The sequence below is a fragment of the Lepidochelys kempii genome, chromosome 4, assembly GCF_965140265.1.
Source record: "Lepidochelys kempii isolate rLepKem1 chromosome 4, rLepKem1.hap2, whole genome shotgun sequence".
NCBI classification, from domain to species: Eukaryota; Metazoa; Chordata; order Testudines; family Cheloniidae; genus Lepidochelys; species Lepidochelys kempii.
In genome coordinates, this window is record NC_133259.1 from 88,805,831 (window position 1) to 88,950,009 (window position 144,179).

The following is a 144,179-nucleotide window of genomic DNA, read 5'->3' on the forward strand; positions in this document are numbered from 1 at the left end:
TATTAAAATGGCAGTGCTGTGGAGTAAAAGATTCTCAAATATTATGTTGCTAGACATCAATATGAGAACCTGGATAGATGGGTAGAAATGATTTGTGTAGAGATATGTTTGTAGAAGATTATAATTTAGAGACACTCCCTCATAAGGGACAGTGTTATGAACACAGGGATTTGGGGATGTTCTGTAGAGATGGGGGTTGGGAATACCACATGGTTGGCTGCAGCAACTCAGCAAAGATGCTCTCCAGTTTGTTTTTATTAAAGTTTCATTCCTTTCTCATTCACTGGTTTGTTATTTAATAAACCCCAAGATCCTTACATGGTGTCAGAAATGCTGAATGAGAAGGAAACTGTAGTCATTTTGAAGTTAACGCCTGTATTTGCAACTGAAAGTAGAGACACGGTAATGTAATGGCCCTTTGGGAAATGTGAGCACCAGGCATGGGTGGCGGGTATCATAGGCTGGGGGAGGCTGAGCCTCCCCAAACAGCCAGGTGTGGCCCCACCTACACTCCAGCCCCTGTTCCCTTTCTGTTTCCCACTGTGCAGGAAGCTCTTCCCCTGTGCTATGGCCCCAGCTGGGGCTGTGCTGCCCACCCTCCCAGCATTCTGGGGCTGGGGCCATGCTTCTCGGCCTCCTGGCACTCTGGGGCTGAGGAGGCTGGGGCTGTGCTGGCCTGCCTTCTGGGGCTGGAGAGGCTGGGGCTGCGCTGCCCGCTCTCCTGGCGCGCCGGGGCTGTGGGGGCTGGGGCCACATTACCCGGCTTCCTGGTGCTCCGGGGCTGGAGAGGGACTAGGGGCGCTTTGGGGCTGGGGTGGAGGTCAGTGGCTGCAATGGGGGTGTGCTGGGCTCTGGCAGGGGGCGTGGAAGGGGCGGGGCCTTGGGTGGAAGGGGTGAAGATGCGGGGCTAGCCTCCCTGAGCCAGCAGTTCACCTGCCACCCATGGCACCAGGTACAGGGGCTTTTGCATGTATCTGGGGAGCACAATAGTAGCTTGACAAGCTTAAGGAGGGAAAAAAGCCAGAAATGGATGTGTTGCAACCTCCATCCAGTCTGCAATTGTCAGGCAATGTTGCAGAGAACTGGAAAAAATTCAGACAGAAATTTGAATTGTATTTAGCAGCCATAGGGGCAGAAGAGAAAAATGGTAAAGTGAAATCATCAATATTTTTGCATGTTGTTGGGGAGGAAGCATTGGATATTTATAAAACCTTTTAAGTTTGAAGTAGGTGAAAGCATGAAGTTAAGTAAAATACTGACTAAATTTGAGGAACACTGCATGCCAAAAAGGAATGAAACCTTTGAGAGACATACGTATTTTACAGGCATGCAAAAAACTGATGACATCATAGAGCAATATATCACAGAATTAAGGAAACTCAGTAAAACCTGTGACTTTGATGAGCTGACAGAATCTCTGGTCAGAGATAGAATCATTTGTGGCATTAAAGACAATGTGTTAAGAGAGAGACTGCTCCATGAAGGAGACTTAATGTTAGAAGAAGCTTTCCAAATATTCAGGGTAGCAGAAACTGTGATGGCAGAAGCCAAAGAGCTGAACTCACCGAAAGGGGTTATACATGTACTGAGTACAAAAGAATATATTCAGAATAGGTCAAATCAAAGAGTTGAACCACTCACTATGAAAACCACCGCTAGAGGGAAGACTGGGTACAGATGGTCATGTGGAAGGTGTGGATCACAGCATGGCCCCAAACAGTGTGTTGTCTTTGGGAAAAACTGTCATAAATTTGGGGAAAATAATCATTTTGCAGAATACTGCAGGTCCCAAATGCAGAAAAGTCAAGTGCATCCAGTTCCACAAAGGCCTTATGAGAAGGTCGGCACTGACTTATTTACCTGGCAATCAAACGATTATTTAATAATCACAGATTATTATTCTCTGTATCTAGAAATTTACAAACTGCACATACTAATAGTAAGTCAGTGATAACCGGCACAAAGGGAATCTTCTCCAGACATGGAATTCCAGGTGAAATCTTTAACGATAATTGGCCACAATTTTCCACTGCAGATTTTAGGCAATTTGCCATAGATTGAGGGGTAATTTGGATGTGATGTTTTGTGATGAAAATTCCCAATCAAATGGACTTGTGGAAAAGTCTTTATGGACAGTAAAAACCCTTATGAAAAAGGCTTCTGACAGTGAGGGTGATTTGTATAAAGCATTGCTGGTTTACCGAAGTACACTCCTGAACAATGGCTTTTCTCCAACGTGGCTGTTAATGGGAAGAAAGATCAGATCTAATTTACCAGTACTGATAACCTACTGAAAGCTCATAACAATGAAACCATGTGGAAGACGAAAGAAAATAAGAAGCAGAAGCAGAAATATTATTTTGACAAAAGGGTCCGTGATCTCCCATCTCTGAACCCTGGGGATACTGTGTGCCTGAGGAATCACACCTCTAATACGTGGGGGCCAAAGAACAGCTGCATCCAAGATCTTCTGTAGTCCAGACAGACCAGGGGGACACATTTTGATGTAATTGAAGGGTTCTATGAGTAATCCCAGAAAGTTTGAACACATTGACAATAGATGTGAACTCTAGCATTTTCCATCTGACTGCTCCTTTATCATCAACGCACACAGGAGAAACTGTCAAGGAACAAGAGAACAACTCAGACTCCAATGAAAGGCTGATATGAGAAGATCAGAGTGGGAGATTAAACATCCTGAAAGACTCATAGAGATTTGCTAACCTGCCTGGAGAAGGGGTATTTGAGGAAAGTGAATGGTAAAGACTCACTCAAGAGTGATGTACAGGTAACCTCTCCTCTCTAGGTAGTTGACACACTGGGTTTATAGAAATGCACTACATGGGTTGATAGATTTCAGAGTAGCAGCCATGTTAGTTTGTATTCGCAAAAAGAAAAGGAGTACTTGTGGCACCTTAGAGACTATCAAATTTATTTGAGCGTAAGCTTCCGATGAAGTGAGCTGTAGCTCATGAAAGCTTATGCTCAAATAAATTTGTTAGGCTCTAAGGTGCCACAAATACTCCTTTTCTTTTTACATGGGTTGAGAATTTAATGCATGTGTTATTAGATACTTGTTAGCTGTTTACATATATATATGTATATAAGAGTTAATTTGTTTTTCTTTAAGAGGGAAGATGTAGCGATATGTTTGTAGAAGATTATAATTTAGAGGTGCTCCATCATAAGGGATAGAATTATGAACATAGGGCCTTGGAAGTGGGGGTTGGGAACACCACATTGTTGGGTGCAGCAGTTCACCAGAGATGCTCTCCAGTTTGTTTTATTAAAGTTTTATTCCTTTCTCGTTCACTGGTTTGTTATTTAACAAACCCCAAAATCTTTACAATTTGTTTCTCAAAATAGGTTTGTCACCAATTTAAAATGTGATAGGTTCACCTTGGCACACACATTTTCCGTTATAGATTAAAGAGCTGGAAAATGCCTTGTAGACAAACACTTTATTCTACATGAAGCACTGATATTCCACGAATCAGCTGACGAAGAACAACAATAAAGCCAGAGAACAGGTCTCAGAGTGTCTGAGATTCCCTGCAAAAAGTACAAAATAAAATGAGGCAGTCTCCTGAAAAATTTGATAGAAGTAGTGATTTTTGAACTCTTTTATTCTTTTTGTGTCAATTCGGTTTTCATCAAGCCATCATGAAAAAGACAAGCAGTGCTCAAAGTGTATATTCTATATTTTGTTTTTTGCTATTCCAGTGAGATTTTGACCAAATAAATGTGTCAAGCTCCTGTTAAAACTGAATTCCTTAATTATCGGGTTTCAGAGTAACAGCCGTGTTAGTCTGTATTCACAAAAAGAAAAGGAGTACTTGTGGCACCTTAGAGACTAACCAATTTATTTGAGCATGAGCTTTCGTGAGCTACAGCTCACTTCATCGGATGCATCCGATGAAGTGAGCTGTAGCTCACGAAAGCTCATGCTCAAATAAATTGGTTAGTCTCTAAGGTGCCATAATTATCGGGGGTGGCCGTGTTAGTCTGTATCCACAAAAACAACAAGGAGTCCGGTGGCACCTTAACCCAAGGTTTTTTACCCACGAAAGCTTATGCCCAAATAAATCTGTTAGTCTTTAAGGTGCCACCGGACTCCTTGTTGTTTTTGTGAATTCCTTAATGCAACCTTAACTATGCAGGAGCTACCATTGCAGCATAATACTCCAGAGAATACTGTATGCTACCATATCATAATAGCCTGCCACTTAGTGGCCACACAAAGGAAAGTATTTTAGAGCAGTACTACATGCAGTAAGTCACTGTCTAGCTAATGTAATCTCTTCATATAATAAATTACTCCAGTGAGAACAATTTCATGAAGACTTTATTCAACGAAATACGGTTTGTATAATATAGAATTCAGTTACCTAGGCTTCTAGCACAGTAGTTTTCAACCTGTGGTCTGTGAATCCCTGGGGGTCCACAGACTATGTCTAAGAATTCCAAAGGAAATCCGCACCTCCATTTAACATTTTTTAGGGGTCCCCAAATGTAAAAAGGCTGAAAACCACTCATCTAGCACAGTTGTATTTTCTCCAAGTGAGAAAGTTTATAATATATTTCTAAAAACCAGCCCATATTTGATGAGAAACATTTTTGTATGGAAGAAAGCTTTTAATCTTATTGGGAAACCAAAGTTGCTTTATAAAAAGAGTTTCCAGTAGCAAGCTCATTTCTTGTTGAGTGATGCTGCTTCTCTAGGGAGACTTGAGCTTTGGAGCCATCTGTTTGTTGAAAGTAGGACCCATCTGGAACCAGCCTACTTCCTTCTTGCTTTAATATAGAAAAACCTATAATCCTGATTGGTAAAATAATGTAAATAAGGTTTGTACAGGTAGTGTACCTTCCTTCCCAGTGGAAAGGGTTCCAATTTGTGAATGCATAAGTGCAGAGCTTGTGTTCAGGGGCTGCAAAGCCAATGCCATTGGGCCATCTCTGATTTGATTGAACTAGAGACAAAATTGAATCAGCTTTCACTGTAAATTTCTAACCCGTTTCCTTTTGAAGGTACCCTTGAAAATGTAAACCAATATAAACCATGGACGTTTACTTAATATTCTTTGATAAACCTTCCCAGCAGCATGGGAGCACTTTCATGGTCAGGATCATAGAGGAGATCACCAGTTGCAGCCTCACTGAGACCAAAACCAGGGTTTGAGACCAGGTTGACTACTAAATCAAACAGCTAGAGTATTAAATTAGTCCACTGCTTCCACCTAGCCCTGGATTTATGCAACCTTTTTTTTTCATTGAGACTGAAAATTCTTTAACTAAAGCTCTCAGTAAAAGTAAAACAGGCTTCACAGCATCACAGTAATCTATAGTGGTTTTCTCCTACTTCTGTCACTCTCTCTGCTATGCATATTGCCCAAGCTGCTGAGCACCCACAAAGCCAGTTAAAGTGAATGGAAGGTGGAATTGCTCAGCACCTTTGAAAATCAGCACCTATATCTATATATAAAGCCAGGGTCTGTGTGATACAGTAAAAGCTATAAATGTTAATGCTGGAGTTTAAAGCCTGTCCTTGAATCTATTTTTCCCTTTAATGTTTGGCTCCTGATGGTGGTTTACTGCAGGAAGTTATAGACTAATCAGACTGTAAAACTCTGGCCTCGGGGAGACGGTGATTCCAGCCGCAGACTGTAGCAGATAATAGACTGTGCCTCACTTGACAGAAAGATAAAAGAATGCATTTTGTTCCTCATTATTTAACTGATTTTGAGAGGTGTTTTTTTTTCTTTTTGCTGGTTAAGTTACATAAACGGTGTGAAGTGTCATGACAAGAGTGGAAAACTGTCAATGCAGGCCTATAATTAGAAAATTTCCACATGGAACAAAAGGGGTGTCTTTCTACCACTTCCTGACCCACTCAACCGTAGATCAGAAGACCAAGAAAGGTACAGATAAAACACCCAGGAAATGAAACATGCTTTATACTGTTAATTCTGCCTGCCTTATTTCTAACACTGGCTTGGGATTGACCTGTGCAGCACTTCCCATTGTAAATTCCATTACGTCGTCTGTAAATAGAAAGTGTAACAAGGGGACCTGCTATAGTCTTTTCATAACTAAGCAGTTTGACTCTCTGGGCCAGATTTCCTTCTCAGCTAGTGTGAATGAGGGTAACTCTGTTGACATTAGCAGAGTTATGATGGTAGTAAGAGAAGAATCAGGCCCTCTGACTTCTATTTAAAGAAAAGAATAACTACAGATTTACTGTAGTGGGATGAATTGATAACTTCTACTCCACAGCCCAGACCCTTAGCTGGTGTAAATTGCCTTAGCTCCATTGGCTTCAATTTATTTTGCTCAGGATCTGGCCCATAACTCTTATTTTAAAATATAGCTTTTCTCTCTATACCACTTACCTTTCCTCTCTCACACACTGTTATTCTCCATATGACTGAATGCTTTAATGTAGTTGTTAAAAATAGTCCAGATTCTCAACTCATCTACATTGGTCACAGCTCCATTGTTGTCCCTGTCAGTGAAGCTACAGTCTGTGTAGACAAGCTGATGAATTGGATCATGTTTTTACACCAATATGATGTCTGTTAGCTAACTCTCTAAAGCATTTAGGAACCAGTTTTCTGATAGACACATGTAAGAACGAACAAGCATGTACTTCTGTGCGCTGAAAGGAGTTGAAGATGGGGCTGTAATGTACAGTAAGCGTCCCATCAAGCTGGGAACCTGTTTTTCTTTTCTTTCTGAAGATGATCTAGATTTAATCTAAAGAATGGTGGGCCCAGATTCATAACAATAAAACCTGTACCGTATGAGATATTAACCATGTTAATTGAATTTATCTACTAAACTATTTGCTTGCTGGGATAACCTCACTACAGGTTCACCTTGTATTTCTTCCAGGATCATAATGTCTTAGTCCAGCCTGTGTTATTACAACACAAACATAGAACGTGCAATCTAAAATAGCCACCCAGCAGCCACATTTTTCACACAGTGTTTTAAGATAAAGTATTAAAAAGTTTATTAAAACCGGACTATGTGGTGTATGTTTTGATGAAAAAGTGGCTTATTCCAGCTGTTTGAAAGGACACAGGAACAACTGGACAGGAAGTGAAGAATACTATATCCAGCTAAAATGGCAGGGGGAGTTCTAGGCAGTAGGAAAATATTTATTTGCATTGGAATTTGACCATGTTGCTGAGGTTAACACCCTTATTCTTGCACAAAGTGGCATGCATTCTTTAATGACAAGTGGTCAGGACCTTGGTCTTAGGGCTCGCATACAAAATAAGTGGGAGGGTGTGGGTGTTTACAAAACTTTCATAAACATGAATGTTAAGATCATGCATCAAGGGCTTGATCTTGTAAGATGCTAAGAACTCTCGCCCAGATCCAGCAAAATACATCTAAGCATGTGCTTAATTTTAAGCACACAAGAAGTCTCCTTGAAGTCAATGGTGTGTGAAAGTAAATTGCTGACTTAAGGGCTGGTGTGCTCAGTACTTTGAGTGATCAAGCCCCAGGCAGCCAACAGCAACATCTGCACATCTAGAGAAAGCTATTAGCAACTAGTTCTTATAAACAACTGGCCACTTTACAATATGATCTATTCCTTTTTGCTCTGGCCTGCATGAATTGCTCTCTGTAATTTGATACACACCACTCTTTAATGTGAACATGGTTTGCCAAAAAAGTGAACAGCTTTCAGTGATCTGTTGAGCTGGTCCTAGAAATGTACAATATTAAAAAAAGAAGAAGCTCCAGATTCAAACTGTTTATAATGAAGATAATATCTATAAGAGTCTGCCCAGTACACCACCCACTTTTTTCCAAAATCCCCCATTATCTAAATGGAGGTCATGCCCCGCAATGAGCAGCATTTACATGCAAAACTCTTATTGTTATCTGAATCCACATTTAACTGAATAAATTCCATATCTCCCATCTCAGTCAGATAAACAAGGTTTCTGTATACACAGGACATAACAGAAAGGGCAACACCCATCAAAACATGTTACTCTGCCCTAAAACTGAAGGGGAGCAAACTAGCCAATATTTACAATTCTTTCAATTGTAGGGGAGGCAGGAATGTTGGTGTCCTATCCTTTTCTGAAGAATTGTGCCATCTACCTTCTCAGGCAGGGGAGACCCAGCCCTAATGGACCCACCCTGAAATAGCTACATCTCTGTGGTATGTGCATTGTTTCCCCCATGAATAGCTGGGTGACTAAAAGGTATTTTTATGAAGAGTTGCTGTTTAGGCCTGGGAGGGAGTCTTTATTTGTTTTCATTGAAGTTTTACCTGGCTTTCCCTCCCTCCTGTCTAATCCTGTGTGTCTCCACAATTTTTTGAACACCAGACTCAGAGCCTTCCATCCATCCATCCATTCTCTCTCTCTCTCTCTCTCTCTCTCATTTATATTGAGAAGATACACTGTGTTTCCCTTCCCATCCCCACTTATAGTATAAGAAAGCATTTCAAACAGGTACTATGTAGCCGATGGACAATGATTGGTGACTATGTTCTCTGGGTCCAAAGTTACTTTGATCCAGGAAAATGTTCTAGTTATTAGCTTGACCTCTGGCCAAATATGGCTCTTTTCTGTGAAGCTGTGAGATGAATATTGTTGGATAAATGCAAAAATTCCATTATATAATACAAGATATATATTGTTCTCTCCCTCCACACCCTGATTGGTAAGACAGATAGTTGGAAGAATAATGATTGTTTTTCTGGCAAAATGTATTGGAATCCTTCGTAAATATGTAGGGTTAAATACCAGCCACAGAAAGGTTTGTTTTGAGAAGGTTACAAGTTCAAAAGTTGAATAAATCCATCCAGACTGAAGTTACAAGACTCATAATTTAATGAATCGAGCCCAATCACTTTCTTCACAAATGTTTTCTTTAAATGGACAACAACTAGAAATTCAGGAACTACTGTAAGTGACTAGGAAGCACAGGAACAATAGCCCTTTCCTGCAAGTGTCGGTAAAGGGAATGACTAAACATTCAAACACCCATAGTTAGAGAGCAAGTGAAGTTAAACTACAAGTGGCATGAAATGAAGGTAAGTAAGACAGTCACATTATATATTTTTATTACTTTGTACTTTCATATTTCATAAAGGCAAAACCCAATCCAGCTGTACTCCAAGCAATGCTGAGTAACTATGGGGATGGAGTGTGGACTGGGTGTGGTGATAAAGTCTATCTCCTAAACCAGGGTCTACTGCACAGCCACTTCACAGCTATATTTCAGCTTAAAGCCTGGAAAAGCACTCACAGCCCTTCTGCGTGAGCTGGTGGGGCCACTGGATCATGTTAATGCAGATGCCATGGACCCTTGCTTGGCCTGCCTTGGCCCACTCCCAATGTGACCTTCCACACCAGCCTACAAAGGACTGGCAAAGAGACGCTTTCCATAGTGTACAGGAAGTACGCAGGACTTCTATCCCATCATTCCACTTGCATTCCTCCTCAGAGGCTTAGGTGGTGTGAAGGGCCTTGTGCTGGCTCCCTGAACTACAGGTGAAGTTAGCTCTGAATGCAGAAGCATCACTAGCATTCCCTCAGTTACAATAAATGAGAGTAAGCTTTCGTGAGCCACAGCTCACTTCATCGGAGGTGCCACAAGTACTCCTTTTCTTTTGGATATACAGACTAACACGGCTGCTACTCTGAAACCTGGAATAAATGAGAGATTCCAGTGGGGCATGTCTGGAGAATATCAACTTGTTAAGTGACTAATTAGCCTATACCAAACCTTGAAGGTTTCTTTCTCAGCAGGCGGGAACAGATATGGACTGTTGCCATTGGGTGAATGCAGCACCATTCTGTCTCTTCGCAGAAAAGAAAAACTCAAGGACCTGAGAGCATTTTGTATTGTGGAAAAAGGTCTCAGCAATAAAAACAAATCAGGAGCTCAGTGTTTTGGTACAGGTGGTATTTTTCAAAAACGACATGATATGAGTTTGGGGAAACCCATGCTTACAAGTTGTTGTTTTGGTTTTAAATAGAACATTTCCCAGGCCAGTGAGGCTAATTTAATAATTTAATTTAATTAAGTGAATTTAGTTTAAGTCACATGAGTACCAAATACGTGCTATTTCAGGGGCACAAAAGTTGCAGTATTCTACATACGAAGATTCAAGTCTCTGTGGTTGTGGGATTTGTTCTGTGAATATTTAATCAGTTCAGGTCTCTTCTCTTTACTGTCTCTCTTCTCACTTCTCTCACTCCTTGACAGTATTGAAAAAAATTCAACATTCTTTTTCTGGGCCCAGTGTTACTTAAAACCAGAGCAGAATGAATAATTTATAACAAGGGATTTTTAAAAAAAATGAATTTGGCTTTTTATTCTGTCTATAAATTGTTGGCTCACAGATCCTGATTTTTAGAAAAAATATTATGCTAATGATTTCTGCAAATAATTCTTTGTCTGAAGGTGATTTTCAAGTAGTTTGTTGTATTTAATATTAGAGATTGGACCTATAGACATATGAAATGTTTCTGTTTCCTGGCTGGATGAATTTAACTCTTAGAATCCTGGGTCTTCTGTGAATTCTTGTGCTTATAAAATCAGCATTCACTTTCTGCAATTATTCCTCAATACGGGGCTTGATCCAGCAATGTGATTAGCATTCTGATCCTGATGCAAAAAAGCACTTGAGACATCCTGTGTTCTTTTGCAGCCACACATTTCTATGATTCTATGTACTTAACTTTAAGAACATAAGTAATAGTCCTATTGAAGTCAGTCCAAAGGTAATTTGAGTTAATGTAGAACAATTCAGTAAAATCACTTGAGCAGTTTTCGAGTAATATGATCATGAAAAAATAAGTGTGTCCCTTTTTTGTCCTTGAATAATGTCTAAATGGGTTCATTTTTAAACTTGACAGTTGCCATAGATCAAACTCTCAAAGAGGGCAAATAGAAAGTAGCTTTATGTTTATAGAAAGTAGCTTCACAAATGTTGGCATTTTAAGTGACTGAAAATGACATCCTGGCCATACAGTGTTAACATTTTTTCTTACTGTCTTGAATGTACATTAATGGCAAAATTCTATTCTCTGAGGGAGAACTCTGTACTTCTGAGGAATTTGCTGTGTTAAAATAAGTGGGAATTTCCCCCCCCCCTTTACCTCCTCCCCACTGACTATCTGAACAGGGGAACAGCAGCAGCAAGCCTATCAAAGGACAATAGTCTTTAGACTGGTTTCAGAGTAACAGCCGTGTTAGTCTGTATCGCAAAAAGAAAAGGAGTACTTGTGGCACCTTAGAGACTAACCAATTTATTTGAGCATGAGCTTTCGTGAGCTACAGCTCACGAAAGCTCATGCTCAAATAAATTGGTTAGTCTCTAAGGTGCCACAAGTACTCCTTTTCTTTTAGTCATTAGACTGTGAAACTACATAGGAAGTATCTGCAAATGGTTTGACAAGTATTTTAACTAAGGGCTAAGGCCTGACCACTAATTGGGGTGGAGCATATGGTCTTTTGAACTGTTCTGTTTTTAAAGTCTGAAAAGATAAAGATAAAAGATAAATAAAGATAATAATACAAATAAATATAATAAAGATACAATATAATACAATAAAGATAAAAATACAAAGTCTCCTCTCAGATACTGTACTGCAGTATTCACCATGCATGTAGAGTGAGCAGAACATCAGAGTCAAGCGCTCCTTACCCATTTCTTTTAGGTAGCATTCCACCCCTATGGGGTGGGCTGATTCTGTCCTCTGGTTACATTGATTTTACACCTAATTTACAATGATGTATGTGAGATCAGAATCCATCCTCAAGTCTCCACTCAGTCACTCCCTATTGCTAATGCAGCATCTGTTTATAATAGGTTTATAAACTAAACAAACATTATGAAAATATCCAAGCCATTAATGCAAAAAAGACCATTTTAATGATTGTCTCCAATCTGAAGCTCTGCCTGCCCTCCAAATTCTCTACAATAATCATTTCCACCTTCTTCTGTTTTCCAGCCAACATTGCCCTTGTCCCTCATGGTTTCACAGTCTTTTGTCCTGCATTGTTTGCCTGGTAACTAGAACTAGACAGTAAGCTTCTTGAATTAGAACAGAACCTTGCCTTCGTTTGTCTCAAAATATGCCCTTCCCCTCCCCTTGGTATGTAAATAATAGTGCTTCTACTCCTGATCCCAGTGAAATTAGTGGCAAAACTCCAGTTGTCTCCATTTGGATGAGGATTTGGCTCAATAAGAGCTGATGTGGATCTGAGAGTAAAATTTGCTCCGAGTATGGATCTTCATGTGTTCCAATACAGCTCCTCGTGCTGCAGCCCCATACATGGCCTGGTTGTGACAGTTCAGCATGTATTTAGAATTTAAACCAGTGGGGTGAGGGGAATGAAGCGGAACAATCCTGATGTCTCCAGGATCCTCCCAGCTTGCTCCCTCCCTCTTGCTGCTGTTGCTCCATTGCCTCACACCCTACCTCAGTTTCATAGCAGATCTAGGGTGGCCAGATGTCCCTATTTTATAGGGACAGTCCCAATATTTGGGGCATTTTCTTATATAGGCGTGTCATAAATATAAAGGGAAGGGTAAACCCCTTTGAAATCCCTCCTGGCCAGGGGAAAGCTCCTCTCACCTGTAAAGGGTTAAGAAGCTAAAGGTAACCTCGCTGGCACCTGACCAAAATGACCAATGAGGAGACAAGATACTTTCAAAAGCTGGGAGGAGGGAGAGAAACAAAGGGTCTGGGTCTGTCTGTAGTCGTCTTGGCCGGGGACAGAACAGGAATGGAGTCTTAGAACTTTTAGTAAGTAATCTAGCTAGGTATGTGTTAGATTATGATTTCTTTAAATGGCTGAGAAAAGAATTGTGCTGAATAGAATAACTATTTCTGTCTGTGTATCTTTTTTGTAACTTAAGGTTTTGCCTAGAGGGGTTCTCTATGTTTTTGAATCTAATTACCCTGTAAGATATCTACCATCCTGATTTTACAGGGGGGATTTCTTTATTTCTATTTACTTCTATTTTTTATTAAAAGTCTTCTTGTAAAACACTGAATGCTTTTTCATTGTTCTCAGATCCAAGGGTTTGGGTCTGTGGTCACCTATGCAAATTGGTGAGGCTTTTTATCCAACATTTCCCAGGAAAGGGGGGGTGCAAGTGTTGGGAGGATTGTTCATTGTTCTTAAGATCCAAGGGTCTGGGTCTGGGTCTGTAGTCACCTAGGCAAATTGGTGAGGCTTTTTACCAAACCTTGTCCAGGAAGTGGGGTGCAAGGTTTTGGGAAGTATTTTGGGGGGAAGGACGCGTCCAAACAGCTCTTCCCCAGTAACCAATATTAGTTTGGTGGTGGTAGCGGCCAGTCCAAGGATAACGGATGTAATATTTTGTACCTTGGGGAAGTTTTGACCTAAGCTGGTAAAGATAAGCTTAGGAGGTTTTTCATGCAGGTCCCCACATCTGTACCCTAGAGTTCAGAGTGGGGGAGGAACCTTGACAAGGCGTCTATTACCCCTCAACCCCTATTCCGATTTTTCACACTTGCTGTCTGGTCACCCTAAGCAGATCTCATCCTACCATCCTTCTGCCTTGCTTGCACCATCAGTAGATGTGATATATCTTGATTTTAGTAAGGTTTTTGACACAGTCCCTCATGACATTCCCATAATCAAACTAGATGAAATTTTTGGTAGGTGAGTGAATAACTGGTTGAAAAACCACACTCAAAGAGTAGTTATCAATGGTTCACTGTCAAATTGGGAGGACATATCTAGTGGGGTCCCACAGAGGTCTATCCTGGGTCCAGTACTCTTCAACATTTTCATTAATGACTTGGATAATAGAGTGGAGAGTGTGCTTATAAAATATGCAGATAACACCACACGGGATGGGCTTGCTATCACTTTGGAGGATAGGATTAGAATTCAAAATGAGCTTGACAAACTGGAGAATTGGTCTGAATTCAGCAAGATGAAATTCAGTAAAGACAAGTGCAAAACACTTCACCTGGGACTTAAAAATCAAATGCACAAATTCAAAATGGGGAATAACTAGCTAGGCAGTAGTACTGCTGAAAAGGATCTGTGGGTTATAGAGGATCAGAAATTGAACACGAATCAACAATGTGATACAGTTGCAAAAAAGGCTAATATAATTCTGTGGTGTTTTTACAGTAGTGTCGGATGTAAGACACGGGAGGTAATTGTTGCACACTACTTGTCACTGGTGAGTCCTCAGCTGGAGTACTGTGTCCAGTTTTGGGTATCTTTTAAGAAAGATGTGGACAAACTGAGAGAGTCCAGAGGAGAGCAACAAAAATAATAAAAGCGTGAGAAAACCAGACCTATGAGGAAAGGTTAAAAAAAACTGAGCATGTTGACTTTTGAGAAAATAAGACTGAGGGGGACCTGATAACAGTCTTCAAATATGTTCAGGGCTATTATAAAGAGGACCGCAATCAGTTGTTCTCCATGTCCACTGGAGGTAGGACAAGAAGTAATGGGCTTAATCTGCAGCAAGGAAGATTTAGGTTAGATATTAGGAAAAACTTTCTAATTATGTGTGTAAAGTTCTGGAACAGGTTACCAAGGGAGGTTGTGGGATCCCCATCATTGGAGATTTTTAAGTACAGGATGGACCAACATCTGTCAAGGATGGTCTAGGTTTACTTGGTCCCTCCTCAGCACATGGGTCTGGACCAGATGACCTCTCGAGATCCCTTCCAGCCCTACAGTTCCATGACTATCATCTGCTCCAGGGTAGGAGGAGTGGTATTTCAAGGGGCTGTGGTGGACCAGGCTCAGCAGCCTCTTGAAGATGTGCTGTCCATGGAGCCAGTGGCTAAAGAAAACTGAAAGAGGAGGCGGAAGAATGGGGGGCACCATTGCTACCCCAAATAAGGGGACCTGCAGTCTTTCTCATCTTTCCTTACTTTAACCCTGGCCTGGAGTTGAGCAGGCAATGATAGAAGGGAGAAGAGTCCATCACCAACACCCGCCACCCCATCAGTCAAGCCCCCACCACAGTAGAACCATCCCCCTTACTTCATCAGCCAGTGTCTACTCCACCAGCAACATCCCTTCCACTTCAAAAGCCAGTCCCCCAACCTCCCCACATCCCATGATTTCTTGCCATGTGCAAAACCCAACCTGTGGAACAATTTTGTGGTTGTTATTTTGGGTTGCAGCCAAAAAAGGTTGAGAACTTTGAGAACTTAGATGCAACAAACAAACAACCACAATCCACAAAAATAAATCATGCAAAAGTTTTAAAATATAAGCAGCAAATATTTTAAAATCCTGCAATAACACAGTGGAGACACACAGCCTCTATTTATTATAAACATCTTCAGAGTGCTGCTCCAACAGCGTTTTCTTCCCTTAATACAGCATCATACCACAGAGGAGCTATTTTTTCACAGGAAATCAAATGCAACCTTATTCACCTGCATTTGGAAACGAAAATGGTGAAAGCATAAAATTGTTCTAAAGGGGGCTGTGGTTTTCTGTTAGGGACTATAATATAATGAATAGAACCTAAGTTTCAGGGTGCTTAAAGGTTATCAAAGTTCAAATGCCTAATATTTCTAGAACTAATTTACAGACTTTGCATCTAGTTTTCTGAAATGAACAAACCATATATAGGATTCAGAAATGCCTCTTGGTTTACAGAACACTTCTCTGAGCTTCCATATACCTATGCCAAAGGAGTGTTGTCTAGTGGTTAAAACAGGGAACAGAGACTAACCCCTGAGTTCTGGTGCCAGCACTTCAAATGACCTGATGTGAGAGTAAATCATACGGTCAACTCCTCTGTGACTCATTTTATCCACCTGTACTTTTACTGTTTCTATTGTGGTATAATCAGCTATAATAATACATTCCTGCACCACCTCCTGGGGTGTTATGAAGCATTGCTAATTGATGTCTGTGAAGTGCTGTGAGATCAATAAAAGGCACTATAACTTAATAATTGCTAAATATTTTATTATAACTCTGCCACCTGATCACTGTGCTATTCCAATTCTGTCTAGAAATCTCTCCCTTCCTCACTGAGGGCCAGATCCTCAGCTGATAGATATCAGTGTTGCTTCATTGACTTTGCAGGAGCTACGCTGATTTACACCAGCTCATGACTGCACCCAGTCACTTCTCTTTCAATATCATCTTTAAAGCCTCCTTTTTCTATATGTTATAATTCTCTCTGGAAGGCATTTTGTGATGTGTACATAACATGCTGTTAAATAATACATTTTATTACATTGCATCTGCTTCGAGACAGGGATTTTATTTGATTCCTCAGGTATATGCTCAGAAATGTGTGTATCCATTTATTATAGCAAATAAAATAAATTGGTTGGGATTTTGAAGCTGTCACAATCAACACACACTTCATATTTGTGATTTGTTTTATCAGACAACCTCTTAATGCATTTACCTTCCCAGAATGAGCACGCCTACTGGATCAGGCCTTGCAGGGAAGATAGGGGCTGCTCTGCCTTTCTTCCCCCAATTGTGGATTGTGCTGGAGCTTAAGCAGGAGAAAGGTGTCCTGGAACCTTGAAGGGGACAGCAGGGCCTATGCCCAGAGAATGAAGCTTGTGTACCTAGGGAACTTTTTACTGCAAACATTTAGGCACTGAGTGAGTTTAGGTGTCTACAGGGATAGGCAGCAGCCAAGTGGGGGTTTTGCGAATCACAGTGCCACCTGAAAGTAGGACTTAGGTGTCTAAGTACCTTTGTGGATCTGAACCTTATTGCCAGCCTAGGTGCTCCTATACCATCTTCCCTCCCTATTGCTGACATAGGGAGCATGCTCAGAGCAAAGGGGTGTGGCCAATGGTTTCCTACATCCCACTGATCCCCAGTTGCGATTGGCAACAGGTGTGATTAGAACAGCCTGTTACAATGGGGTATTGAGACACAGCCTGCCCAGGATTGGGGGACTGCATGGAGGAGTTTCACATCACCTTCACAAAGCCCAACCTGATCTAAGCTGAGTGCTCTTTAGCTGGAGCAAAGGATCTGGCCCATGGACTAGGTATACCTGATCCTGCCTCAGCCTGGGGAAATGGACAAGGTGACCTCTCAAGGTTCCTTCCCACCCTACGCTTCTATGATTCTATTATCTCTGGATTGCAGGTTTGAATCTAGCCCTTGTTGGGAGTGTCTGAAAATTGTTGCTGTCTGATGGCTGTTTGGTGATCTCATTCCAGTTCTGAGAGGACAGATATCCACACCACAAAGCCCACAATTACCACCACTGGCAGTAACCGATACCTTATTGGCATATTCAGGCTCAGGACTTCATTGACACTGAAACAAAATTTCTTCTCGTGCCTAAAGGTGGTCCCTCCAAGCCAGAATTGAAGATGCTGGTGGTGCAGTATGGGAAAGCCTGCCCTGCTGTTGCCTTTTAACCTTTTCTGTGAATAATCAGAGGGCTTCAGACTTCAAGGCTGTCAGTCATCACCTTCAACAAACGCCAGCTTCACTAATAAATATATACAAGTAATACAGCCCTTGAGCTCCAATCACCCCCGAGCAGCCTGCAACTTGGCTATGCCCATCTGAGAAATAAGTCCTCACAGCTGCTTTTATGTCACCTTCTGGCTGGATAATTTGTCAAAACTTTATTTCCTGGGGAGTAATGATCTGACTGAGCAGAGTCCGTCGTGCTATGTTCTGCTGTTGCTACTGAAGTGGGTGGGGAGAGAGCTTGAACAGAAGAGTTGGGTCTCAAAGAAGCAGTAATATAAAGACAGGACTGTTAATAGTTTCTCAACAGTAATTTTATCTTATCTGTGCACATTGCTCCTTCCAAATAAAGAGTGGTCTTTCCATTATTATAAGCATCTGGAGATGTGGGAAAGTATTCCCCAAGGTAAGAAGCAATGATAGAACTAATGCAAAGTGCTGGGGAGGGATATATGAAGGTCAGAGCTACATTAATCGCTACTTAATAGATATTCCTGCTTTAAGTGCAGAGCTCAACTTCCCACAAATTGATACCAGAGACTAGTCAAATCAATTCACTTCAGTTCAAAGAGACTTTATATTGGCATGACAAGTGACAAAAGTGTTGCTAAAGTCACAACTTCTTGGTCACATTGGGCTTGATCCTGCCAAGTGCTAGGTGTTCTGGCCCTGATCCTTCAAAGCAGTTGGGTGTATATTCAGCTCTAACCATGTGCACAATACCACCCTGGATGGAAATCAGTGAGGCTCCACAAATGCTTGAGATTAAGCATATGTTTAAGTGCTTTGCAGGATCGAGGCCAGAGTGCTCAGCACCTTGCAAGATCAAGCACAAAGAGGCTGTTGGGTCCTGATCCTCAATGGTATTTAGGTTCCTAACTCCCATTGATTTCAAACCAGTGGAAGTTTGGCACCTAAATACCTTTGAGGATTGGGGCTTGATGATTAGTTCTTCACTGGAGCACAGCACGGATACAGACCATGCATCACAATAAAAACTACAGTTACTATCAAAACCTTATTCCCTAATTTTGAGGGTAAATTGGTTATTGGTTACACATGAAAATCAAAGGTATTTGACAGTGGACACTTCTGGATCTGCTCCGCCCCACATAATTTGCACGGAGGTAGCTAATTTTTACTGTATATACTTAGGGCTCTTGTGTGGTTGAAGTGCTCATATATTGGTATGCCTGCTATTTTCACCAACGTGCCTGTGTAGCTTGTATTTAATCCGAACTCACTGTTCAGATGACTGTGGTCAAAGTGCACCACACAGCACAGGATAACAGCCTTAAAATCAGCCCTGCAGCTGTGGTGTTTCTTTGAAAAAGGTCTCAGTCAGCTCTTATAAAGTTGCTGATGTCACCTCATTTTTCATCTCACAGGACAGGAGACCCATGTAGTTTCTTTCCTATACTGCTCTTGCTTTGCCTGGATAGCTTCCCAATTGTCTATTAAAAATGGTATGGTTTGAATAGGATCTGATATCACCCCTTAAGTCCTAAATTTATCAGAATTCCTGATTGGGAGAAAGGACTAGGTGTTCACAATTAAATTAAAATCTGACAGATGTTCCTTGAGCTTGATAACAGGGAAGACAAACAATTTTTTAAAAGCCACTTAAATTTATTTTGAAATTCAAAAGGAAAAAAATGTCTAAAGTTAATACTGGTGAAAGCTTCTGGCTAGACAGTCCTGGGGACAGACTTTATCCACCAAAATGGTCCACATGGGTAGGAACAATACAACTCAGTCCTTGGTAACTGCTAAATCTGATGAGACAGCTGTTAGTGCCAGTTTTGGTGGTGGTCTTTGCACTGTGGACATTTGTTCACCATGTGTTGAACTGAGATCACCAGACTCATTTCACATAGGCAACAACCTTAGAGACCAGATGCCACTGGACCTGAACCCAAGCTCGTTACAGTTAATGAAAACACTCCCATTGACTTCAATTGTTTTTCCATCAGGTCCATGATCCTCAGTATAATTAAATATGAAAGCGCCCTTCGTAAAAAAATTAAATGTGGTTATAAACGTATCAGACAAAATTTTCCAAGGGGCACTAACCTGACCTCAGTTTGGTCACAAACAAGTTTCATATGCAATCTTGTGTGCCCAGTATTCAGCACTTGTGTGTACAAATCATTTTATCAATACAAGTCGAACTCCAATCTTAAACCAGTGTAGCTCCATTGACTTCCATGGAGTTACACAGGCATAAAACTGGATAAAAAGCAGTAGTGAATCAGGCCTGTGAGTCTGAAAGCCTTGTCCCACAGGACATAACTGTCACAGTCCGCCAGCTACTGTGATAACTAAAGTATAGTTAGCTGTTAAAATACATAACATCTTGGAGGGGTTCTGTTCATTTTCCAGTGCAGAGAGCATAGTGATCTTTGTTAAATGGAGGGAAGCTAACAGAGTAAGGGTGTGTTTACACAGGGAGGTTAATCAGAAGCTTTATGATGTGCATCAGTAACTTGCAGCACACAACGCACATCAACAACATGCATGAGGAACACTTGTTTCATTTTCAGTTTGCACTGTGTGAACAAACACGCAGTGGTTTGCTATGAACGGAAGGCATAGCATTCTCGGGGACATCCCATGCGCCTCTGCTTCACTGCTGAGCAGTGTGCATCCAGGCATTGTTTTCGCTGTGAAATGTGAGAAGCCAGATGGGTTCAATTTTTAAAACAATAATCCCATGTTTTTGCTGTCTCTGCCCCTTACTTCCTTTCTGGGTGGGTTCACACCATTTTTGAATTGCTGTCTGCCAGCATGGACCCAACAATGCTCTGCTCCACTATAGTGACAAGCACAAACACGCAGCGGCTGCTAACAGCTATCTTACAGCATTCAAAGCTGGATGAATTCGGAATTGGACTTCTCCCATTGTACCACTGAGCAGATGACGTGGGAGGAGGAGAATATTGTGGGTCAGCAGCAGCAACTCCTCCAGCAGCAGGACACTCCCAAGCGGTGGCAACACGAGGAGGAAGAAGAACAGGGCAATGCTGAGCGACTGGAACCAGACGACCTGTTTCTGAATCAAGACTGGGAAGGGCTACCTTTTCTGAGATCTGTGCAGAACTGACCCCAGAACCGCAGCGACAGCGTACCAACATGTGGTGCCCCATACCCATGGTAAAGTGGTCATCGTTGCCACCTGGAAGCTAGCCACCCCAGAATGTTATCAGTCTGTAGCCAACCAATTTGGTGTGGGGAGTTCAACTGTTGGGCCATTCTTATGTAGGTCTGTTACTCCATTGATAAGGTGCTGTCTAACCTGGTCATAAAACTGGGTAATGCTCAGGAGATTATTGATGGCGTTGCATTCGTGGGTTCCCAAACTATATGGGAACAATTTATGGAACCCATAAATCTTTTTTTTTTTTTTGCAACAGTGCAAAAAAGACCCGAAATGCCACAATAAGAACATTGCAAATAGAACAATGTTTTTTTCAGGGGGAGCCTTAAAGTTACAGGCATGTTTACGATTTCTCTCTGGCTCTTCTTGTCTACATGGGTTCTGGGGTGGAGTGCCCTGGCTCAAAATTGTCATGGGTGTTTCAGGGCTCAAAAGAGCTGGGCTTCTAGGTGTCAGTGTTCTCGGTGCCCAGAGGTTAGTTCTGAGAGGGGAATGGCTGCAGGAAGCACTGCTGCGAGGATACAGCAAGGAGGAATTGCTTCTGGTGCCAGTACCCAGTATTGTCCAGGGGCTGAAGGACATGGCTGAGTGTCAGATTACAGGACTGCTGGCCAAACAGAAACAAGTTTTGGAGGAGAGCGTTCTGGCTTAGGATAGCATCCATGAGTTGCCTTTGCATCTCCCTGTCTTTTTCCATGCCACCGTTGGCCTGAGCCATGCTGTCCCTGGCCACTGTGACACTTTCCTTGGCCATTGCCACAATCCTCTAGGACAACTGAATTTCTTTCTCCCTCTGGGTTCTCATGTGCAGCCTCCACCTCTCAGCCAGTTTGGTTTTCCTGTGGGACTCTGCCCTGAGTTCTCCAAACATCTCATCCTCGGTCTTCCTTGTTTGCCCCCTCAAGGTAGCTAGCCTCTCAGCAGTAGCAGAAGGCCTGTCCTTGATGGTCTGGCTGTGCGGGTGCTGTGGCAGTGGGAATATGGGAAAAAAAAAAAAAAACCGTCACTCGTTATTCATATTCCAGACAGGCCACAATAGCATTTTTTTCATATGTCTGTGTGACTTTACCTCCTCGAGACTCTTCCCGTTCTTTGGGGAATCTCAGAGATGGTAAGTGGCCTATGTGGGAGAAGGGCACTAGGTGCATTTTGGGATCTCTATCTGCTGTATGTGCTGTTTGAGGGAATGGGGGGGTTGGAATTATGTTCCTATTTTGTTTTTGCAGTTTTGTTTTTGCACTGGAGGTACTTGTGCTTCTATGGTGTTGGAAGGGTTAAGGGGGGTTACATAGGGGCATCGGATAGCAATCCCTTCTGCATGTCCTTGCCCCGTCCTGACTCTTGATGATGTCACATTGAGACGGGTGACTAGGAGGTGGAGAATGGTCTTATTGAAAAAGGCAAGAGCAGACCAGCGAGATATGCTGTGAAGTTTTTCACAGAAGGGCTGCAGGAGTGGAAGGCGTTTGAAAGCTATACCGGGGTATGGGGGATGGGCATGCAGCATTTTTTTCATAAAATGTGTGAAACCAAATGAAGCAACTTCTCAGTCTTAAGCTGTGCTGTATCTCCCCTGCAGACATGGAGAAAGTGAAGAGAAAAATACATAGGGTCTTGCAATGATTCTTGAATACAATGCGTGTTGCAAGGCATTTGTACCTCAGCAGAGAACAGTATTGTTTGTGCCTTTACCAGGCATGCAATGTCAATTTATACCTGATGTAAACTAATGCTAACCAAACTTCTTTTCCTGTAACCGCTGTCTCAATAAACTGTTGAATTTTTCATGAATAAATGCTTTCGTTATTTGAATCTGCTGCAGGAGTGGGAGGGGTAGAGACTGTGTCTGGCATTTTGAGAAGGCAAAAAAGTGGAGTGGGGAAGATTTGCCAGTCAGGAAAGGGAAAAGGAGGGGAAAGGGAAAAGGAAAATAGGCAGATGGGAAAATGCCCTCTATGCTGTAGTCCATTAAATGACCAATAGTCATGCCTTTAGCATGTTGCAGAGTCCAATTGCAGGGCAGAGCAGCCACCATTTTGGAAATGTACCAGAGGGCCAAACGGGCAGTGTGGGCCGACAGAGGGAGGGAGGCAGGGGCTGGATACTTGGAAGGACTCCTGGCTCATATTTACCCACAATGGCCGCGGCCATGAAGCACCCCTGAATCGAAGCCAGAACCAGGGTATAGTACAGTAGTAATACATCACAAACCGTAAGGATAGGTACTTTACATCCCAAAGTTCCCTCCAGGAAATCTGCCTCTTAGGTCCCAGGCTGGGTTCTGGCTGAGAATCAGACTTCGCTGATTAAGGACAGGAATTGGGATTCATTGCAGCTGGGCAGGACTAGGGCTGGCTTTCCAGCTGGTGTCGTCAGGGTCCCAATTCCCCAAAAGATCCTGGCTGTCAGGGGACAGCTTCTCTCCAGCATCCTCCTGCTTATCCTCCAGTGGGTTTTGCTGGTCATTATTGGTGTGGGGGAGAGTATGAGTAGCAGGCACCATCTGGTGTCTAGGACAGATTGCACTACAATTATGTAGAACTGTGTCCAGTTCATCAAAAAATAGATCAGATGTCCCCTGCTGAATTGTCTCTTTTTGTCCCTCATTTCAATGTACTTTCCCCTGAGCTGCTTGCTCTTTATCCACCTCTAGGTCATAGTCCCTTTTGGACATTTGCTTTGCACTGTCCAGAAAGAGCTCTCATTTCCAGGGCTGGCCGATGCTTCTCCTGAAATGGCGATGAGACCCAGGGTCTCAGCACAGCTCCAAGAGGTGTGCAAGACACGTTATGGGGCTTCTGGAGTGCCATGGGATTGTATTGCAAGAATGCTGATACACTGGGATCCAGGTCCAAATGGGCAAAATCTGGCTCCACACCAGCTTTTAAAGTGGGGAAGGGTTGTCCTAGGAATGTGACACTGGAGCAGGGAGGGCACAGAAGTGAATGGATAGGTCAGTAACGGTTGATCTGCAAAGCGCTGTGGGATAGCCATTGGAAGCAGGCAAAAAGTGGTGCTCAGAAATTGAATCCACATGGACAATAGACCTAACTAATTCAGTCTGAAGCACACCTAGTCCACTTTGCAAGAGGATTCCAGAGTTTGTGATAAACATGGAGGTAGTGCACAGTAATGAACTGTATCGTACGTATGTAAGCATTTTCAACCTGGATAAACTCAATTTGATTCAGTTTAAAACCCCTGTGTAGATGAGCTTTAAGTTTCTGGATGGACAGCACAGTCCTCTCTATTCAGTTTGTCCTTTCTGGACCAATATATAGGGCCTTTTGCCTTTGCTAAGAATGACTGATGTTTTAAGCAATGATTGGATGGATATGACCTGGTATTAGTACTGTGTAGTGCAGTGGAAGGAGGAGCTTCTTATCCACTCCTATGTGTGGAGATGGTTCTCCCCTATGATCTAGAAAAGAGTTATGAAAATAATTCCATAAGAGGAAGATGAGTTAATTGTTGAAGGAAAAAATAACAACCAATACAGACAATAACTTAGTTTGTTAGATGCTGGGCTAATGTTTATAGCCCAGCACCTAACAAACTAAGTTATTTCCTACCCTTTTGTGTTCTTTATCACAAATCTCCAGTGAAATGATTGTTGATGGAGTTAACAATATAATAAATATATAGAATTATAATTAAATATTAAAGTATAATAGAATTACATAACTAAAATGAAGTCAGAATGATTCACAACAAAGCTACCACATCTCTATTATTTTAACTCTGCACATTAGTTTTAAAACCAAGACCCTAGGCCTCTGGAGGGTGGGGTGGGGTGGGGTGGGGTGTGGAGGAGATTTCCCTGAGGTAAAAGTCTGTGAAGCCACTTGTACTAAGAAAGCAATTATATGTTTATACAGAATTGAAGAATAGATATATTTTGTTTTACAGCAATTCATCTTCTTTAGAGCCCAATTGATTACTTGTGCCCTATATCAACAAAGAGAGCTTGATGATTGTATTTGCCGTAGACTAGGGCAATCATGCAAGGTGCTGAGCACTCCGGCCCCACGCCAGCAAAGCATTTTATTTCAAGCACATACACACTCCCAAAGCACATGCTTCAGGGCTTTGCTAAATTAGAGCTAGAGTGCTCAGCACCTTGCGGAATTGAGTCCTAAGAAAATACCATGGACCTTTGCTAACAGCCATTGAACTCCATGGCAAAATTGCCATTGGCTTCAAAAGTAGCAAGACGAGGCCACAAATATCAGTAGTTGGTACATGACATTTAACAGATATACTGTGGACATGTACAGTCTGTGAAGAATCGAATAGGTTGCTCATCTTATGTACTTTACCTATCTGGTTCTGCAATAAAGCTGTGACACATTTTCACTTATTTTGTGCATTAATAATTAACTGCCAGCTGGCCAATGGTGACAGGGAAAAATGGTTTGAAAATAAAAAAACATAAGAACCTTGCTCCTACAGATGCTTCTTACTTCATGTAGCACTTTTGTAGCTTCAAAAAATTTACCACAGGTTTTTGTTTGTTTTCTATCTGGCTTGTTTAATCTGTAATCTTGGAAGCCAAGTCTGCTCTTGTTGAGCAAAATGTAGGTGGAAAATGGGGAATATTTATAATGCATTTCAATGAGGTTGGGGTGCAAAGCAGACTCTTAGGAGATATGATAATATGGGTGGTTAAATGGATCTTCTGGTGCAAAGTAATCATTTTGTTTCCTGATATTTTACATCCTCATCATCTTAATCTTTCTTCCTCTCAGCACCTTTGTCAACCTCTGCTGAAATTCACATTCAATCCCATTGAATTATCTTCTGATTTTTAAGAAGAGTTCAGGAAACAAAGTAAAACAGAAATATCTCCAGATAAGCAGAAGGATGTAAGAACCCTTTGTTATGAGATTCCTCTTATGTGTGAAATATTTATTAGGCCTTGGCTGTTCACTATTTGAAGGGATGTCTGAACTTGTGGGTCTAAGGAGCAATCAGAAGGGTAGAAAAGAGAATGTTTACAGTTAAAATGGTGCTTAATCTCCAGGAGTGACAGGAAAAGATTAAGTAAGCTGCAGATAAACCATCTTATCATTAAAAAGTATACATGCTGAATGCAATGTAAAATAAATACACAGCTGTCCTTTATGCATCAAAGTCTGTTGATATGTTGTCTAGTGACAGCACAGTGTTAAGATGTATGGCTGTGGTGTATCCTACAAGCTAGAGGATAACTTAAACTATGGCTGAATTGCTGAGTTTGGTCTAAGGTTTTTGGCCATTGACTCAGCCATAAATCTTTGGGTTGTTTTGGACTTGAAGCTTTCCTTTGTTAAAAGTTCCATATACCAGAAGTGCAAGATATGAAGTATGTTGTATGACAAGACATCTGAAATATGGAATTGTTATTTGGAATGTCACCTAGAGACTTATGTGTGAGTTGGTTATTCTGTTGGAAGGCACGTTAGTTGCTTGATAAGGTGTCCTGGTACTATATAGTATTACTAATCTATCTTATGTTGGTTTTATTGCTAATTGAAATGAGTGGACCATGGTTGGTTGAGGAATACAGTAAGGCCTCGATCATGGACACTCTCTCATACAAGTCGTTCCAATGCTGATTACTATGAGCTGTTAATTTCAGCTCATAGTAATAGTGAGAATATTGGATTCCCTCCATTTGCACAAAAAGAAGAGAATGAAATAAAGCAATCAAAAAGAAATCTCCACTTGCTGCCAACTGTGGCTTTACTGAGGGAAATTTTGCTCAGATGGGTTGTGCAAGGTAAATAAACTGTCTTCACAGTAAGAAATCCTCATTAAGGGTGCAGTCCAGCTCCCATTGATTTCAATGGAAGTTTAGCCATTGACCTAATGGGAGCTGAATCAGGCCCTAACTCTTGATCATGACACTGGTCACCAGTTGAATCATTTGAAAAACAAAGCCACTTTTGACATATTTAGAGATCATTAGTTTTCATTGGCATATGGCACATGAGAGGAGTTCAGTAGGAAAAAATATTTTGATGTGAACCCTGATGTATAAGAATTTTGTCAGAAAGATGATGGCACAAGAGATTTCTTTCTAACTAAAAGAAAAGGAGTACTTGTGGCACCTTAGAGACTGACAAATTTATTTGAGCATAAGCTTTCGTGAGCTACAGCTCACTTCATCGGATGCATAATAATTTCTAACTAAATTGTTTTGTTAAATGCCTACCATATTATGTTCTCCCACATAAAAGAACCTTATTGCACTCCTAAAGAACAGACTGCTAATAAATCTAAACTGACTAGGTATTTCCGAACTTCAGAAAAGTAAAGTTTTTGCAAGGCCATTCCTGCAGGCCTGCCATTGAGATTAAAGCTCTTCCATGATATTCTGTCTCAGACCTAGAGGGTGCATTTTCAAACTACTGTGTGACTGTCATTAAAGTCAAAAGGAGTAAGTTGACTAAAACCCAGGTTAAGACTGTGTCAAAAGATTATCTCCTAAATACCAAATAGGATTTTTTTGTGTCAGAAACTCACTTGACTTTATCAGCCAGGGTTTGGTGGAGAGTATATATTGGCATATGGAGGGAGCATACTTGTATATTCATTTATGATGGCAGAAAGTTTCCCCCACTATAAATAGTCATTGCTGCTGCATGAAGGAGAAAACTAGCTTAAAGTGGCATATTAAAAATACCTTGCTCCATCACAGCTGATAAAAATGACTGCTTCAGATGGATCCTTGATCAAGGCTATCATTACCAACAAAATCTAACCTGTTCAAACTCTGGTTTGAAGATACTGGGTCACTCAGTTATATCATTGTAAACCTGGAGTAACTCCACTGCAGAAAATAGAGTTATTATATATTTATGCTGCTGTAACCAAGATTGGAATCTAGCCATTGACCTTAAAACCTCAGCTGTTTACTCCTGATCCCTCTCTTTATAAACACAATGGACTCATGCCTGCCACACACATACTTTCTGACAGCTATAAGTTAATGCTCCCCTTCACATAGGCTTTTATTTGAAGATTTATCTGTTGCCAAGTAAAGATTGAGAGTATTTTTACTAATCCGAGGTTAATGGCAGCCTCAATATGGACTATGAACACAGCAGCCAGTAGTCCATGATGTTGCTGAAGAGATATTTGATACGTCTTTATTTATTGTCTGTGATCCAAAGTCATCATTGACATCAATGAAATGACACCAGGGATAAATCTGAATTTAGTCTGCAACTGAAAAAAAACCATCCCACTTTATTGATGGGTCTTTTGGTACTGGCAGGGAGCATGGACAACAAAGATTATACATAGGGCTTGATTCTTCTCTGAGTTACACCAATGTAAATCAGTCAGGGAAGGCAATGCAGAGTCTCCTGATTTACATCAGTGTAGTGGAGAGTAGTATCAGGCTCACAGAGTAATTCTTCCAAAAGTGTTGCAATTCTTCACAGGGGTGAACTGGATTTTTAGTAGGTTGTGATTTGTGATGGGTAAATCTCAAAAGGGTTGGCAGTTCTGAAGCGTATCTGAACATATTAAAGACTCCTTAGTTGTGGAAACTTCTCCCAGGACTGGACTCTCTCAAGAGTGTTTCTGTGCTTTCTGCTCTGAACAAGGGTTGAAATAAGGTGTAGAGAGCTTTCATTATGTAGGCCTAACAGTTCTAGTTCTACTTATTTTCTGTGACAGCAGAAATCCAATAGGAATCTGTGGGAATAGGGCTTGGGTCAAGATTGCAGTATCAGGTCAGAAATTTCCAGTTCTGGTCTTGCCCAAAAGTAAGAGTCATAGTAAGTACAGAAATATGGAATTATTTTTTAAAATGATCAACTTTTTTGATCTTAACAAACATTTGGATTCATGTTTAGGTTTGATGTTTATTATATACAAATCAGTTTGTCCATGTCTAGTCATAACCCTGCTCTGCTATGAGAACCCCCACTCCTGGGCTGTTCACCTACAGCCTCTGGTATGTAAGCAGCTCCCAGCTACATGAGTGAGCACTTTTGGCCAGCTGCTGATTGGATTGTGCAACTGAATGACACTAGCTAATATCTCCCGTCCCAGACACAAACCTAGGAATCTCCATCTTGCAGTGTCCACTTATGCCCACTGGATGCTACAAGCTTATATGAGTTCACCAATTTAACAAAGAAATTGGTATGCACCAGGCTTGTTATCCCAAGGGGAGTCTCTGTCATGCTTCAAACCAAACACACTGCTTCAGGTAGAATAAACAAAAATTTATTAACTACAAAAGATATATTTTAAGAGATTATAAGTTGAAGCACAACAAGTCGGATTTGGTCAAATGAAATAAAAGCAAAATGCATTCTGAGCTGATCTTAACACTTTCAGTGCCCTTACAAACTTAGATGCTTCTCACCACAGGCTGGCTGGTTGCCCTTCAGCCAGGCTCTCCCCTTTGATCAGTGCTTCAGTCGCTTGGTGGTGATGTCTGTAGATGGAGGTGAGAGAGAGAGAGAAAGAGCATGGCAAACATCTGTCCCTTTTATCATGTTCTTTCTTCCCTCTTGGCTTTGGCTCTCCCCCCCCCTTCAGAGTCAGGTGAGCATTACCTCATCATAGTCCCAAACTGACCAAAGGAAGGGGGATGACTCACTCTAGAGTCCAACAGATTCTTTGTTGCTGCCTAGGCCAGTGTCCTTTGTTCCTGTGAGGCTGGGCTGGGTTTGCTCCCATACATGCCCTGATGAAGTGTGAACTGCCCCTCTGTCCTTGGAGAGTTTTGCCTGGGCTTGTTTTAAGCTATGAGGGCACATTTTCAGCCTCATAACTATATACATGAAATTACAACCTTTAACATTGCTATAATAACAACACTCAGTGCATCATGAGCCTTCCGAAGACACCCAACATGACAAACCTTGCATTGGATACCACACAATCATATTATAAGGATGAACATGAGAGTTCAGGGTGTTCCCCCGAGATACAGAGTGTCACAATACAAACACACATTCGTGTTTGAATTGCTAGGCAGTTTTATCAAACCCAGTCCAAACACAGTGAGAAAGGCAGACAAAGGCTGAGGTCTGCCTGCTGTCAGTCCCTAAAAAAGTAAGAGAACCATGGTGGAGCCATCATCTTTGACCACAGTTACCACCATCCTCCTCAGCTGCAGCTGCTCTCTTCTGTTCTACCAGCATAACCAGAGTGTCTTAAAGAAGCAACACAACTCATCTGCAGTGTTGCCTACTCTCATGATTTTGTCAGGAGTCTCATGATAATTATTGTTTTCCTTAAAGCCCAGCTCCTGGAATAAAGTGGATATGAGATGACTGTAGCCTTCATTCTTAAAGAAAAAGTAAGTTTATAGCCCTTGTGGCTGTAGAGAAAGCTTCAAAATGTGATCCCCAGGCTCAAAGAACAGAAGGCAAATAAAAAGAACACCAAATCTATTATTTTTAAATAATCACATGATTTTAAGGCCAATCTCATGGTTTTTGATGATCCTGACTCATGACTTTTGAACATTTGGGGTTGGTAATACTGCATCTGCCCAGAAGCAGGAAATCTGTCTATAGCCAACAGATCAGGCTGGGAATGCAGAGGTAAAGGAAAACCAAAGTTCGCTCTGCTATCTTTTTTTCCTCCTCAATGAAAACACACTAAAACGTTAATATTAATACCCCCAAAACTTGTAAATAGCCAGGGAGGAGTTCACAACACCACTAGTGTGTAAGTAGTTCTAGTCGCAATCAGTGGGTTTACATATGTGTGTAAGGGCCTTAGGGTTGGACTCCATATCAGTAAACAGCAATGGATGAGCCAGTTAATCCAAAAGCTTCCTTTTTGTGTCTGTAACTGAAAATAAACAGTTGTGCAAACTAGAGCTGATCTCCTTCCCAGAAGCCTGAAGACAGGTGTGTTGTCCATTGTTAGGGTAGGTATCTTGCTGCCCACACAGTATACACAGAGGCCACCAGCACCGATCCCTGTATCCTACACAGCAATGTCTCCCTTAGAAGCACTGCAGCAGGAAATGAAATGAAAAACTGGAAATGCTAGTTGAAGAGCAGTGCTCAGACATTATTCCATAAGTACTACGATCATTACATTGCATTTTGCTAGGCTGCTATTTCTAGCTTTCCCACTAGACATTGGTAGGTAGATTTTGCTTTTCAAGTAGCTTATTTCTAGTTATAACTATATTTAAAAAGAACAGTGAGTTGGATAATGTAATGCAAGGTGTTTTAGACATGACAGTTCAGTTACTCCACTGCTAGAAAAAAGGGGGAAGCACAACAATAATCTGGTTTTGTTCTTACATTACAAAGATGGTACAACATCACACATGCCCTTGCCATGTAACTATCATACAGGATAGTTTAATGAAAATAATGAATTCTGGACATATGGAAGGTACAGGATGTCATTGTGTTAACAGATCTGGTGTGCAGGTGGCAACCCTCCCAGCAGAAGAGCCAAGGGTCAGGAAACATGTGGAGTTAAAGGGGCGGAAGAGAAAGTAGTGAGCCCAGACTCACTTTTCCTGATGACATGCAGAGCCAAGGGGAAGGCTAGAGGCTACAGAAAGTGACTTTCACTGACTGCATCCTCAGAGAGTGGTAAACCTTCCAGACTTATCTATATATTCCAAAGAAAGAATGTGGTGTTCTTCTGGCTGCCGGGGACTGGTTCAAGGAATCTGTGCTCAAACAGGTCCAAAATGGATTAAGGAAAGGAAACGGAATGCAAAGCCTTTTCATCAACATACTTGCTTTTAATCAGTAGTTGTCAGCTGCCAGTTAGAAACCCTAGACCTATATTTGCTCACTTGTTTCCTTTTATAATTGTATGTTATCACTGAATATCAGTAGGCATTTTATCCCCAAACATATTTGGACATCTATGCTTTGAGTTGCTTGAAATATTTTTGCACCGCTTCAGTCAAAATATTTTCACAGATTTGCCTGAAAAAAAAATCTTAGCGCTTTAGAAAAGATGACGAGCAGGCAACAAAGCTGCGTATAAAACAAAGAGTAGCAATAATACAGAAGTAAGGCAAAAAGACAGAAAGAAAAGACACACGGTATTAACACATATACAGTGGGGGCATAACAATGGTTATAGTCACCTTTTGTAAAACAGAGAATGTAGGCCATAGTGATATGATGGGGGACTCTGTCCTGGGAAGCAGTGACCCTGAAAAAGATCTGGAGATCATGGTGAATAATCAGCTGAACATTAACTCCCAGGACAGTGCTTTGGCCAAAAGAGCTAATGCAATCCTTGGATGCATAAACAAGGGAACCTTGAGTAAGAGTAGAGAGGTTATTTTACCTTTGTATTTGACATTGGTGTGACCACTGCTGGAATACTGTGTCCAGTTCTGGTGTCTACAATTATAGAAGGATATTTATAAGTTGGAGAGGGTTCAGAGAAGACCCACAAGAGTGAATAAAGGATTAGAAAACATGCCTTGTAATGATAGACTCAAAGATCTCAATCTAGTTAGTTTAACAAAGAGAAGGTTAAGGGGTGACTTGATTACAGTCTATAAGTACCAATATTTAATAATGGGCTCTTCAATCTAGCAGGGAAAGGTATAACATGATCCAATGTCTGGAAGTTGAAGCTAGACAAATTCAGACTGAAAATAAGGCATTTTTAACGGTGAGAGTAATTAACCATTGAAATTTACCAAGGGTCATAGTGAATTTTCCATCATTGACAATTTTTAAATCAAGATCCGATGTTTTTCTAAAATATATTCTCTAGGAATTATTTTGGGGGAGTTCTATAGCCTGTTTTATAAAGGAGTTCAGACTAGATGATCGCAATGGTCCTTTCTGGCCTTGGAATCTATGAATCTATGAAGAGAGCAATTCTTACTTCCTAAGAGAAGTCCATCCACCCATCTGTCCATTTGTCTGTCCTTCTATTCGTTGTTTGCAGAATGCCAGTCACCATAGTATCTAGGCTCTGAATGAGCAGATATTATGAATCCTAGAACTGGAGCACAGAATATTACTTTTTTAAACCATACTTTTTGCAGCTATATTTTCTGGATAAAAAATATGTTGTGGTCATCAACAGACTTAATACTTAGTAAGTGCAGTGTCTTGTTACTACGCTTTCACTCCTCTCCCCTCAAAATCAGTCTTCCTGCAATACAGTATGGCTTGTTGGCAGGTACAATGACCATGAACTCAGTGTCTTCTTTCCTTGAATGGTTCACGTGTCTTTTTGGCACATAAGAGTCAACAGATTTCAAAGTGGAAGGAGGCCTGTGATGCCAGTGCCTCAGTGCTGGCATAATACTTTCTGCAGTAAAGATGCAAACTTTCGGTTTATGCAGAATATCCAGTGAAAGCTTTTCGTCTATTATTCTGGGAACAAATGGAGGAAATCAGAAAGGATGGCAAACCTGGAGGGTGTACAGCACACATTCCATTTACTCTGTTTGGTGATCAGAAAGAGTGTTGAAGTGTATAAGAATCCTACAATTTGAAAGCAAGATGCTTCTTCACACATCTTGGCTTCCATTGTTTACTTTTATGTGGCTATGGCTGTGGGAGGGTTTCTTTCCAACCCATTTACACCCACTTGTTTGGTGTTCCCATCCTCTTTTGTACCTATGTAGTTTACACACTACATGTTTCCATATTCAGTATTGGTCTTCCCTTCAGATATGGATATGAAATCATTATTTCACCGGTTTCCCGCCTCCCCCCACCCCACAAGCTACTTTGCAAATGTGAACTGAAAATAGCATTACTGAAGCACAATTATTGCAGAAAAACAGCACCCCAATGGTTAATCTGGCAATACTCGATCAGGTAGCCTCCTGGATATCAGTTTTCCCAGTCTGTTGGATTTTGCTTCCAGAATGCCCTGGGGACTTCAGAGTCTGGAAAATTTGAAATACATGATAGAATTGAAAGGTGGCAGCAGGTGCATTCCTAGGCTGCTCCCTAAGATATACAGTAGATTTCCAGGAAACCCTTTGGCCCTCTCTCCTGTGACTGGGGAGTTGCTTCCTTGGCCTGCTGGGTTCCTAGTCGGTCTCTGCTGACTCTGGGTAGGAAGGAGTGTCCATTCTTCTGATGGGCCCTTTCCAGCCCAACAGGGAGGGGTCATCTTGTCTAGTCTCCCACTGAGATCATGGGACTGGTGCATTTCTTGCAAACACTACACCAGGCTACTGTGAAGTGGACACTTTTTGACATGTGTATCTGTAATATCAATAGCATAGTTAATAGGGGCACGTTTCTCAGGAGTTTTGATGTGGTACAAGAAATATTCCTGTGCCTCCAAAAAGTATGCATTTGTGTGTGTGTGAGTGAGTGAGTGAGTGTGTGTGTAGGTGGTGGGGAGAGAAGAGGGAATGGTATTTTAAAAAACTATTTTAATACAATGTTAAGATTGCATAGTTATCATTTTGGAGGACCCTAGGATTCCAGTGAAGAATGTTAGCTCTTCAAATATACAGATTATCCAATTTCTCAGTGATTTGCATGTATATCCTGAAAGCAGGATCAAGCCACTAGTAAATATACCATCCCCTCCAATCTTCCCTCCTCTTTTTTTTTTACAGAGTTTCTAGTCAAAAGATTATCACTGGTGTTCCAAATGGAATTCCCCACATGGATTCCCATGCTGTCTATGGCTTATGTTATACAGGAGATCAGACTGATCTAATGGGCCCTTCTGGTCTTAAAAATCTACGAATCTATGACTCTCATGTACTGCTTGCTCTTAGACCTACGTCCCCCTCCAATGAACAAAGTGGAACATATTTTTAACCTTTGAATGGCCTCACAAGCTACAAAAACGCAGTGGGGAATTCAGTAACTGTACTGTCACTTCCTTTCCTGCTGAATCTGCAACCCTGGCAGCACCACTATCTTGTGTCAGTTACTGAGTGTCCAGGGGAGATAATTCAACTCTGGCAATAGCAGGAAGCAGTGAAAGGGTAATATTAGCAATGATGTTCCTGCTTGGCTAGGGGATGGAGAATGGTCACATGTGAAAAAAAGGTGGTCATAAATAGATTGACTAATTGATTTACAAAAGAAAAAATGTGTAGAAAACGCAGTATTTCTTTCTAGTTAGGTTTCTGATTGCACAAGCTCAGTGAGTCCACTTTAATGGACTGAAAAATGACTCCACACACCACAGTAAATCAAGGACTGTCTCTTCAATCTGATAAACTAATTAGATAATCCATCCTTCCTGAAATCCAGCTCTGTTCTTTTCCAAACCTCATCCATTTACCATCCCAAATGGGGTTTGAACAGAAGCAGAACCTGTCTCTAGTGGGACAATTCTTTCTTTAGGAAGAAAAAGTGGTCACCACATGGTTAAGTGAGGGGTGAAGGAAGAGGAAAGAAATTAACAGGCAAATAAGCCATTATTTAAGATAAACTTGTACATTTATTAAGAAAAAGGCTTCTTGTTTTTCAGTAAAGGATATCATTAGCAGTTGACTTCTTGCTCGGCAGATCAATAGCCATAAATCATGCATTTAGGGAATTTTTAACTCCTTGAAATGTATTGCTTCTCAGTGGATTTGAGGTTTGTAAGTTAAAAGAGGTCCATCATATTTACAGTGTTAGCAGTGTAAATGGATTTTGAGTACACTACACTTGTAGCAAGCCTTCAGCTCCCAACCAAGATACATACATTTGCAATAACTGCCAAAGATCATGCAAATCTCAGATTGGACTATTCAGTCACATGAGACATTGCAAACCATCTACATCATAGGTTGCAACTCCCACCGTCTCTTGCAGATGAAAGGATGTCAACAATATTCACCATTGGGATGACCTGTGTCAGGGTTCCCTCCTCACTCTGAACTCTAGGGTACAGATGTGGGGACTCACATGAAAGACCCCCTAAGCTTATTTCTACCAGCTTAGGTTAAAAACTTCCAAAAGCACAAATCCTTCCTTGTCCTTGGAACGGTATTGCTGCAACCACCAAGTGAGTTAGACAAAGATTTAGGAAAAGCACCACTTGGAGTTCCTGTTTCCCCAAAATATCCCCCCAAGCCCTTTTACCCCCTTTCCTGGGGAGTCTTGAGAGTAAACAAGGTGAGCACAGACCAGACCCTTGGGTTTTTAGGACACTAAAAACCCCAATCAGATTCTTAAAAAACAGAACTTTTATTATAAAGAAAAAAAGTTAAAGAAACACCTCTGTAAAATCAGGATGGAAGATAATTTTACAGGGTAATAAGATTTAAAACACAGAGGATTCCCCTCTAGGCAAAACTTTAAAGTTACAAAAAACAAAACAAAACCAGGAATGAACCTTCCTCTTAGCATAGGGAAAATTCACAAGCTAAAACAAAAGATACTCATTTTCTTGGTATTACTTACTATTTCTGTAATTTTAGATGTACCATTCAGTAGGAGCTGGATTACTTATTTGGTCTCTCTCTTTGTCTCTGGAGAGAACACCAAAAGCACAAACAAAAATATCCCCCGTCCCCAATATTTGAAAGTATCTTCTTTCCCCATTGGTCCTTCTGGTCAGGTGCCAACTATGGAACTGATTAACCCTTTACAGATAAAGGAGGGATTTTATGCTACCCTTAGCTGTATGTTTATGACAACCTGTGACATTCAGTCAGATCTAGTCTAGTATCCAAGAAAATTCAAGAGGTTTCAATCTTTAAAATAATGATTGGTATTTCTGGACCTTAAAGTTCCCCAACTTCTTCTTGCTCTACATATTTTAGGGTCATGTCATATAAGTCTGGTGGTTCAGAAACACTGGACAGGAGTTCTGTCAAGATCTCCTAGCACCACTGATTACTTGGCTGTAAAAATCATTGTAAAGGAAATTGTTTGAACATTTCCCAAAGAGTTATGTAAATAGAATATTTTCCCCTACTGGCAAAGGTTGACTGAAAAGAATACAAGTGCTACTCACAGCCAATCAGCAGGCTGAGTTACTTGCTGACAGAATAGAGTTGTGTTGTTTGCAAATGACATTTTATATAATTTTGAAGTGTAGTACTAACAGGGCGCTTAACACATTTCAAGTCTCTGGAAGCTGTAGGCCTATGGGATGTAGGCAGTTACAGGGCACCCTACTATGCTAGGGGCACCATATATATGTATAGGACTCAGCAGCCACAGTGCTACCCCAGATTCCTCATCCACCTTGCTGTCTGACTCCAGTTCCAGTGAGCCGCAACAGAGACAGTTGCATCCCATGAAGAGAGCTGTAGCTCACGAAAGCTTATGCTCAAATAAATTTGTTAGTCTCTAAGGTGCCACAAGTACTCCTTTTCTTTTTGCAGATACAGACTAACACGGCTGTTCCTCTGAAACAGAGACTGAATTACCTAATTGCCTTCCCTGTGCTTACTGCCCTGAAAGTTGTGCTTCAGCTCCACCTCCTGACTTCCCGTTCCAAACAGGAAGGAGATGACCGGAGGTCACAGCCTCATCAAGTAGTACTAGATAAACAAGTGAGGGCTTTTTGTTGTTGTTGTTTTTTTTGCCACAGGCTGAAAGGGATTGCAGACACATACTGCAGGATGAGTGAAGGGCGTGTTGCTGTTAAAACTGCAGGGTGGAGGGGGGAAGAATGGGACAGGAGCAACAGTCCCAGGAGGGAAGGACACTGGATGGAGCCCTGCATGTGTTGCTTGGCATAGGGCTTTGAAAAACCGAAGCCTAAATGTACTACCAAGACTCACAGCCTCTAGGCAAGTGTTTAGGACATGAAGAGAATGGGCTTAACAGCTCAAGACCAGAAGCCAAACTTTTCAAATTTGGGTGCCTAAAGTTAGAAGCGCCTAAATCCATACTTGGCAACTAAATGAAATTGGCCAAGGCGTTGAGCATTCACACATCCCAGTCAAGTCAATGGGAAGTTTTGATGCTCAGCACCTCTGAAAATCAGACCAGTTTTAATTAGGTAAAATGTGCGTGCCTAACCTTTGGCACCCCAATTTGAAAAGGGGTGGCCTAGGCTCAGATCCTCAAAATCTGGGCTTTAGGTGTCTAAATACCACTGAGGATCTGGGCCCTAGTGCTTAGCCATAGTTGTGTTCATGCACCGTCTGCTTTGTGCTACAGTGCTTTAGCCTTACATTCCCTGCTGAGCAAGGTGCTGAGCAAGGTACTGCTGGATTGAAGTGGCCCATTGGGAAGATATACACAGAGGCCATTTATAAAGCTCCTGGGTTAAAGCAGCAAAGGCTACGAACCTCAGCGCCAGCCCATATCTCCCCCAGGATGTTGTTTGGAATAATTAAGGAAACAAAAGGCTGCCTGTCTGCCCTGCTGCTGCTGGTTGTCCTGGCCAGGCTCCTAAAGCCAGGGTCCTGGCTGCCTGGGAGGTGCTGATGGCAGCTCTGGGGAGAGGAGTCGTGACTGAGTCAGAGGGGAGAGGGAAGGGGGAGAGGCTGGGAGCTGACAGCCTCTTGCCCGATCCCTTTCCAAGAGGCTTTGCTGTTTCTTTGTGTCTTGTATTTAATGAGATTTTGGCCACCAAAGTAGCAGATGTATAAACAAAAGCGTGTTGGCCCCCTGTTTAGCTAAGGGGAGACATTTAGCCCCCCCTTTATACAGATCTTGCCCACTGATTAATTTCATAAAACAGGATTTTCCTAGTTCAGAGGCTGAGGGAGCGAGAAGTAGTTTTATTAGATAAACTACTGCAGAGAAACAAGATGATTCTCCCGGGAATAAAAACAAAACAGAGATGATTTGTTGGGAGTCTCCAGTGCTTCCCATCAAGGTGTGGACAATGAGTTTAAAGCTCAGATCTCATCTGTGCCATTCTCTAAAGAGCCTTCTAGCTCCTCTGCTCAGGGGAAACTGAATCAGGAATCAGGCAATCTGCGTCTATAGGATCCCTCAGTTATGAGCTCTCACATGAAGGGCCAGATCCTCTGCTGTGGCCAAGATCCATTCAGTGTAGCAGTGGGGAGGGCACTCAGGGAGCCAGTTATAGCCCCGGATTCTCTGGCAGTTTTGCCTGAGACAAAGCCATGGCAGGCTGTTCTGGTCCATGCTAAGAATTGAGTCCCTGAGGGACTGTCCACCAGTTGAGCACAGTTGGGGATGCAGGAAGAAGGCTTTAGGAGTTATCTATGCTGGCTCTGTGATTGCTAGGACTCTTCTCATGTTGAAATAATATTCCCCAACTGGGGGAAATCCCACTCCCTTTGTATCACTTGAGTGGCTTCATTAGGGGTTAGAGCAATATGCACAGTATAATTTTATGCAAGTGAATCCAAAATGTGTCCTGGCCATATAAACCAAATCTATGCAAATTTAGATTTGGGATTTTATTCTGCATGTTGTTTTAATTTCATTTTAACTCCCCCCTCCCCTCTCTTCCCCATATGTCAGGCTGCTGTCAAATCTCAGTTCTTCCTTTACAACATCTTTAAAATTATTCTTTTCCTCTCCATTCTTCCTGCTAAGACCATATCCAGGCCTTCATCATCCTTGGCCATGACTACTGCAACTTCCTCCTCACTTCTCATAAGAACATAAGAATGGCCATACTGGGTCAGACCAAAGGCCCATCTAGCCTAGTGTCCTGTCTTCTGACAGTGGCCGGTGCCAGATGCTTCAGAGGGAATGAACAGGGCAATTTATTCAGTGATCCATCCCCTGTGATCCAGTCCCAGCTTCTGTCAGTCAGAGGTTTAGGGACACCCAGAGCACGGGGTTGTGTCCCTGACCATGTTGGGTAATAGCCATTGAGGGACCTATCCTCCATGAACGTATCTAATTCTTTTTTGAACCCCGTTATACTTTTGGCATTCACAACATCCCCTGGCAACAAGTTTCACAGGTTGACTGTGCGCTGTGTGAAGAAGTATTTCCTTATGTTTGTTTTAAATTTACTGCCTATTAATTTCATTAAGTAACCCCCTAGTTCTTGTGTTGTATGAAGGGATAAATAATACTTCCTTAATTTGTTCCCTTCCAGGACATCTGAAAAGCTGTGGCAAAAGTCACCTTCCTTTCGTGCTATTCAGGCCACATCACTACCCTGCTTGGATCCCTTCACTGGCTTCTACATTCTTATCATTGGCTTATTGTTATTATTTGCTTCTGGTGATGGCCACCGTGTGCTAGACTCTGTACAAACATAAAGGAAGGCACAGCTACTGCCCTCACTACAAAGATTTTACAATCTAAAAAGAGAGCCAGACAGACAAAGGCTAAGGGAAAGTGGCACGACACACAAGCAAAGTGCCCAAGGTGATGATTGGCCTTGTCTTGAGTTGCTTGGCTTTTTTTGTTTCACAAACATGTACTCTGTCTCCAATTGCCTCTCAGCCTTGTCCGGCAAGAAGGAGCCTGTGAGAAGGTGAGAAGGAACCATATGCAGAACCACGTGTGGAACAGGCTGTGACTGCCAGACATTACAGGTCTATGTGGGACTTGTGGGGGAGCAGCAGTGGCTGGGCAGGGAGTCAGTGCAGAGGGGCCCAATGGGAGACACTAACTGAATCTGGCCTGGAAACCCACAAAATCCTATGTGCTTTGAATAGAAACTGGACTGGAGAGAGCACCCCAGAGGCTAGGTCTGAAGAGCCCTGACTCTTGACTGGACTGCCTCCAGGGTCCAAACACTTAACATTATTGCTCACTTAGAATTGTAACTTTTTAAGCCTAGACTTGTACCTAGGATATTTGCAAGCTTTCCGTTTCCTTCCAGCCCAAGTAAAATACCCTTTCCATTAGCTGTGTGTCTGAGTGGTTTTGGGGACCCACGAGGGCTAGTGCATACAAAGCCTTGCTGCTGAGACCCCTACAGTGCTTGCCTCCGAGTCCTGGTACATCTGGCATGCTACTGGCACTCTAGAGATTTGGTGTATTCGGGCAAAAGGAGCAGCAATAATTTAACAGTGATAGCCCACCAAGTAAAGACATGCTAAACTAAAGAAAAGTGTAAAATGAGAAAAGCTAGCTAGCAGGAAATATTTGAAACAGCAAAACTGATACAATCTGCTCTGTGAGAAAAAATTACACGTCTCACATTATTTTGAGTTGTCACCACACATACACTCATAAGAACATAAGAACAGCCATATTGGGTCAGATCAAAGGTCCACCTAGTCCAGTATCCTGTCTTCCAACAGTGATCAATGCCAGGTGCTTCAGAAGGAATGAACAGAACAGGTAATCATCAAGTGATCCATCCCCTGTCGTCCACTCCCAGCTCCTGGCAAACAGAAGCTAGGGCCACTTCAGAGCATGAATTTATATCCCTGCTCATCCTGGCTAATAGCCATCGAGGGACCTATTTTCTAGGAACTTATCTAGCTCTTTTTTGAACCCTGTTATAGTCTTGACCTTCACAACATCCTCTGGCAAAGAGTTCCACAGGTTGACTGTGCATTGTGTGAAGAAATACTTCCTTTTGTTTGTTTTAAACCTTCTGCCTATTAATTTCATTTCATGACCCCTAGTTCTTGTGTTATGAGGAGTAAATAACACTTATTTACTTTCTCCACACCCCTCATGATTTTATAGACCTCGATTATATCCCCCCTTAGTCGTCTCTTTTCCAAACTGAAAAGTCTCAGTCTTATTAATCTCTCCTCATACGGAAGCTGTTCCATAGCCCTAATAATTTTTGTTGCCCTTTCCTGTACCTTTTCACCAAACCAATGACTGGTTTCAGAGTAACAGCTGTGTTAGTCTGTATTCGCAAAAAGAAAAGGAGTACTTGTGGCACCTTAGAGACTAACCAATTTATTTGAGCATAAGCTTTCGTGAGCTACAGCTCACTTAGCTCACGAAAGCTTATGCTCAAATAAATTGGTTAGTCTCTAAGGTGCCACAAGTACTCCTTTTCTTGAAACCAGTGACTGTGGTCCATTGAGTAAAAAACAATACAAGAAAAATGACAGCCTCACTAAGGGCTCAATCCTGCAAACATTTATGCACATAAATAGCCCTATCGAATGAAACTACCAACGTGAGTAAAGTTACTCATCTACATAAATATTTGCACAATTGGGGCCTTGTATTCTAAACTCCATAGTAGGGAGTTTTTCTTATTTACCTTTTAGTGCTATGAACATCCCTGGAGCACTGTAGCAATAATAATAAACAATATGATGATTTGTCAGTTCCTATTGAATAATTCTGTTTAACAAGGTTATATCAACATCACTGATTGTTGCTTAGTTGCCTGAGTAAGGACTGCATGATTGGGCCTCTGGTAAATACATTTGTGGTAGACCCGAGGCTAGATTCCTCTAGCCTTTTACCTTAAGAAACCAAAAGCCAAACCATTACTCACAGTGAGATGTCAATGGGACTATTTAAGGAGTAAGATACTACTCCATGTAAGGATGGCAGGATCTGGCCCATGGTCTAGAGCAACTTTTTGAGTCTCCTCCTGGTCCCCATTTGTGCACTTTATAAAAGCAGCACACAATCTGCGGTCTTTGCTTAAGAGATGCCAATACTGAAATAATAGATGTATTGTAGGGCAGAGTTGAGATGCTTGGGCATGGCAGTGTAGAGCAGCTTACAAGAATGCTTTCTCAGACACGCTTAGGCCGAAACAGTGGTATTTGGTCCCCTCCATTCTCAAGCACCAAAATCACTGAAAAACCAACCAACCAAACAAACCTAAACCCACAACCTTGACATAATACCAATATTATGGTTCAAAAGTCATATTCTGCATAGACTGACAGTCACAAACAATTATAACTGCACATCATCTCATTAAATTAAATAATTCAGTGTAGTGGTATTTTTTGTACAAACAATATTTTAGGAAGCTTGTTCTAATGTATTTGCATGCATATAGGAGCAGTAAAGTGAGTTACAAGTGATTACAATAAAATACAATAATTGGATCTTGTAATATTTTCATGTTAGTGATTCTCATTTTCTCCCTTTATTTTGATTTGCTTTGTTAACTGGCTAAGCTGTTTTTAGGACAAATGCTTTTTATGGGTTATCATCTCCAATCAAAATCTAAGCAATCTTGTTTTAGGTGTCACTTCAGTAACAGAAACAAGAAAGAAAATGCAACATTTACTTACAGCATTGGTTAGTTCTAATTAAAATTAATTTTCACTTTCAGAATTATCATTTGGCTGAAGCTCAATTAGCAATGTGCCATGGCTGATCTATTTACAATTTCCTTGAGAACTTAAATGGAATTGAAAGCTCATGAGACATGTGCTCTCAAGTCACTTAAGCATTTAAGCATCACCACTGTATCATTGGTCTATTATTTATGCAGAAAATATTATTTCGGATAAATATGAACTGCTACACGTGACTTGTGTCAGAATTCAAATATTTAAAGGCTAGACTGCACCTGAAGGGGCAGCCCTGAGCAAGGGGTGGTATGTGAGTTGCAGCATTCCAGGGGTAGACATGGAAGTCATTGTGCTTTTAGAGACAACTCTGAGGCACGATTTTTTGCTTCCCTTTGCTCCAGGGAGAGATTGGTAGGAATTGTCACTGATCTGTAGCAAATTATGTCCCCCGCTCCTTATGTGGGTTCAGCTGTGCAGCTCAGAAGAAGACATGGCTGTTCCCTTCCCCATCCATCTTCTCTGACTAAGGATGTGCCTTTTTACTCCTTTATGCCTGGCCTCAATGTCCATGTCTTAGCCCAGGTAGGAGTTAAGGGTTGGGTGGTTTTTTTACTCCTCCTTTGTCTTCTGTGTATGTGTGTAGTACAAGTCACAATCTAGCCCAAAGTCACCACAGCTGAATCTTCATTAGACAGATATCTATGGTTCCCTCGAGGTATTTATTCATCACTAATATGTAAATATACATCTCATTTGACAACCAACCACAGCAGTGGCCCGATATTTAGCAGTCACACCCAGAGCTCTCACAGTCACTTTTGGAAGTGCCTCTAACCCCACCTATGGGATAATGAAGACGTCTTTAAAAAGGCTGCAGATTTCCTGGCCTAACATAATAAAGTGCTGTCAGGAGAATAACAACAGTACATTTTGTTTGTGTGTTGCTCACTTCACTCTTTTTGATTCATATGTTTCTTCTTTTACTTGTAATGTGTTTCATTGGACCTGTGTGCAGAAATCAATATAGAAATTTAGCTGCTCTCACTCTGTCTTTCAGTGAGCTGCAGGGGAGCAATCTCAATGGAAATTGTATTGAACTCCAACTACAGTAAAACAGCTAGAATTGCGCAGCGCTCAAAGTAAAATTAGTGGCTTATTCACTAATTCATTTGCTCTGAGTATTACATTCAGATTTGTTGGTAAATAGACTAATGCAAAAGGTATATGGCTAAAAATTTTTCATAAACATGCATTTGTTTCCCCAAAAGAGGACCTTTCATAAAAGAATTGCCAACACTTACTATATTTAACGCAAGTGTACCAATAATCTCTTAAAAATGCTTTTGCTAACACTCCCATTTTATATTTTATTTATGCAGAAAAACATATTTTAACAGCTTGGAGATGCTTTTCATCACCTGAATATCACTATATCGATAGTCAAGAGTGGACCAAAACCTGCAAGGCTTATTAAAGACAACCATCCCATTCCTGTCAATGGTATGGTTGTCTGAGTAAAAAGAACTTGATTTGGTCAATAGTGAGAATGGGAAATAGTTTCATCTGGCTGGAAATATCACAGTCCTGGTACAGTTAATTAAAACATCAGGGATGTACTAGACACACCAAGGAAATACTGAAATTATACCAGATCCAAGAGCATACATACTGCCATGTACAGTCAGTAGTGAAATAGCGGGACACCTGAACCATAAGAATACACATACATCTAACTATACATATATTGGGGCCACCCGCTAAATGTGCTGGATCTCCTTTGTGAAGTTTTTGATTTAAAGAATCTGCAGGATCAGCCAAGTGCTTTAAGAGGCCAGTGTATCACTCCCAGTTTGAAGGCAGAGGAGGTGAGACTGGGAGGTGAGGTCACCCATATAAAAGGCCATCTGAGTGTTACAAGCGGGGAGCGAAGGGCAGGACAGGGGTGCTGCCTTGGGCTTGTCACAAGCGGAAAGGACTGCATGGGACTGAGCGGACACGTGGGCCACAGGTCCCCTGCGGAGGCGGAGCCGGGGAACGGGAGGGGTGGCACCGCAGGAGTCTGACTCCTCCCCCGGCACAAAGTAGAGGCGCTGCGGGCGGGCGGCTGCGATGCTTGGCAAAGCCCCCAGGTCGCACGGAGCGCTCGTTCCCGCACCCAGGGCGCAGCGGAGGCTCGTCCCAGCCGCAGCCCCGCCTGCGGGGCCAGGATTACCGCCCGCCCGCCGCTTGGCGGAGAAGGCAGCAGCCGGAGCCCGTGTGCGGGCGTGGGGACCCCCCTCCCAGAGCTGCGATGGAGCGCAGGGTGGTGTTGGCGCTGCTGCTGTGGCTGGGGACCCGGCCGGCTCCAGGTAAGGGGCGCTGGGCTGCAGCAGCCGGGGCGCACGGGGAGCTCCCGTGGCGGCTCGGGGCACCTCCCCCTGGGGCTAGTGGAGCGCAGATGCTGGGACACGAGGCTGAGCAGCCGCGCCTGGAACTACCTGAGCCCCGGGGCAGCTGCTCTGATGGGGGCAGGGCGAGGGCCATCCCCGGAGCCCCCCAGGGTGCGATGGGAGGTTTGTCCCTGCCCCCAAAGCGAGCAGGCTGGGACGAGCCATACGCCTTACTGTCCGGACATAGGGGCCGGGGCAGAGGAGAATAAACCCACGGCGAAATCCTGCCCCTCTTGAAGTCAATGGGAGTTTTGCCCTTGACTTCAGTAAGGCAAAGATTTCACCGTGTGTCCATGGACTGTGTTTGCCGGTGGCCTGGGGACGATCCTCAGCTGGGGTGAATTGTGATAGGCAAGTCAAGGAAGCTATCACCATTTACAGCTCCAGGTGAGGATCTGCCCCAGAGCTATTTTTGTTGTTAAAGGTGTTAGCCTTGGCCATGCCCTCCTCCTTCCCCTGAGGTCTCCAGAGGAAGGCTGTTCCTTATCACAGTTCAGGTGCTGCAAAGGCCAGGACATCCTGACTGGTCCCTCCTCGCACCAGAGAGTAGGCAGGTGCACAGGCTGTTGCTTTACAAGGAGAATTTGGAGAGACCACGGAGTCTGATTAGCATGTCCTGCGTGGGAGCCATAATATGACCCCTGAATCTTTTCCAGAAGATACACGAAGGGAGGGACAGTTCTGCCAAACTTTCCCATGCCCAAAGCAAATCTTAATGAAAGGAAAGAAACAAGAGAGAAAAAAAGGAGTTTCCTTCTATCTGCAGAGAGTTAACAATAATCTGTGCAAGACACAATGCAACCTACCCCTGCCTCTACAGCCTCAACAAGGCTAACTCCAGTGGCTGGAAACATCACCTGTTCACTGTACCACTGGATGGGGAATAAGTGATACTAAATCCTTTAAATTCAGCATGATACGCTAGTGCTATTCTCTGTCCTGTTAGTGAGGTTACAGAAACTGAGAATAAGCCAAATAAAAACAATCATACTGAGGTTAATATATTAGCAGAAATTGCATCTTAAATATATAGGGATGACTTTAACAGTTATTATAATAATGCCTATGTTTGGAGCAAAAATAAATATTTTGACTATTATAGTATGGATATGAATTTCATATTAGACACTTGGATGTTTAGACAATAAATAATGCTATTTTATTGATCCTAGTGTTTGTACATCATGGGTTTTTAAAATGCATTCATAAGTTATCAATGCATTTTCTTTTGGAATAGCCTCCTTAGAGATATGCATAAGAGCAATTGTATTCAATAGCATAATGTTACACATGGAAGAAAATAATCTAGCCAGAGGTTGGTCACAGTTTGATTGAAGCGGAACATTCTTGACTAAAAGGAACTTATCTTTGGCTTAGTTTTTAGGTCTAACTAAGAAACACTTAATGAGGAAAAAACATCTCAATTGTAGTGCAGACCATATTCTGCTCATTTAATTGTACCCAAGTCTCGTTGAAGGCACTGGGAGCTATAGGCATGCAGATGGGAGCAGGATTTGGTCCAGGGATAATTTAATTCTGTTTACTTGATAGTTAGATTAGATAAATCATGATTTGCAATGCCTATGATCGAGGGTAAGCTGTATAGTAGACGTTGATTTGATTTTCCGTCCTAATTCAAGTTTTTACATTAGTGATGGCTTTCTAGAGTAAAGTGCAACAGAAATCAATTATCGGATTTCTAACCTACTTTTTTTAACCTACTGCCAATAAAGAATCTCCCTAGGAAGGGTTTGATAAAAATATAATGAAATCCTGACAAAATATTGAAGCCCCTAGCTCTAGGGTGACTTTACTGTCATTGATAACAGCTCTATTACCATTCATCTGAGCTGTCTCTCAAGATAATTCACTTGGGTCCTTCCCATACCTGGCGTCATGCTGCTTTATAATCATGGACTTGAATGGTATCAGAAGCGTTGAAATGAGGAAAGAAGGGTATAGAAGAAATTCCTGTTTGTAATGAAGAAATAATTCTTGCATTTTAAAACATGTTCCTCTTGTTAGATGGGCCTGTCTGCTAGGTATAGAAACATTTGTTTAATTTTAGCACTGAGAGATTGCACTATTCATAGCTGTTGTGATGGCTGGCAAACGTAAAGGGGCCTAATTCTTTACTGCATTACACTTATGTAACTTCACTAAAGATATTGCACTTACACTGGCATAAAACTGGTGTAACACAATGGAGAATCAGACTCAGTATCACATCCTCAGACTTTACAATTACTGTATTAGCTACATTTAGTTATGAAGACTAGTCAGTTTCTTCCAGACAGTTAAAAGATTAAAGAGATGTGTCCGGTATGCTCGTACCATCGCTGTTCATTTTCTTGTGTAAGTTCACTCACTGACTCCTTGTACATACGTATTTGCATCAGTTCTTCTGTTGTACAAGTGCTCCGCATTGTCTGGCCAAGGTAATGTTTCAGAACTTACTCAGATCTCTGTACTCATCCTTTACTGATGCAGAACTCCCAAAGGGGGTGAGTATAGTAAGAAATGCTGAAAACATCTCTGTGTTCTTTGAAAGATTGTGCAGACTGCCTTACTGGACAGTTACGTCAGAACAAATATTGGAAACGATCTTGCAAGCTTTAACTGACATGAGTATTCTCACTGAATGCAATGGAACCAATCACACAAGTAAGGTTTGATAGGAACAGGTTTTCTTAGGGTTTCAGGCAACGAAGGAACCACATTAGAAAATATGATAAAGGAAAATAAGATTGGGTCAGATGACCTTGAGTTTATGATGCAAAATATGCAAAATAACTCTTAGCAGAATTCGTTAATCAGCAGCCTTGGCAAATTTATTATTCAATTTATTATAAGACCTTTCCCAAGGGAGTGAGATCATCAGATGAAGGTTCACTTTATTTCAATGTCCCATATCCTCTTGTTAGACCTTGAAGTTGGTAATGCAAAACAACAGGAACTCCACCCGAGCTTTATGAATTGCAGAACTATTCTGCTAGCTCATGACCATCTGCCCATTCTTCCTGTTATGACAGAGCTCTTGAACTTCTGGGATGTGTGGAAAGCAGTAGAACAGCTTAAACATGAAGCAAATAGGTCAACTTAAAAGATGCTATATATACATTTAGACAGTGCTTTTCTGATTGAATCTGATATGTTTTTGGCACATTAATTTATTGATTTTATTTTTGCAGGCTTGTTTATTTCTCTGGATCAACCAAGTCTTAGCATCCAAAAAGATATCCTAACAATAACTGCAAATGATACTCTAAATATTACTTGCAGGTAAGGGCAACTTTGGCCTGCATTATGACGATGACAATGATTTATTAGTTTAATTTTGATATAGAGGTGGACCCTTCCTTCTACTTCCTCTTTTCTTGTCCCCCTATCCCCTTCTCCACTGCAGGCCTTGGGCTGAGTATTAGAGGGTTACATCATGAGGAGATTAAAGAACAAAACAAAAGCTATTGGCTAATCAGGGGATGTTCTCAAGAGTCAAGTGTGTTAAGTTAGCCCCTGGGTAGCCCTAGCCACTCCCTTCTGTGGGAAAGATGGCGTGCAAGCAGCAGGGATTGGGGAGAGTACTCTGGACCACAGTGGAGTTTGCTGGGGGCAAAGCAGAGCCCTTGTCACCTCGATTGCCCCCTTTTTGGAGTCTTTATGTGGCTTAGATTCATCACCTCTTAATACTCAAATGAAGAAACTTTCTCGTAGCCGTGCGGAATTGAGCATCTCACACTCATTTATCAGATTTTGCATGTTTCTTAATGTTAAATAATTAAGTTTGTCTAATAGCTATTTGTCCTGAAGTTAAAATGGACCATTTGAGAACAAGTAGGACTGAGTTTTCCTGACATGGCAATAGCAAGCCCCATTTGCTCTAATACCTCTCCCTCCTTTGTTTTGCTAGTGGTCAAAGAGCATTGGAGTGGCTGTTGCCTAACAATCAGAGCAGTTCTGAGAAACATGTTGCAGTGACGGACTGCAGGCATGGCCCCTATTGTAAGATGCTCACTCTTACAAAAGTAATAGGGAATGACACTGGGGACTACAAGTGCTTTTACAGAGACACCCAGGCAACTACAAGCATTTATGTCTATGTTCAAGGTAGGTGGTTACAAGATTCATATGCGATTCATACCTATCAATAAGATTAAAAAGAAACAATGGTGTAACAGGCATTTCAAAAAGCTTTGTTCTGAAGTAATGTTCATTGGATTGCCCACAGAAAAACCTATTTGACAAAGCATAAGCCTCAAGATCAACAGTTGTAAACTGGAGACTGTCAGCTTAAGAGGAAAGCAGTTACCAGTCCACTTTTCCCCAAGGTTTTAAGGAAAACAAGAAGATAAATATACATCCATTCTATAGGTGCTAGATACTGCAGTCTCTCCTTTCATTGAACTCCAACTGAAGTTTATGGCCATTCCATGTTAGTAAAAAACTGGGGAAATTGTCCCTTTAAGTACTGATAAGTGGTTAAAGTAGATTGAAACGAGAGGGAACGTTCCTCTCATCATAACAGTCAAGGAAGTGGGGGAGATCAGACTTCTTTCATGAGACTTCTAGCATTTCCCATTTGATCAAGCTACAAATTTTACATAGCATAATGGCATCTCATGGTTTTTCAATCCTTCCATTTCCAGCCAAAATGTGGAAACACAATGTGTGTGCAAAAATATATACAAAAAGCCAGCCAAACGTATTTGACTCTCAAAAAACGTATTTGACTCTTTTGGTTTTGAGTGAAGGTGCAGCTCCGTTTGTACTTTACATTATCCTTATTAGTTCTATGCAGGTCATATCACACAGATACATCTGCCTACACCATATAAATTTGTGTGGGTGGAGCAGTAAACAGAACAATGCAGCAGCAGAAACTTAGCATATATTTTAGCTGTGATGGTAGGAACATTTTTCGAAAGTAAACTATGAGATCTTTGATCACAGCTTTTCTTCTCAGTGGCAGCTTTTGGAGATATTTTTCAGGTACAGTACAGATGATCACCTTAAGTTGTAAGTGAGGCATTTGCACCACATAAAAGATTACTTCATGCTGAGCTTGGCCTCCTGTCTTTTAGCTTCCAAAGGTTTACATGCCTGCAGCACTTCCTCCTGTCCTGCTGACCAGGCTGGCTTTACAATTAAAATTGGGACCAATTTCCTGATATTGGAATTCTTGGCCTTGTGAAATTGACATTCTGAATGCAAATTTTTGTGTGGAATTACTACATGTCAATATGCTAGTTACCATAAATAGAAAAGTCTCTGTTCCCATAATTAAAAAAATCTATATGTGCAGCAATTATCCTAATTTACTTCCCCAGATCCTAGCCCACACATCAGTACTGGGATCTGATCTGTTTGAATGGAGAACTACTGTAGACTTCAGTAGGAGTTTCACACATGGGAGGATTACAGGGTATCTTTACATAGCACTCACATTTGTATTATCTAACAGGACAATGTTCAGATCAAGTCTGAAATTTGGTCTACCTTACAGCTGTTGAACTCTGATGGGGAAATCCAGATAGACTTCAAGAACTAAGTTTTCAGAACTCATTCTTTGAGTTGCACCCATTTAGATAGCTGCACACACAGAACGGCATTAGACTAAGCCCCTGACTATTTTCACTGTTGATTATCTGGCATCAATTATCTGTGCACGCTTGCATGCACAGGTTTGTTACTACAATTTATGGTCAGATTTCTGAAAAGTTGGTTGTGAATATATAGGTTTGTTTATAAAGCCATTTATTTATTGTTGAGAATTTTAAAAAGAATAGCTATTATTTTAGGGGTTATGAAGCACTTAGCTACTTATAACTAATATTGGGATCCGTTTCTATAGTCCTTACGCAGGCATTAGTCACCTTGACTTAAATTGGAGTTTTGACTGAGTAAAGATGTCAGGGTCAGGCTCCCAGAATGGTGTTGACACCATTAATGTGTATTTGGGCATGATGGTACTGTAAAAAGAGGAGGAGTTAAACTTAATAGTGATGTCAATTTCATCTCCATTCACAAACAAGAAAAGTACAAATGTTTGCCAACTAGAAAAGGACACCATAGATAGGAAATGAAAGAAAAATAAGAGGGAAAAAATAGCATGTTGTGTCCTTTCAAACAAAGAGATTATAACAAATGCAAATCAAATATTCTTTTAGATTACAGATCTCCATTTGTGACTTCAGTTAGTGACCAACTTGATGTTATATACATTACTGGGAACAAAACAGTGGTGATTCCATGTCTTGGATCCATATCAAATCTCAATGTATCACTTTATGCGGTAAGAAAAAAGCCAAATATTTCATTTCTTATCTCTAGAATTAGCAAAATGTCATAAATACAGTGGATTAAAATAAATATCTTAAAAAGAGCTTCTTATCTTTGGAAATTACAAAACTTACAAACAGAATGGGAATGCTACAACTATACTAACAAATTATACTTCTTGTGTAAAGATCAGTTGATTGCAGTGAGAATGTGGCCTGAGTCAGGATGCCAAGTCTGGATCCATAATGTTGTAGTAAATATTAGACTTACAATATGAATTTGTTTAGTTTTGGAATTTTACTGCATGTTTTATTGATCTTTTAACAGAGGTATCCAGAAAAGTTATTTGTTCCTGATGGTAAATCAATCTCATGGGATAATAAAAAAGGCTTCACTATTCCCAGTAACCTGATCAGCTATGCAGGCATGGTCTTCTGCGAAGCTAAAATAGATGATGAAAGTTACCAGTCTGTGATGTACATAGTTGTGGTTGTAGGTAAGCCAAAGATTACTCTCCATGGTCATTGTTTTAGGCAGTGCTATTTTGCTTAGTGTAACATATTGAGCAATTACATTTGATTGGACTGTAGATCAGGAATACTGAAAATGCAATTAACACAAAATGCGTGTTTTAATATGTATTGCTTTGAAAAAAAACACCACCTGAATTTAAAGGGAAAATGTTATTGTATTCTGTTTTGGGTAGATCACCAACATCTGTGGGGAAGGGGGGATAGTCCAGAGGTTTGAGCATTGGCCTGCTAAACCCAAAGTTGTGTGTTCACTCCTTGAGGGGGCCATTTAGGGATCTGGGGCAAAAATTGGGAATGGTCCTGCTTTAAGCAGGGGGTTGGACTAGGTGACCTCTTGAGGTCCTTTCGAACCCTGATATTCTATGTGCTTGGGATTTTATCTGCCCCGCCTTGATGCTACTTTTTTCAGCCATGCAGGGTTTTATTTTTCCTAAACTCCCTCTCTTTTGTAATGAATGTCAGCATAGAGTGAAGGACCTTGAAAACAGGCACCCCAAAGTATCATTAGCAGCTCAGGGAAGAAGAGAGGGTTCCAGCTTGCTGTGAGGAGAAACAGGGAACCACGTCACACTAGAAATGCAAAACCTGGCCTGCCCCCAAGAAATTCTTGTTTCCCTGCACGCTAATGCCCTGGGCTTACCTGGGATGAATACAGCTCTGACACATTGAAGTTACCTGCTCCTCCAAGGGCAACATGAGGACTCCTCGTAGGCCCCCACCCATGACCTCCTCTTGGACTGTTGAGCACACTCCTACCTCCAGGGTTGGAAGAGGCCAATCCCACACCTCCTGAGCCTCATTGTGACACTGTGGCCTTGGCGAGGTAGGATCAGCACATTCTCATCTAGACTCAGAGATTCCCAAAGAGAGGAAGAGGAAAAATAGGGATAATTCACCACCCCATCTCACCACCCCAGCAGTTTCCCCACAATTCATCATCCTCTGCCTGGTTTTGAGTCATTTGGGATTTTTGGATATGTTTTGCCATATTTTACATTTTTTATTACAGGCTTTATGCCTTGGACAGTTTTGCTAATGTCAAATTGTTGGTGGTAAAGTTCCAAGCACATCACCAGACGCCCACTTTTGGTCTATCATAATATTTGGGGAGTGGGGTTTGTTTCCATGCTGTTGTGAATTTTGTGGTTCACCATTGAGATTCTCCTCTGTGTGCTCTCTAACATTGTAAGGGACCAAGAAACCCTTTCATAAGAGTTGAGGATGCTTAGCAGGTCCCAGGATCTGGTCCAACATCTCTCTCTGAGTCCATCTTAGAAGTATTGATGTCTCACCCTGTCAGCTTCTTTTATCTTACTGTGTCTGACCATAAGGAAGCTTCTGGCAAATGGCCTCACAGTAGCCCGCTCACTCTGCATGTGCTAAAATCTGAAAGTAGACTGTACGTGCCTGAGCCCCATTGTTTGTCAGTACAACTTTTGGACATCCTCACCCTTTTCATTTCCACTTTTTGAATTTGGGTGTATGCCCATCTTCCCAGTGCACTTAAGCTTCTGGGATTTCTGCTGTGTGGGTGTAACTCCTAAGGGAGTCAGTAAATGCCATTGGGAAAGCGGCATCCTTACGTCACTCCACAGAATGTTTTTTCAAACTCTGTTCCTTTTGCTTCTTCCAGGATACAGAATTTATGACTTAACTATGAACCCTCATCACCAAATAGAGCTGGCAGCAGGGGAGAAACTGGTTCTAAACTGTACTGTGAGGACGGAGCCGAATGTTGGAATTGATTTCAAATGGGACTACCCTTCTGTTAAGGTAAAACAATCATTTCCTAATACTGTGCCCTAGAGCCCTGAAAGAAGCAGCCTCTTGCTAGAAACACAAAAGGATGCGTCTGTGTTTTAGCTTCCATGGTTATTTTAGCTTCCAAAGACACAATAAAAGTTTGGCTTAACCACTTACCCACTCCTCTGTAAATATTAACAAACCAGCTGATGATATATGCTCTGGTGGGTGGCACCGAGTGGCACGGCTGCAGCCTGCCAGCCCCAGAGCTGCAGCTGCTTCGGAGGCTGGGGGGGGAAGCAGCGTGGCCAGAAGCGGAGAGACTCTGGCCCCGCCTCTTCCCTTCTGGCTCTGCTGGCTGTGCTGCCTCTCCTTGCCCCCTCTGTTGCGGGGAGGGGCTGTGTCCCACCTCTCCCCCTCTCTATACCCGTTCATAAGCCGACCCCCTTCTCTGATACTTCCCTTCTTTACTAAAAAAATTCAGCTTATGAACGAGTATATATGGTATATAGCATGGATTACAGTTCTGGGGGGCCCTGGGCCAGAGCAAGTAGGGGACCCTCCCCACCCCTTCCACCTGCACCCCAACCCTCACTGCTCCTGTAAGGGAGCAGGGTTGGGGCACAGGGGCTTCCCCGCTCTGCCTGAGGAGTGGGATTGAGCTGTGGGGGCTTCTCCCACTCCCCAGAAGGCATGCCAGGCGGAGCGGGTTGGGGTATAGGGGTGTCCATTTTTCCGGGGCCCCCCAGTTGGCCAGGGCCCTTGGGCATGGACCCCATTGGCCCAGTGACTTATCTGGCACTGGTGTGGAGGGTCGGGGGAAGAGCTGGAATGAACTGCTTCTGAGAGCTTTTACTCTGTTACAGGGAAAACGTGCTTCAGTCAGAGACTTAAAAACATCATCAGGGAATGAGCCGAAGAAGTTCGTAAGCACTCTTACCATAGACCATGTGTCCTTAAATGATAGAGGCCGATACAACTGCACAGCATTCAGTGGCCTTATGACTAAGAAAAACAGCACGTATGTCATTGTCCATGGTATGGAATTCTCTGATTTAATTCTGGATATTTATAGGCGGGGATTGTTGGGATGCAAAATGCATAAGTTGAAAGCAATTAGCTGCACAGTATGTCAATCAAAACGTTTGCCATATAAACACTCTGCTCTGAACTGTCAGCCCCAGTGTTTCCATTGCTTCTAGTTGTTTTCAGTAGCATTGTTATAGCTCAGAGTTTTTCTATTTTCATGTTAAAGGGTTTCTCTTAGGACCTGATATGTGAGTGTCACTGAAAGCTGTTACGTAGTCTAGAAAAAACTCAGAATGGCTGGCGGTCCCTCTATTTAGTCTCTTCCTATGTGGTACTGTGACGTTGAAACTGTATATTTCAGGTCAGATTCTGCCACTCTTCCTCATACTGAATAGCACCTGACTCCACAGGTAGTTCCACTGAGTCCATTGTGGCTACCTGCAGAGAAAGGTGTTACTTGCATGAGTAAGGGTGACAAAATCCAGCCCTGGGCTTTTTGCATTCCGAAAATTGGATTCAGCTTTACTTTTGGTCATAAGGAAATGACTCAGAGGAAATGACTCTGGCCAAATCCTATCCTTCCTCAGTCCTCAATCAGGCAAAACTCCATTGACTGCAAAAAGCTGAGTTTGTGGAATGAGTGAGAAAGAACTGCAGGATTTGGTCCAATATTAACTCGTGCAGTAGCACGGCTAGTTACGGATGTACTATATGTCTTACACTGGAGCAGTAAGGCTGACTTGAAGTTGTGATTAAGTCTGATTCTCACCTTCAGCATTTTGATTTTTTCAATTCAAACTGACCATAGTCCATTCTTCTGCCAGGACAAGAAACAGTCCTCCTTTCTCTATCACAGCTGTATCAGATATTAAACAGATTCTCTCTTTGATCTTAGCCAAAAGGCCAATTATGCTGTTGGGCTGATTACAGTTTTGCTTTCTGTGGTTGCAGAAAAGTAGTGTAAATCCTTTCAGAGTTGTGGGATTTTTTGGGTTGCAGATAGCTAGCTTCAATCTCTGCCCCATTATGTAACTGTATCATGTGCCGTTTTGAATACGGTTGTGTGCTGAAATGGAAAAATTGAGCCCTTTTTGTCTGATTGTGTAAGTGGAAACCTTGGAGAGGTTTAAATGCGATATTGTGTTACCCAACACATACATTACAGGGCTTAGTTTGCATTGCTTGTTTTGTTCCACAGCAACAGCGGCTAGGGAGGGCAGAGCATTGGGACTGAGAGTTGCTGTGTGGGTCTGAGAGCAGACTCTTGCCTCTATTGCTGTCGAGAGTCCCCTGGTAGCTGAATTATTCCACTTTTCTGTGCAAAGGGTGAAGAAGAAGGCATGGCCTAGGGAGAGGGGCTGCATACCCCTGTGTGGCACACAGGCAGGTTGGGGCTGGAGGATCCACTGCTATGTACGTTGTCCTGTCCTGCCCTTCCTACACAGGAGTGCTCTATTGCTTCACTGCCTCAGAACCCCTCTGAAGCCTTGGGAGGATTCCCTCCTCCCCTTTGCCCTGAAGGATCTCCCTAGTGCTCAACCCCAGTAGTTATGCTGGGCCCTGGGCAGAGGATTTACCTCATGGATTGTAATACTGCAAGAGCCTGTGCTGGTATATGTTTCAGAGTAGCAGCCGTGTTAGTCTGTATTCACAATTTATTTGAGCATAAGCTTTCGTAAGTTACAGCTCACTTCATCAGATGCAAATAAATTGGTTAGTCTCTAAGGTGCCACAAGTACTCCTTTTCTTTTTGCTGGTACATGGACCACTTTGTCATTTACATCTGCTGTCTTTCATCTCCAATTAAACACTAAACCAAATGGGAGACAGTTTACATTTCTGGCAATATGGAAAGGAAATGTGTTGTTTCAAGCCCATCAATTAATTTCTTGCAGAAAAACCTTTTATCCTTTTGGACAGAATGGGGTCTGTGGTGGAGACAAGGGTAGGAGACCAAGTCAAAATCCCTGTGAGATTTACAGGCTATCCTCCACCAGAAGCAAAATGGTAAGAGTCAGAATATGATGCCTTTAAAACAGATTGTGGCATTATATGTCAAGCTGACTCGCTGAAGTATTCAAGTTACCATGTATTTTCTTTAGGTATAAAAATGGAAAAGCCATCAGCACAAATCATACCATTAAACTTGGTTACACATTAACAATTACTGAGGCAAGTGAAAAGGATGCTGGGAATTATACCATTGTACTTACAAACCCCATTAACAAGGAGCAACAGAGACACACATTTGACCTGGTTGTGAATGGTAAGTGAGGTATAAACAGTGCCTTTTCCTTTTTTGGTGTATATGTGTGTGTATAGAGTACTAACCCTTCCTGAATTAAAATTCCCTGACAGAAAGAGCTGTTAGGTGTCCTGTCTCTTAGAGCCCTATGTTTCCCTTGATCTGTGTACTATCCAGATTTAAATTGGCAAAAAAATACTAAGGAGGTGATACAAAACCACCAAGTAAGGGCATGCAGAAAAGAAGTTCCACCTCAAACCTTGCCCAGATGTTGCTTCAACAGGATAGGGATAGCTCAGTGATTTGAGCATTGGCCTGCTAAACCCAGGGTTGAGAGCTCAATCCTCGAGGGGGCCATTTAGGGATCTGGGGCAAAAATTGGGGATTGGTCCTGCTTTGAGCAGTGGGTTGGACTAGATGACCTCCTGAGGTGCCTTCCAACCCTGATATTCTATGATTCACTGAATCTGTCTCCAGCTGGATCCTCATGCTGTATTTTACAATTCAGGAGGTTTCAGGTTTTCCTTGTTATTGGATAAAAGGATTTTTGTTTTTTATTTTCTGTGTATTCTTTCTTTGCCTCTGTGTCTTGCTCTTTTCCTGTCCTCTGTGCTCTCTCCTGCTGCTTTTGTATCATGAGTCTTCCCCATCATCCTCATCTGCCTCGCCCATCCTTCCTGCTACTGTCAGCTCTGTTCTGGCCTCCCCTTCCTGCCCCCCACCACCATTCCCCTCTCCCCGGCACCCCTCCTCCACACTGCTCCGCAGGAAACATACTTGTCTAGATGCTTCCAAAATAGTAGGTCTTCAAAAGAGCAGCTCTTCTAAGTACAGTGGGGTTGAGATGGGGGCACAGTGGGAAATGGAGGCCAGACACCTAATGCTGGAAGTAATATAAATTTCTTGGCTGGGGTGGTGATGGAAGGGAAGGGCTGTCTGAAGGGTAATTTGTAAGGGGTAGCTGTAAGTAAGCAACGGAAGGATTGCTTAACATTCGGTTTGTATTGAAGCTACTCTGGTGCACTTCTTCCTTGATTCTTTTGCTCCCTGCTGAGGTCAGTGGGAGTTGTGGGCCCTCAGCACCGTGCGGGAGGCTCTCAGAATCACACAGGCTCAGACCCTGGAAGGCATATGGGAGTCATGGTGAGAGAGAAGCCCCTGTGAAAGAGACTTTGTACGTTTCAGAACAAACTGTGTTCTTGTTAACAAGAGACAATGGCACAAGGCAAAGACTGTCGCTCCTTTATCATGGTCTGTGCATGTAACATGCTGGTTTTTCCTACAGTTCCACCTCAGATTGGGGAGAATGCTTTGTTGGCTCCTGTTGATTCCTACAAGTATGCGACTACTCAAGTCCTAACCTGCACAGTCTACGCCATTCCGGCCCCAGTCAATATCCAGTGGTACTGGCAGTTAGAGGAACAGTGTACTTTCCGCCCTAAGTAAGTAAAACATGATTTGCCAGTTAATCTGCACCACTTCATTTCTGTAACTATTCAGATTTTTTTAAAGTGGTATAGGCTCTTTCCAAAAAATAAAAATGCACAAAATCAAACACTAAGCAGCCAACCCGTTGGTTAGCACTTTGATAGTGCAAAAGGGTTATAAATCCAATTTAACTTGGAGATTCCTCAATGTAAGGGGACTCCCTGGGTGGTGTCGAGTCAGGTTAGTGGCTTTATATCACCCCTCTTGCAGCCCTGCATAGATGGTGTGATCAAGGGAAAGGAAGAATGGCTGGAGCCATTTCAGTGCTTTGATTATCTCCCCTGCTCCCGCTGCACTGAAACAGCCCCTTTGGGCCATTGGCAGCTGGACATGGGTAACTTCTGCTCTAACATCTCTGGGATTGGCAAGCCACAGATGAGGTGTAAAGCCACCTTTCCTTGCACTGATGCAGCTCAACCAGACTGGCGAATGAGTGGCATTTTTTACCCTGATTTTTGTCAGGTGTAAATGACTAAATGAGGTGTCAGGCACTTGAGAACCACACTCAGTAACTGTTGTTGCTGGACAGTGTTTGCAGACAAAATTCCCATTTTCCTTCCATTTAAGTCAAGCTTCTACTTATTACAGCAAATAGGCCCAAACTGCCCTCAGGTTGTCAAAAATAGTCAAAATGAGCTAGATGTAGAGACTGCCAGACTTGGGGTCTGGTGGTCTGTTGCACGGAGTGAATTCTACAGGCCAGGGCTACCCACTGGTGAAACTCTACCACTGTTGTTTCTTGTGTTTGATGCTTTTTTGGCTGGTATCTTGCCTCCTTGCTGGATTCCAAACAAGTCTGTGGGCCCCATCAGTCAAACCTTGTTGGGCAGCAGCAAGTACAAAAACACAATACAACACACAGGAAATTTGCTGCTTACCCGACTTGCAGTTCTTTGTGTTTTTTCTTACACCAATCAGCTGCTGAATACGATGCTGCTTGTTATCTATGTAAAAGCGTATCTCAAAGGAACTACACTGATTGATGGTAGCCAATGATAGAGAGAGCTCCTGACCAAGATACATGCAGCTTCCCTTATCTGGGCTGAGCACAAGGCCAGACTTCCTTTAAAAAAAAAAAAAAAAAGCATTCTGCTTTCCTGTTGTTTATAAAATGACTTCCACTAGCTTCTTTTGGTGCCTGGTCACTTCCTACACAAGGGCCACTGTCTAAAGAAATTCTTTTAAGGAGTCCAGTGATTTCTATGTCTCTCTGTCTTCTTCTGAATGAAATCAACTTGAATTGTCAATTTATGACTGGAGGTTTGTTCCCAAAATAGCTGCTTCCCTCCACATATCCTGATTGGGCTGACCTACGCAGATTAATTAGGCTATTTACCTCTAGGCCTGGGAATTCCTATTTTTATGAAGGACAAAGGTCTTGGAAAGCTGTAGAGTACAATTACATAGAAAAGTTTTCAGGAACATTCCCCAGTTTTATAAGATGGCCATTGTTCCATCTCTGATATTTTTTCTAAACTGAACAAAAATGGTCTCTTGAAGGTCGAGATTTTCCTTACCTAAAATGTATCTCTCTGTCTATCTCTCAGTCAAGTTGGTTTGGGAATCAATCCTTATGCATGTAAGAAATGGAAAGACATCACAGACAGAAAGGGCGGAAATCGGATTGAAAGAATTAAAAATCAGTTTGTTGCTATTGCTGGGAAAATGAAGGTGAGCTAATGTTCGTTTGTCTTAGTTAGGAATGGCCAGCTTTGAGAGTTCTGTTCAGCATTTCATGTATTTGTGAACTTTATATCAACTGTGTTTAACTGTAACAGAGAAAGGCCTGGAGATTAAGCAGCAGAAAAATCTGGGAACATATTGCTAATTTTAGTATAACACAGTTTAAAAATACATATATAGAAATCTACATATAGATGGTTGTTAAAAGGGGGGGGGGGGAAATTGTTCTCCTTAACCTCTGAGGATTGGACAAAAAGCAATGAGCTTAAATTGCAGCAAGGGAGGTTTAGGTTGGACATTAGGAAAAACTTTAATATCACATAAACCTCCAGTATGACCTGGGTACCAGAAACACCATTGATTTGTATTGTAAAGGAATGTACAGTTGTATGGATAGCTACATGGCAATGCACCCAGCTCTTTTATGGTTTGACTCATTTAAGCCCTTTGGCACTAATGTGGTATGAAATTGCTTGGTTTGTTCTCTTGTAGACCGTAAGCACCCTTGTGATTCAAGCAGCAAATGTGTCAGCTTTATACAGATGCGTGGCTACTAACAAAGCTGGAGTGGGTGAGAGGGTTATCTCCTTTCATGTTACCAGTAAGTATAGCTTGTTGATTGCATAGCTGCGTTAAATTAGTCTCATTCCCCCTGCTTCATTGGTGATACCAGCTTCAACACATCATTTGTCTGATTCAAACCCCTCATGATGACCCATCTCTGTTGTGATGCCTACGAAATATGGTCCTTACTCAACATTGAAATGAATATCTAACTTTAAGCATGACAAGGTGGGTGAGGTAATATCTTTTATTGGCTCAACTTCTGTTGGTAAGAGAGACAAGCTTTCGAGTTTACACAGAGCTCAAAAGCATGTCTCTTTCACCAACAGAAGTTGATCCAATAAAATATATTACCTCACCGAACTCATCTCTCTAATATCCTGGGACCAATATGGCTACAACAACACTGCAAATAATTGTAAGTATGTGAGCAGTTCCATTAAAGTCAATGGAGTTACAGTAGCATGAAACTGGTATAAAGTGAGATGCAAATCAGGATCTTTGATTGCAATGTTGGTTAGGCATTTACAGCTATAAAGACCTATAAACAAGAGAAAAATTAAATAGTGTTATGAAATGAACAGAATCCATACAGTCAGTTGCACACATACAAAATGGGAAATGACTGCCTAGGAAGGAGTGCTGCGGAAAGGGATCTGGAGGTCATAGTGGATCACAAGCTAAATATGAGTCAACAGTGTAACACTGTTGCAAAAAAAGCGAACATCATTCTGGGATGTATTAGCAGGAGTATTGTAAGCAAGACAGAAGAAGTAATTCTTCCTCTCTACTCCACGCTGACTAGGCCTCAACTGGAGTACTGTGTCCAATTCTAGGTGTCACATTTCAGGAAAGATGTGGTCAAATTGGAGAAAGTCCAGAAAAGAGAAACAAAAATGATTAAAGGTCTAGAAAACATGACCTATGAGGGAAGATTGAAAAAATTGGGTTTGTGTAGTCTGGTAAAGAGACAACTGAGAGGGGACATGATAACAGTTTTCAAGTACATAAAAGGTTGTTACAGGGAGGAGGGAGAAAAATTGTTCTTCTTAACCCCTGAGGATAAGACAAGAAGCAACGGGCTTAAATTGCAGCAAGGGAGGTTTAGGTTGGACATTAGGAAAAACTTCCTAACTGTCAGAATGGTTAAGCACTGGAGTAAGTTGCCTAGGGAGGTTGTGGAATCTCCATCATTGGGGATTTTTAAGAGCAGGTTGGACAAACACCTGTCAGGGGTGGTCTAGATAATACTTAGTCCTGCCTTGAGTTCAGGGGACTGGACTAGATGACCTCTCAAGGTCCCTTCCAGTTCTATGATTCTATAAAAACTAAGATCAAAATTTTCAAAATTGGGTGACTTCCATGAGAGCATCTAGCTTCTCAGGACCTTGGAAAATCAGACGACATATTTATGTGCCTAAATATGGATTTAAGAGCCTAGCTTTAGGCATTCATTTTTGAAAATCTTGGTCTAAATGATATTTTTAATCCAGTCACAAAAATTGACAGTTAATGCTGAGGATAGTGCAAGGTTGCATAGGATAATTCTAATAATTACATAGACCTTCCTTGGACTTTGCTTGTTTGTGATTTTTGTTTGTTTGTTTGTTAACGTGAATGATGGGCCTGATTCTCTAGTGCCTTGTGAAGTCATTTATGCCTGGGCAAAGTGAGTGTAAAACAAGGTGCAAAGAACTGGAGAGTCAAGCCCAATAAGTCTGTGAATGCAGATTTTCAAAATGGCTTTTTCTAATCAATATAAAGGAAAAGAACTTTATAAATATAACAAATGCATTATTTAATGAGCTTTTTTTAATTTGCAGGGGGTCTTGAAATTAACCTTCAACCTAGAAACCAACCCACCGAAAAGGATAACATGTCCTTGCAGTGCACTGCGGACAAATTCACCTTTGAAAACCTGACCTGGTATAAACTGAGTCCTCGCACCTCGCCAAGGCCCCTTGGGGGGTTGCCAATGCCTGTGTGCAAGAACCCAGATGACCTTTTGAAGCTGAATGCCACAGTTTCTAATAGCAATGGTGAAAATGTTACCTTAGAGCTCATCCTCCGTAACATTTCTCTTCGAGATCGAGGGGATTATGTTTGCATAGCCCAGGACAAAAAGACTAAAACACAACACTGTCTTGTCAAGCACCTCACTGTTCAAGGTATGAACCCACTTACATATACCAAAGTAGATGGTTATATGCACAGGCTGTGTATAGCCAGAAATGAAGATACTGCAGTTGTAGAAATCCTCAAGTGCTGTAGGACCTAGTGCGTTACCAATTTAAAGGTGTGCTCACTTGTAGAAGGGATTTAAGCAGTTGCTAATAATGAGACTGCCTTTAACGTGTCAAGTGCATGAGGTCAAGTCCAGGCAGAAGGTATCTGCTGTGCTGATGAACTCGCCAGGCACACTTAGTATTCCGTTATTATGGAACAGCAATGGAAGGATGGAAAAGCAGGGAATTGTGCTGTGCAAGCAAATGAAGTCTCTTTATTGATGCGCACAAACAGTGGCACAAATTGATAACTGTGTGGTTTTGCCTTGCAAAACACCGACATCTATGATCTGTTTATACTTGTGACTTAAGGTGTGACTGAACCTTTGGGTTTGCAACTGTGGTCATGCTTTAAAATTGTTATAAAAGCGAGGCGGCATTTCAGCAAAAACAATGCCGGTGGCTGGCTTTGGATGCATAGAGGTCTTGCAGTCCTGGCTTGGCAACTTAGGCCTTGATACAGGAAAGTACTTAAACACATGCTTATGGGCAGTCCTGAATACAGATGCTTTCCTGAATCTGAGCCTCAAGCACCATCAATATCACCCTTCTTGTAGATGGAGACCAGACTCATGTAAAAGACAAAGGACTTCTCCTTATAATGTTTTCTTAGTTATTGTCCTTGTCTTGTGTATCAGGGAAGATTAAATACGATCTCTCCATGAACACCATGATTGGTGCCACTACAGTAAGGCCATGGGACTACATTAGTGACTCAAACTTGTAAAGTAGCAGCGAGTGCTAAGGCATCACAAAAATGATTGTACTTGGAAACTCTCAATAACTTTATTTTCATGCAAACAGAGCCTGTGGCCCCCACATTGGTAGAGAGCCTTGAGAATCAAACAGCAAACCTTGGTGAAACCATAGAAGTATCATGCCCAGCAAATGGAATTCCTCCTCCACACATCACATGGTTTAAAAGCAATGAAACCCTTGTTGAAGACTCAGGTGAGGAACTGCTCCTTCAGTATGACTTATTTCACCTGTCGTGTGTTTTACAAAGGACTCCCCATTGATTTTAATGCAGAGTTCAAGTGCGGAGTGGGGGCAGAATGTGGCCCTGTTTATTTTATACACTGTGTGAGGGTTTCAGAGTAGCAGCCATGTCAGTCTGTATTCACAAAAAGAAAAGGAGGACTTGTGGCACCTTAGAGACTAACAAATTTATTTGAGCATGAGCTTTCGTGAGCTACAGCATCCGATGAAGTGAGCTGTAGCTCGCGAAAGCTTATGCTCAAATAAATTTGTTAGTCTCTAAGGTGCCACAAGTCCTCCTTTTCTTTGTGTGAGGGTTGTGTACGCAAAAAAAAAAAAAAAAATTGCAACTATTGAATTCTTAACAACAGCCAAAGCCAACGCAAATAGCAGTATTAAGAAAAAATCCTTTTTTCAGGTATTGTTTTGAAAGATGGGAACAGAACTCTAACCATACGCAGGGTAAGGAAAGAAGATGGAGGTCTCTACACTTGCCTTGCCTGCAATGTCCTCGGATGCAAAAAAGCTGTAACTTTCTTTGCAGTAGAAGGTCAGTACAGATTTGCTTCTCTTATTTATTTGTGCTTGAAATGATAACTGCTAAAAAGGAAGCCTATGCATCATGTCTTGGTCACAGTTTTGAAAACGTACTAGCAGTGCTTTTGCTGAAAGTTTCCTTATGCCAAAGTGGATCAGATTTATTTATTGATAAGGCTCCTAATCAAGCTCGAAGTGGGTGAGGGCACACCACGCTGGCAACCCAGTGATTTTGGTTTTTGAGGCAGATATCTTGGTCTCCAGAATCACACCTTTCATTATGAAATCACAGCTGGCCATTATGGTGGCAGAAAAAAACCTGAAAACATAGAGTGAGTGCAAATCAATACAATAATACCTGCATCTGAGTCTGCAGAGAGCCTGGCACACCTCAGTGGGTATTAATGAGGATACTTAACAATGCTGATAACAATGCTCAACAATCACTGCTGTCAAGACATCTAAGAAAGGGGAGGAAAGGAGGAAGGATCACGCACAATCTCCAGTGAATGGTGTCCCATTTTGGTGGCATGAGTGGATGGCACTTGCTGGTACCCTCTCACATCCCCTCCCTCATGGGTGACCAGATGTCCCGATTTTATAGGGACAGTCCCGATATTTGGGGCTTTTTCTTATATAGGTGCCATATTTTACTCCCATCCCGATTTTTCACACTTACTATCTGGTCACTCTACCTCCCCCTACCTGTCCTGTGGAGATAAAAGGCCAAAAGGAAAGAGAATAGCTTTGAGGGCCTCCAAGCCTCACCAATGGGATTTCAATGTATAGAGTTCAGAGGCCATCCAAGTTTCACATCCATCCAGCATTCACTACTTTGATGGTGGGTATGTGGCCAGGCAGCTTCCTCCCTGACTCTAGTGGCTGCTGTTCCTCCCTCTACCAGAGGTTGTCTGCAGACTCATTGTAGCGGTTACACTTGGGTCATGTTTTCAAACTCATCTATGCAACCATTAGGGCTGAAAACACCCATGAGGCAAGCATGTGGAGGGAGCTTGGGAGAGAACCACTGTTTCTCTCCTCCCCAGTCTAGAACCCTGGTTCATAATCTTTGGCTCAGCAAAGCCCTTAATCATGTGCTTACCTTTAGGCATTTACATAAGTTGCAATGAAGTCAACGGGACATAACCATATGCTTAAAGTTACGTACATGTTTACATGCTTTGCCAAATAGGTATGGACTAAAATGTGCTTAAAACGTAAGCATGCATGTGAGTTCTTTGCTGAATCAGGGCCTAACTGTTGGGCTTAGTGCCTAGATTGAAGCTACTTCTCATGGTAAGCACTACACTCTGGCAGTTAGTGTTTGTTCCATTACCATCAGGCCAAATCTGACTACATGGTGTGAAAATTAAACCCTAACAAGTGGTCAAACTATTTTGCGACAAAACCAAACTGCTCTTCGCCTTCCACCAACAGTAAGGACGCTGCCAATTAAAAGCATTGATCAGGAGCTCCTTGCTTTAGTTATTAGTATGTTACCTTTATATGTTTAAGAAAATAGTCACTAAATACTTCAGGAATCTCTGTCTCATAAATCAGGGCGATCAGCCACTCTGTTATCCTGAGCTAGTGAAAGTTATCGCCTGTTGTTTTTGAGTTCTCATTAGGTTATGGAGTTGATCTATTTGGGCAACATATTTTTGTTGGGTGCAAATTATCTGTAAATAACCCTAATGTAAATACTTGCTCTCAGCTGGTCCAATAAATGTGATTGTTCAGGGTATGATCAGGCAAGTCTGTGAAAACTGGAAACACATTTATGACATTGTTTCATGTGAAGAAAGTCATGATGCAGCTCATCATGGGCAACATAATGGAAAAACCCCAGTGTGCTATTGTGTGGGAGAACCTATATGATGCCAGGGCTGAAATGTACAGGAACACACTTTGAGAAATGGGGGTGGGACAGAAAGTAATTCCTCTGATGCTTGTTATCAAATGTTCAAGTGGTACCATGCTTAAACCTGGAATAAGGATTCTGATTCATGGATATATTGTCTCAGGACCACAAGAATGGCAAACAGTCCATATTTTCATATCCCAGTTTAAGAAGTTAAAGAAATGATAGAGATGTTGTTTCATAATACAGAGGATCATTCTTGCAACATCTTATTTCCTACATAGCATAATCACTTTTTTCTGTGCATGAGAAAAACTTATTCATTTTTGGGTGCTCAACATTCATCTAGCTTTTGTGTTTTCAAAAATAGCAATTTCCTTTAAAATCTAAGATTTCACCTTTTATTTCTTAATTGCTAAGGGCCAAACGCTTCCCTCGATTATGCACATTCAGCCTCACCAAAACAAGGCTGTCTTCAACCATGCAAGGGTGTAACTAAGGGCAAAATTTGGCCATAAGAGTCTTACTAATCCTTGCTGCCATTTCATTGTGCACTAATTTGTAGGAATCAGAAAGCTTATGAGAAAACAATGCATCAAATCCTGTGCTGACCTATCTCATGCAAAATTCCATTCCTCATTGTCTTGAGTGGGGTTTCACAATGTGTAATTCAGTGTGGAACTTGGCCCAATATTCCAACCTATAAGAAACAAGCGTTGCCTTAGTTGGCTTGCTACATGTGGCACTTTTAAAATGAACCTTTGGAACAAGGAACTCTATGCAGTCCTTTAACTGATGACCTAAACCAATAAGCTTTCAGCTATCAATGCTTTCAGCTATCGTTCATTTGTTTCTCCCCAGGCGCCGAAGAGAAAATGAACCTGGAGCTCATTATCCTGGTTGGGACTGCAGTGATTGCCATGTTCTTCTGGTTGCTTCTTGTAATCATTCTCCGGACCGTTAAACGGGTAACGAAACCATTCTTTTACTGTCCCACCAGCATTGGTCTTGCATGACAAATGAAAACTGACTACGGCTCTTTTGTGTTGTTCCTTTCCATTGTTCTTAAACCAACAGGCGCATTATTTCTCTCAGTACCATAACATTCCTGCCTGGAATTGAGGGCGCAGAAATTTGGTTTTAATTGACCAGGCATTCGGAGGAAAAAATGCTTGAACTGCTTTTGATTATTAAAAGTGCAAGGATCTGTGTTCATATTCATAATGATGTAGTTGGAGGAAACTACGGACTTGCATTTCTGTGAAATTTTAAAACCCAGAGGAGGGAGAAGTTAGTACATGTGACTGCCTCATTCCAGCCAGCACGTACCATTTTTGTGACTAGAACTGATATTGTTTTCTAGGCCAGTGGAGGGGAACTAAAGACTGGCTACTTGTCAATCATCATGGATCCTGATGAAGTCCCTATGGATGAGCAGTGTGAACGTCTCCCCTATGATGCCAGCAAGTGGGAGTTTCCCAGAGACAGGCTAAAGCTAGGTGTGCTTTCACTATTTTGGATGGGGGCTGAGGAAAGAATACACTGCACAGGGAGCCTGCGGAGGAATTCTGGCTGGCACACACAGAATTGCCCCTGGAACTACATCACACTCTGATAGGATGCAGTGGGTGTTCCCTTTGTGATGGCTCAGTCCTTTGGGCCAGTGCAGGAGATGGCTGGACCATGGCTTCTCCTAACCGCATCCTGAAGGAAAAGCTAGCTTGGTCTAGTTATTGTGTTTCCTGACCCCACTTTCACACCTATATAGGCGCAGCCCACCGTGTGCCAAACCATCATTTCCAACATGGGGGTTGATTTGGTTAATGATTGGCCTAGCTTTTGTCCACTGCTTTGACAATAAGTCTAAATCTGTTCATCTTCTCATTACCAGGTAAACCCCTTGGGCGTGGAGCATTTGGCCAAGTCATAGAAGCAGATGCATTTGGAATTGACAAAACTGCTACCTGCAAAACTGTTGCAGTAAAAATGCTGAAAGGTAAAAATGAAGACTAAAAGCATCCTAAAAAGACATCATGTCCTAGGAGGGTTTAGTTAACAATTGCTGTGAGAATAATGTAACTTATGTCTAACTGTAAGGAGGTTGCTCGTTAGAGCTTCTTTACTATCACTTTATAGATCTACTCAGGTGCAGAAGTTAAATGTGCTCCTACAAGTAATCCTACACAAGTGTGATTTCTGCAGTGTTTACCTCCATACTGTACCTACAGTGTGAGCTTTCTTTCAAACCCTAAACAATGACTTAGCTGTTATCTGGGGCGGAGAAACTATTCAGCTAGCTTACTCCTTGGCTGATTTTAAAGAGCTCTTCAATATTATTGTCAGTGATGTGGATGTTTTGACATTAAATACAAAGCTGAGCTCCCAGAATCATTCCTCCTTCCCAGGACTCTGGAACCCAGAGAAGCCATTCCAGGTTTCACACTGAGACCAGTGAATAATGGGAGAGGACTTTGGGAGTTTTGTCAGTGCTGCGTGAGTAGTCACACAATACAGGCACTGCGAATAAAGCTAATTGTTTATGTGCCATGCTGTCAAGTCTCCTGGTATAAGGACATAACATTAATGAGATAGGTCCCCCAGCAAATTAAGAGAGGACCCCCCCCACCCACCTACATAAGTTCCTGGCGTTCACCAAATCTGCCGAATGCTGCTCTGTGCCCCTCCCACTAATATATTGGCTGCTGCTGCCTCCTCTGCATGTTCAAAATGCTGGCAAATCATCCAGTGGTTGTTCTCTTTGATTGGGTGAGAGGCTGTGCAGCCCCCTACCCTGCCCCGCCTCCTCCCTTTCACGGGCCAACCTAGTGCCACAGGACAAGTGGTAGTCCCTGGCACTCAGACACCAATGGGGTAATGGTTATACCTCTGGTAACTGAAAACTCAACAGACTCTGCTTAAAATGTTGCATAGAGCAAAGAAGATTCCATGCAGTAATACACTGATTGTCTCTCCAGTCTGACATTTTACCTTTTAGGGTGACCAGATGTCCCGATTTTTTAGGGACAGTCCCGATTTTTGGGTCTTTTCCTTATATAGGCTCCTATTACTCTCCACCCTCATCCCGATTTTTCACACTTGTTGTCTGGTCACCCTGTTACCTTTTGGCAGCATTCGGGAACTGTTCCAAAATAAAGCAAAACCAACCTGTAACTCTACAGCTCACGAGGGCCAGAGCATAGTTACGAGGAATGTATGTTTTGACCCTCACATGAGAACCATAGCCTAGGTTAACCTACAAGACCATTTACTCAATATGCCAAAATACTAATGGATGTGGCTAGCAAAGGGAAAACCCTTTATTTCTGTTATGCTGATCAGTTGTATAATTTTTATCCTTACAGAGGGTGCTACACACAGTGAACACCGAGCACTTATGTCAGAGCTCAAAATCCTCATTCATATTGGTCATCATCTAAATGTTGTCAATTTACTTGGTGCCTGCACAAAGCCAGGAGGTGAGTGACCGACTGAGAGTCCTCAGTGCTCTCTGGGTATAGGATGTCTCTTCTGTGGTTGGGGGCACTATCTCAAATTCAGTAAGACCATTTCTGATTAGTGGAGAATTGAGTTTCCATCATTAGCAAGACCCTGATTTTCCAGTATAGTTATTCCAGGGCTGTTCATTATAAGAGTCAGCATGATCCAGTGGTTAGATCAGGGGATGGAAAGGCTGGAGTTCAATCTGTCAGCTCTGTCGTTGATGTGCTGTGTCACCTTGGGGAAGTCACTTTACCTTTTGTACCTCAGTTCAGCTCCCCCATCTGTAAAATGGGGTAATAATGCTTGCATATCATTAGCAAAGCCTTTTCGATCCTTGGATAAAAGGCATGCTACGTGCAGATACAATATTATTTTTCTTTATGGTGTGGACCATTCATATTCCTCACACGAAAAACTCAAATGCTATGTAGTTGTCCAAAGGAGGAGTAAACATAGTTTATAATTAGAGAGAGGCCAGAAACAGAATTCTGAAAGCAAACACATTTGTTGGTTTGGGATCAGAATCTAGATCCAAAAATGCCACAGGTAGCCCCTATGTCTTTATTGGGCTAAAGCAAAACCACAAATTGTACCACTCTTCTCAGCTCGGGGATAAAAGGTGATTATGAGTCTGGATCCTAATTTGGATGGTTAAATCTATTTTACTTACAATTGTAACAGTTTTGGTGTAACAAGGCCAGCATCGTTCACTAGTTTGGAAGATATTTAGAACAAGCAACTTTGTAATAACTTGCCAAAGAAGCTGACTCAGTCGTAATTTTAATATTAATACAGTTAGGCTAAGAATTTCCTTCACGCAGTTCCATAACTATAGTACATTACTGGGAAGAAGAAGAATCCCATAAATCTTTCTAAAGGTAGACATAGCGACCAATTATTACTTGTAGATGCCAAAATAAGAAGCCTATATTCAATAGTTGGATTTTAGATCAGCATTTCCAAATGTCAAATGTCCAAGTAACCCAATCTGAGCATCAGCGTACAACATTTGGGCAGCTCATTAAGGTACCTGTGTGTGTTTGCAAATTGGGCTTTAAGGACCAAATATTTTAAAACATGGAGACTCAGCTCCATGCACAAAGATGCATGAACAGTTATGAGTACATGAAAGTAGTTTACTGCAATTGGGTGGTTAATTGCATGACTGTGCATGCAAGTATCAGTGTATATGGATATTTGCATGCACAGTGAGCCAATTTGCATGTATTGTCATAGCTGCTTGCACGTGTAAATATAAGCACACAATTCATACACATTTTCACATGCAAAATGAGGCCTCTGCTTTTTGAAAAATTTGGCGTGAAATGTTATTTCCCCCATCCCACATGTTAATCAGAAAAAGTGTCACTTTCCTTCTTTGAACAGAGTTTTGCTGTCTATATTGTGGATATTTTCTTTAAAAGTATTTGGAAAGATGGTGGAATGATTTTTAGAAGAATACATATTTTTAGCTGGGCTGAACTGGGAAATAAATAGCTTTCTAATTAATTGGTTTATGTTTTATGCAGGCCCACTTATGGTGATTGTGGAATACTGCAAGTTTGGAAACTTGTCAACTTACTTAAGGAGCAAGAGAAATGAATTTGTGCCATACAAGGTACAGTCTGCTGTCATCGTCAAAATTAAAAATAGAGGCTAAGGAGTGATGAAACTTTATTTTTAAAACTCTTTTTATATTCTAAGTGGAAAGCTTGAGGATTATTGGGGATGTATCTTTGTATTAATATTAATTATGATAATCTTTAGCATTTACCAGAGAAGTTCAATATAGAAAAGGCATTACAGGTTGTCTAGTTAATCCCCATGCCCATACAATATAGATAGTTTCTTATTCTAAGCTTTAAATGTGCAAAGAGGAGGCATCTACCATTTTTCTTGGCAGACTATTCTACAGTCTGCTGTATCTGCCAGGGAATTTTTCCTGATTATCAGCCCAATTTTTTCCTTAATTTCAGCTCATTACTCTTAGTCAAACTAGCTTGTACCACCTTAAATCACTTCACTCCCTGCTTGTGTTTATACCCTTCTGTAAACAGCTATCATGTCCCCCTTGTTCATTGTTTAGCCAGGCTATCCATATAGAGCGCTTTTAATCTTTCCTCGTAAATCAATTTCTCCAGCCAATTTATCGTTTCATCTTCAAAGCTTTCTCCAAAGATCTAACTAATCCTCTCTGCGCCTTTTTGAGATCCCTGTTTTAAGGATGGGAAAATGGAGCAGAGAAATGAAGGCCAGTGTCTAAATCTGGACCCCTCTGTCAGTGGCCTGATTTTTCAGAAGGAGTTGGTGGTGTTCATCACCTTTGAGAACCACTTCTGGGGTACATGAATATATATAGCTTTAGATTTTCCACATAGAACATTTTTGCCTAGGAGACTTACCCAGAGCCCCAGAGGGAGCCAGTGTTAAGGGGATTAGAAACTCTGGAGAGGTGCCCTGCAGTTTGCAGGTCATATGTCTTTCTTCCTACATGAGAGCCTTCTTTAACTGTATCACTTTCCTGAGGGTTTTTTTCCTGTATCCTTGGGGGCAGGGAAAGGAGAGTTTTACTGTTTTATATTGGTGAGTGCAATCTACTGCTCCCTCTCTTGGGAGTTAGCAGGGTAAAGGGGATCAACAGGAATCTGTTATGTCTGGTTACAGAGCAGGGACAGAGGAGGATGAAGTAAGGGGATGGGTTTTAAGAGGACGTTGAATGTCATAGATTCATAGATATTAAGGTCAGAAGGGACCCTTACGATCATCTAGTCTGACCTCCTGCACAATGCAGGCCACAGAATCCCACCCACCCACTCCTGCAATAAACCTCTCACCTATGTCTGAGCTATTGAAGTCCTCAAATCATGGTTTAAAGACTTCAAGAAGCAGAGAATCCTCCAGCAAGTGACCAGTGCTCCATTCTACAGAAGAAGGTGAAAAACCTCCAGGGTCTCTTCCAATCTGCCCTGGAGGAAAATTCCTTCCCGACCCCAAATATGGCGATCAGCTAAGCCCTGAACATATTGGCAAGATTCACCAGCCAGATACCCAGGAAAGAATTCTCTGTAGTAACTCAGATCCCACCCCATCTAACATCCCGTCACAGGCCATTGGGCCTATTTACCATGAATATTTAAACATCAATTAATTGCCAAAATCATGTTATCCCATCACACCATCTCCTCCATAAACTTATTGAGTTTAATCTTGAAGACAGATAGGTCTTTTGCCCCCACTGTTTCCCTTGGAAGGCTATTCCAAAACTTCACTCCTCTGATGGTTAGAAACCTTCATCTAATTTCAAGTCTAAACTTCCCAATGACCAGTTTATATCCATTTGTTCTTGTGTCCACATTGGTACTGAGCTTAAATAATTCCTCTCCCTCTCCGGTATTTATCCCTCTGATATATTTATAGAGAGCAATCATATCTCCCCTCAGCCTTCTTTTGGTTAGGCTAAACAAGCCAAGCTCCTTGAGTCTCCTTTCATAAGACAGGTTTTCCATTCCTCGGATCATCCGAGTAGCCCTTCTCTTTACCTGTTCCAGTTTGAATTCATCCTTCTTAAACATGGGAGACCAGAACTGCACACAGTATTCCAGGTGAGGTCTCACCAGTGCCTTGTATAACGGTACTAAAACCTCCTTATCTCTACTGGAAATACCTTGCCTGATGCATCCCAAGACTGCATTAGCTTTTTTCATGACCATATCACATTGGCGGCTCATAGTCATCCTATTATCAACCAATACTCCAAGGTCCTTCTCCTCCTCAGTTACTTCTAATTGATGCGTCCCCAGCTTATAACTAAAATTCTTACATTTCTCACTATTAAATTTCATCCTATTACTATTACTCCAGTTTACAAGGTCATCCAAACCTTCCTGTATGATATCCCAGTCTCTCTCTAAATTTGCAATACCTCCCAGCTTTGTATAATCCGCAAACTTTATTAGCACACTCCCACTTTTTGTGCCGAGGTCAGTAATAAAAAGATTAAATAAGATTGGTCCCAAAACTGAGGATCCCTGATCCCTGAGGAACTCCACTAGTAACCTCCCTCCAGCCTGACAGTTCACCTTTCAGTAGGACCTGCTGTAGTCTCCCTGTTAACCAATTCTTTATCCACCTTTCAATTTTCATATTGATCCCCATCTTTTCCAATTTAACTAATAATTCCCCATGTGGCACAGTATCAAACGCCTTACTGAAATCTAGGTAAATTAGATCCACTGCGTTTCCTTTGTCTAAAAAATCTGTTACTTTCTCAAAAGAAGGAAATCAGGTTGGTTTGGCACGATCTACCTTTTGTAAAACCATGTTGTATTTTGTCCCATTTACCAGTGACCTCAATGTCCTTAACTACTTTCTCCTTCAAAATTTTTTCCAAGATCTTGCATACTACATGTGTCAAACTAACAGGCCTGTAGTTACCTGGATCACTTTTTTCCCCTTTCTTAAAAATAGAAACTATGTTAGCAATTCTCCAATCATATGGTACAACCCCTGAGTTTACAGATTCATTAAAAATTCTTGCTAATGGGCTTGTAATTTCATGTGCCAATTTCTTTAATATTCTTGGATGAAGATTATCTGGGCCCTCCGCTTTAGTCCCATTAAGCTGTTCGAGTTTCGCTTCTACTTCAGATATGGTAATATCTACCTCCATATCCTCGTTCCCATTTGTCATGCTACCATTATCCCTAAGATCCTCTTTAGCCTTATTAAAGACTGAGGCAAAATATTTGTTTAGATATTGGGCCATGCCTAGATTATCCTTGACCTCCACTCCATCCTCAGTGTTTAGCAGTCTCACTTCTTATTTCTTTGTTTTCTTCTTATTTATATGGTTATAGAACCTTTTACTATTGGTTTTAATTCCCTTTGCAAGGTCCAACTGTACTTGACTTTTAGCCTGTCTCACTTTATCCTTGCATGTTCTGACCTCAATAAGATAGCTTTCCTTGCTGATCCCTCCCATCTTCCACTTCCTGTACGCTTTCTGCTTTTTCTTAATCACCTCTCTGAGATGCTTGCTCATACAGCTTGGTCTACAACTCCTGCCTATGAATTTTTTCCCCTTTCTTGGGATGCAGGCTTCCAATAGCTTCTGCAGCTTTGACTTAAAGTAATCCCAGGCCTCCTCTGCCTTTAGATCCACACATTCTTCAGTCCAATCCACTTCCCTAACTAATTTCCTTAATTTTTGAAAGTCAGCCCTTTTGAAATCAAAAACCCCTAGTTGCAGATTTATTTTTGTTAATCCTTCCATTCAGTTTGAACTGAATTAGCTCATGATCACTTGAACCAAGATTGTCCCCTACAACCATTTCTTCTATGAGGTCCTCACTACTCACCAAAACCAAATCTAAAATGGCATCCCCTCTATTCGGTTCAGAAACCACTTGATGAAGGAATCCATCAGCTATCGCATCTAGGAAAATCTGAGCCCTATTATTACTAGCACTCTTCCTCCAGTCTATATCTGGGAAGTTAAAGTCTCCCATGATCACGCAGTTTCCATTAGTATTTACTTAATTAAAAACATTAACGAGAGCTCTATCCATATCCAAATGAGATCCCGGCGGTCTATAGCAAACCCCAAGCACTATCCCAGGGGAGGCTCTAGTAGTTTTCTTCCTCAATGTAATTTTTGCCCAGACGGACTCTGTCTTATCCATTCCATCGCTTCTTATTTCTTTTCATTCTACCTCATCATTGATATACAATGCTACTCCAGATAAGCAATGGGGATTATGGGGATGGGAATCCGTGAGGATGGAAAGCAGTGTTGTTTGGCAAGAATAGAGCAAAAGTGAAGCAGGAGAGACTGGATTTGTAGAGGCGGGAGTCTGCATGGGGTTAGGCCTATCTCCAGAGGCATTTGGTGGCATAAGAGCAGAAGCAGGTAAATGAGATGGGTGGGTTTGTGGAGGTGGGATGGACTTTGCAGTGAGAGAAGAAGCAAAGGAATGAATAGTGGCATGAGTGGTAGAGTGGAGGGATCCAGTAACAGAGTGAAGGGGAAGTCACCTGACAACATGCTAGTTCAGCAAGCGACAGGATGTAGTAGCACCTGCTTATAAGTGCTGCTGACTGACATAGGAAGGTGGAGGGCTGCTGCACCCCCATGGAGGGGGCCACAAGCAGGTTAAGTGCCTCCTCCACGCCTTCTCTCCCCCTCTGATGCTCAGTGACTTCCCTGATTTATACACTGTACAATATCACGTCTGCCTCAGAAACACTCTGATTATTTTTCCTTTCTAGACTAAAAATGCCAGATTTAGGCAGGGGAAAGAAAACTACGCTGGTGAAATCTCAGCGGACTTGAAGCGACGCTTAGATAGCATCACAAGCAGCCAGAGCTCGACGAGCTCGGGATTTGTGGAGGAGAGATCCCTCAGTGACGTAGAGGAAGAAGAAGGTAGGATTTGTGCTCACTTAGTTTTGGGCCATTTGTCATTGGTAGGGGCTGCCTTAGGGCTCAGCACTTTGATCAGGCTCATCTGGAGGGAGGCCACAGTTCAACTATATGTAGACTCGGCAGAATTCAACTTTATTTGATGTATAATTTCAAAGGAATTAGGGTTTATTTTAAAAGTTTTTAAAAGTTTTGCACAGTCATGGGACATGACATTGCGATTCAAAAAGTTAAGCTGCATAAGCCTTAAAACACGAGTTGTCAAAACATACAAAGTAAATATCTTTAAATCAAACCCTAATAAATTCTCAGGTAGCATTTGCTTACTTTGCCTAGCTGTACATTTCTGTTATCATTGATACAAATATGATTTTTTTGGGTTTTGTGTGTATGGTAAAATCAGTGTTTACTGATCCTCCCAAGCCTAACTATACAGTAGCGGGATTGGAGTTATAATCAGATCATTCTATAGCAGTTCCTACTCAGCAAATATCCTAATGATGTCATGACTGAGCAAGGACTGGACCATTAGCAGGTGTGGTTATGGACCTTACCCCTCCAGTTTGCTAGAGTGTGAGATTAAATGTCTCCCTCCTTCAAGTAACAATTTTTCTATGATCCACAAACCTTTGTACTTTCTTCCCTAATGGGGGCGGAATGAGAACTCCCTTCAGTTCCACTCTTAGCTCATCCACTGGGATTGCTGCAAGACTTTGCTTTCACTAGGTACTACATGAGCTGATTTTTGCAGCTCTCCCAGCTCTTGTAAACTCTGGAAACAAATAATCAAGCCTGAGATTTGAACATGGGTCTCTCGTACAGTAATGTAAAGTGCTGACTACTGGTCACGGGATTTGACAATGTATTTTAAATAAGAAACATCCGTAGGTGAAATCTGAAATAGAGAACATGTTTGATTGTTGTCATCTTGCTCCTTGTAGCAGCTTCTGAAGACCTTTGCAAGAACCCTCTGAGCATGGAGGACCTTATCTGTTATAGCTTCCAGGTGGCCAGGGGGATGGAGTTCTTGGCTTCACGCAAAGTAAGAATCTTTTCAGGGAAATGGCATTTTTCATATGGTTAACCATTGTAGAAAATGATGCTACAGGTTCATAGAAGGAAGCGATAGGTTTGTCATTGGACTGGCAACCATCCACAACATTTTCTGATTGCTCCAAAAAATGTCGGAACCATTAATATGACAAAATGAAACAGCCCATATGAGGTGCTTTGATTGACATGAATGTTAGCAATTTGTATAAGGTTCATTGTTCTCTGATTCATAAAAGAATGATAAAGTGCCTGGAGGGAATGACATCTGAGGAAAGATTAAAAGGAATGAGGGACCAATTCCTGATAAGAAGAGCCACGTTAGAATAAAAAGGCTTTGCTCTGAAGAAATTGCTCTGTAGGGCAGTGGGAAGGATGGAAGCCCCTGTTCATGACACTGCACAGAGACACTGTAGACTAAGAGATGCATGTTTGTGGGCACTGTGAATCTCCCCTTGATGGATCTCCGCCTGACCTGCTAACACAAAAGAAACACCACATTTCCCCTGCATTTCATCCCAGAGCAGATGCCCCATCAGGATTTGATCCTAACTTTGTATAACTGGGCCAAACAATAGCTGATCATTCGCAAATATTCTGAAGGCTGTAAACACCAAAAGGAAAGAGGAATTATTAATGGTGGCACAGGGCATAAAAACAAGGAATACTAGGTAATATGCAAAGGCAAAATTAGGCTGGATATCTGGATATATGACCAATGGTGGTATCTGTTAGAATGTAGAATAGTCTCCCACGGAAAGATTGGAGAGTCCCTTTGTTTTAGTCATTTAGAAGGGCATTTGTCAAGGCCTGAAAAATATATAAGAACAATCCTGCATGTGTAACCTACCGGTCAGGTAGGGTGTGTGTTATGTCCCCCTCTGTGCCTGATCTACAGAGCATGAGCGTTGGTTACAGACCCCAGCTCCAGAGCCTGTAGGTCAAGCTGTAGAGAGGCCTGTGAGTTTAGCTATGGAAGTCCCTGGTGCATTGGCCATGATGGCGGCTATCATACTGGCAGAGATAGAGAGATGTACTTTTCCATCTTTAATTGTTTCCAGCAGAGAATAATTTCAACATTGGGCCTGTCATATGACATTTTTCACCATTTCAAGTATATTAAAAAGGGTGAAGTATCATAGATGCGATGGGGAATGTGGATTTGAATATAACCAAAGTAAATCTGTGGTAATCAGATCCTAACCTGTTTTGCATCAGTTTCCTGGGATAATTAATTGGCTAACCTCAAGGGCCATGGCTGTTTATTGGTTAAACAGATGTGTGTTTGGACTTGGCTCAGAAAGACTTTTGTTTTCAGGTCAGTTACAATCATCAAAAAAGCCACTTAAAAATCAGTAACTCTGTTGACGTTGGGATTTATTTTTCTTAATAGGATTTAAGAAATATCTGGCCTCTGAGAGTGAGGTCAGCACAGATGTGAAATAGATCAACTCTCTGAGCAGAGAGTTCAACAACAGCCAACCTATAAACTTGTTTTCTTCCCTTTGCAGTGCATTCATAGGGACCTGGCTGCTCGTAATATCCTCTTATCACAGAATAACGTGGTCAAAATCTGTGATTTTGGCTTGGCACGAGACATCTACAAAGACCCAGATTATGTCAGGAAAGGAGATGTAAGTTTTGGAGAATAAATGTTGGAGACGTTTAATTCGAATTAACTATTCTATTTTAACATGTTGTTTTTGGAAACAGTGTTCTCTTTTTCCTGTCTCTTACTAAAGTTTAATTATTTTTTTACACTGCTTTCAGGCCAGATTACCCCTAAAATGGATGGCACCAGAAACCATTTTTGACAGAGTATATACCATTCAGAGTGACGTATGGTCCTTCGGCATTCTGCTATGGGAGATATTTTCATTAGGTAAGTCACTTTTATTTGCTACTGAACCTCTAACTTTAACGATAGAGCTGGTTGAAAAAACAGTGAAATTTTTTTTGAAAGTTTTGACTTTACATGCAAATTGGGTAATTGCACATGCAAACATCTCTAATTGCCTGACTTGTTCATATAATAGCAGTTATTGCATGTACAAATCATTTGGTTGAAAATCAGGCCCAGAATTTTAAGTGTCTTCTTAAAAAAAGGTTATCATTTTAGGAGCTTCGCCATATCCTGGTGTAAAAATTGATGAGGAGTTTTGTAGAAGACTGAAAGAAGGAACAAGGATGAGAGCACCAGACTATACAACACCAGAAATGTAGGAACTTGCAAATATGCTTTATGGTAATAGCAAGCATCTGTGTAGGTAGAATATGCCCCCCTCATTGCCCTGATATTGTCATGGTTTTATCCCACTAGATATCAGACGATGCTGGACTGCTGGCATGGAGAACCTAAGCAAAGACCTACTTTTTCTGAATTAGTGGAGCACCTGGGAAACTTACTGCAAGCCAATGTTCGTCAGGTACGTGAATATAGATATTGTACCAATGCTACAATATTCTGCAGTGGTGCCTTGTTGGGCCATTGTTATACCACATCACCTTGGGGAGTTGAGGCAGATGGCTGAAGAGGATGGCCCAGGTCACAGAGATTTGTGATAATAACAAAACCTGGCCCATGTCTACCCCTCCCTCCCAGCAAGGCTTCCCACTGCCCCCTCAGATTGTCCATATGGATAGCTTTGGGGTTAGTCCAGGGAGCCAGCTCTATCCTGTACACCACTTCATTTGTCCCACTTCTCACTGTCTGCTTGATAACTACACAAATGCCAGTGGTAAGGGCATTAGCCCAGAATTCAGGGCACCTGGGTTCAGTGTCCTCCTCTGCTACAGACTTCCTGTGGGACCCTAAGCAAGTCAGTTAGTTTCTCTGTGACTCAGTTCCCCATTTGTAAAATGGGGGTAGTAGCACTTCCCTACCACTCAGAGGTGTTGGGAGGAGAAATATATTAAGACTGTAAGGTGTTCAGATACTGTGATAATGGGACCATATAAGTAACTAATTGATCTTTAAATATTCATGGTAAATAGGCCCAATGGCCTGTGATGGGATGTTAGATGGGGTGGGATCTGAGTTACTACAGAGAATTCTTTCCTGGGTATCTGGCTGGTGAATCTTGCCCATATGCTCAGGGTTCAGCTGATCACCATATTTGTGGTCAGGAAGGAATTTTCCTCCAGGGCAGATTGGAAGAGGCCCTGGAGGTTTTTCGCCTTCCTCCGTAGCATGGGGCACGGGTCACTTGCTGGAGGATTCTCTGCGCCTTGAAGTCTTTAAACCATGATTTGAGGACTTCAATAGCACAGATATAGGTGTGAGGTTTTTCGCAGGAGTGGGTGGGTGAGATTCTGTGGCCTGCATTGTGCAGGAGGTCAGACTAGATGATCATAGTGGTCCCTTCTGACCTTAATATTTACGAGTCTATGAGGTCCAGGATGGAATTTCTGGTCAAAATCAGAGAGAAAGAGGAACCACGACCAGCCTTCCTCAATAACCAATGGCTCAGTGGTTAGGGCATGCACCTGGGAACCTAAGTGTTTTATTGGCTATTCTGGGCAGGTGCTATGAATCTATGAAACTAAAATAGATAGATATCATTTCTGTGGATTTCCTGCCACTTGCCTTGTGTGTGTGTGTATTTATATATTTATAAATTCAACTGAGAAATCACAAAAGAAAAGATCATTATAATCGTCTAGGCCAATTTATTTTAAAGAATATAATCATTTGTAACACACTGCACATAATTGGTTTATCTTCTGTACTTTAATGAATTATACATTCCTTGTCAAAATAATTTGTCACCATACATCAATGAGGAGACTTCAGCAACTAGAAATAATCTGTGACTATATTATTATCTGACGTGTACACTGTCTATAAAATTCATTTTAAAAAATCCTCATTGTTAGTTATATCATTTTAGACTATTTAACACTGAAATAGTTTTATCTTTTTTTTATCTCTGCTTATTGTTCACCTTTTGCTTTTCACTCAGATTGGATAATTCTTATAGACTGGTCGGTTTCACTTTCCAGTTCTCATGCTCTAGAACAGTGGTTCTCAACCAGGGGTCCAAGGCCCCCTGGGGGGCTGTGGGCAGATTTCAGGGGATCCGCCAAGCCTGGCCAGCGTTAGACTTGCTAGGGCCCTGGGCAGAAAGCCAGATCACGATAAGAAGCTTACAGTTGTAACTGAAATAAAAAATTAAAAAGTAAACGTTTTGATTGCTTACTCAGATATGTAAAACCATTAGAAGGTCTACATTTTGGTCTAAAACTCTTTGACAATGTCCCTTTAAGTTCAAATCTTTTGATGTATGCTCCAGCAAATATAATATACTGTTTATAGTCAAATAAAGCAGCCCACCATAGCTTTAACTTTTATTGTAAGTATTCTTATTTACAATGCGTATATATATTTTACTCTGACTTTTTTCACTGTATTCTACAGGATGGTAAAGATTACATTGTCCTTCCTCTAATGGTATCACTGAACATGGATGAGGATTCTGGACTCTCTTTGCCAACCTCACCTGTTTCCTGTATGGCGGAAGAGGAAGCCTGCGATCCTAAATTCCATTATGACAACACAGCAGGAATTAGGTATTTTATATGGTGAACATCCCACTGTGGCCTCTAGGCAGTTGTGTTCAGGTTGGGGGAGGAAAAATGAAAGGAAGAGATTTCAGCTGCTGTGGTCCATATTTAACTCTGTTCATAGGGATAAGAATAAAGCCATAGAGTCTCTGTAGGAGGATCTGCATATCACTAGTTTCTTAGCTTCTGAAACACCTGTATAACCTCAATTTTCCCCTGCCGCCCTTTAAAGAGTTCAGTTTCTCGTCCAAAAGTGCTGTGATAGTATTTTTAGCTAGCCCTTAGAAAATGTCTAGTCATTCTTTTCTGGTCTGTTTATATTCTTGTAACAAACCCTGGTGTGGTAAGGATGATAGACCTAGTGATGGGTTCATTAACAAAAGCCTATCTTTACACAAGTCCCCTGATATTTCTACCCAGAAAATGAGCACATTGTTAGGTGGGTCATGAACTGATGGCTAATGGAAGTTTCGTTAAATGGTACTGTTACTGATTATACTTATTTATTATGTATTACTTGTGTTCTGGTATCACCTAGGGGCCCGAGTCACGGATCAGGGTTCTGTTGTGGTAGGCACTGTAAAAACATGTACCAAATAGATGTTCCCTATTGCAGAGAGCGTGCAATCTTATCCAGCAGTGTACAGTGAAGGCTTACTTAAGACCAAACTCCAGAACCCGCACCTAGCTTGTGCATATGGGCTTAAGAAAGGGCTTATCTGCATAAGTTGTGGGGGAGGAAGGAATTTTCTCACCTAGGCGTATCTGTGGTTCCTACTGCAGCCTCAAGAGTTCAGGATGCCAGGGATGGTTGCCAGTGTCTTTCTGCTGCCTCAGAAGAAGCAGGGGTGACTTGGAGGGGTTTGTTGCAAGAGACAAGAGCAGAGATAGAAGAATTTCATATAAGAACCAGAAAGTCCCTTCAGACCACTCAGCCCCAGTTTAATTATTGCAGGGGCACTGAGCCTGCATCCATGAAAGTCAATGACAAAGCTTCCATTAACTTTGTTGGTGCAGGATCAAGCCCTATCCTCCTTAGGAACAGTGCACTTAGGGCTTCCGTTGAAATCAAGGTACTATAACTAAACACCTAAATACCATGTTTTAATAGTGTGATGGTCGATAATATTTACATTTAAAAGATGAAAACATTTGATATAATTGAAAGCATTGCTCTCATTTTCCATTTGTAACACTTCCTATATGGCTTTCCCCAACCCACTCTTCCTGTTATTCTGTAATGACTAAAAGGAAAAAAAACAACATCGGTAATATATGTTTTAAAGGGGCTTTCTGCAATTTTTAGTCTGTTCTGATGAAACAGCAGTGGGAGTGCTGCCCTAAGAGGCGGAGAGCGGGGAATATGAAATGTGACTTTGGATAGATTTATTTTTATGTTCCTGAAGCTGGAAGCATTTTGCAGCCAACAAAGCAGACTAGGATCTCACTGTAGCATACTGAGATGCCTTTTGTCCCATTGACTCCCACTCTTCCAGAAGTAAAGTTGGTGTGGTCCCTTCTTAGGTCAGAGCCAATATTGCTGCAGCTCTTGCATTAGTTTTAGGTAGGCTAGCTTGGAAACAAGGTACATTTCATTACACTTATGTAGAGAGGGAACTCTGAGGTTGCTGCTGATTTGGGCATCTGTGTCCTCCGTGATAGGCCACTGCTGTTTTCTTTGTCACTGATTTACTGAACTCCCTCCTGCTTGGAGGGCTTCTTTTGGAGAAGAGCCTTCAAGAAAGGGGAGATGTTGAACACATAGCCCCAACTCCCACATTTTAACAGGAGACAGTTTGCTCTGTCTGCTGTAGGTGACTCAGGTCCAGTTTGGAGTGTCAGAAGTACAGCCCAAAGAAAGAGACATACAATTGTGGTCCAAGCTTCTCTGTTCGTTAGACTTTTATATGGAGTTTGCAGGAAATGAAACTTGCAGCATCACTCAGAAAAGGAGTTGGTTGTTTTTTAAAAGGTGTTCCTTAGGATTTGCTTGGGGATCAAGGTTTTAGCAGCCGCAGGTCAGAAACATGCCACTTTCTAGCCAGTTTCCCCTTTTCAGTTGAGGTTTGCATAATATGTTTTGACAAATGATTAACTTTGTTGTTGAAAGATAAAGGAGTCTGATATCATCTGTATATCATCATACACCCAAAAGACGGCTCATGAAAACAAACCCATTCTTCTCTTTACAGTCCGTACCGACAAGGTAGTAAGAGAAAAAGCCGACCTGTGAGTGTGAAAACATTTGAAGATGTGCCCTTAGTACCTGCTGTAAAAGTTGTTCAAGATGTAAGTCTGTCTTTTGTTACATCCCTTCATATTCCTTGTGTTGCTTTTCCATTTTTGTGTGTGTTTCCATCTGATCAATTTCCGGCCTCTCTTTGGCTCTTTAAAGGACAATCAGACAGACAGTGGGATGGTTCTTGCATCTGAAGAGCTGAAGACACTGGAAGACAGAGCTCAGCAAGTGACAGTTCCCTTTAGGTAAGGGTCAGCCAGCAAATATGATGGAATAAGACTATCCAGTTTACAGAAGATGCTTAGGCTATGAGTTGTCTCAAAAGACAGACTCTTCTCTGAATGGCCTTCGTGTGCCATATAAAATATAGAAAATAAACCACTGCACGCCTGGTTATCTGTGTCTTGTAACAAGTCCCAGGTCTCCTAGGACATTGTAGCTGTCACTGTGCTGTACACTGCAGCTATTCAGAACTTCAAGCAGCAGCACAGAGAGAACGTGTGCTATTTTCTCCACCTTTACTCTACCAACTAGAGAATACTGGGCCAATGGTACACATTTGAGTGGTTCTGATTCTAGCCTGTTCATAACAGTATTGTGGGTTTCTCTATTTAAAAGCAGACCCATGATTTTCAAAGAGCTGGAAGGACAAAAGGGGTAAATTTCAGCGCATTGTACGGGATTTTAGTTCTGAGACTCAGCTAAAAGTCAGTGGGATTCACACAGCTAAAGCCTCACCTACTCCTGTGAAAACCCCTCTGAGGGTCTTATTTTTCTAGGACAACTTCATTCCAAGCAAAGGTTCACTGTAATTACAATTGCAACCTCACACTGCAATGCACGGACACATTTCCAAGCTTTCATTCCACTTCACTCTCAGAGGCCACAGTTCATATCCCACAGTAAGCCTGTACTGCCATAAGAATGATCCCTGTACAGGATGCATATTACATGTCATAGGGGAGTGAAGAGGAAAACCATCTCTCCTATAATCCGGTGCACGTTTAAAAAAGCTTTTATATCAGCGTACAAGCCACCCTTGCTAACGACAACTCTGCTCTGCTTCATGCTGGTTTTGGAGAAGAGCGGTTTGTACAAATTGATGTGCCTAATGATGGCCTCCAAAGGAAACTCTCAGAAGTTATTTCAACGTTGTTTCTATTTCTCTTGCAGTATGCTGGTGCCCAGTAAAAGTAACGAATCTGTGATGTCTGAAGCCTCAAACCAGACGAGTGGCTACCAGTCAGGATATCATTCTGATGACATGGACACCACAGTTTACTCTAGTGAAGAAACAGAACTATTGAGCACCAGAGAGGACACACCTCAAACCTGCTGCACACAGACACTTACCTATGACACTGCTGTTCCACTCAGCTCGCCTACTGTTTAGAACAAAACAAACAACAGGAAATCATATGGAACGTGCCTGTATTTCTTAGACTGGTTGTATTCAGGGCTTATGCACAGGACACCCGCTTTCACAAGAAGGACACGAGTATCACGTAGCAAATTGTGCAGTGATGAGCCACAAGACGCTTGTTCAAGAGACATCAGTTGCTCATGATAAGTTGCTGTCACTGCCGTGAACATATGTATTTTGTTTCTCTGATTACAAAGTCGGGTTGTGGACTTTGAGACCTAAATGAAACACATGTTGACACTAAGTGTCTGTCCAATGGTGTAAAGACTACAGGCAATGGTTTAGCATTCAGCAGGGCGCTTTGTGCTTCCAGTTGTACGAAATAAAGCTCCATCCATGCCTTTTGTTTCTCCTTGCGGCTGGGCTCCAGGAAGAAAATATCACTGTGTTGGTTTCTTGTTTCAGAATGATTTTTTACTGAGACCCCTACAAAAAAAAAAAAAAAACACCTTCCGATTTAAGCTCTGTGTCTAATTGAAGGTTTCTGACTAAATATAGACTGAATTAAACAAAGACAAGGTTGATGGTTGCTCTCCTTGACGGAAAACACATTTGCCTTGGTAAGACCTGATGAGCTATATTTCTTTGGGTAAGAGTTTCCTAGTGAAGTCAGTGAATTTGGGCCTGATCCAACAACCTCCTAAAGTATATGCAAATAATTCTCATGGACTTTAATAGACAATGGATCAGGCCCTGGAACAAGTAGAAATGAAAGTAGAAGTTACCTAAGGCTCATAGCGATCTATAACTTATTTTTAAACTCTTTTTCCTCCCATAGAAGGCCAAATTCTGTGCTGGTATAAACTGACACAGCTCCAATGTACAGCAGTAGAGAATTTGCCCCATAAACTCTTGAGTATCAATGACTTATTACATGGCAGCTCAAACTTCTAGGAGTGGTGATTTTCAACTTAATTAATTGTTGGACAGGCTTTTAACTGTGTTCTTGTAGCCCAGAGCTGTAACGATAACACTGTATATGTACAAGATTTTTAAAATGTACAGCTATTTCTACTGAGTTTCTTTATGTATTTTATTTTTTTTAAGGGTTTTTGTACTATAAAGTCAAATGCTGGGAACCACGAGTATAAGGCAAATATGGCACATATAATATTTATAGCCTGTTTATGTAGAAATAAATATAATATATTAAAATATAAATATATATTATATATATATACTGAACATTGTACTATTCACATTTTGTATCAGTGTTTTGTAGCGTTACAAGGGTCACAACGTGTTTTATAATACCGGAAGTATCTTACTTTATTAAAAGGGATTGGAAAATATAAAAGACAAGGGGACTTTGAGTAGATCTCTTTTCTCCTTTTCTCCTCATGTTCTTATACTCTGCCCGTCACCACACTCGCTGAATGCTGTTAGTTAGTTCTACTACTGAAGAGCAAGTCATGGGGAAACAAAAACAGGAAGCTTACTTGTGTTTTATTACAAGTAAACATAAAATATACCTTTATCTATGTGTCTAACCATTTATATTGTGCACCACTATTGTGTATAAATGTTTGAGTGCATACTGCGGCTAGTAAAACATTGGCTATGCTAATAACTAGAAAAACAATAGTGTTCAATGGAATTGTCAGTGGAACAGAATATTAGCACCTACGGAGTCTTCTGAGAAAGTGTTTCCTTGCATTTGGGAGGGGAAATAGAAGTCTAAGCATACTAATTAATGTCCTGTATAAATGCTGTTTGTAATAAACGGCATTTTCATGCAAGGCATTTTGCAGCTTGCCACATATTTCTCCCACAAATGGAGTACAGTAGCGTTCTCATATTTTCTTTTGCCTGTGTGCTCACAAAATGGAAGATGCAGGCACAAAGGAAGGACTTAAGGCTATTGCAATCTGGACCTTAGATTGCAAACTCTTTGGGGCAGGGATCATCGTCCTTTTAATCTCAGGAAAGCACCATACATATTTCTGGTGTTCTGTACATGTTTGTTAACAGTAACTACAGCAGAGAGAATAATAGATAAATACAGTTGAAAATAAGCCCCCCTGAGAGCATGTCAGTAGAGCCAAAGTGGTTTGTCACTTAAATCCTATGATGGCTTTCCTTTGAATTATATTGTACTGTATATTTGTTATTTTTTATATAATGGAAGATTTCATTTTTATATAATGTAGCATTTTGTTTGGACTATGTTCCATGCCATATTCTGACATAATGTATATCTATCAACACACAGAACATCACATTCCTGAATGGCAATTTTTACACAGTCAAGTGAAGACAGCAAGTGTTGTGTTATATACACAGTCGTATAATATTGTATCTGTATAATATTGTGCCTGGCATGTACGTTGCTGATCTGTGCATGGAGGAGTCCCTGCAGAAACAAGCCTCTTAATGCCCATGGGGAAATGAGGGTGTACCATCACTGCAGCACCATCTCCTCCAGATTTAAAATGCTCCAGGCCGTGGGAGTTTTGAAATCTGGATCAAAATGTTGCAACCTGGGTTCCTCCCCCATTCTGGTCTAATATATGTGAACCACAGTGGTGTGTCAGTGGTACTCTTCCAGCATCTCAGGTGCACATATAACAAATAGAGCATTAAATGTATCAGAACCCTTTAAAAATGGCAACTTAAATATTTTGGCTAATGACTTTTGACCAGTAATGACACAGCTCCTTGCCAGCCAATCAGATTGTTCCATGGGTCCAAGCCTTTTTATGAATGACTAAGAAACACAGGAATGAGCCCCCACCTGCTTTAGGACAGGAAATCAGCCTCTTTATTTTTACATATATTCAGTTTCAGGAACAAGAAAAGCTGCTATAAATGTATTCACATATTTGGCACTTAGTTCCATAATTCTTTTCTGCGGCCATAGCAATTACATCCTTAAAGACACCTGGGCTTTTTATTATATTCTGAATGCAGCATACTTGGCTAGACACAGTCAGGTCACATCTGCCTTGGCAGATGTTTTACATTCTAAAATACATGTTTTTAAGAGACTTGCATCTCAAACAGCCCTGGCAAAGCTACGATACCTCAGAGACACAACCCCTCCCTTTGCCCATCTGCCCCCAAAGGAGACATGGGATGGAGCCTCAAAATTGGACCTGCATCCAGATACCTGAAGTTCAGGAGTGTTTCCATTATGGAGTTTTGGTTCAGCCCCATTGTAAATACAGGGCCAGTTGCAAGGTTTGGGCTTTGAATGCTCCCAGAAGTCAAGAATGTTCAAACACAGGGTCTGGGTCCAGCTCTAGTCAAAAGATTTCTGATTTTTGGGGACATCTCTATGAAACACAGTCCATGCATAAGTTTTGCCTATGAACTTTTCCTCCCTCAAAAGCAATGGCACTTCATGCAGTGATGGGCAGCTCAGTTGGATAACCAAGGCTGACGCCTGTATCATGCGCTCCGCTCCATTCTTCTGAAGTGTACAGCACCACGTTGAGGCCTACAGGGCTTGGATACTGGAAATAGCAGGCCACTGATTTAGCTAATACCATATAGTCATTTATTTCTTTGTCCACCACTCTCCCCCGCCAAAAAAGGCAAGAAGCTGTACTGCAAGTGATAGTTTTTCCCTGGGTGCTGCTGTTCCAGTGGGAGGCTATCATCAGGGGCTTAAATCCATCTCCATCCTGCTGTAAGACCAGTCTAACAATGGGCAAAACGTCGCTGCTTCATTTCTCAGAATTAATTCATGCATTTGTCAGAATGCTTTATAACGACTAAACCAGCAATAAAGCAGGATAAGCACATTCTCAGTTTTCTTTCTAGGCTCCCAAACAGCCACACCCACACGTGATCTGTCACACTTCAGTGACCTAGCGGTCACCTAAGCAGCTGCACATATGGCACAAAGAAAAGCCCGTGCAAAAATGCTCTGTTCCTGGAGAAAAATCCAGGCAGCTGAGGAATGGCTATGCTACCTGAAAGCAAGGGCCATGCCCACCACCACAGGGCTGGAGGTGGAAAGGGCAGGCATGGCCTGTTGTCTCCTTAGTTTGGGCTTACATCCCAATGGCTTTGTGCAGTACACCGCCATACTGTCAGACTTCCCACAATTCCTCCTCTCTGAGTGCAACTGTACGCTACCACATGCAAGTCTCTCGACTGGTCTGCCTCCCATCCTTCAAAAACATAACATTTCCACGGCATTAGGGCCCTTCTTTGGGTGCATGGGGTTGAGTTTTGTCCCTGGAGGTATCATCCTACAGTACTTACTCAGACAAAGCTCCCAGTGGTGTAAAAGCTCCAATGGGGGCTTCGGCTGAGCAAATCTAGCAAACGTAGGCCCAAAAGCTTTGGCATTCAGATGGATTAAGCTGTGGAAGTCTCCCTATGGAGGTGGCAGAACTCCATCACTTGGGTCATTTAAAACGAGTATGGAGAAAGCATTAGAAATGTACTCTAGGGACAATCCTGCAATGGCAGGGGGATGGATTGGCAAACCTAACAGGTCATTTCCAGGTCTTAGTTAAGTGGTTCTATGTATAGTGTGTTCAGAAAGTGTGGATAACCTGAAGAGAAGAAGATGGACTTGGGCATTTTCCTATGACTGAAACCCAAACCATGATTCATTTGAGGTTCACCCATCACTAATATAAAGGATGCCTACGTGCCCTGTATTACATCACAGTACTGTGTATAGCAATAACAGAGGAAAAAAAAGTTAACAATTTTGAAACTATTTGACAAATTTATTAGGTATAAAAGCTAGATTATAAAGACCTTTTATTTGGATTTCAGACCTGGGTTTAAATTCTGCTTGGCTGAATGATGTGTTGTAAGTCACAAGCTATGTTCTCAACTCCTGCCCTCCTGACATTTCAACCTAATTAAATCCTAGAAGGCTTCCCTGGGGTCATCTGGAAACATAGCAGGAGTTCTTAACATATGGTGCTGATAAGCATCACAACATCTGAGATAAGGAGCTGTTTAATGGAATCTTAGGAAGCTTGGGTTTTGTTACTATAAAACTACAATGTAAACCATAATCCCTACATAGATGTAATTAGCTGTTAAGCATATCAGATTCATGACAAGAGGTGTTCTGGTAGCCCATAAATTATTTACTGACTGCCTCTGGTGGGTTAAAATGTGAAGTATCTCAGACTTGCATCTTGTTAGGATGACATATTATGATGAATGATGAGGTTTGCTTTGGTAGCAGTTTTACTAAGCTTGAAAAATCAAACATATGTACCTGCCACTCTGTCTAAAATGAACAGAAGCTCTGGTGTCATAACAGTGATCACAGAAAAGTGCTAGGCAATAGTGTCCTGCTCTCAGGATCGCCAATGAACCACTGATGATTTCTTTTGATGATATAGTGCTTCTGAATTGTGTTTCATTGGCTGAACATATGCCACTCCATCCTGCAGAGGAATGACGTTGGGATGGAAGGGGATTAGTGCTTTCTAGCTTCCTTGTGTAATTTTCAGTTAACAGCTGGTGAATTAAGCTACCTAATAAACTCAGTGGGTAAAATCCTGGTTTTATTGAGGTCAATGGCAAAACTCTCATAGATTTCACTAGGGCCAGGAAGCCACCCAAAGCTTCCAATTTACATCTAGGTTCTCAAATACATGTTACCACAATCTTCACAAGCCAAATTCACCCTGGGTGAAACAACTCAAAATCTGAGTTTTGAACAATTTGATATGAACTTCAAAAGTCAGTCAGTTGCACCAGAAAATTTACCACATTTCAAGAATGAAAAATGTTTTCAAAATTGAAACTCAAATTTTCACATTTTTGATGCAAAAATAACCGTATTGTCAATTTTCTTTTTAAAATGAAATATAAGCAGCAGGGACACACCCAAAGCAAAATGATGAAAGTTTTCTTGAGACATTTCATGGGCAAGTTTTCAACAATTTTACTTAGCTCTACCCATCTTAAATGCACTAATTTCTATATTAAGTCAGTCATGCCTCTTGACATACTTCTGAGAAATAATCTTGTCTATGAAGATAGTTGACAGACTGTTAAACCATAGTGAAATGCATTGTTTTATTCTTGCTTCACTGCCCTTAGTAATAGTTTGGTATACATTTCATTTCTTTGTTAGATACAACCTAGAATTTTTTGGGAGTTTAGGTCTTCAGTTCTTAGTCATGCGAAATTTGTACTGAAGTTAATGGGAGTTTTGCATATGGTGGATAGCAGGATAAAGTCCTTGTTGCATTTTGTTAGTGCCACAACAGTTGTTTTACAGAGTGTATTCCTGTCATGCCTTTGAGTAGGTTTGATATGACAGAAGCCAGACAACAAAAAAATACGAGAGCGTTAAACAAAGGTTATACGGCTGTCACCGTTCTGCACCAGGAGATCTGAAGCCACCATTCCACAGTCGCTATCCAGCACTACCCTCTGTGATGCAGTTTTTTGGCATTACCAAAGGCTGAAGCTGGGGTCTGTATGGCCCACAAGGAGTCCAGGTCAAACCTGTGCCTGCCTGAAGATGTTCTTTTTTTGTCTTCCAGTCTAAACAGGTGTCTATTAAAAATATGACTAATTAAAAAAAATACCTAAGGTTGCTGGAACCGTGTGCACTTGGCAATAGTATATGCTTCAGGTTGGCACTAATGTTTCTGACTGGCCGGCAGATTTTGCTGTTGATTGACACAAGGCTTACCTTACTCCTCCCCTTAGCGTTAAGAGCCTGCTCCAAAGTCCACTGAAGTTGATGGAAAGGTACCCACTTCTGGGTGACTTCAATGGGGGTTGAGGCTCAGTCAGCACTTCCATTTGGCCACCATGCCAGGATGTATTTGAGCCCTCAGGGCTTGATTGTGTTTCCATTCATGTCAGTGCCAAAACTCCCATTGACTTTGTGGGAGCAGGACTGTGCCATTGGTTGAACAGGTAAAATAACCCACTAGCCAGATATACCCACAAAGTTTGCAAAGACTAGTCAGTGTTAGTGTGGCCTTTGTACTGACTCGCTGGTTTCACCTCAGCACTGATGCTTCTGGTCGAGGCAATATTTCCAGGCTTGAGCTGAGGTTGCCCCCTATGTGTTCATAATAGCCCTGTTCCCTGACATTTTGAGGTGGCTCCTGCCTGGCTGCATGGTGGGATAAGATGCGAAACTACGTTGCTGGAATACAGCACAAACAGCAGCACCATTTACTAGGGCAGACCAGCAGAACTGAGTGAAAACATAGCCTATCTTATCAGTTACTTAGTGAGCTAAGGCTCAGGGGTATAACAAAATCTATTTAAACTCTGGGTATTACTTAAGAACACAGCCCTCAGGAGATAACTTGACAATAGGAACTTTTTGGGTGCACTTATGTGTCATTTTCAATTACAATCACAAAGACATCTTTATATTTTCTGATAAAAGTCTTAAACTGGCAACAACTAGTTAGCATTACAGTTTAGCTAAGTACTAAAGCAGCAGGGAGTGTGTAGATAAAGCAGTACAATTATAAACATACAGATTGGTAATGTTATAAAAACAATTGGTCTAGACATTTCAAACCATGTTATCATACTAATACTGCTATTCGTTTAAGAGGCTAATTCAGTTTTATTATCAATTTGCACCTCAGTATAATTATATTAGAGAAATTTTCATGATGACTATACATTTTGCTGGGTCTGTTATGTGAGGCCAGTTTAAAAGTCGATTTATCCAGAACTGTTCACTATGAAATGGCGACATCATTCAAACCCCTCAGATTTTGAGAGGGATTGTAAAATCTGGCCCTAACATTGCATCCCAATTTCACCATGATAATTTGATGTAAATGATATGATAGGTTGCAGAATAATGTGATGAATTGCATTCATTTTGCACATTTACCCATATCTGTTGTACTAGGCCTTGTACAGACATAAGCTAAGATAGTCTGTCTTGTCTATTAGATGGCAGGCTCTTCAGGACTAAGGATAGGGGATTGAGGTAGAGAAGGACTAGAACATACAAGGAGAGTGAACAATGCAATGCTCTGCAAATGTTATCTCAGTTCCACCATTTTTTGTTGTTTCCGGTTTCTGCTTTAAACTTTTTGTTTCGAGGGAGTGGAATTGTTCTGGGAGAGGATTAGCTAAACATACAGACAAAAGGAGGGAGTGGGGACACTGAAGGGAGGGAGAATAAGAGGAGCAAGTAGGACACATAGAAAGATTGAAGAGCCTGGGAGGTGTGTGGGGGGAAGAGGGAATTGAAGCAAACAGCCTATCGGTAAAAGGTAAAGAAAATACAGAGGGACCATAGTAAAGCATCATTGGGCAATAATGGTATTAGTTATTGTAGGATAGTTTAGCACTTCTATGTATACAGTATCTCCCTTCAAAGCCAGTATAGTTGGACTCATGCGGCTAATACAGCCTGACTTTACAGGCAGAGGTACATAAGAAATAGTATCAATACACATTTTTGAAACCTTCTCTTAAAACATTTCTGAGGCCTGGTCTACACTGCAGAGTTAGGTCCACATAAGGTAGTTTACACTGACCTAATAAGGTCAGCATCTACACTACAAGGCCCCTCCCATTGATGTAACTCACCTGCTACATCAACTTTATAACTCAACCTCAGCAAGAGGCGTAGCGCTTAGGTTGATGTAATTAGGTCGATAGAGTGGCAGTGTAAACACTGTGTTGCTTATTTTGCCTCATGGGAGGCAGGTATAATAAGCCAGGGGAGGCTCTGCCTCCCCTGGTGCTTGTCGCTGCCTCTGGACACCTGGTTGCAGGTTTCGGGGGAAGTTTTTCCTTTATTATATCACATGCAGGTTCCGGGGCCTCTGAGGAGCTGGTATGTGCTATTCAGCTTCCTGAGCTCACCAGTAATCTCCCTGGACTCCAGCAAGATTATTGATGAACCCAGGAAGCTGAGTAACACGTACTGCCTCCTCAGCCACCCCGGAACCAGCAAGGGGTATAGCTAAAGCTCAGGTTCTTCTTCTGAAAGAAATGTTGTCATACTGAGGCTTTTCCCAGGTGGCTTGGGGGCTGGGGAGGGGAGGCATGGCTGTGGCTGGCTTGGGGAACTTCTGGACAGGTGGGGGGGCGGGGGGCTCAGGGCTTTCACTAGCCTGGGGCTCCTCCGGCTGAGGTGGGGGGCACTTGTTGCTCTGGCCGGGGAGGGACCGGGGGTTCGGGGCTCTGGCCCAGGTGGAAGGGACAGAGCTGGGGGCTAGTCTCCCCGAAGTCACCCGCCGCCCATGTGTTGACCTAAGTGCCCTCCAAGAGGTCTCCCACAATGCCCACCATTACCGCTCTGGTCACCATTTTGAGCTCCACTGCCCTGTAGCCAAGTACACAGGTATGCTCCCCTTCCCTCGTAAAGCCCCGGGAAATTTTGAACATGCTTTTCTTGCTTACTGCCCAGCTGACCATGTCCGCTCCATGCCCTAACCATACTCCTGCCTGGAGTACATGGAAGGTGGTGGATCTCCCGGGTCTGTGGGGAGAGGAGGCTGGGCTTTCACAGCTCTGCTCCAGCTGCAGGAACTTTGGCATCTATGGCCAGATCGTTCGGGGCATGGAGAGAAGGGCTACAATAGGGACATGCAGCACTGTTGTGTAAAAATGAAAGAGCTGCAGCAGGCATAAAAGAAGGCAAGAGAGGCAAATAGTCACTCTGGTGCGGAACTACAGACATGCCACTTCTACAAGGAGAGGGCTGGGGTCAGGGTGGTGGTGTATGGGTGGGGGGCTGGCAGAGGGAGCAGTAAGGGTTGGGGTTGCGGTGTTTGCGCTGTAGGAAAAGAGGGCATGGTTTTAGAAAGATAGAATACTAGGGCTGGAAGAGACCTCAGGAGGTCATCTAGTCCAACCCCCTGCTCAAAACAGGACCAACACCAACTAAATCTTTCCTGCCAGGGCTTTGTCAAGCCGGGCCTTAAAAACCTCTAAGTATGGAGATTCCACCACCTCCCTAGGTAACCCATACTAGTGCTTCACCACCCTCCTAGTGAAATAGTTTTTCCTAATATCCAACCTAGACCTATCCCACTGCGATTTGAGACCATTGCTTCTTGTTCTGTCATTTATCACCACTGAGAACAGCCGAGCTCCATCCTCCTTGGAACCCCCCTTCAGGTAATTGAAGGTTGCTATCAAATCCCGCTCACTCTTCTCTTCTGCAGACTAAATAACCCCAATTCCCTCAGCCTTGCCTCGTAAGTCATGTGCCCCAGACCCCTAATCATTTTTGTTGCCCTCCACTGGACTCTCTCCAATTTGTCCACATCCCTTCTGTAGTGGGGGGCCCAAAACTGGATGCAATACTCCAGGTGTGGCCTCTCCAGTGCCAAATAGAGGGAAACAATCACATCCCTTGATCTTCTGGCAATGCTCCTACCAATACAGCCCAATATGCCATTGGCCTTCTTGGCAACAAGGGCACACTGCTGACTCAGATTCAACTTCTCGTCCACTGTAATCCCTAGGTCCTTTTCGGCAGAACTGCCGCTTAGCCAGTCAGCCCCCAGCCTGTAGCGGTGCATGGGATTCTTCCTTCCTAAATGCAGAACTCTGCACTTGTCCTTGTTGAACCTCATCAGATTTCTTTTGGCCCAATCCTCCAATTTGTCTAGGTCACTCTGGACCCTATCCCTACCCTCCAGCGTGTCTACCTCTCCCCCCAGCTTAGTGTCATCTGCGAACTTGCTGAGGGTGCAATCTATCCCATCATCCAGATCATTAATAAAGATGTTGAACAAAACTGACCCCAGGATGGTTTTAAGGAAGAATGAACAGAAAGATAATTAAAACTTTCTCTGAACCAGTAACCAGTAAAAACCAGAGGTGGAAGTAGGGCGGTACAGTCTGGTACGCCAGACCAGTAAGTTATTTATAGCTGTACCGCCCCCAACCCTTCCACGCAGCTGCATGCCCACGTCTCCTGTCTGGGGTCCGTACAGCAGCCCCACTGGAGGACAGGGCTGAGGGCAGGGCTGCTGCACCGGAGGAGCTGCTGGTGTGGGGCTGCTAGGTGGTCCCATGTTCTGCTCCTTTTGCCACTGTGGTTCCCAGGAGAGCCCTGTGGTTCAGTGATCTCCCAGGAACTGGAGCGGCGAAAGGAGCAGAACCCCACGCTGGCTGCTTCTTCAGTGCGGCTATACCGCCCCCAGCCTGTCCTCCAGCGGGGCTGCTGTACAGACCCCAGACATGAGACACAGGCACGCAGCTGCATGGAAGGGCTGGGGATGGGGCTGCGGGTGGTACAGCCGCACCAGAGGAGCTGCCGGATGGGGCTCGGTTGCCAGCATGTCTGAAAAAAGTATTCTCTGCTGTCAGAGGGAGCTGGTTTGAAGCTCTTCTGTTGGCAATTTCCAAAGCAGGTGTGACTGTGAACTGGCTATTGTTCCGGAGAGCAAGCCCTCCTCTTCTCTTGGCAGTCCACACTGCAGCTGTGCCATGTCCGCCCATTGGGAGCGCCCCACCCCCACCCCCGCCGGGTAAAGTGGGATGGATCATAGGGAGAAGAGGGGGAGAGCACAGGGCCCCAGGCTGGGGGCAGGGTGGGGTTACGTGAGGGATCAAGTGAGGAGTCCTGTGGGGAGGTCATGTGTCCCACACACACCCGTTAGCTGGTGCAGCGTACTGGTAAGAAATGAATTCTACTTGTACCACTGGTAAAAACAGATACAACTGGCAGTCACTTTTTCATATTGAAGTAAAATGCATATAGGTAGGTAAACATAGGTGTAGAATAAAAATCTACTGAATTTTTAGACAGGTTTCAGAGGAACAGCCGTGTTAGTCTGTATTCGCAAAAAGAAAAGGAGTACTTGTGGCACCTTAGAGACTAACCAATTTATTTGAGCATGAGCTTTCGTGAGCTACAGCTCACTTCATCAGATGTTTACCGTGGAAACTGCAGCAGACTTAGTTTCCACGGTAAACATCTGATGAAGTGAGCTGTAGCTCACGAAAGCTCATGCTCAAATAAATTGGTTAGTCTCTAAGGTGCCACAAGTACTCCTTTTCTTTTTGTGAATTTTTAGATAAACTGAAAATAAAAGATAAACTAAAAGAAAGATAAACTGAAATTATCTTTATTATTCGCCATCACTTGGTGGCTGTTGCTAACATTCACAGACACTAGCAATAGGTGAATGTGGATTGTTAGAGTCAGGCACGCACAGCAGTCATTACAAGGTTCATAGCATCCTGCCAACAAACAATGCCAGGCTCAGCACACTACAGCAACACACATTCCTGTGGCTCATTATTAAAATGCTCCTTCCAGGCCTCCCTCAGCTGAACAGCTCCTGAAATGCTGCAGGCTCTGGAGCACTGAGTTTATAACAGCACAATACTGAAGACCAGTGCAGGATCCATGCTTTCTAGTAGAGATGGCTGACATGCAGGTTTACCAGGGCAGTTGAAAAGCTGCACAAAACATAATAGATGCCCATGGAATGATGGGATTGAGAAAACTGCGTCATGTGATGGTGAACTTGACCACATGAGCCATTGCAAACCCTTCCCAAAACACCCAGCTGCCAGTGGATGGTGGGATAGCTACCCACAGTGCAGTGCTCTCTGTGTCGACGCAAGAGCTGCTGTTGTGGATGTGCTCTGCTGACATAAGGAGGATAGTGTGGACATGCAGCAGTGGTTTAATTACAGTGGTGGCTGTACGTTGACATAACTTAAGTCGACTTAACGTTGTAGTGTAGACAAGTCCTAACTGTGTTGCTTTAAGATATGTGGACCACAAGGAGTACATGGAATAAAGACTTGACTGGCACGTGTTTGGGATGACCTGAATAACTCACTCATGACTTTGCCACTGTACATGGCTTCTTCTCCTCTCCCGTGACTCCCTGTTAGAGTCTTTCCTCTATAGTGTTTTAGGGATGGGGCTAGAGAGTGAATCCAGATGGATAATAGTGTTGCTTGAACCAGCATTAACTCTGTGACTACTACTGGCGGGGCAACTCAGTTGCAAGAGGACTCAAGCTATGGCAGCACAGTTCATCTGTGCAGATAGATGTGGACAGTACAGCTGCACAGAAGGAAGGCCGTCCATTGCCTTTTCCTGCATAAGCTTGGAAGCTGATTCTAGAAAGGCATTCCCCCTTTCCACTCTGCAACCAGGGAAGGATTTTTTGTAAACTCCAAGCTATACCTTGCAGAAAACCTCAAGAGTGGGGGGGTTCTCCGCAGGAGGGATATCAGGCTTGATTTATTCATTATACTGCATAGTGTTAAGGAAGAAAAATGGTGGAAGAAGTTGGCTAATTCTTCACACAAGCAAAACACTAAGTTAATTTTAACATTATTGTCTAAGCAAAGTAGTTCTTTACTAGCTGAGTCTCAAAGCGTATGTGAAGAATGATAAAAGCCTGGGGGATAGCATTTTAAAACATGTGCTAAAAGTGGAAATAACTTTCACCTGAACTACATCATGAAACTTAATAGTGAGATCTACTAAAATTGCTCCATTTTGGTAAAAGCTTTTTAGAGATCACTGTGCCCCATTCTGGAGAAGGTGCAGATATTGCATAAAACACTATTATGCACTGATGTGAATAGTTCTTCAGCACCATAAATATACTGCATACAAGTCAGTATTTTGACTGCTTGTACAATATTTCAGGTGCTTATTTGAGAGCCACCCAGGAGATCTGATAGGAGAATTTAGGCCTTGATTTTCAGTCTTTTGGCTGCAAATGAACAGCATTCCTAACATTTCAAGCGTACAGTAAGAACATCACCAGTTATACCATGCCTACGACAAGTGATACAAAGGAAATCTTCTACAGTATCAGGAACTGAGGTATTTCCTACACATTCTGAATAGACTGGAGAGTGCTATATATAGATATCCTGCAAATTTCTACTGTCTTGCCAAACAAGACAAGGAAACCTGTTTACTCTTTTTTTTTCTTTTTTTTTTTTACTGAGAGAAAAATAAGAAAATTCCTTTCATGTAAAATGGTTAAAGCGAAAAAATAAACATGCATTTTTTCCATTTTCCATTCTGCATTTGTATTTCCAACTGTTGACTTTAGTAAATACTAAATCAGCGGAAACCAGGCAGTGCCTACTCTGGGAAAACTTACTGATGCCACTAAGAATTTTACACTGGCATGGGCTTTATAAGGGACATTTTCCAAAGGCACAAAAGGGCTGGTCAGTGCCTAACACTCATTGAAAGGCAATGGGAGTTGAGTACCTAATTCACTTTTGTGCCTGTAACAATCTCCCGACCATATTGATATTTGAGAGATGCTCAGATATGATGGTCCTCGAAAAGCCCATATATAAATAAACAAGGAAGGCTAAAGGCTCAATCCTGTGAGTTGCAGAATGTCTCCTCTGCAAAATCTGTGCACCCTCAACTTCCGTGCAAATCAGCCAGTCACTGAATCTGATCCCGAAGAAGGACTTGTTGATTTGACACTCGTAGATAAAAACAGAATGTGGCTCAGTGACCTTAAGTGACATCTATGCAAAATATGTTAACTTTAGTGAAGCTGCAAGAGTGTAACTGGGCAGAATTTGACTCTATGATTTTATAATCCGTGCGCTGTGCACATTTGTGGTAGATTTCCACAGTGTTATATGGCAGCAGGTAGCCATTGTCTGATCTCTTGCATGTTTTTTTAATAGTGTTGAAGGAGCTGACCAGATCTCCTTGTTAAATTTCACTCAATGGAGGACAGTTCTTTGCTTTGATTTAGAGCACTATTTCTGGTCATTCTGCCTGACGGTACCATACTGGACCATACAGGACCCGATTCAGGAAGCTATCCACAAATATCAGTTCAGTAATAGCGGATATAGACCCTTGTCAGGAATGACATCCAATCGATTTAAAAACTGTTTTCCCTGGGTGATGGGCAAATAACAAGTGGTTTGCAAGTTTTCCCAGGAAGCACATAAAACCTTGGATGCATATCGGAACTAACTGATCCTATTTGCTGCACAAATCTCGGCTAGAAATGAGGCAAAAACAATATCTCATGAGGTGTCTGGAACTTTCTGCTTCTGACCCTGGGCACAACTTAAAGAGTGTAGGCAATCAAAATGGAAAAATGATAGGAAGTGGGTTGTCTGAACAGTTTAAAACTTGTCGATAGTCACCTTGTCCTCCACTTCCTCCCTCTCCACCTTCAGTCTGTTTTGTCTACAGACTGTAGCCTAGACTGTAAGCTCATTAGGGCAGAGACTGTCTTTTAAATAAATGTTTTTACTATATGGTGCTTGGAACGATGGGGTCCCAATCCTGATGGCGCCCTTAGGTGTTATTGCAATACAAATAAATTGCTAATTATTATTGTTAGTGTTATTAAAACCATTTGTAAAATGCACTATATAAAGGCTCCCTGGTAGCTCATTCATTTCAAATATGTCTCAAAACCTGTGAGCTCATGTGATGAATGTGGGAATTTTTTGTAATCTTTCTATGAATGGTCTATGTGACTTTGTACTTATCCCCTTGACATCGCTACCGCATGGGGGGAAAGAATTTATTTTCTCCATGGGACCTGGGTGAGTAGGCTAGTTATTTGAGACGTATAGCTACTAGGATTGTCTGGTCTGGAAACCACACATTTGACTGGAAGACCCTACAGAAACAATGGGAACCCCAGGGACCGAAAATTAGCACCCAGCTGAAGAGGCAGCTGAGCATGAGACCACAACATGGCTGTGTCTGGACAACAAGAGTCAGCATTAACAAAAGCAGGGTATACAGATATGGGGGTGTGGGGAGCTCTCTGGGGACTGGGAGATAAAGAGGACAGAGAGAACAGAGATGGAGCTCAGAGAAGCAGGCCATGGCAAACTCCCGGCTTCCACCTAGCTTCTGCCTCTCTCTGCTAACCCAAGGACTTTCAGATTCTGTAGTCCAGGGGACTAATAAATTGTTACTTTGTTTTGGAAAAGGCTGTCTGGTGTTACTGAAGACACTTATTGGAAGCACTGCAGCCTGAAAGGGTAAAAAAAACTCTCCTGCGGGAGTCTGGCATGGCTGGACTCACTACAAGGAGCGACGGACCAAGAAGGGGATTGTTGGTGCCCAAAGACCCAGTTTTGGAGTCATGGAGGCCATGGGTCTGCCCCTGCAGAACCAGTGAGATCCTTGAAGACCAGCACACTAACGGGGTGCTCCCAAGAGTCTAGTTAAAGGCCAGAGCATAGACTAGACCCCATGAATCCATGACTGTTCCTAAATGGTTTCCCATTAAAAATGGCATGCCCTGCTGGCTGGAAAATTGTAATATATTCAGTGAAGAATGGCAACATTTTCAAATGATATTTTCCCCATTTTTCAGTCAGCTCTAAGACAACTGGGCAACAATCCTCTATTTTTGCCACCTGCAACCCAGAGCCTGAGGATAGTTCCTGCCTGCCTCCTGCTGATACTCAACCACTCTCTATGTGGCAGTGGGCCATAGAAGCCACCTGTCCTGCATCCTGCATCCAGCTCCAATCAGCGCTCACTGCTGCTGCAAGTATTATGTTTTCCATACATTTTAATTTTAGATGAAAGAAAATAATAATAAAAAGAACATATATAAAAATCTCCAGGAGAGAGAGACTGAGAGAAGGCGAAGTCCCTGCTCAAAGGAGATTTCAAATTTTCAGTGGAAGCAGGATCATATTCTAGGGCAGTTGTCCCAAAACTGGGGCATGCCCGCTATGAGGGCACAGTGGACCATTCAGGGGGGAATGGTGGGGCCCGGGCCAGCCCCAACAAGGGGTGGGGACGGAGTGCCACCCAGCACTGTTCCGCCCCCAACTGTGCTCCAGCCCTGCCCCCAGTCGGGGCCTCGACTCCTGGCTGAGCGCCCGGCCTCACCCCCCATATCAGCCACAGCTCTATCCTGGCCCCAGCCTCACCCCCCGGCTGCAGCCCACTCCTGTCCCCAGACCTGTCCCCAGTTGTGGCACTGGCCTCAGTCCCCTTACCACTCTCTGCACCGCCCCCAGGAGCCACGGCCCCTGCTGGGGGCAGGGCTGGAGCACAGCTCTAGGGCTTAATCCAAAGCCCATTAAAGTCAGTGGAAAGGCTTCAATTAACTTCAAAAGGCTTTAGATCAGTTTGTTTAACTGATAGCTCATTGAAGCTGGACCCATGTCTATTATCTGTCTGGACAATGCTACTTATCCTTACTGTGCATCATCGTCATTAGCTTCATTAATAAAGATGTGTCAGTGGCCATATCTGCATATTGAATTGCAAGCTCATTGTGCTGTCTTCAGACAAACATCAGGCATACTTCTGAAAATGTAATGCAAGGCAACAAGGTGAAATAAGCTCAGACAAATGGAAAGCAGTCATGGGGATGCATGGGGCAGTAAAATAGTATTGTGCATAAAGCAAACAGCATTTCAATACACAACTTGACAATTTCATACTTCTATATTTTATTATTTTCACTGTTGAATCTTATAACCAATGAAAAGTTTTGTGTTTTCTGTTCAGCACATCAGATTTTTGCAACATCTATGAATGTTATCTCTGCAGAGAATAATGTCTTGTACTGGATGAAATTCTGGCCCTATTTAAGTCAATGGGAGATTTCCTGTTGACTTAAATGGAGCCAGGATTTCATTCGTTGCTTTGATTTCTCTGCAGGATCTCACAAACTCCACAGAAAAAAAATCACCTTTCACTGGTCTCACAGTATTTGAAGCCCATGGGACATTCTCTGTGGAAAAAACAACAATGCAAATTAGACAATTACCCAGGCTTCTCTCTACACTCCTTATCCAACTAAAGGAAGCAACAAGCCATACAAGGAAGGTAAACTTGGAATCCAAAAGGAAAGGATTTCTGGTATTTATAAAAATAAGAGGTTCACACGGAAATTTAATTACAACACTGCTCCTCCCAAGTCTATTTCAGGATGCACAGCATCTTGTTGCCTTGCACATACAGGTTTGTTCCTGTTTAATTTTGAACTGTCTCTTGGTTTCATCACTCCTAATGTTGAAATCCTCACATTGTCATTTAGTAGTACTCAATATTCATAGATAATAAAATTACAGAATCAAAGGGCCAAATCCTGAAAGTCCACTGAATTGAATGGTCATTTTGCCTGGGCTTCATTCAGGCACCTTCCCTGTGGTATTGGCATATTTTATCAAGCAGATATTTGAGTAGTTTTGTTTGCTTTTGTTTTTGTTGATTGTTAGTACCAGCAACCTAGACTTTCTTGGCCATAACAGTGCTAAAAGATTGGCAGATAGGATGCTAGAATTAAAATGAGACTTTGACGGGTCGCCCCTGCCCCCGGAGTGCCACCTGGAACTGGGGTATCACTGAGCCCGCCTGACCCACAAGCCTGAGTTCTCTTTACACCCTGTACTACTGTGCAGCCTGCCAAGCCCTCTCCCAGGCTTCAGACTACACTTTACCAGCACACATATCGGTAGGGGGACACCCAGCCGCAGAAACACACAGATGCTGAAATTAGCTCTGCCTGGGAAGGCTCGGCTGAGGAACTGCCCAGTACTCAAGTGCACACCCCCATCTAGAGAGTAAATCCAAAATTATACTGTCTTTTGCTGCACAGAGATCTGTACAGCAGAAGCTCATGAAATTCACCCCCTCCCTCAATGTGGAGAGGAATATACACAGCTTTCTGCCCCAAGTTATGATTTTCACACACACACACTCTCGTCTTAGACAAAATAAAACAAGTTTATTAACATCAAAGGATAGATTTTAAGTGATTATAAGGGAAAGAACATAACATAAGAACGGCCATACTGGGTCAGACCAAAGGTCCATCCAGCCCAGTATCCTGTCTACCGACAGTGGCCAATGCCAGGTGCCAAGCTCGTGGGTGTAACAGCTGCCCTTCATTCAGGATAGATGTAAGATGCAATTGAGTGCCTTTTGGAGTAAGACAGCTGAAACACAAGAACATAAAAAAGGCCATTGTGGGTCAGACCAAAGGTCCATCCAGCCCAATATCCTGTCTACCAACAGTGGCCAAAGCCAGGTGCCCCAGAGGGAGTGAACCTAACAGGTAATGATCTAGTGATCCCTCTCCTGCCATCCATCTCCACCCTCTGACAAACAGAGGTTAGGGACACCATTCCTTACCCATCCTGGCTAATAGCCATTAATGGACTTAACCTCCATAAATTTATCCAGTTCTCTTTTAAACTCTGTTATAGTCCTAGCCTTCACAGGCAAGGAGTTTCACAGGTTGACTGTGTGCTGAGTGAAGAAGAACTTCCTTTTATTTGTTTTAAACCTGCTGCTCATTAATTTCACTTGGTGGCCCCTAGTTCTTATATTATGGGAACAAGTAAATAACTTTTCCTTATTCACTTTCTCCACACCACTTATGATTTCATATACCTCTATCATATCCCTCCTTAGTCTCCTCTTTTCCAAGATGAAAAGTCCTAGCCTCTTTAATCTCTCCTCATATGGGACCCGTTCCAAGCCCCTAATCATTTTAGTTACCCTTTTCTGAACCTTTTCTAATGCCAGTATATCTTTTTTGAGATGAGGGGACCACATCTGTACGCAGTATTCAAGATGTAGGCGTACTGTGGATTTATATAAGGGCAATAAGATATTCTCCGTCTTATTCTCTATCCCCTTTTTAATAATTCCTAACACCCCGTTTGCTTTTTTGACTGCTGCTGCACACTGCGTAGGCGTCTTCAAAGAATATTCACGGTGACTCCAAGATCTTTCTCCCGATTAGTTGTAGCTAAATTAGCCCCCATCATATTGTATGTATAGTTGGGGTTATTTTTTCCAATGTGCATTACTTTACATTTATCCACATTAAAAGGCAAACAGATCAAAGCAGATTACCTAGCAAATTAAACAAACATGCAATCTAAGCTTAATATACTAAAGAAATTGGATATGTGTAGCAAATTTGCACCCTAAATGTTGTTTTAGGCAGATTGCAGAGATTCTTGAAGGCAAGCTGTACTGCTTGCAACTTAAAACTCCAGTTATTCCTTTCACAGGCTAGACAACCATCTAGCCTGTGTTCAGCCCTTCTCCCCTAGTTCAGCCTATTTGTTTCTCAGGTGTTTCCAGAAGTCTTCTTTCTTGGGCGGAAAGTCAGTGAAGAATGAATCATGATGATGTCACTCACCTGCCTTAAGCATCTTTTGCATATGGTGAGAACCCTTTGTCTCCCAGTTTGATTCCCATGCCCGGTCAGTGGAAAAACATTCGTATTATCATGGAATCCAATAGGAGGTGACTTAGTCACATGTCCCTATATGGTCACCGCAGCCATGACTCAAAGGCAGTTTGCAGAATCCTCTGGAAGGCTCCCCGGTGGGAGATTAGCATCTTCTAAAACCTATAGAGTTCTCCCTAATGGCCCTTCCCAGCTAGCCATCTAGACTGATTGCATTCTGCCTAGTGGGCGTTCCCCAGGTGTAAATACTTTTGTAATAGATGCATAGACAAAATTCCTAACATCAGATACCAAAATGATACTTGCATACAAGTAGGATAATCATATTGAGTAAATCATAACCGTTCCAATGATATCCTATATGCCTTATCTTACACAAAATACATCATAATTATGCCATACTCTGTCATAATATTACTATAAAGAATATGGGGCATAATGCCAAGAGACATATAAACAGACTTTCACTGTGGCAACAAATGATTACATCTTTGATTCTAACAGCCACAAAAACAGAACTAAAGCAAAGAGCAATCTCATCATCCTGAATGTTTTGAATATTGGCCCCCTAGCTGATGCCTAATAATCAAAATTGTTCTCATGATTTTGCCCATTTTATCCTGAACAAGGTGGGAAGTAATATCACTTATACAACCTAGGCTGTTAGTAGTAGCATTGTTTTTTAGCTACTTCCTTGCACTAGCTACCACCTAATGCTCTGAATGTCCTTGGACCTATTTATGTGAAACTCCATGTAGCATCCTAAACCCAATCATTAGAGCCAAGACCAACTAGCAAGTGATTGCTGTCAGAATTTAAATTTGGTCACTCCATTGATCTCACACTGGTTTAAATCAACAATAACTCCAACAGCGAGTTTGCAAGTCAGAGCTCCTGTTAGACTGGATGGCTCAGGTGACAGCCATGGACAAAAGTGCTTTTTTCCCCTATCTGCCTAGTAGAATGATTGCCATCATTTCTTTTGGATGCAACCTTGCTGCCATTTTTAAAGGCAAAATCTTGCTAACATTATATTAAAGGCACAATGGCAAACCATCCTGATGCAAAGGAAAGATAGGAAGAATAGTAAAAGGCTAATATGGTTCCAACAGCTGCTCTTTAATGACCTGAAAATCCAAAAGGAACCCTACAAAAGTGGAAGAATAGAACAAGCATGCAGAGAAAAAAATCAGAAAAACTGAGGCACAAAATGAGTTACACTTAGCAAGTGACATAAAAGGCAGTAAGAAGAGATTCTTTAAATACTTTAGGAGCAAGAGAAAGATGAAGCAAAGTGTAGGTCCTCTACTTAGTGGGGAAGGAGAGCTAATGATTGATGACTTCAAGAAGGCTGAAGTGTTTAATGCCTGTTTTGTTTCTATCTTCACCAAAAAGCTTAATGGTGACCAGATACTCAATATATTAATACTAACAACAAGGGGGAAGGACTATAAGCCAAAATAGGGAAACAACAGTTTAAAATATTTAAATAAGTTAGATGTATTAAGTTGGCAGGCCCTGATGAAATTCAGCCTAGTGTATCAGAACTGTTAGAATAATCTTTGAGAATTCCTGGAGTACAGGTGAGGTCCCAAAGGACGGGAGAAGGGCAAACATAGTACCTATCTTTAAGAAGAGGAACAAAGAGGACTCAAGGAATTTAAGACCAGTCATCCCTTCTTAGATACCTGGGGAGACAATGGAACAAATTATTAAACAGTCTGTAAGCACCTGGAGGATATAGGGTTACAAGGAATAGCAAGCATGGATTTGTCAGGAACAAATCATGTCAGACCAACCTAACGCCCTCTTTGACAGGGTTACTTGGCTAGTGGGTAGGGGGAAGAAGTAGATGTGCTAGATCTTGATTTTATAAGGTGGATCTACAACTGGTTGAAAGACCTTCCTCAAACAGTAGTTCTCAGGGGTTTGCTGAGAGGGCATATCTAGTGGGGTCTCTGAGGGGTCAGTCCTGGACCTGGTACTATTCAATATTTTCATTCACTTGGACAACAGAGTGGAGAGTAAGTTTATAAAATCTGTGGATGATACCAATCTGAGAGAGGTTGCAAGCACTTTGGAGGACAGGATTAGAATTCAAAATAACCTTGACAAGTTGGTGAATTGGTCTAAATTCAACAAGATGAAATTCATAAAGATAAGTGCAAAGAAAGAAAATCAAATACACAACTACAAAATGGGGAATAATTGTCTAGGTGTAGTACTGCTGAAAAGGATCTAGGGATTATAGTGGATCACATATTGAATACTAGTCAACAATTTGATGCAGTTGAGAAAAAAGGCTAATATTATTCTGGTGTGTATTAACAGGAGTGTTATGTGTAAGACACGGGAGGTAACTGTCCCATTCTATTTGGCACTGGTACTCAGTTGGACTACTGTGTCTAATTCTGGGCACCACGCTTTAGGAAAGATGTAGACAAATTGGGGCTAGTCCAGAGGAGAGAAACAAGAATGATAAAAGGTTTAGAAAATCAGATCTATGAAGAAAGGTTAAAAACACTAGGCTTTTATAGTTTTGTTAAAAGAAGACTAAGGGGAGACCTGATAACAGTCTTCAAATATGTTAAGGGCTGTTATAAAGAGGACAGTCATCAATTGTCCTCCATGTCCACTGCACACAGGACAAGTGGTAATGGTCCTAATCTGTAGCAAGGGAGATTTAAGTTAGATATCAGGAAACCTTTCTAACTATACAGGTAGTTAACTTCCGGCACAGGCTTCCAAGGGAATTGTGGAATCCCCATCACTGGAGGTTTTTGAGAACAGGCTGGACAAACACCTTTCAGGGATTGTTTAGGTTTACTTGGTCCTATGTCAGTACAGAGGGCTGGACTTGATGGCTTCTCAAGGTCCTTTCTAGCCCTACATTTCTATGATTATCCATGTCTTTGTGACCTCGAGGTTAGACTGTAATGTCCTCTACATGGTTCTGCATTTTAGACCTCTCAGAAACTGAAGCTAGTGCAGAATGCAGTAACCTGCCTACCGAGCAGACGATCACACCAGTGCGAAATGAACAGTAATGACTGTCTTTCAGATTCTGGGTAGAGTTCAAGGCCACTGTTTTGACATTTAGGCCTGGTCTACACTTAGAACTTAGAGCAACCAAGCTGCTTACCCCAGGGCTATGAAAAAATTAATGCTCTGGGCACCATAGTTAGGTCAACTCAACTCCCAGTGTAGCTGCAGCTAGGTTAGTAGAAGAATTGTTCTGTCACCCTAGCTACTACCTCTCAGAGAGGTGGATTAACTACATCAATGTAAAAAACCTTTCCTTTGATGAAGGAAGCGTCTACTCTACAATTCTACAGTGACACAAATGCAGCACTGTAGCTGTGCTGCTGTAGTGGCTGTAATGTGGACATGGCCTTAAATTCCTAAACAGTTTGGGTCTAGGTTACCAGGTAGTTCACCTCTTTCCCTGTGCAATGCGCCCATCATTACAATTAGTGTAGGCATTCCAGCTGTTTTGATTTAAATGTGTGGTAGATCAGATAAATACATTTAGGGTGGTCATGCATACATGCAGGAGGGCAAATGAAAGTTTGGTGAGTCAAAGGGCGGGTAAGTGTTTGGCCATTATGTAGAGAATTTCCTAACTTTTTTATACTTCAATTTTAATCCATAGCTTTTTGTTAAAGTATTTTTTATTATGGTTATATTTTGGGGGGCTTGTGGATTGGTACAAATTGTTTATTAATTACCCCCAGCACATAGGTTATTCTTCATTGCACAAGTACCTATAAGACAGTTGCTAAACCAGGTCTCATGAAACTAGCCAACCACTTTCCATTTCAGAATCCTTCTTAAGCCTGGTTAATATAAGCCCTTAGTTTTCCCCCACAAATTACTTTGAACTTTCTAAGCAGAGGTTAAACCTGCTTTTCAGGAACTATCTACATTATCTTACTGGTGTCATTCCAGCTCTAAGGACAAGCTCCATTCTAAGCAGGATTTTTCAGATTGCTAGTTACACCTGTTTATTATCTGAAATAAGAAAAGATGTATGAACCTCTTTGCAACAGCACTATGTTTATTTGCAAGGCTCAAGCTCTAGATCGTGAGATTCTCAAGAGACTAAATTTCAACTAGCTATCCTGATTCGTGGCCTCTGGGTGTTTGCTTTAAAAACAAAACTGTCACTGATGTCCCTAGAAAACAGAGCTCTGTGCTTTAATTATGTTGTAGCAGTTACCTGATATGAGTGTGCATGTCAGTGTTAATTGAGGTCAGCTTCAGACGTGTTTTATTGGTTTCTGATTGCTACTATTACACCCATTATTACTACTGGTTACCTTTCTATAACCTCCTTCGGTCTAAGTCCATTAAGTGGGTTCCTTCCCATCATGGTAAACAGGGAGAGAGAGAGAGAAAAGAGAGGGCCTGCTCTTTCTCTCTCAACGGATGAATATAAACAAATGACAAGTATGTAGGGACAAAATTAGAAAGGCCAAGGCACAAAATGAGATCAAACTAGCTAGGGACATAAAGGGTAACAAGAAAACATGCTACAAATACATTAGAAGCAAGAGGAAGACCAAGAACAGCGAAGGGCCCTTAGTCAATGTGGGGGGAAAAACAATAACTGAAAATGTGGAAATGGCAGAGGTGCTTAATGACTTCTTTGTTTCGATTTTCACCAAGAAGGTTGGTGGTGATTGGACGTCTAACATAGTGAAAGCCAGTGAAAATGAGGTAGAATCAGAGGCTAAACTAGGGAAAGAACAAGTTAGATGTCTTCAAGTCACCAGGGCCTGATGAAATGCATCCTAGAATACTCAAGGAGATGACTGAGGAGATATCTGATCCATTGACGATTATCTTTGAAAAGTCATGGAAGACTAGAGAGATTCCAGAGGACTAGAAAAGGGAAAATATAGTGCCAATATATAAAAAAGGGAAATAAGGACAATCTGGGGAATTGCAGACCAGTCAGCTTAACTTCTGTACCCAGAAAGATAATGGAGCAAATAATTAAGAAATCAATTTGCAAACATCTAGAAGAAAATAAGGTGAAAAGTAACAGTCAGCAGGGATTTGTCAAGAACAAATTGTGTCAAACCAACCTGATAGCTTCCTTTGACAGGGTAACAAGCCTTGTGGATTGGGGGAAGCGGTAAATGAGGTATATCTTGACTTTAGTAAAGCTTTTGATACTGTCCTGCCTGACCTTCTCATAAACAAACTAGGGAAATGCAACCTAGATGGCGCTACTATAAGGTGGGTGCAAAACTGGTTGGGAAAACCATTCCAGGACAATAGTTATCAGTGGTTCACAATCATGCTGGAAGGGCATAATGAGTGGGGTCCCACAGGGATCAGTTCTGGGTCTGGGTCACGATTGTTCCCTGTTGTACGTTAGCTAGTTTTTTGTCCAGGCTCATTTTAAATTATATATTGTCAACTCACTTATTATGGGTGAGAGCTCCCTAATATACAGACAAAAATAATACATTAGCAAGAGGGAGGGAGAGCACTGTGAAAAAAAAGAGAGGGAGGAAAAATAAGATGAAGACAGGTAGAATCTGAAAAGTGCCTGGAAGAAAAAGGAGAGATAAAACGAGAATGGTTTTTTGGGAAAAATAAAGTATATATTTTTAAATCAGTAGCCACTGCTCCACAAACAGGATTTGGTCTGCCCCACTGGAGGATAAAAGGGACAGAGCAGGGCCATCCTTAGGCATACACAACATACTAGAAAATTTGGGGCACCACCGTCGGGACAGCAAGCAGATAAGAGCAAGGTGCACTGTCTCCTTACCTTAGGGGTCATAGAGCCAAACGTGCCAGCGTGGCACATTCTGAGGGAGGGCACTGCTGGGCTCTCTGGGAAGGGGCAGGGGAACTCACCTGTGTGACTCTCTCCCTGCTGCCGTGAGGTGAGGAGGGCTGGGCGTTGCCAGCTCCTCAGGGATAGAGTACCCTTCCTTTGTGTTCTTCTCCCCGTGCCCGTAAAGTGGAGCTCAGCCCCCACTGAACAATGCCAGCGGAGCGGCCGGCCCCCCGGCATTCAGGTACTCGGGCTTGCTGGCTGCGGATAGAGGCCGTGACTCACTTCCTCTCAGCAGCCAACCTGAGCACCTCAACCCAATCGACCACATGGGGCTGGAACGTGCAGCTGGCTGGGGAGCACGTCTTGCCCGATGGCTGGCAGCAGTCCAATCCGGGGCAGCCAGGAGTGGCAGGAGCTACTGCATGCCCCCAAGATACCGCACTTGGCTCCTCACCATGGTGCCACCGGCGGTGGTGTGACATGAGGGGTTTCAGTGCTGCTGCTGCCACGCTGCACCCCAAGAGGTGGATTTGGGAGTCCTGCGGCTTTCCTACCTATCTACCTACTGCAGCTGTTGGATCAGCAGGCCGGAGGTGAGCCAAGCATGAAAGCAGCAAGTGTTGCCATTGATGAAGCTTTGAGCATGATGTTATTAGCAATAGAGCATTAAATTATTATCAGATCAGAGCTATTCTTTTATTACAGATTATTTTCTCTTTACATTTTTTTTTCAACCTTATGTTTTGCACAGGGTTCAAAATGGACCAGTTTTCCCTTTTTGCCAGACATTTTAAATACCTTTATTAAAATCATGTTAGATTGTCATTTAACAGCTTTGTTTTCCAAAAATGTTTGCTAACAATCCCCAATCCAATTTCAATATTTTTTTTAAATAAAAACTTTAGCCAAAAATAGAAAATTAAGTTGTTGACAATTATTTGTGACAAGTTTGACTTTGGGAGAGGGAATGGGCCAGTTTTCATCAGAGACACAAAAAATGTTGACAAGCTTTCCTAGAGCCCTGTCACTGCTAAATAGAGCCCTCCAACAACTTGTATGCTTATCTCCTTATTAGTGAATAGAGTGATCATATGTCGTACTAAGATTCTCTTGCTTTTCAGTGAGTCAGTATAGTTTTTGCCAGCCCAGAGGTTGGGCAGCCAATGTCTTAAGTTTTCACAATGTTTTGTCCAACCTTCATAAAGTAAATACATGGTTAACATGAGTTAAAAAGGCCAGGGACACTTTCTTGTGAAGAATCTGTGCAGCAGATCATGCTAGAGCTGTGACAATGTCAGTTTTTGATGGAGCTTTAGAGGCAGTGATTTAGCGTGTATTTCTGGCAGTGCCCAAACTGTGCTGCTAATGTCTTTCCAAACAAAGAGAAGGCACAAGTTAAGGACTGGACAATTTTAAGGTCAGACGTATGAACAGGCAGAGCTTAGAGGTGTGGGTGCAATATCTCAAAGAATATTTTTTTCGGAATAAGCCCTCGTGATGGAAAAGAGCAGCTCTTCAAGCAGTCATGCTGCTAGTACAGTTCTCTGATATCTAAAAGCTGTCTATTGAGGAGTTTGGTCTGACTCTCCATCACCACATGTGGCAAGGTTTGTTTGCACCTGTTCAACCTGGATAGAAAATGCTACCAAATCAGAATATTATTTCACATCCACTTTGCACTTGTGTAAATGACTAGACAAAGTTCAAGCCGGGGAGGAATCAGGATCCTAAGCCTGAGGCAGTGCAAAGCAGCTGGAATGCTACCCTAATGGGGATTCCAAGGATTCTTTTGACTTATTATTTATTCCTTTTATTATTAATTATTCTCTGTATTATAGTAACACTTACTTTGTGCTTAATTTGTTTAAACTGGTTATAATAAAGTGCATATGGCAAGTTTTCCCATACTGTAAGCTTATGTTTGTGTTGCTAAGAGCAAGTTGGGCATAGGGGAACCAGTTTAATAGTACTGCACAGGGCCCCATAAATCCTAAGGATGGCCCTGGGACAGAGACACTGGTCTCACTGCATAGGTATCTGTTACTATATCCACAAAAGAAAAGGAGTACTTGTGGCACCTTAGAGACTAACCTTAGAGCTACAGCTCACTTCATCAGATGCTTAGGCTCAAATAAATTGGTTAGTCTCTAAGGTGCCACAAGTCCTCCTTTTCTTTTTGCGAATACAGACTAACACGGCTGCTACTCAGAAACCTATATCCACATAGGAAGATCAACTTGGCAGGCAGAAATCTAGAAACGGGGACTACTTTTCAAAAGTGTGAAGTTTCACTATTCCTTCAGAGAGGCTTCTCTGGCAAACTCAATAAAGTCACAATCATGCTTCCTATCTTCTAACCACAATAATTTAACACACACGTAGTGTAAAATGTGGCACTCTACTTACCCACTGATTTAGGCCTGGTCTACACTACAGAGTTAGGTCAAAGGAAGCTGCCTTAAGTCGACCTGTTAATGTATGTGTCTACACCACTGGGTCCTTTACGCCGACCTAAGTCACCTCTAATGTCAACTTCTGTAATCCACCTCTGCGAGAGGCGTGGCACTTAATTCAATTTTCATTGGTCAACTGCGAGGTAGTGCAGACACAGCATTGTGTAATTCAACTTTATTGGCCTCCAGGTGGTGTCCCATAGTGCTCATCTGTTACCGCTCTGGAGATCATTCTCAACTCTGCTGCACTGTGGCCAGGTACACAGGAAACAGCCCCTCCCCTGCTAAAGCCCTGGAAATTGTTGATTTCCCATTTCCTGTTTGATCAGCATTGGCAGCATGCCAGTTTGAGCACAGCTGATCATGGAGACTACACGCCCCAAATGCAGTCCAGCCTGGTCTGCGCAGAAGGTGGTGGATCTCATTGCTGTTTGGGGAGAAGAGTCTGTGCAGGCAGAGCTTCAATCTAGCAGAAGAAATGCTGACATCTATGCAAAGATCGCTCGTGGAATGGGGAAGAAGGGCTACATGAGGGGGGCACAGCAGTGCTTTGTGAAAATAAAAGAACTTCCCCAAGCATACCAGAAGGCAAGGGGGGCGAACAGTCATTCTGGTGCTGAACCCCACACATGCTGGTTCTACAATGAGCTGCATGCGATTCTCGGGAGTGACCCTACCAGCACCCCCACAAGCAACGTGGACAACTCACAGGTGTGTGAGTCTAGGGACAACAGGGAGGACGATATGGTGGATGAGGAAGAGGAGGAGAATGGGAGACAGGCGAGTGGTGGATCCATTCTTCCCGAGAGCCAGGAAATATTTTTAACCTCGGAGGACCATGGGTTGCAGGACATCATGGTGAGTGACCGTGATGCCGGGGAAGGCACCTCTTGTGAGTATTAAATTACAGTGAAAGTCCAGTTAAACTTCAGTGGGCGCACACATTCTATGGTATTGCATGTTTACTGTGAAGAAAAAGAGAGGTGCTGTGGTTCTCTGCTTACAAGAGGCCACTCCAGCTGCGCTGAAGGTGGCCCCTGGAAACGACTGTTTATGTGGACTGGGATAGCCTGGGAATCCTCCATGGATATATCCAGGAAACTTTCATTGAGGTTTTTGCAATCCTTTGCAAAAGGTTTCTGGGCAGAGCAGTCTTATTTCTTCCACCATGGTAGGACACTTTCCCATGAAGCTCCTGAATTAATTCTGCTGGCATCATTGCGGTACAGAGCATAGCAGCATAAGGAGCATGTGTGATGTTCTGTACCTTGAGGGAACACCCTGCATCCCCACGTTCATCCTTATAATATGATTGTGTGGTATCCAATGCAAAGTTTGTCATGTTGGGTGTCTTCAAAAGGCTCATGATGCACTGAGCGTTGTTGTTATAGTAATGCTATAGGTTGTAATTTCATGTATATAGTTATGAGGCTGAAAATGTGTCCTCATGGCTTAAAACAAGCCCAGGCAAAACTCTCCAAGAACAGAGGGACAGTTCACACCTCATCAGGGCATGTATGGGACAAACCCAGCCCAGCCTCAGAGAAACAAAGGACACTGGCCTAGGCAGCAACAAAGAATCTGTTGGACTCTAGAGTGAGTCACCCCCCCTTCCTTTGGTCAGTTTGGGACTATGATGAGGTAATGCTCACCTGACTCTGAAGGGGGGGAGCTGTCATAAAAATAAAGGGAAGGGTAAACCCCTTTGAAATCCCTCCTGGCAGGGGAAAGCTCCTCTCACCTGTAAAGGGTTAAGAAGCTAAAGGTAACCTTGCTGGCACCTGACCAAAATGACCAATGAGGAGACAAGATACTTTCAAAAGCTGGGAGGAGGGAGAGAAACAAAGGGTCTGTGTGTCTGTCTATAGTCTGTCTTTGTCGGGGATAGACCAGGAATGGAGTCTTAGAACTTTTAGTAAGTAATCTAGCTAGGTACATGTTAGATTATGATTTCTTTAAATGGCTGAGAAAAGAACTGTGCTGAATAGAATAACTATTTCTGTCTGTGTATCTCTTTTGTAACTTAAGGTTTTGCCTAGAGGGGTTCTCTATGTTTTGAATCTAACTACCCTGTAAGGTATCTACCATCCTGATTTTACAGGGGGGATTTCTTTATTTCTATTTACTTCTATTTTTATTAAAAGTCTTCTTGTAAGAAAACTGAATGCTTTTTCATTGTTCTCAGATCCAAGGGTCTGGGTCTGCAGTCACCTAGGCAAATTGGTAAGGCTTTTTACCAAACCTTGTCCAGGAAGTGGGTGCAAGGTTTTGGGAAGTATTTTGGGGGGAAAGACGTGTCCAAACAGCTCTTCCCCAGTAACCAGTATTAGGTTGGTGGTGGTAGCGGCCAATCCAAGGACAAAGGGTGGAATATTTTGTACATTGGGGAAGTTTTGACCTAAGCTGGTAAAGATAAGCTTAGGAGGTTTTTCATGCAGGTCTCCACATCTGTACCCTAGAGTTCAGAGTGGGGGAGGAATCTTGACAGGAGCCAAAGCTAAGAGGGAAGAAAGAACATGATAAAAGGGACAGATGTTTGCCATGCTCTTTCTCTCTCTCTCTCCTACCTCCATCTACAGACATCACCACCAAGCGACTGAAGCACTGATCAAAGGGGAGAGCCTGGCTGAAGGGCAACCAGCCAGCCTGTGGTGAGAAGCATCTCAGTTTGCAAGGGCACTGAAAGTGTTAAGATCAGCTTAGAATGTGTTTTGCTTTTATTTCATTTGACCAAATCCGACTTGTTGTGCTTCAACTTATAATCACTTAAAATCTGTATTTTGTAGTTAATAAATTTATTTGTTTATTCTACCTGAAGCAGTGTGTTTGGTTTGAAGCATGTCAGAGACTCCCCTGGGGATAACAAACCTGGTACATATCAATTTCTTTGTTAAATTGATGAACTCATATAAGCTTGCAGCATCCAGCGGGCATAACTGGACACTGCAAGATAGTGGTTCCTAGGTTTGTGTCTAGGACCAGAAGTATTGGCTAGTGTCATTTGGTTGCACAATCCAAGGAGCAGCTTACATGCCAGAGGCTATGCATGAACAGCCTAGGAGTGGGGGTTCTCACAGCGGAGCAAGGTAAGGCTGGCTCTCAGAGTCAAGGATTGGAGTAACCTAGCAGATCACTGGTCCAGATAACACCCGGGGAATGTCTATACCCAGACATTTGCAGCATCTCCTTCTTTTCTGCCTCTGTTACCCTCAGGAGACTGATATCACATAGGGTTCTCATTAAAAGTGCTCTTACAAGAAAAAAAAGGGCATGTAGACCAACCCCACCCCCCTACATTCCGGATTGCCAAACCACACGGCCACTAATGTGCCTTCACTGTGCTCGGTCTGGGTCGGCAAGTAGTTTAAAGTAGCTGATAGGGGACTGGGGCCCCACATGAGAAATTCTGCAATTTGGGAGTGAAAACATTTCCCTCCCCACCACGTTTGTAAACAACTTCTTGTGGTGCTATGGGAAAGGGCCATTGTTCGACTAGCTACCTCTGCTCCCGACATGAGCCTGCCATAAATTTCATTAAAAGTGCAATCACCCATGACCCAGGGGGCCTATGCATCATGGCTGGAGCAGCAAAACAGCACAGTGAACGGTTACAGATTCTGATTATGTTATGGCTTGCACCTAGTGTAATAAGATTGTGGGTTTTTTTTTATGAAAATGGCCTTGCTATGGAAACATTTTATTCATGTACAATGGCTCCTTTATTTTTTCCCATGACTGATAGCTGGAAGTGTGTCCTTCAGTGTGTCATCAACACCTGAAAGCAGACTTTCGATTAGAAGAAGGAGAAAGAGAATGCTGGAGGACATGTTCACAGAGATAATAAACACCTCCAGGACAGCTGATACAGAGCTGAGAGCATGGAGAATTTCACTGTCGGAAAAGTTAGACATGGACATGGAGAGCAGGAAAGCTTCCAATGAGCACAAGTGTGTGGTGCACGATGGGATGCTTTGGATTATGAAGGACCAAGCAGACATGTTGAGGCATCTGGTTGAACTGCAGGAAGAGAAGCAGGAGGGTAGAGTCCCTCTGCAGACCCTGGTGGACAGCCAGCCAGCATCTCCTGGTGCATAATCACCCTTCCCCAAGTGTTCCATGAGGCATGGTCAAAAAGTCCATTATCCCTTTCACTTAACTCAGGGGGAGGGTACAAGGAACAGAAGGCACCTATTCACAGACCTTTGATGGTCTGGAATGTGGTGTTATGTTACACAGCTGAAAATATTTCTCCCGTTCCAACTTTACAACTCCTTATCCCCAAGGTTACCTTTTTTTTTCTGTTCTCCCTCTTTACTTATGCTTGTTAAATAAAGTAAATGGATTCGAGAAATAAATGTTCTTTGTTGAGTAGAAGGAGTGGGCTTGGGCACGGGGTTGGCTTTACAGGGACAGTGATACAAGCCAGGTGAAGCTTTGGGAAAGCACAATGCAGACAAGCAGCTCACATTACTGTGACTCATTACTGAAATGGCTTTCAAAGCCTCAAGGATACGCAGCGCCCCTTGCTGTGCTCTTCTTATTGCCCGAGTGTCTGGCTGCTCAAAAATGGCTGCCATGCAATCTGTCTCAACTGCCCACCTCTGTGGAAAATTTCCCCCCTTTTTTTCCACAGATATTATGGAGCAGACAGTAGGCAGCTATAACCATGGGGATGTTCTCCTCACTAAGGTCAAACCTTGTTAATAGACTTCTCCAGCACCCTTTCAAATGACCAAAGGCACATTCAACCACCATTCTGCACTTGCTGAGCCTATGGTTGAACCGTTCCTTACTGCTGTCCAGATGGCCAGTGTATGGCTTCATGAGCCATAGGAGCAAGGGGTAGGCTGGGTCCCCCAAGATAACTGTAGGCATCTTAGCATCGTCAATGTTCATTTTGTGGTATGGAAAGAAAGTCCTGGATTGCAACTTTTTGAACAGACCCAAGTTCCTAAAGATGCGCATGTCATGAACCTTTCCAGACTATCCTAAGTTGATGTCGGTGAAATGCTCCCTGTGATCCACCAGCACTTGCAACACCATTGAAAAGTATTCCTTCCAATTTATGTACTCTTTGGCAAGGTGGTCTGGTGCCAAGATGGGGAAATACATGCCATCTATTGCTCCACCACAATTAGGGAACCCCATTGTGGCAAAACCATCCACTATGTCCTGCACATTTCCCAGACTCTCTACCCTTCACAGCAGAAGTCGATTAATGGCCCTGCAAACTTGGAGCACAGCACCTCCAGAGTGCTGTAAATTTACCTACTCCAAATTGATTCCCCACTGACTGGTAACTGCCTGGTGTTGCAAGCTTCCAAATAGCAATCGCCACTCACTTCTCCACTGTCAGAGCAGCTCTCATTTTTGTGTTGCTGAACTGCAGGGCAGGGGAAAGCTCTGCACAAAGTTCCTGGAAGGTGGCCTTCCGCATTCGAAAGTTCTGCAGCCACTGCTCATCATCCCATACCTGCAAAACAATGCAGTCCCACCACTCCGTGCTTGTTTCACAGGATCAGAAACAGCACTTAACAGAGTGCAGCTGCTCGGTGACTGCCAGAAGCAACTGTGAATTATTTTTTTCAATGGCTTGCAACAGGGTTGCTTGCAGGACATCACTATGTTCCACACGGCGGACCCTACTTCAGCTCTGGAAATACTGCAGGAGAAAGTGCGAGGTGTTTGAGATGCTCACAGCAAGAGTGCATAACTGAGCAGGCTCCATGCTTCTGGGGTTATGGTGTACGTGTGGCGGTTTTAAGGTGCAAAAACCACTAGGTTGTTTGCTGTTGATATGAGGGAAGGAGCACAGTGCATCATGGGATGCCGACGCAATGTTCCCATTCTCCCCTGCGACAATGTTTTGGTCCCATGAGGCATTGCACAAACTTCCCAAAACACACAGGGGCAAATTGCACTTTGGAATAGTTACCCACGATGCACTGCTTGATGCAGTGATACAGGCACTGCTAGTAAGGACGCACTCCATTGAGATAATGAGCATGGTGTGGCCATGCACAATCGACTTAATTAATTTGGAGGCTTGAGGTTGAATTAGATAAAGTGGACTTAATTTGGTAGTGTAGACAAGCCCTTAGAATACCTATAGAAAATCTGTGTGGAAAGGACTATGTGTTTCATAATCAGAAAGCGTATGATATATACACAATGTAACATGTGTGAACTGTAATTTATGCAATGGGAATCTTCCATATTTATTCATGTATGAGAGAAATCATACTGATTGACAAAAATGCCATATGTAAAATATATCCTACTTATATAACTTATATAATTTATAAATACATTACCTTTATTTTTGTTCTACATGGGACAATTGGTTACATTGCCCTCATACGCAGTCTGTTTCCAATTTCAAATTTCAATTTCACTTTTGCCTGTTCAGTGATCCATAAAAACTACCATTTTCTCTGATGTCAGATTCTCAGTTTTGATAAAGGAAGCTGTGCCACTTCCATTTTCTTTTGGAGAAGCGTTTATTATTTGTACTGGTATTTAATGGACCCCTAGATCTGCTTTTGGTCTGTTTCAGGGGCCTGGCATTCAGGTATAGCAATATCTTATTTCCTTTGTACAAAATGCCTTTCTCCTCCAATAAAGTTACTATTCCTAACATAGAGGATGAAGGTTAGATATATGATAGGGCTGGCTGGAACTGGTATTCTCTTTTGGCTTCTCTTAGGCATTTGGTGACGTTTCTCCAGGGAAATATGAGCCTCATTCCCATCCAGTGTCAAAGCCCCCGGAAGCCACCCTTCAAGGAAAGCTGTGAACTCTCTTTCTTCCTGTGCACGATTGGTAGTCCCCCCAATCTCGGCTTTTGTGCATGCACTGAGGATGCCCAACAGTTCAATCTTAGCGGACAACACCTGGCTTTCCTTGACAATACTGCTGGATAAAGCCGACCGCTGCTTCTGTTTCTCTTTCTACTCCTGTTAAGTTGCTCCCATCAGATCATCTGTTTTTATTTCCCTTTTTTCCAATTCAGGTCTCCATTGTGCTTTTACTCCTAAGACTCATGAATAAAACTTAGTGTCCAGGTGCTGTTGCCTGTGGGGTATCACTTAGCTTCTTAATAATTTCTTCTAGACTATTGTACGGACTTCCTCTGGGCGATGGAGAGCTGCCAGAGGAATTGCCTTTAGCTACGTGCTGTTGTGGTGGGTGTGGACTCCATGTGTGAAAGAAATCCTGTTGCTGTGTCTTTGATTTACTTCTCAGGAGGTTGAAATGGGAGCATGGACAGGGAACAGTTTTGGCAACCAAAGTTTTACTTTTCCAGGCACCGAAGAGGCTTTAAGATGTGCATTTAGTACATTCCATTTGCTGTTTTCTTTCCAGGAGTTGTGGGCCTGCTAAATTGCCCCCATCTCTCATGGTTGATCATCCCAACACTTTCATTCATAAGGCAGGAGATAGCTGCTGTAATCTCAAGAGGCACTGAGTACTCACCAGTATTATTGGCATCGATAGGATCAGGATCAGTGCCTCTGTGCCTAGGGGAGAAGCCAGGCGTCAGGTGTCTAGGAGAACAGTGTCTATCGCCCCTTGATAAAGTGAGGAATACTCATGCTTATGTGTGTGTTTGGCAGGCTTGGTGTTAGGAGTAGACTACATAGGCAGCTGACAAGAGTGCTGAATTTTCCAGGGGAAGCTCCGCTACCTGTGCCCACCCACCAGCTAGGCTGGTACCCACTGTACCAATGCAGCTTCTGATTGACCGTCCTTTCCATCAGCATGAACAGATTTCAGGGAGGGGAATGGGGGGGAGAGAGGGTGCCAATCAAATGGCACTTCCTCATGCCAACGGTAGCAGCTGGGCTAGGAGCTGCCACACCGACATGGCTCGGGCCCCCAGCTGCTACAGCCCTTTTAAGGGGATCCATCTCATTTCAATACAATGCAGCTTTGTTGGCATCATAAACTATACAAGTGTGCCAATGTGTGAAAAGAGAAAGATCACTTCTGTATCCATCAGAGGAGGGTATGATCCACCAAGTATGGGGCCAGACACTGGGGTTTGATCACCAGTGTTCTTTAGTCATTACTGTCCTTCCCTGGTCAGACAGTAGTTGCTAGACAGCTCTTGCTGTGGATTGACTGGGAAATGTCACAGCCATGTGGGTCTGGCCTCATTGCCCTCCGCTTCCTTCCTGCCCGGCTAGTCTTCAGGAGGCAAAGGGATGGAGATTGGAATCTGCCTAGGGTGACAAAAAAGTCTCTAATTGCCCTGATGTCTACAGGATACAACTAGAGATTATCACTACCCACTTTTAGTTCTTTGTCAGTTGTAAAGTTCCCACAAAGACAAGTTGATTTTGCCACCAACATTTGAACTTTATTACCAGTAACCCATTCTGTCCTGGAGTTAAGCCCCACGTTTTAAAATAATGAATTATTACATTTATCTGTGTAAGAAAAATAACTGATTTGGGCCTGATCTCAGGATCTGAATGCCTTTGCTGAGGAAATATCTTTGACCCACAAATAGCAACAGGCTGATGATTCTTTTACAACAATTCAGCTTGACTTTCAAGAGTGGCTTCTTAACTTGATTTGTTGACAGACCCCTTCAAAAAAAGAATATCACCATTGGTCTTTAAAGTTGCACTTCTGTTGATTGAAGTTACTTTAAGGATCATCTTTCAGTAGGAAAACAAGCTTAGCATATAAACCACTTTGCCAGTGTTTATCCAAAGCAAATTGTGAGGACAGAATTTAGGTGCATAAACACTTAATTTCATGGGGTATTAGTCTGTAGTTCCAGGAATCAACAGGGCAGTAAGTACTATGTATTTCAAGCTGCCATTGAAACATGAAGATGTATGTGACAAATGATGCTGAGGAATCTGAAATGTTGGGTGGTATATTGTAATTATTTTCTATATAAATATTTCTACTATAATGCAGCCCCTAGCTTTTAATCTTTTTGTCTAAACAGTCACTTGGCAATGGTTTGAGGTAATGATAAAAAAGTAAGTAAAAATACTATGTAGAACTTTTCATCTGAAGATATCAGAATGCTGTACAAAGTGAGATCGGAAAGTGAGGCACAGAGAATGCGGCAAGATTTCAGAGTGAGCCAATGACTGAGCTGAGAATAGAAACCAAATATTGTGTGTCACAGCCCTGTGTTCGGTTCACTAGACCACATTTGCCACCCTGCTCATTGAAGTCAATAGGAATGTTTCCATGGGGTTCAATGAGTGGGTTTAAACTCTAAATGAATATTGGATTCATGACTATTTCTTGAGATGAATAAATGCATCGAGTTAGAGTTAGAGTTAGAATGACTAAACATGGAAAAGGATACAGCCCTCATTGGACTTCCCCAATCTGAGGTCAAAAATGTAAAAAGTCTGGGTTTGGAGAACCAGGATTTTGGGGAAAGGAGAACCAGGATTTTGAAAGCAGAGTGGCAAAGTGAAACAGAGTGGCAAAGCCAACAAAGTTAGATACTGGGCTCAGGGAGGGCTCTTAGGATAAGGTATGTTGAGCTGGAGCAGATGTTGTCCAAATGATAAGAGAGAGCCTTTCATTGGCACTGGACTATTGTTTCATTTTTCTAAATTGTTTGCTTTCATTTTGTAAGTTTGCTTGGAGCTTTTGTTATGGGCTCATTTTAGAATAAATAAGTGCATATTTTTATATGTATTAAATATCCCTGCTGTATAATTTTACTGTTTAACCCTAAAAATCTGATAGTACAGATAATCTACCTCAGAGTACTCTCTAGTTCTTTGATGAGGTGATAGGAAGCTAAAGGGCTAAAATACAGGGGCAAATTTAGGGGTCAGAGAGGGGCATTTCTAGGATTTCTAAGCAAACGTTCTAAATGTATCAGCCACTGACTGGCAAAACAATTTATTGGCAAGGCAATGTTTGTGATGCAGGCAATACAATCTGAGGAAAAGCCTAGAGCTCTCAATAAAGCTGTAGTGAGACAGACTGCTGGATGTGGGGCAGTGGGGTGGCAGCTACTACTGTTGATCAGCTCAAAGAGCTGCCATGGAGATGCCTCAGAAAGGAATTCTATAATTATGGTCTTCAGAAAATGAGGAAATAAGACATTGGGTGGAGATACTCAGAATGGCATCAGGCTAGGCCTCAGCCAGGCTGGATACCAGAGTAGAGAGCTTTAATCCTGAAACAGAATACACCCACCACCAAACAACCCTACCCAAACTTAAATGGGGTTCCTATGCCATTGAACCCCCTAGGTCCTTGCCTTGGCTCCAGCACTCACCCAGGCCTCTGCCCCAAAGTGTCTGGGTGTTTCTGCACACCCATTCAATCTCAAGAAGCTCAGCCATCTGGCCAAGTCCCAGATAGTCCATCCCTTCCAGCGTGTCAATAAACAGAAACAAAGGAATCATCCCACAGCCGCATTAAGGCGCTGTTTCTTCACAGGGCACTTGTTGGGCTATGCCCTAAACTGAGCGCACAAGTTGATAAAGAGGCACAGTCCCTTCTCCATGCGAGTCAGCATCGGATCCTCCCTTCCGTCAGGGAGGAGCTGTCAAGCAGCAGTCATCCCCCCTCCCCCTCGTAGTTGAAGACTGAAGGTCTGTTCTCCTCCCTGGTCTGCCATCAGGTGAGCTGGGTTTCTCCCTTTTAAGCTCCTCCCTCTAATTCTGACATCTCTCACAGTTGTGGTGGGACAGGACCACATAAGCCCATATTAGCTCATTAACCCTGTGTTGCCTAGGGTGGAGTTTGTATACCCCATCCCAGGGTGTTAACTCTGGTGCTCTAGCTGCTTTCCAAATGAGTAATCGTCCAATTACATTCTGTCTACCTAAAATTACCTCTGAAATTTCAACTGGATTCTTCTTTACTTCCTGTTCTAAACTTTGGGCAAGCGTTATTATGCATGTTCACTCCAGAGGAGGCCACATTTCATTGACTGGATGAAATAATTCCTGCACACACAGTATATAGGCTGTTTGGTGCTCCTTGTAGAATGTTTGATGTCTTTGGCTGGAAAGCACTACAGTATCATTATCTTCAAAACTGACCAGAAGAATCTGTATTGCAGCAAAGCAACATGAAAAATGACTTCCAGTTTCCTTTCTTATATCCACACAGTCTCCACACAGGCATTTAACACTCAGAATCTGAACCTGGAGCAAGACTATCCAAATGTGTGGATTGATCACAGAAATACCCTACTCCCGCAATGCCAGAAAACCCAATTAAGGATTTCAGCAGAGGGTGAAAGACGAAGAATGACATGTAGCAAGATTAAAATTAAAAGACTTTAAAAAAAACCCTGATGTAGTGGTGCCCCTTTCAAATTATTATTTCAAAACTTCCTAAATGCAAACAAATAGAAGAGCCAATAACATTTACACATCTGTATAATGGTAGGTAGCACATGCATTTAATGTATAATGAATAGGACTAGATTACGTGTGAAAGGGACGCCATCAATTTGAAAAACACATTTCCGTCTATACATTTGGAAGGTAACAAACGATATTAGTGAAAATCAAAACCTCCTCTAATTTTCCCATCTCTAGTTTTTTCTCTTTGTGTTGTAAGTTTTGGAACTGAGAAAGATGGAAGAAAGGACAAGGAACTCTTACTTTTCATTTTATTGCATGCACAGATTTTTATTTGTTGTATATCAGGTTATCTGAATACCTTACAAATTCATTCCAGTGAACACAAAAAGATGTCTGTGTCTGTCTTTCTTCTTCCTCCATTTTGTGGCAAGTTTTCATTTCTATTTGTTTGTTTTTACATGTGTGATCCTACTGCGTTACTGAGATTATGAAAAAGAAATGGTTTGTTCACTTTGTTCAGAAGATGTTGAGGTTCAAGGTCAATCCTGCTGTGTTCTGGAAGTGAGTTCCACAGTTATGAGCAAGCCAAAAAAGCTGTCTCCCCCACACACCACTTGAGATTGACATTTCCATCGTTTCAATGCAACATAACTGTCCTGGGAAGTCATGGTCACTCAGAATGAGGAGGCTGGTCCTTGAAAAAATTTGGAGGGCTTTGAAGATGATGACTGAAAACCTGAATGTGACCCTTTATTGAATGGGAAGCCAATGAAGATAGAGGAACACTAGGTTGGGGTGCTCCTGAGAGCCCCTATTGCTGAGTAAGTGAGATCTAGTGTTATAAACCAGCTAGAAGAACTCTTCATGTCAGTGGTATCTGTTTGATTGCATCCCTTGAATATGTTTGCTATATTTGTAAATATCCAGTGGGCACACTTAAAAACTGCTCCTCTTTTGAAAGATCTACTGTTTCCGGCAATATTTCTTGTCTACATAATTGGGATTTCCACTGGAAATGATAGAATCTTTCAAAATGGTATGCATTTTGAAGCGTATTCACCATATATGGGAGATCCTATGTTGCACTCAGTTACAATACATATTAGTTTTATGCCCTGGATTGTTCTTCAGGGTCCACTGAAGTCATTGGGAGTCCATTTTTGGATCAGACTCTATAGGAGATTATTTTTTGAATCCATGACATACAATTTATAAACAAACTGTTTAAAAATAAAAACTCGTTACAAAACATATCGCAACCAACTTGTTTTCCAGTGGGAATTCAACATGAGATCAGGAGCTGCCTGACAGTGACTCTTGTAAGATATGCCATTTTAATGTGAAAAAAACAAGGTCAGCAGGGTTGTTACTTCCAGGAAGCAATCTATTTTTAATATTGCAAATGCTTTCCTGTTTTCTTTTCTTCAATATTTCACAGTGTACATGAGATTCAAGGGTTTAAATCAATATTTTTCCCCTTTGGACACAGTAGACAATTAGATCAACATTTGTCATTTATTTAAAAGAAAGTTTCTGTGTTGCGTCAATTGCATTGGATAACACTGATATTCTGTAAAGCTCACAAATGTCATCTTTGTTATGTGACTTCCAGCTGCTATTAGAAAGCTGGGGATTGTGTGCGTAGAGTATGCAGAATATATGTGTTCAGAGCGGGAGGGTGGTCAGGCCATCTTTAGATTAATAGCTAGATTATCCATTTGACCATTTTTAGTTCTTATTGAATTGGAAATGAAAGAAACCTGCAACCAGCTCTCACTAAAATCAATGACAAACAAGCCTTTTACACAGAAAGCAGCAAAAACACATCCTGGATTTGCCTTGGTGAATGTGTATTTATAATGTGTTGGGGACATCCTTTCCAGATTCTTGGCCAGCACATTGGAATGACTAAAGAAAAGACTTCATCCAGAGATCCTTTCCCAGGAATTAGGCAGATCTCAGTGCATGATGGAATAGGATTTGGGGAGTTTAGGGACTATTGGGTGTATATTCATGGAGTACAGATACGAACAGTAAAACACGTAGCTCCTGTACTCTTATGACTCAATACCTAGATTTAAGAAATTTTCCAGTAGAGTGATCTATTTTATTTAGGTTCCTATCTCTCTCCCATAAATCTGGAACCTGAACATCTCCATAGATCTTGAATTTCCAACAACTTTCCCACCCCAGAAAATACCAAATACAAATGTCTAGCAACTGCTTACCCTAAACTGAAGTGACTATTATTAAGCAATAGCCCAAGCTTCCCTCTTTAGTTATGCATTAACTTTTGCTTGATACTAGTAACTGAAGCCACTGGCTGACACACTCACCTAAAAATTATAGTGAAGTATGCACTCATCAGAGGATTCTGCATCCATTTTTGATCATGCCCAATGCCTGCCAACAGAATCCTTAATATAAAGTGCTACAGGATAGAAATTTCCTGGAATATGTGTTAATCCTTAATCCCTTCACACTTTCGTTAGCCTCAAACAGTGATTTTTCCACTACATACCCAGCAGGGTGCAGAAAAAAAAGGAAAAAAGCCAAAACAATAAACAGCCTCAGGGCAGGAAATGAATCACTCTTGCTTTGAGTGTGCTAACTACAGATACGGCAAATATACAGAAACACTTTGAAAACTTTCCAAAGACAATGCACTGTTAAAACTATACGTGCAGCAATCTAATGGGCATTCTGGGGATTTGGACGTGTTTATTACATGACTCTTTGAAAAATAAACACACAGAACATGCAGCAAAAACTTCTGGATGTGTTTGGAAGGGAACATTTTTTCCAGTATCTTGACAACACCCTAACCCTACTTTGTTCTCTTACCCTGTCCCCACCCTCCACCCCACCACCAGTCCAACCCAGACTGCAATGACAAGAGTTTCTCTTCCCCTTCCCCCCGCCCCGCCCACCCCAAAAAAGGAATTTGCAGACTACTGACTGAGAACAAGTTTAATTCTTATTAGAGTATTGCCATATTGCTAAAGGAGACTGCTGCTGCATTTGTAGTTTATTGTTACATGAAGAGCTGGATAAATTCCATCTGCGAACATGTGGCTAGTTTTTCCAAAATGAAAAATAAGATGTTCCCCCACAACCTAATCTGATGTTTTGGACTTTTTAAGTTTCACACAAATTTCTGCTCATTTGCTGTCATACCTTCAAGTCCTGTAATGAGCCAAATTCTGAGTGGAATTACATGTGTGAAATCCAGGTTGCATAGATGTAACTGAGCCCAGAATCTGGCTCACTAACTTTTCAGTCTATTTCTACATTATATCCAACTGAGTAACCCTGGTGCATAATATTTGCAGACAAATTGCGAGCCATGGCGTTAAATTCTGTACTGACTCACACTCCTTTAACCCCACTGGATTGATTGGGGTTTCATGGGATGCAGTTAGTGTGAACTAGGGCAAAATTTGCCCCTTAGTTGCAAATATTTGGCACATTGACATTAATGGATATAAAGTTGATCCATTATATCTTTAGGGATGTGCAAGAGGTAATCTAAAATAAGAATAGACTGACTTTCTTTTGGAGAATACTTCACTGTGGCTCCTGTTATATCTGCCCAAATCTGGCTGGGATACTAGATGACTCAGCCAGAGAAAGAAACAAAGCAAAGCATGTGTGATTCACTTTGAAAACATCAAATAAAACACTATAAAGTGTGAAAGTTCACCCAGCTTCTTGGAAGAGGATAAATCTGACATAACTTGTTGAGTTTGCTGACATTCCTTTTCTGACAGTTGCATGGAAGTTAGTTATTTAATAGAAAATCTTAAAATGTTATCACATTTTAGACGTGATGCAGAAGAACAAGAGGAAGGATGGGCCAGTGCTTAGGGCACGAGACCGAGACTTGGAAGAGATTCAATTCCCTGCTCTATGACAGACTCCCCGTGGTCAAGCCACTTAGGCCTGTCTATATTAGATAAGGTTTGCGTAGCTATATAGCTATAGCCATACTGGCAAACCCTCCTTGTATAGACACAGCTTATTCCCTGAATAAAATAAGCTATGACGGCAAACATTTTGTTTTTCTAGTATAACTGCATGCACAGTGGGGCTTTTGGCCATATAAAAAGTCATTAAAAAAAAAAATTCACACTCCAGCAGAGGATCAGCCCGGAAGCGGTGATATTGTCACTCCTAACCAGGGCTACTGGAATAATTTGTATAGTGGGTGGTGCTGAGAGTCAAATGAACCAAACTGTAAAACCTGTATATGATGGAAACCACTTCAAGCCAGGGGGTGCGGCAGCACCTCTAGTTCCAGCACCTGTTCTCCTAACCCCTTTTCTGAAAGGAGAAAAAGGATCTTCACGCCTCCAGGCTTTAGCACTTGTGCTGGTGGTTGGTAGACACAGCATAAGTCACCACTGCATGGACCTGTCTTGGAGATTCCTATTGTCTTCTGTGCCTGGAGCCTTTTGCCTTCCCTAGTTGATGCTGTCTTGCCTGTAGTGCTGTATGGCTTCCCTCTACTGTTCTTGTGTCTGATCCTGCTTTTATTACGACTTTACATTATTACATCAATACTCAGATTTTTGTCTATGGATCTCTGGTGGTCGGTGGAGCACTTCCAGGTGGTCTTCATGGTTGCTTCTGTCACAGCATTGAAATATCCATGAGTGTTCAGGCAGTGATGCTTCTGCTAGCTGTTGCCTACTTTATGGCCATTTTTGTGAAGCATTTTGCTTGTGCAAACATACAAGAACACACACCATTATAAATGCACTGAAAATATAATGAGGGGGAAGATGTTGCCTGTTTATAAATTTGCTCCCTTAATTGTGAATACAGATTACTACTTTCGTTGTGCAAACTAAGTGCATTCAGTAAAAAAAATTAGCCCATCTTATCTAGATAGAGGCTAAAGAGTGTTTGGAATCATTGTTTTTCCTTATGGCACTTGCTGATCTGATGGGCTGGAGGTCATTTCCCATTCTACTATCAGCAACAAGACACTTGCTAGGTTTACCTTGCTATATCTTAAAAATCAGTTCCCAGCCATTATAAGGGCCCCAGGCATTGGTGTATCTCAGTTCCTCCTATTCTCTGCCTGTGGCACACAGTAGATTAATCTCTGGAGACCTGTAATACTTGAGTCTAATCCAGGTTATTAGGCTCAATGCAAAGTGATGTTTAGTGGCCTGTGAAGTGCAGGAGGTCAGCCTAGATGATCTGGTGGTCCATGTTGGTCACTCCATGTCTGTAGAGTGCAGACAAATAGTGGATGAAGGCTTTGCATTGCATTGCTTCTCCCTTCTTCCACTCTATCAATACACTGTGTCATGTCCACTATTGGTCAGTTTGTTCCATCTCTGTGCCTTCTTCTACATGGCTCCTAATCACATGGCCTCCTTGAGCTCAAGTGCAAGGCCCTTAGCCTGTTTACATTTACGTTTAAGTCCCTTTTTTCCACTCTTGCCATCCTGCTGACATGAACCAACTTGACTTGAATATAAATCATATATAAACTGCTTATTGTTGTTCCCATTCCCCTTTTCTCTTGCTTCCATTCATTTGTCTGTCCTTAGATTGCAAGCTTGCAGCACGGAGTGTTTTGAAAGTGCATAGCAGAGAGTGGGCACTATTGTAAATAAATAATAATAATTCCAGTGGCTTGGGTCATGGAATAACTACCAGGTTAAGGTAAAAAGCCCTAAATCTACCTGGTACCAGAGCACCCCTTGTAGACATGCTGGTGGTTCTGGAAGTGACAGTAAGAATTGTTCTTCTGGTGATGTAAGAGGAGGAGATGGGAGTGCTAAATGAGAGCAGCAGCAGCCAAAGGGGGGAGGGAGAAATGTCTGGTGAGATGAAGATACATTCTTGTTTCAGTGAGAATGCATAACATGGTGCTTTATCTGTGCTTGTCAGGCTAGGGACGACAACACACTTCTGAGGGTCTGAAAGAACCGGACGGCGTGATTTTGTTTCAGAGCTGATCCTCCACCAGCTTCATAAGAATGCCATAATGGCTCATTTCTCCCACCTTCTGCTCTTAGGTTAAATAAACACTCATGCAGTTGAGTCAGTCTGAGGGCTTGTACCGTGCACTACTCCTCTGGCTACCTCCGTAAATACAGTCCTCACTGCCCTTTGTATTGTCATAAAGATCCTGTTTTAACTGCATTTTTCTCCTTCATTTTATATTAGGACTTTGTTTCACTCTGATCTACAACAGCAAAGTTATTTTTAATTAAACTTCTGCTACCTGGTTAGAACAGGCTACAACAGGCACCTGAGCTGTAACCCTAGCTGGGTACAATTTTTTTAACACCAATCACCCAGATTTTAACTGAAATGTTTCTTCAGTCAGTAATCTCCCAGTCAGATGACCTGAGTACTGATGACTGATGATGAAAAATAAATGTATAAATCAGCAAATAAAAATGTTTAAAAGCCAAAAATATTATTCTTGCTACTGGCAAATATTTGCATCCGGCACTTTCTGAGCAGTGAGCTTTTTTACAAAACAAATATCTCCATCCACCTGGCTAACTAGGTTTTTACTATCCACATCATCGTAAAATCTAAGATCACAAACACAACACGGAGATACAATATTAGGAAAGAACTTGCAGATGAGTACAAAGGGTTTTAATTTGTTGCAGTAAGAGACAGGAAACCAATGACGTCCGAAGGAGCGGGTCTCGCAGGACAGCAGATGACTTTAGCCAGAATGTTTTGGATAGACTGGCAGGCAGGAGGCTTGAGGGGGCTAGAGAGGGTTCCAGTAATCATAGAACCATAGAAATGTAGGGCTGGAAGGCACCTCAACAGGTCTTTTAGTCTATTGCCCCATACTGTGGCAGGATTAAGTATCAATGATAGGTGTTTGTCTAACCTCTTCTTTAAAATCTCCAAGGACTTGGATTCCACAATATCCCTAGGTAACAGTTCTAGTGCTTCAATATCCTGCTAGTTAGAAAGTTTTTTCTAATATCCAACCTAAATCTCCTTTGCTGCAAATTGCGTTGATTACTTTTTGTCCTGTCCTCGGTGGAGATGAAGAACAGTTAATCACTATCCTCTTTGTAACAACCTTTCACATATTTGAAGACTGTTATCATGTTGCCCTGCAGCCATCTCTTCTCTAGACTAAACATTCCCAATTCTTTCAACCTTTCTTCATAGGTTACGTTTTCTAAACAGTTTCTCATTTTGTAATATAAATGAGAGAGATTACTATAATGTCCTGTGCTCTAACTGATTACAGGCAGACATAATTGCTTTCTCTCTGTGTTCTCAGCTAAAATCACAGGTGCAGGCTTCTAATTTTCCCCATGGGTGCTCAACCCCCACTAAGCCCCAGACCTCAATCCCGCTCCACCCCTTCCCCTAAGTCCCCTGCCTCTTCCTACCCCCACTCTGCCCCCACCCTCCCCTCTTTCCGCCTCCCCTTAGTGTGCCCTATCCTTGCTCCTCCTCTTCCCTCCCAGCGCCTCTTCCACACTGTGGAACAGCTGGGAGGGAAGGGGAGGAGTTGATTGGCTGCTGGCAGGTGGGAGGGAGGGGAGCTTATCTGCCAGTGGGTGCTAAGCACCCACTAATTTTTCTCCGTGGGTGCTGGAGCACCCACAGAGTCAGCACCTATGGCTAAAACCAAATCATAATAGAAACTGACCTAATTTTTATTAGCAAATAAAGAGATCTCCTCACCCCCAAACAATATGTTGCCTCTGACAAATGTTTTTCTGCACAAGAAAGTTACTTTGAAACACAAACTAAAGAACTGATTTCAGAGTAACAGCCGTGTTAGTCTGTATTCGCAAAAAGAAAAGGAGTACTTGTGGCACCTTAGAGACTAACCAATTTATTTGAGCATGAGCTTTCGTGAGCTACAGCTCACTTCATCGGATGCATACCGTGGAAACTGCAGCAGACTTTATATACACACAGAGAATATGAAACAATACCTCCTCCCACCCCACTGTCCTGCTGGTAATAGCTTATCTAAAGTGATCATCAGGTTGGGCCATTTCCAGCACAAATCCAGGTTTTCTCACCCTCCACCCCCCCACACAAATTCACTCTCCTGCTGGTGATAGCCCATCCAAAATGACAACTCTTTACACAATGTGCATGATAATCAAGTTGGGCCATTTCCTGCACAAATCCAGGTTCTCTCACCCCCTCACCCCCCTCCCAAAAACCACACACACAAACTCACTATCCTGCTGGTAATAGCTCATCCAAAGTGACCACTCTCCCTACAATGTGCATGATAATCAAGGTGGGCCATTTCCAGCACAAATCCAGGTTTTCTCACACACACACCCCCCACCCCCATACACACACAAACTCACTCTCCTGCTGGTAATAGCTCATTCAAACTGACCACTCTCCAAGTTTAAATCCAAGTTAAACCAGAACATCTGGGGGGAGGGGTAGGAAAAAAAACTAAACTAAAGAACTGTACACTTTACTGGCTGTCCCTTTTACAGTGTTCACATCCAGGGTTACCTGTAAATACAATTGGTTGTATAATACAAAAAGTGATGTGAATATATATTTTTGAGATAAAGGCAGTAAGCTGGGATGATTGGGGTCATATTATTTATACAGATTTGGACTGTTGAATATTCTTGAATATATTCACAAAACCTGAATTCTATTCTAGTCATCTTATTTTCTTTCCTTTCCTGGGAAACTGCATCTTGATGCAATGGAATGGCTTGTGTGTTCCAATGACCCTGAGAACTATCTGGCAGGTGTTTTAACTCTTGGTAGGGCTAAGCAAGCCAGACAAGGTCAAGAGGTAGGGACCAGATGAAAAGTAGTTCTCTGGTAGTCCAGGCTGGCGGGTTGAGCAATAGGCCAATAACCTATCTTTGTAAAAAAAATTAAGTTACAGAAACACCAGATTGGCATACTGTTTGCTGGAATGGCTAAGACATGGACTCTGTCTCGGCAGAAATGATGAGTCTTTGTGAAAGCCATCAGGAAGCCAACACTCTGAGAAGTTCTTTATTGAAGGTACAACTAACCAGGAAAGTAGGTTTTTGGAACATTAGAACAATTACAACAATAAAAGTCATATACATAGAATCATAGAATCATAGAATATCAGGGTTGGAAGGGACCCCAGAAGGTCATCTAGTCCAACCCCCTGCTCAAAGCAGGACCAATTCCCAGTTAAATCATCCCAGCCAGGGCTTTGTCAAGCCTGACCTTAAAAACCTCTAAGGAAGGAGATTCTACCACCTCCCTAGGTAACGCATTCCAGTGTTTCACCACCCTCTTAGTGAAAAAGTTTTTCCTAATATCCAATCTAAACCTCCCCCACTGCAACTTGAGACCATTACTCCTCGTTCTGTCATCTGCTACCATTGAGAACAGTCTAGAGCCATCCTCTTTGGAACCCCCTTTCAGGTAGTTGAAAGCAGCTATCAAATCCCCCCTCATTCTTCTCTTCTGCAGGCTAAACAATCCCAGCTCCCTCAGCCTCTCCTCATAACTCATGTGTTCCAGTCCCCTAATCATTTTTGTTGCCCTTCGCTGGACTCTCTCCAATTTATCCACATCCTTCTTGAAGTGTGGGGCCCAAAACTGGACACAGTACTCCAGATGAGGCCTCACCAATGTCGAATAGAGGGGAACGATCACATCCCTCGATCTGCTCGCTATGCCCCTACTTATACATCCCAAAATGCCATTGGCCTTCTTGGCAACAAGGGCACACTGCTGACTCATATCCAGCTTCTCGTCCACTGTCACCCCTAGGTCCTTTTCCGCAGAACTGCTGCCTAGCCATTCGGTCCCTAGTCTGTAGCTGTGCATTGGGTTCTTCCGTCCTAAGTGCAGGACCCTGCACTTATCCTTATTGAACCTCATCAGATTCCTTTTGGCCCAATCTTCCAATTGGTCTAGGTCCTTCTGTATCCTATCCCTCCCCTCCAGCGTATCTACCACTCCTCCCAGTTTAGTATCATCCGCAAATTTGCTGAGAGTGCAATCCACACCATCCTCCAGATCATTTATGAAGATATTGAATAAAACCGGCCCCAGGACCGACCCTTGGGGCACTCCACTTGATACCGGCTGCCAACTAGACATGGAGCCATTGATCACTACCCGTTGAGCCCGACAATCTAGCCAGCTTTCTACCCACCTTATGGTGCATTCATCCAGCCCATACTTCCTTAACTTGCTGACAAGAATACTATGGGAGACGGTGTCAAAAGCTTTGCTAAAGTCAAGAAACAATACATCCACTGCTTTCCCTTCATCCACAGAACCAGTAATCTCATCATAAAAGGCGATTAGATTAGTCAGGCATGACCTTCCCTTGGTGAATCCATGCTGGCTGTTCCTGATCACTTTCCTCTCATGCAAGTGCTTCAGGATTGATTCTTTGCGGACTTGCTCCATGATTTTTCCAGGGACTGAGGTGAGGCTGACTGGCCTGTAGTTCCCAGGATCTTCCTTCTTCCCTTTTTTAAAGATTGGCACTACATTCGCCTTTTTCCAGTCATCCGGGACTTCCCCGGTTCGCCACGAGTTTTCGAAGATAATGGCCAGTGGCTCTGCAATCACAGCCGCCAATTCCTTCAGCACTCTCGGATGCAACTCGTCCGGCCCCATGGACTTGTGCACGTCCAGCTTTTCTAAATAGTCCCTAACCGCCTCTATCTCCACAGAGGGCTGGCCATCTCTTCCGCATTTTGTGATGCCCAGCGCAGCAGTCTGGGAGCTGACCTTGTTAGTGAAAACAGAGGCAAAAAAAGCATTGAGTACATTAGCTTTTTCCACATCCTCTGTCACTAGGTTGCCTCCCTCATTCAGTAAGGGGCCCACACATTCCTTGGCTTTCTTCTTGTTGCCAACATACCTGAAGAAACCCTTCTTGTTACTCTTGACATCTCTGGCTAGCTGCAGCTCCAGGTGCGATTTGGCCCTCCTGATAACATTCCTACATGCCCGAGCAATATTTTTATACTCTTCCCTGGTCATATGTCCAACCTTCCACTTCTTGTAAGCTTCTTTTTTATGTTTAAGATCCGCTAGGATTTCACCATTAAGCCAAGCTGGTCGCCTGCCATATTTACTATTCTTTCGACTCATCGGGATGGTTTGTCCCTGTAACCTCAACAGGGATTCCTTGAAATACAGCCAGCTCTCCTGGACTCCTTTCCCCTTCAAGTTAGTCCCCCAGGGGATCCTGGCCATCCGTTCCCTGAGGGAGTCGAAGTCTGCTTTCCTGAAGTCCAGGGTCCGTATCCTGCTGCTTACCTTTCTTCCCTGCGTCAGGATCCTGAACTCAACCAACTCATGGTCACTGCCTCCCAGATTCCCATCCACTTTTGCTTCCCCCACTAATTCTATCCGGTTTGTGAGCAGCAGGTCAAGAAAAGCGCCCCCCCTAGATGATGAAATAATCTCAAAATCCTTGGAGTTAGTGAATGTTGATGGGCAGGAGCTGACAAAAAGTGATTCAGAAATGAAAACAAAGCCATAATATATTTGGGGGCACAAGATGATTGCCAATCAGAAGAAGAAGTACTAATTAATACTTCTAAAGCAGAAAAATTGCTCATAGACTTGGAACCAATTAACAACCAATTGCTCTGAGCTAGGTTTCAAAACACAATACTTTAAAATGACCATTATACACTGTTACACACCAAATGACAACTACATGAGATCAAATATCAATTCTATCATTGCCTACAAACTCTGATTGACAGTATTTCCAAGCATGAAATTTGCTTAGTAAGTGGGGAATTCAATGCCAAGGTTGCAGATGACAACAAAGAAGTGAAAACAATGAGCATGCACAACCTTGGTTCCCAAAATCAGAATGGTGAAAGAATGGTAGAATGGTGCCTAATAGAAGGGATCATAACAGGTGGGACACTATTTCCATACTAAGACTCCATAAAGTAAGAGAATTTCCCAGATGGAGTCAGCAGAAACGAGAATGAACATCTATGTACTGAAAGGAAACTTTGATTAACTGTCCAGATGTCACAGCATACAGAGAAGCTGACACTGGGAGACCATAAGTTATGTGTGGCAAGACTGAAGATCAAACTCAAGAAAAACAACCCCACCCCCCCAAAAAAAGCATTAAGAAAATTGACAATAAAAGGCTAATAGACAAGACAGAACAGCAGATTGAACCGGAAAATGTATTTCAGGCACAACAAGACTTAGGTCCACCACAAGAGGTCAACAGTGTTATGTCTTTTCTGTGTGACAATATCATAGACACTGCAACAGCAATAGCTGGTTTCCACACAAGCCACTTAGGATACATGGAACTGTGTGAAAGAAAGGAAACAAGTCAAAGCAAACATCAAGGCCTCAAAAATACATCTAGAAAAAGCAGCAGCAAAAACTCTGTATAAAACAAAGGACAAAGCAGTAAAAAGCAGTGTGAGAAGAGACAAGAGGAAGTATATGGATAACATCACCAAAGAAGCTGAAGCAGCTGCTGAAAAAGGTGACAGTAAAACACTTTATCAGCTCAACAAGGTTCTAAATGATGAGTTTACAACAGCCAAAGGGCCTGTTAAGGATAAACAAGGAAAGGCCTTAACAATGGTGAACAAAGAACAAAGAGCAGAACACTGTCAACAGGTGCTAACGAGATGAACACCACAAGAAACTATTGTCTTTGATAAAGAAATTAAACACTCAGAACTAGACATTGTAACAACTCACATCACACACACACAAAAAGTTAAAGACGTAATACAAAAGTTCAACCTGGGAAAGCTGCAGTAAAGATCAAATCCCCAGGGAAATCTTGCATTGAGACCATTAATAAAATTACTAAACTCTTTCACACAGTATAGCACTAAGAGAAACCTCCAGAACAATGGAAAAATGGCATGATAGACAAAATACCCAAGAAAAGTGAGCCTAAGTGACTCCAATAGCTGGTAAGATGTTACACTCCTTTCAGTGAGAGGCAAAGTCTTCTGCAGTATCATTGTAAGCAGAATGAAGGAAGTGGTCGAGATGAAGCTAAGGGAACAACAAGCTGGATTTTGGCCTAGAAGATCATGTGTCGACCACATCTCCACTTTAAGAATAATCATCAAAAAGAGCATAGAATGGCAAAAAACATTCATCATAAACTTCATAGATTTTAAGACTGCGTTGACAGCCTTCATGGCAATTCACCCTGGAACGTCTTGAAATAGTATGATAGCCAATAAAAATAATTAACATCATCAAGACTTTATTCTAAGGTACAGCTTTCCCAGTTAAAGTAAACACAGGCTTGAGTGAATGGCTTAACATAGACACTGTCTCAAACAAAGATGGATTCTCTCATCTCTTCTGTGTGGCATTGCCATTGACTTAATTATGAGGGGGGGAAAAGGTTTAGAGGCATACAACACAGGCTACACATGGCTTAACAGTACTCTAGAAATTTAGATTTTGCTGACAACATAGCTCTTCTAAGTAATTGCTCAATCAACATGCAAGCAACGACCAAAAGACTGTCTAGCATTGCAAAAAATACAGGGTTAATAATCAGTAATGAAAAACACATCTAATGAGAACCCCAGCAACTTCCAACTCAAGTATTCCTTTATAAGGCAAAAGAATACAAGAGGTGAATCAATTCACACATGTTGGACGTAAGGTGCAAGCCAATGGGGATACCCAGAAGGAAATAATGTCATCAATTGGCAAGTTGGCAGCTGCATTCACTAGCTTAAACAAATTTTGGTCATCAAAATCTACAACTTAAAGACCAAATTATGAATCTTTAATTCAAATGTTAACATCATATGGATGTGAATGCTGGAAACCACCAAAGGTATAGATAAACATCTAAATGCCTTTGAAAGCAAATGTATCAGGAAAATAACAGGTATTAAATGGAGTGATTTTATAACAAATGCCACCATCTGCCAGATCTAGTCAGATGCTACCTCTTGGCCACTAACTAGATTGCAATGAGGGATCTAACCACTGGATCCCATGTGTTTTAAGTCTCCAGAGTCTGAACTGAGTCCAGACACTGCCCTAGTCTTGGGGCCTCTAGGTACACTGTCGAAGTGCAGATCCTATATCTAATATCCCCTCCTGAAAGCTGAAACCTTATGATCCAACTATCTAGCTACTGGGGCCATTATTAAATCCCCAGACCTCCCATAGCTTAAACACACCCTCTCCCAGAATTCCAGCCAGCTGGGTGTTCTGGTTTCCACAGGTTAACTCTTCAAGGGTATGTGTAGGGCCCTACCAAATTCACAGCCATGAAAAACACATTACAGACTGTGAAATCTGGTCTCCCCCCGTGAAAATTGGTCTTTTGTGTGCTTTGACCCTATACTATACAGATTTCCTGGGGGAGACCAGTGTTTCTCAAACTGGGGGTCATGACCCAAAAGGAAGTTGCGGGAAGGGGGGGGTCACAAGGTTATTTTATGGGGGTTGCGGGATTGCCACCCTTCCGTCTGCGCTGCTGCCTTCAGAGCTGGGCGGCTGGAGAGTGGGAGCTGTTGACTGAGGGCCCAGCTCTGCAGGCAATTCCGCAGACGTAAGGGTGGCAACACTGCAACCGCCCTACAATAACCTTGTGACATCCCCGCTCCTCCTTTTTTGGGTCAGGACTCCTACCATTACAACACTGTGACATTTCAGATTTAACTAGCTGAAATCATGGAATTTGTGATTTTTTAAATCATATGGCCATGAAATTGACCAAAATGGGCTGTGAATTTGGCAGGACCCTAGATATGTGGCAGGTCTAACACACAGCACGCAGGCAGACTTTGCACAGGATTGCTACACATATTGCTCTTTACATCAGAAAAGCATAAATGTATAAAAAATAATAAACTCTACACATATTTCCATTTCCTCACCACACCACAGCATTCTTTTGGCTGGGGTCAGATTTCTCCAGGACCATCCAGGGTCCTTCTGCTGCGATGCACAACTAGTCTTCTCAATCATGGAGCCTCCTTTTTGCAGTTTGCCTTCTCTGACCTTGGCTGGTCCATGTCCTTCATCTCTCCTGCCCTAAGATTCTGTACCTATTCCAGTGATTCTCCTGAGTTTATATATCCCACCACCACCTAGTTCCTTTGTTCTTCTGATGATGATTTTCCACTATCTCCACTTCTCCAGCCCTGTGCAGGGAAATGGAAGAAACTAGCTTCAGTCAACCTCCTTAGCATACTCATTGTTTGGTTAAAGTACAGTTGTTAAGGGTAAAGTCTCTCTGTTGTCCCTGGTCGGGCAGTGATGCCACACAGCCCTTGCCAGTACAGGTGGAATCCATATACATATAGATGCATTCAATGATTCAGCAATTTTCATAGTAATAACTTCATAATATCAGCCAGAATTCCTATGTTGTACAGACAGATTCCCCAAACTGGCACACTCTGAAATTCATTTTAGCATTTTAGCATTCACTTTAGCATTAATGTGAATTATGGGCCAGAGTCTCTCCTGCACCCAGCTTCACAGCAGAGTGGGGAGATGTCCAGAAGGCAGTTACTGCTCCCCAATTCTCTGCTCCAGTCCTAGGAAAAATTAGAACATCTTGGGGCTATTCTAACTTACTTCAGCTGCCTCTGGTCTCCAAGATATTATACCCTTGTTGAGGGTTGACAGAGCACAATATACTCCAGCCACACCCCTATCCCCATGCTAATATGCCTCTGCACTGGCTGGTTGCAGGTGGGAAAGGCACAGAAGCCAGTTCTGGTGTCAATACACCTGCTGACGACTCATTCATTCCCAGGGAATCCCAAACAGGAGACTTTCAGGAGATTTCTATTCCCTTTGAACAGCCTCAGTGGTGCAAAGAGGGCAGATTGGGGCAGAAAACCTGCTCCTATAATCTGCATGAATTCTAAAGGAGAACATACGTAAATTCAGACCAAAACTATCTTTGAGAATTTGTTTTAAATAGTTGCGCAATCTCAGACATCTGCCTTGAGCAAAGAATCTCCTACTTGAAGAATTAAGCTGTGAAAATAACCTCCAGTAAATATACAAAAATACAATGCAACAAATAAAGTCTAAGGTCCGCCACTCTTTAAATTAGGGTTTAGAAGTGGCATGATAATAATTAAAAGCGTATTCATGGTTAAAACAAATTGTCTTTTATATAAATATGTAAGATGTATGTACACACACAATAAACTGTTATAAAGTATTATATAAGGCTGTTACAAATCATATCCTACCCAGAAATACTGTTCAAATAATTATATACCTTTATTTAGAAGAGTTGGGCTCTTAGTATGTTGATCTTCCCTTTTTATTAAGATTGACTGAAAGTATATCATAAAGCTTTGTATAAAATTGTTAGCACACTTAACGTCAAACCAAACGTAATGTTGGGGTTATAGCAACACCTAGTGCCTGAAAGTGAAATCACCTGTAATTCCAGACTGATGTGTGCATATCATTTATTTCAGTGCTCTCCTCATTTCTTAAATATAATGTCAATCTTGTAAATCACTAAAAGAATGGTGAGGACCTTGCCTTTTTGTTATTTCTCCCAAAGTGGTGAACTAATATTTTTCTTGGGTGAATGGTTTATTCTTCCCTTGTTTAACCCTTTTTGTTCAGAACGTTTAACATTTCAAGACACAGTCTATTTTAAAAATGTATATGTTTAGAAGGATTGTCCGATTTCATGTTTGTTCTCCCAGTTATCTTCTATTCCAGGGTGGCCAACCTGTGGTTTCGGAGCCACATGCAGCTCTTCAGAAGTTAATATGCGGCTCCTTGTATAGGCACCAGCTCCGGGGCTGGAGCTACAGGCGCCAACTTTCCAATGGGCCAGGGGGTGCTCACTGCTCAACCCCTGGCTCTGCCACAGACCCTGCCCCCACTCCACCCCTTCCGCCCCCTCCCCTGAGCCTGCAGTGCCCTCGCCCCTCTCCCCTTCCCCCCCAGAGCCTCCTGCACACCATGAAACAGCTGATCGGGAGGTGCGGGGAGGGAGGGGGAGGTGCTGAGTGGTAGGGCTGCTGGTGGGTGGGAGGCGCTGGGAACTGGGGTGGGGAGCTGATGTGGGGCTGCTGACATATTACTGTGGCTCTTTGGCAATGTACATTGGTAAATTCTGGCTCCTTCTCAGGCTCAGGTTGGCCACCCCTGTTCTATTCTCTTCAGTTTCTTTTTCTGCCCTTAGATGTCTTCTTGTAGTAGCAGCACCACCTACTGACTGACCTCCCATACAGACATGGATTATTCCAGCTGTAACTCATACTGTCCCTAGTTTATGGAAGGGAAGCGACTTTCTTCTTTATCACCTTAAGCAGCAGTCTGTTAATGAAGCATCTACATTTGCTTAGTATTGCTGAATCTGGGAGCATATAAGGTCATAGTTATGAATCAGGAGTGCAGAATAATCCTATATAGAGTAAATTTTGGAGCACATCTCATTAAAGGGAAACTGATAGAGTCTTCTGCATTAAGAATATTTACAAAAACTGATCGCTTTGTATTTGTGAATTTAAGTATTAAAGGAGGACTCTGTTATTATTTGTACAGTTCTTTGAAAATTGAAAGATGTATTAACATTTTTGTTCTGCTGGAGTTTGGGTGGCTCCCAGCAAGTATGTCTTTGATATGTGGCCACTCACAGACCTTTTTGAAGCTGATGGGCATGATAGCCACCTTCCATTCAGACTAAATAAGGGAACAATTAAATGCCCCTTTGTTTAGTGATAGCTGGAACGTTGGAAGCCACATCCCAAGGACTAGACTGAATGTAAATGTAGGGGCTTGGGGATTAATTGGTGGAGCTGTGTGGGGCTGTGGGTCCAGCGGTGAGACCAGGCAAAAAGCAGGCAGGAAGCAGCAGAAAGCCAGGGGACATCAAGAAAAGCATTTATAGTGTGACCCTGAGAAAAAGCCAAGAGAGAGTGAGAGAGAGAGAGAGAGAGAGAGAGAGAGAGAGAGAGAGAGAGAGATTTGGGGAGAATGCTGGCTGGACAGGCAGACTTGGAATTGTGACCTCTCATCATTTGACCCTACTATATCCAGGTAAACAGAATTTTATGTAAATTCTTTGCAAATAAACAAGAGTTCATCAAAGATATACCTGACTCCATGATCATTTTCTCCTCCTTATGGAAACAACCCACAGGACCCTAAATATTGGCTAATCACTTGGGTCAAAAAGGGTAACATGCTCTGTCTCTGTCTCTCACTCTCTTGATATATATAAAACATACAGACACATACAAACAATACACACATTTAATTCTTAAATTCACAAATGCATAACTCCAAACTTTACTGAATGCAAGATAGTGCTGATTGTTTAGGAAGGTAAATAAAGATTGAAGTGCCTGACTTGAGACATCCTTGTTCAATAGAAAGAAAAGGAGTACTTGTGGCACCTTAGAGACTTATGCTCAAATAAATTTGTTAGTCTCTAAAGTGCCACAAGTCCTCCTTTTCTTTTTGTGAATACAGAGTAACACTGCTGCTACTCTGGAAGCTTGTTCAACAGCTGAGCTGTGAAATGGCACAAGTTTGCCTTGGATCTAATAATAACAAAGTGCTGATTCAGTTGCTTAAATTGGGCCAGTTAAACAGCAAATGTGGCTATTAGTAGCAGAATGGTACAATTCCAACCCTAGAACAAAAGCATAGAATATTCTGCATTGTGGACAGACTGAAGCTTTGTGTTTAAAAGACAGTGTGCTTCTACCTAGGTAAAGTGAGTTGGAGTAATCCAGCCTGAGGTCACAAAGGTATGACATTCCCCACAATGGCTTCATTTAGAGGTTAAAGAGGGTGGGGGAGAAAATTGACTCCTGTCGGAATCCACAGAATGAAGGAACAGTTGTCCATCACTACTCTCTGGAAGCATCCTGAAAGAAAGCACTGGAGCAATTTCATCTACTTCCCACTGACCCCTGCTACAGCCCAATGGTTTGAGTATTGGCCTGCTAAACGCAGGGTTGTGAGTTCAGTCCTTGAGGGGGCCATTTAGGGATCTGGGGCAGAAATTGGGGATTGGTCCTGCTTTGAGCAGGGGGTTGGACTAGATGACCTTCCAACCCAGATATTCTA

General features: G+C 42.3%; 1 protein-coding gene across 3 annotated transcripts; it reads left to right on the top strand.

The window, feature by feature from the left end:
* Positions 1–44,729: 44,729 nt before the first annotated feature.
* Positions 44,730–87,163, top strand: KDR (kinase insert domain receptor). Of its 3 annotated transcripts, none has more exons than XM_073342012.1 (30): positions 44,730–44,965; positions 48,238–48,328; positions 48,957–49,153; positions 51,214–51,338; positions 51,653–51,821; positions 53,492–53,631; positions 54,468–54,639; positions 56,526–56,637; positions 56,733–56,896; positions 58,161–58,317; positions 59,911–60,034; positions 60,539–60,647; positions 62,434–62,778; positions 63,700–63,846; positions 64,292–64,423; positions 67,133–67,239; positions 67,635–67,770; positions 68,163–68,267; positions 69,634–69,747; positions 71,302–71,390; positions 76,040–76,196; positions 77,135–77,235; positions 78,755–78,877; positions 79,014–79,125; positions 79,363–79,462; positions 79,564–79,669; positions 81,661–81,812; positions 83,999–84,095; positions 84,202–84,290; positions 85,219–87,163. In XM_073342012.1, exons 1-30 carry the CDS (start codon positions 44,908–44,910, stop codon positions 85,436–85,438), a joined length of 4,050 nt encoding a protein of 1,349 aa, XP_073198113.1. In that variant the 5' UTR covers positions 44,730–44,907; the 3' UTR covers positions 85,439–87,163. The 3 variants fall into 3 exon arrangements, with proteins under 3 accessions (XP_073198113.1, XP_073198114.1, XP_073198115.1); XM_073342013.1 differs by having other exon boundaries at positions 77,138–77,235; XM_073342014.1 differs by lacking the exon at positions 84,202–84,290 and having other exon boundaries at positions 85,219–85,332.
* The last annotated feature ends 57,016 nt before the right edge of the window (positions 87,164–144,179 follow it).

Bases quoted from the DNA above. Each gene is read 5' to 3' on its own strand.
- KDR (XM_073342012.1), top strand. From the start codon at position 44,908: ATGGAGCGCAGGGTGGTGTTGGCGCTGCTGCTGTGGCTGGGGACCCGG. The intron at 44,966-48,237 runs GTAAGGGGCGCT...TTATTTTTGCAG, and splicing joins GGGGACCCGGCCGGCTCCAG to GCTTGTTTATTTCTCTGGAT. The intron at 60,648-62,433 runs GTAAGTATAGCT...TTTAATTTGCAG, and splicing joins TATCTCCTTTCATGTTACCA to GGGGTCTTGAAATTAACCTT.